Source organism: Triturus cristatus, chromosome 12 (genome assembly GCF_964204655.1).
Source record: "Triturus cristatus chromosome 12, aTriCri1.1, whole genome shotgun sequence".
Classification (NCBI taxonomy): Eukaryota; Metazoa; Chordata; class Amphibia; order Caudata; family Salamandridae; genus Triturus; species Triturus cristatus.
This window is the reverse complement of record NC_140595.1, coordinates 804,174,011-804,318,189: the sequence shown is the minus strand read 5'-3', so window position 1 is coordinate 804,318,189 and position 144,179 is coordinate 804,174,011. Positions and strand designations below refer to the sequence as shown.

The 144,179-nt window shown below is 43.4% G+C and overlaps 1 protein-coding gene across 2 annotated transcripts; it reads left to right on the top strand.

Moving 5' to 3' along the window:
* The first annotated feature begins 25,811 nt into the window (after positions 1-25,811).
* Positions 25,812-85,604, top strand: LOC146782911 (beta-1,3-galactosyltransferase 5-like). 2 transcript variants are annotated; one of them, XM_085637943.1, is made up of 3 exons: positions 25,812-25,859; positions 63,904-64,521; positions 77,262-85,604. In XM_085637943.1, exons 2-3 carry the CDS (start codon positions 63,921-63,923, stop codon positions 77,924-77,926), a joined length of 1,266 nt encoding a protein of 421 aa, XP_085494069.1. In that variant the 5' UTR covers positions 25,812-25,859; positions 63,904-63,920; the 3' UTR covers positions 77,927-85,604. The 2 variants fall into 2 exon arrangements, with proteins under 2 accessions (XP_085494069.1, XP_085494068.1); XM_085637942.1 differs by lacking the exon at positions 25,812-25,859 and adding an exon at positions 25,948-26,013.
* Positions 85,605-144,179: the final 58,575 nt, after the last annotated feature.

Sequence of the window (144,179 nt, the reverse complement as noted above, 5' to 3'; positions counted from 1 at the left end):
CGGGACCGCTCAGGCACCAACAATGTGCACATGGAGACCCCACTCATCGGGACTCTCTGGGCTCCTCTCATCTCATGCGACATGCTCAGGAGAGCCCCCACTCCTCAGGGACTCTCTCTCCTGACTTCCAAATATACTAAACATGACCACGCTGCTCCTCTCATATCAGGAATTACCACTGAAACACTTATCAGGGAATCCCTAATACATTCTTGTGGGAGGGCATCCTCACAGTAGTGGGAAACCAAAATGGCTGTTTGTCACTACTAGGACATGTCACACACATAAGGTACATGTCCTATCTTTTACCTACACTGCACACTACAGATAGGGCTAGCTAGGGCCTACCTTAGTGGTGACTGACATGCAAGAAAAGGGGGGTCACAGACATGACACACACTTTAGGTGCCACGTCACAGTGGCAGAAGCACTGCGCGCAGAGGCCCTGCTGTGGCAGAGGCCTGAGATAGGTTTGAAAGGCTACATTGGTGGGTGGCGCAATCAGCACTGCAAGCCCACCAGTAGCATTTAATTTACCAGCCCTGGGTATATGAGATACCACTTTACAAGGGACTGACAGGTAAATTAAATATGCCAAACAGGTGTAGACCAATCTTATCAAATGTAGCACAGAGAGCGCACACACCTTACACTGGACAGCAGTGCTAAAGTGCCCAGAGGTAGAGAAAAGGCTAGGAGAAAGGCAAAAAGTTTAGGGATGCCCCTGCAAAAAGGGCCAAGTCCAACACTGACGGTGATTGATGTGACCACCGTACAGGCACAGACCTCCCAAACCACTCTATTTGCCTGTGTGCCAGTCTGCCTCTCCTGCCAATGCACCACTCCAAGTACAGCACTCACATGAAAGAGGTGCAGAACAGCATTACCAGTGAGCGGATAAGCCAATTAGTACCAGAGCGACAACAGAAGGTGTAAAAGCACATTCAAACCCATCAGGGTTTGAAGTCTCCTCTGTTCTTGTCTCTAAACCCCTTTCAGCTGGAACTGTGAGATCTGAAGATTCACTCTTTGAAGGACTCAGAGTCACAAACCACCATCCCTCCTCCTCGTTGGAGGCGTTCACCGACCACCCAGCGCCTAACAAGCCTAACTGAAGCCGGTAAGGTAGCTCAGTGGGTGGATGTACCCAATGCAGTGATCTACGGATAACATTCAAGGTGCTGTTTCAGATCAAGGAGGGCTCGTCTTAGCCTTGGAGGACACCCGAACCCCCAAAATCTCAGGGTTCTAGGTGTGACCTAGTGGATAATCTGTTTGGCAACCCTTAGAATTCCAGAGATCACTTCCTGCCTCTGATTCTCCGTATTACTTGAGCAAATATGCTTTTACTCTCTGCACCTCATTTAGTGAGGGGTTGAATGGGACCCCTGGAACTAACTGGTTCTCTTCTGCATCTTAAAGTAAATTCTTGTACAAAAGCATTCGTGGACCACTTGTTGAATTGCTTCTTTTTCTAAACTAGCCTAAACATTCCCCTGCCTACTCTCCTTCTCTCCCTTGTACTTTAAAATGCATGTGCCTTTCCCAGGACACTGTGTGTCCCCTCCGATCAGTAAGGTGATTCATGAGGTAAATAAGCCATAGACATTTCTGTGTGAGAAGATACTGATGGTAGAACAGACATCCATACAAGAACCATGCTTGGAAGAGGGCAAGTTTGAACTTCTCCACCAGGAAAGAAGAATGAGTTAGGGTGGCAGTAATCCCCTTTCCTGCCACCTTTTGAAAGCATGCCTAATACTGTTTTTTGTTGACATTTGACAGATCACTGTTGCTATCCAAGGTCACCCAAGATTTTCAAAATCTGACCTTGTCAAGTGTGCTTTAACCACAGATCATTGATTGACTTGTAGATACAGCCAACTACTCAAAACCTAGGGGCCGATTCACAGAACTAACTTAAGACAAAATCCTAAACTTACTTCTTTTGGTATTCACAGAAATTAGGATTTTGTCTTAAGTTTGTCTTAAAACAAACTTAAGACAGACTTAAGACAGTCTTAAGACAGACTTAAGACAGTCTTAAGACAGACTTAAGACAAACTTAAGACAGACTTAAGACAGACTCAAGACACACTTAAGACAGACTTAAGACAAACTAAAGACAAAATCTAAACTTCTGTGAATACCAAAAGTAGTAAGTTTAGGATTCTTTCTTAAGTTAGTTCTGTGAATCGGCCCCTAGTATATCCTTCACAATACTCTTTTCTAAGCAGCAGTGCAGTGCATTAAACATCACTCTATCTGGTTTTCCACTTTAACAATCCTTGTTTGCTGTTTTACTGAATCTTCTTTGAACATTTTTGAGGGACATTTAACATTTCCAAATTTCTTCACTTTCTCTCATTCGGGATGCAGCAAAACACATTAGTGCATCGGATGCTGGGTGGTCTTGTTTCATATAATTTCCATCTGTCCAGTGTTGGTAGAGCCACAGCAGACTTGTTTTTTTATACTCGCTGTATTTAAAATACAGATTTACTGATATAGACTACTGTATACGCTTTATGTAGTTTCCAGGGCGTGAATATGTTAGTTTTAACCTGTATACACCTTTAAACTGTTTTTTGAAGATGTTTTAATGTTGTTTTGAAAATATAGAATTTATTGTAAATGTACGTTATTTTAATTGGTGATCTCAGAGGGCTCAAACAATTTTTTATTTAACGTTCGCCTTTTTTTGGTGGCCATATTCGCTGTAGTCTGCTCCAGGAGCAATTTGTGAAAGGACTTTTTATATCAGCTCCTAGGTCTGACGCACAACTGTAATTCATTTCAAGGCCTTGATCGAACAAACTTGCAAAATATAAAAATGCATATTTATTTGCTCTGCTATATTTGGATACTACTAAAATGAGTAGTTGCATATTCCATTTAGCCCGGATTCTGTAACATAAGTAGGGATCTTGGGCCATATGTATGAACACATTTTCCCATAGACACAGAATGGGTAAAACCCTTTGATACATCTGGCCTCTTGTCCTGCTGCTACTTCACTTTTCCAGCGTTACCTTCAGTCCCTCTGATGTTCCACCAGTATGCAACATAAACAGTGGGAGTTTTGAAATTTAGATAATAATGTACAATTTCACTTTCCGAAAGACATTTTTGAATGTCCATTAGCTGGTCACTTTTTGTGGTCAAATAAACAAAAAATCCAAGTGGTTTCTGACCGGACTGGATTTCTGGGTTTCCTATTTTATCAAACAATTGAATAAAGAGATGAATGAATAAAGAAAGAAATACAGAAGCAGAACAATACAGCTTCACCGCCTGTCCCTGATCTGGAGCCCTCTCGCTGTGAGTGCGGTGCCCTTTGCTACCTCTAGCCAGAGGGCTGTTCAATCTTTTCTATGCGGTGCTTTCTATGGGGGTGCTTTACCACCGCACATATAAATCAATAAAACAGAACGAGTCAGAATTGGCCGTGAGAGCGATTTGAAAAAGATGAATGGTGCTTCGCGGCGGAATGAGAAAGCTGCGGCAAAGTGGGGAAGGGAATTAAAAAAATGGGCATTAAAATACTCACGTTGCTGGCTTGCAGGCTGGGAGGGCAAGGCTTGTGTGGCTTCAGAGGATCCTGGCTGGTAGGGCTGGGGTAGCATCACGAAGGTTAGTTTCCCTTTTCGCTGCTCCTGGATTCTGTTGTAGTCCCTCGCTCCCTTTAAGGCAGAGCAGGGTCACACGGGAATCTTGCTGCAGGCGGTAAAAGCAGGGTCATGCAGGTCACAGGTGGTTCTAACCAGCTGTTGTGCAGATGGCTGGCATGATGACGTAGGTGGCGCTGCGTGTACAAAGAGAAGGGAAATCCCGAGAGAAAAAGTCTCTCTTCAAAGTATTTCCCTTCCTGCTCCAGCGCTCACCTAAGTGACATCACGCGCAATATAAAGTGCAAAGAGAGCATGAGTGCGCATGCTCAACCTGAACAATAATGAAAAACCGGGACATTTCTCTGTTTAACCAGGACAATGTTTGAAAACCGGGACATTTCATTCACTTGGAGAAAAGTGTCGGAGCACCGGGACACTTCTTCAAAAATGGGGACCGTCCGTGGAAAACCGGGAAGTCTGGTCACCCTATGCTCAGAGGCCTTGCCTCTTTTTCCATCACTCTGCAAACGTTCCTCTCAGTGCACTGCTGGTGGGGCTATGAGGTCCCTTTACATTCTGAGGACCTCATGGCACAAGTGGACTTCATCCCCTGAGCAGCAGTGCGCCAAGAGGCGCATTTGCAGAGTGGTGTAAAAAGGGGGCGTGGCTTTGGACCATCTCACTGCAATCCAGCTGTGTGGCGCTTACTGGAGGTACCTGGTGAGCTAGTTGGCCCCCAGGGATCCTCAGTATTCAAGGGGACTTAATCCCCCAACTTAGAATGCATCAGGAGACGCGTTTGCAGAGTGGTGGAGAAAGGGGGCATGGCCTGTGTCTACCTCTCAGCAATCCCACTGTGTGGAGCTTACTGGAGGTAAGAGATAGGCTACTTGGCCCCTAAGGACCCCCAGCAGTGAAGGGACTTCAATCCCCATTGAGGAGCGCGCCAGGGAGTGCGTTTGCAGAGTGGTGGGCAAAGGGGAGTGGCCTGTTATGAGAAATTAGCACTCCTGCTGGGTGGGACTTACTGGAGGTAATAGGAGGGATAGTTGGCCCCAAGGATGTCCTTGGGGGCCAAGTACCCCTCTTGTTACCTCCAGTAAGTTCCACACAGTACGATTGCTAAGATGTCTTCGAAGGCCATGCCCCCATTCTCCCCCACTCTGCAAACGTACCTCCTGGCAGACTACTGGCAGACTACGGGATGGGGGATGAAGTCCACTCTACTCCTGAGGGACTTTAGGGGCCAAGAAGTCCTTCTGGTACCTCCTGTAAATCCTATGCAGCAGAATACCTGAGCGCTGGTCGGAGGCCTAGGACCCTTTCTCCACCACTCTGCAAACGTGACTACTAGTTAAAGAAGTTTTTGTAATGTAATAGGTTTTGCATTTGCGAAAGTTTGAGCTATTGGCGTTGTAAATGTAAACGTTTTTTACTGATGTTTTTTGGAGTGGAGTGGAGTGGAGTGGATGTACGTTGTGTGTAGTGGAATTATGTGGTATGTTGTGCAGTGAAATTATGTGGATAGAAAGTATGTGCTTTTAGTGTATGGGAATTATGTAGAGTGGGATTATGCATTATGAAGAGCACTTATGTGGTATGGTAGTCCGTGTTGTGGAGTGGTAACCTCAGGTTTAGTCTTCCTCGTTTCAATAGAAGCTCAACTATGAACTCAGTGAGACAAAAAAGAAGGAATCACTGAGGAGCAATTGTTGACGTAGTCAGAGGTATGAGCAGGGCCACTGGAATTATGCGACTGTTTGGCTGCTCCAACTTTCGCACAATTATACATTTTCTGCATTAGCCACATATTTCATCATCTGCTCCCTAATCTGTAGATTTGAACAAAAACGCCTTGTTTCCAGCTCAAACAGCTCTAACGTTACCAACAATGCAGTGTCCCTGCGTGGTGGAAGGCCTTTTGCAAACTTAGAATGGTCACCTGTTACTTACTGCCTCTTTCTGCATTTCTGTTGCTTCTTTCGGCACATTTTTTTCTTCAGCACTTCTCTTGACTCTTTCTGTAAATCTCATCTCCTTTCTGCACATCTCTTCTCTCTCTCTGCATGTCTGTTGTTTCTTTCTGTACCTCATTTGCTTCTTTCTGTACCCCTCTTGCCTCTTTCTGCACCCTTCTTCTCTCTTTCTGTACCTCTTTTGCCTTTCTCTGTATCCCTCTTGTGTTTTTATGCACTCTTTTTGCCTCTTTCTGCACCTCTGTTACTTCTTTCTGCACTTCTCCTCCTTCTTTCTGCAAATTTCTTGCTTCTTTCTGCACCTCACTTGCTTCTTTCAGCACCTCTGTTGCTTTTTTTCTGTGGATCTCTTGTCTCTTTCTGCACCTCACTTGTTTCTTTCAGCACGTCTGTTGGTTCTGCTCCTGCTTCTTTCTGTTACCACCTTCCCTTCTCAAGCCCAGTTCATAATACTGCTTTCTGTCTCTTGCCTTTTTTCTTTTCTCTCCTCTCCACTGCCATTGGTTGCAGCACGTCAGGTGTTAAAGGGAGGTTGCTATTTAGGTACCTCCCATACCTGACACAGGTACTTGGCTTAAATGCTCCAGGATTCCCAGCCCGAGAGGACGCAAGAGCGTGCCTCTCTTTAACCTCCAGCTCTTTCTACAGACACGCGTAAACACAGGAGCGTGACTCTCTTTGACTTCCAGCTCTGTCTCCTGACTCGAGAGAACGCAGATACAAGTCTCTGCTTTTGTTCTTTTTTTTGTTTTTGTTAATCCCGAGAGGATGCAGGAGCGTGTCTCTCTTGTGTTTTTTCCTTACGCGGCAAAAGCCGCAAGTGATTTCTTTAATGCGGAAGGAGCCACGAGTGCTTTTCCCGATGCAAGTGAAGCTGCCAGTGATTTCTGTAACGCGGCAGGAGCCACGAGTGCTTTTCCCGACGCTGTTGAAGCCGAGAGTGAGTTCTTTAAAGTGGCAGGAGCCGCGAGTGCTTTTCCCTACGCGGTTGAAGCCGCGAGTGAGTTTTTTAAAGCAGCAGGAGCCGCAAGTGTTTATCCTGAAGCGGCTGTAGGCGTGAGTGATTTCTTGGTGCTGACCACGAGTGTGGTCGCTTAACCCTTTAACTTCCATTAAGGTGCACGCCCGTAGCCGGCAGCCTCAGCTTGAGTCACACCACGCATGCGGTTCTTCAGTTGGAATCCCCTAGAGGCGCACGGCAGGAGCCGGCTGCATCACCTCCAACGCAAGTTCAACCTTGGCATTTCTTTTGTTTGACTTTATATTTCGGAACTAGCGCCAACAGGAGTCGCCAGCTCTTGGTTCAGCATTTCTTAAACAAATCCCCTGGTGTGGAGCCTTTGTCTTGGCACCTGTGTAGAGTGTGAGCAGAGACATTCCCCATTGATTTATTCACCACTGTGCAAGAGCCTATTGCACTACTTTTTAGGGAGTTCCTTTTCCTTTCCCAATACAATCCGTCCCTTCTACGCCGCCTTCATGGAGAATGACTATGCCCCTTGGAACAGTATACTTCAATTCACCGAGATTGGGCTAATACGCTACCATGATGTGTAAACCATGGTGAGTGTGTTTTCTTTTCTTTCCCTTCTACAAACCCTTTTCAGAAAAGCGACTTTGTCCAGAGTGTGTTCCCTGCCCCTTTTATTTTCGCCCTAAAGTCCTTCCATTGCTTCTGTCTTGAAGACCTAAAGCTGTTCCTACCTTCTCTGCGGCTACCCTACAGACTCTATCTGTATATCCCTTCCTCCTGTTCACGCCACGATCTGACATCACGCCTAGTACCTTTCCCTCCATTCCCAGCACACCTGGGGTGATGTATTTCTCTTCCCTTTCCCCTTCGGACCAATCGCCCGTACTGTGGTAGTCTGTGTGGAGGATTGGTCCAGAGGTAAGAGGGGTGACTCTCTTCGTTCCTGCGGTTCCTGGTTTTCAGGTGAGATGGGGTTGTAACAAAAACCAAGCTGTCATGGTTACGCGTGGGTGGCGTGACCTCTGCACTCACGCCGAGTAACACTACCGCTGCCCGAGGGGAAATCGGGTTAGCGGTCTATGCTCCGAGAACCGGAAGTGGACGTCACCATGCCTCACTTCCGGGCGGACGCCCTTAACTGACGGGGATTCCGGCTGCCCCAGCGCTTTGGATTCACGCCGATGCCATCACCGAAGATACGCTGATCCAGAACTCAACCTCCTTCAGGTATCGTACCTTGCAAGGTTTCTCCATGTTTCTGGTGCCATTGTGACTGCTGCTGTCTGCCTAGCGCCCGTGGTGCCCCCGTAGTAGCCTTGTTCCTTGTTCCTAGCCACTTGCACACAGGTGTGTGTTAGGTGGGCTGGGCTACTTTGCAGGCCAACTTTATTATTTGCGCAGGAGTGCTGGTTTTATTATTTTGGTTCTCACATACAAGAGCTCTGACTGGCTTGGACTGTCCTAACGTGCAGGCGTCCTAAAAGTCTGTTTTATCTTCGTAGAAGCCTTGTTCCTTGTTCCTAGCCACGGGCGCACAAGAGTGTGTTTGGGTGGCTACTCTGCAGGTCAACCTTATTATTTGCGCAGGAGCGCTGGTTTTGTGTCTTATTTTGGTTCTCACACGCCGGAGCACTTCCCCATACGCCAATGAGAAGATTGGTTACTGGCGCAGGAGTGCTGGTTTGTCGTTTGCCACGGATGTCTCCACGGGTCTCACGACTGAGGTAATCCCAGAGTAAAGTGGGTCTGACAATCCTTAGAGCGGTTGGGAGGTTGGGAATGCATTGAAGTAACAGATGTTCCCTTATCACCCTATACAGACCAGCCTCAAGGAAGACTCCAGAGACGTAGTGAGACCCCCAGACTCTTTACCTGTACTTTTCCTTGTCTGGCTTCTACCCCTGGTACCCCCTCTATCCTAGTCAGTATTCACGCGTTACTAGGGTAATGTGGGAGACGGTGGTGGTAGTTCATGTCGCCTCTGCAGGATCGCCTCACAAGTAGAAGGTAAGACTTGTGGGACTCTGACACAAGCCCACGAAATACTTACCGCCTGAACGAAGATGGACCCGGATGGAACCGGCGAGGCCCGGTTCCCTGCAGACACTACTCCCATCCCCTCAGTCCAAGAATTAGCGGTAGCTTTAGTAGCGCTGCAAACCGAGGTTCAGACTCTCAAATAGGAGAATCATTCCTTGAAAACCGAGCTTCACAGTAGGCAGGCGACCACCGCATGGGGTCCTCCATCTGGAACTATTCCTAAGACACACCGCCATGTATTTCCGACGGCCACCTTCCACTTTGACAAGACACAACCAGATAGCGGGGCTCCACCCTCAAGCATTACCGTAGTTACTCCTATTCCGGTTCCCTTGGCTAATCCCGAAAGGCTTAGTGGAGAAAGCGGCAAATACCACAGCTCCATGAATCAATATTATCTACAATTCATGTGTCGACCCACTGCCTTTTCGGATGACACTGCCAAGATAGCCTTTGTTATCACTTATCTCATGGGTACCGCTGCCAATTGGTCTATACCCTTGGTAGAAACAGATGAACCTCTTTTGCATAATTTTCCCGCTTTCAAGGAACAGATAAGGAGACTGTGTGACAAATATACTTTTATGCAGGCACGTGACACAGAACTGTTAAATTTACGGCAGGGTAGGACCCCTTTGCTTTCCAATGTCACAGACTTCAATAGATTTTATGGCCAAAACCTGTTGGCCTCTTGATAAAAGAACATCCTTGTTATATAGGGGGCTGAATGACGAATTAAAGGACATTCTGTCTCAACTAGTTGACCCTCCTGAGGATTGTACAGAGTTCATAGACTTGGTTATCAAGACGGACTATCGACTCCATGAATGACATGGAGAGAAAGGGAGGTTTGAGACTCCACGCGTCTTGATATACAAAAGTAACAAGAAGGAAGACCTGAGAACAACCTTACAGGAACCCATGCAAATAGGAGGGGTCCGTGGACCCTTGACTTGGGAGGAGAAAGAAAAAAGACGCAATCTCAACCTCTGCCTGTATTGTGGTAAGGGAGGTCATTTTGCACAAGAATGCCCTATTCGCCCTAAAACCTTAGTGCCAAGAAAGACCGTGGCACTTGCTCTAAATATCCAGAACGCCTCAGTAGCCTGGGTGCCTAGACATTTCAACATAAGTGTGACTCTAGTCTTGACCAATAGCAATCGGGTAACTTTATCGGTTCTATTGGACTCGGGGCTACAGGGAATTTCTCGGACAATCAGTTAGCCTCTTCCCTGGGCATTGCCTGTATACAGAAAAAATAGCCGGAACCAGTTAGAGCAGTAGACGGAACGGCATTATCCTCATGGCTCATTACGAGACATACAGCCCCATTAACACTAGTGTGTGACAATGGGCATTCTGAGGAAATCTCCTTTGATCTCATAGACACTCCAGCCTTTGGAGTGATTCTTCCCTGGTTGCAAATGCATAACCCCAAAATAGATTGGGTGCGAAGAACCGTGACCATAAATTCCAGTCATTGTATCCAGCACTGTTATCAAGAAGCTATTGACTGGGCTTCTCCCTTGGTATGTGCTTCCTGTATTATTCCGGAGCTAGACTCCCAACTTCACGTCTACAAACAGTATGCTGACGTATTCGATAAAATAAAGGCCAGAGCATTGCCTCCTCACCACAGCTTTGATTGTCGCATAGACCTAGAACCCAGGGGTGTACTGCCTTGTAGTCGAATCTATGCCCTTTCAGAACCTGAAACTACCTATCTCAGAGAGTACCTAGATGACATGTTAAAATGTGGATTTATCCAGCACTCCTCTTCACCCATTTCTTCCCCACTTTTTTTATATCCAAGCGGGAAGGGGGCCTTCGCGCCTGTATAGATTATAGATCTCTTAACAAGGTCACCATAAAGAATAAATACCCGTTCCCACTCATCCCAGTATTACTAGATCAAATCAAAGATGCCACTGTGTTCACCAAGATAGATCTACGAGGAGCATACCATCTTATCCGAGTATGTGACGGTGATGAGTGGAAAACGGCGTTTAGGACTAAATTCGGTTTATTCGAATATTGCGTAATGGCGTTCAGGCTGTGAAATGCCCCTGCTGCGTTTCAGTTCTTCAATAATGAAATCTTCCGAGATTTTCTGGATCAATTCTTAATGGTCTATATAGATCTTGATTTTCTTAAAAGATCGCAATGAACACGAAGGACATGTTAAACAGGTATTGCAAAGGCTACGAGATCATTGTTTATTTTCCAAACTCGAGAGATGCACTTTCCATGCGTCTACAGTAGAGTTCTGGGGGCTTGTGATTTCTGAAATTGGGATACGGATGGACAAAAAGAAGGTTGAAGCCATCTTGTCTTGGCCTACTCCCACATGTGTCAAGGACATACTGTCTCTGTTAGGTTTTGCTAATTTTTACCGGCCTTTTATTACGCACTTCTCAGATGTGGTAATACCCATAACAAGAATCGTTAAAAAGGTAAAAACGAGTAAGTGCAAATTCGCAAATTAAAAGTGGAATAAAATATGATTAAAAGTAAAAGCAGGAGTGAGTCTAGGCACCTCTTTCCAGGAGCCCTGCAGTGTAGAATGGTGCAATCTCCAGCGCGTCAGCATCACCATGCACATTTAATATATGTTCACTAAAAAAACAAAGGTTACAGGGATGTTATAGTTAAGGTGAGATTTCACTCATACAAAACCATGGAAATTCAGCTGTTATAGTTAGCTGAGCTAACTGTAACTCGTGCACCCGCAATGCACTGCTTATGACCTCACATATTACATCACTCATGGCCTGGTCAGTGACATCACTTATGACATCCCAAATGACATCACTGATGACATCATCTACAAAATTTCTGACATACCTACCACACCCCAGTATAACCTTTCATACCCTCACTCCAACTTCCACACTAGTATTCTCAAAAACATTGACACACCCACTCACTGATTCATAGGACTACACACACATCCACTCAGTCACCCATACAGTCACACATACACAAACTCATTGACTAATACAACCACTGATATACCCATTCATACACCCATAGAGCCCTCACACACAATCAGTCACTCAATCACATAGCCATTTACTCACCTATAGTTGTACACACACCCACTCATTTATTCATACAGATACTAACACATACTCACCTACCTATACAGTCAGTGACACAAGTTCACACTCACCCTGTACGGCCACTCTCAGAATCACTCAGTCATACATACAGTCAATCTTACACTCCAACACTCACCCATACTGCCTTTCACATATGCGGTTACTCACCCAGATACCAGTGAGACATCCATTCACTCACCAACACAGCCATACGCATACTCATTCACTCATACAGCCCCTCTCAGATGCACTGATAAACCCATACAGACAGTAATTCACCCACTTATTCATCTAAGCAGAGAGTCACACTCTCACTCACCCATACACACATACACTCATACCAAGAAATAACCCATAAAGCCACTCATGTATCTACTCACCAGCCCATGCAGCTACTGACAGACTGATACAGACATTCACACAAATTAGTCACGCACCCATACATTCACTGAAACATGTATAATCACTCACTTATACAGTCAGTCATGCACCCACTAAATCATACATTCAGGTACTCATACACCCACTGATTCATCAATACACCTTGGTGTATATATATTTAACACTCATAAACTTTTTAAGAACACTCACAGTCACCAGATGATGTAATCAGTGATGTCATCAGTGATGTCATTTGAGATGCCCTCATTGATGTCAGTAGTGATGTCACTGACTATGCCAGGTCATAAGCAGTGCATTGCAGGGGCGCAAGTTATAGTTAGCTCAGCTAACTTTAACTGCTGAATTTCACTGGTTTTGTATGAGTAAAATCAGACCCTAACTATAATGTCCCTGTAACTTTAGTTTTTTTTCTGTGAATTTCTAATGTTTTTTTTATTCTCTGTGCTAACCATAACGTCTTTGTAACCTTTGTTTTTTCTGTGAATTTCAAAGGTTTTTTACATGCTAATTCCTATCTATCATATCCCTGTAACCTTAGGTACTTGTGTTTGCAGAGTGGTGGATAGAGGGAGCTGGGCCTCCGATCAGCTCCCAGGAATCCCACTGTATAAGACTTACGGGATGTACTAGGTGGGCTTTTTGGCCGTCAAGGTCCCTCAGTAGTTAAGTGTTCACCACCAGTAGAGTGGTGGAGAAAAGGGGTTTGGCCTTCAAACATCACTTAGAAATCCTTCTGTGTTGGATTTATTGGAGATAACAAGAGGGGTCGTGGCCCCCAAGGACGTCATTGGTAGCTAACTACCCCTTCTAATACCTCCAGTAAGTCTAACACAGTAGGATTGCTGAGACCTGACAGGAGGCCACACACCCTTTCTCCACCACTCTGCAAACACACTCCTGGCTCACTACTTGTAGGGGGATGAAGTCCCCTTGGCTCTTGAGGGTCCTTGGGGGCCAACTACCCTCCTGCCACCTCAAGTAACACCCACACAGCTGGATTGCTAAGAGGTTGTCAGAGGCCATGCCCCCTTTCTCCATCACTATGCAAACGCGCCTCCTGATCCACTACTGGTTGGAGAAATAGTCCACTTTAGTACTGAGGCCCTCAGGAGTAAAGTGGAATTCATTCCCCAACCAGAAGCACACCAGGAGGCGTGTTTGCAGAGTGGTGGAGAAAGGAGGCATGGCCTTCAAGTCCTGTGAGCAATCCCATTCTCTTGGACTTACTGGAGATAACAAGAGGGGTTGCTAGCCCCAACGACCCTCAGTATTCAAGGGGATTTAATTCCCCAACCACCATTGCATCAGGAGGCACGTTTTCAGAGTGGTGGTGATGGGAGTGTAGCGTTCGACAACTTGCAGAGTTATTTTGTTTTTTAAAATATTTTTTAGAGGAAAGGGGGCTGCGTTGACCCCCTTACATTGCCAATTTCAGCCCGGGCCCCATCCCCCAGACCCTGGCCTTTTACTTAAAAAACATGTATTAACGTAAAGGAAAGGGGGCCACAAGGCTCTCCTTCCCTGGGACAATTTAGACCCCGGGGACACCATCCCCCAGGGCCTGCTCTTTATTTACTTATTTTTTTAATGGGAGGTGGGCTGCAGGCCCCCCTTCTAAAGCCAATTTTGGCCCCATGGACCTCATCCCCTGGGCCTGGCCTTTAATTATTTATTTGTTTGTTTTTAAAAAAAGGGGAGGGCGCCACGTGGCCCACCTTCCCAGGCCGTTTTCGGCCCGGGATATCACATCCCCAGGGACAGACCTTCATTATTTTTTCAAAAAAATTGAGAGGGGGCTAGTGCGGCCTCCCTTCCCGGGCCGATATTGCCCCAGGGACCCCATCCTCGGGGCATGGCCAGGTCATTGGGGACCACGGGGGGAGGCTCACAGCCCCCAAGGTCCCTGCCGGCTCTCGCCTCCTTGCTCTGTCATGCTCGGAAAATAAGATCATGTATGCATAAATTATTCTTGCCATGTCTGTTGTGCCTTTATTAAACCATGCTATGTTCTAAATGAGCAGGGTGTATTATTCCAAAATTATATTTCAATATTTTCAAAGTGTGTTTGTCACAGGCTTAACTTTCTTTCAATTCTCTAGTCCTCAATTATAGTGTCATGACAATCCAAGCAAATGTTTAGATGCTCATCAAACATGAGATGTGAGGCTTTCAAGCAGCCTATGTTATGTCCACCTTAATTCTCCTCAAGAGAAGTGTAACTATTGTCAATTTTACTAATGTTCATCAACAATTTATCCATGCTCTATTCGAAATGGGCAGGGTGCATAATTCCCTTTAAATATTTACAAACAGTACTATGAAAGGTTTAAGGAGGACAAGGTAATGGATATCTTTACTAATTTAGTTAGTGAATTTGATAAATGTGTACCTAGCAAACATGCTTATAATCTGAATAAAGATGAATACAAAGCATTACAAAACTTACGTGGTGATAAAGCAATCATCAGCAGACAAGCAAACAAGGGTGGCAATGTGGTAGTAGTGAACCAGTGTGATTATGATTTTGAAGCTTTACACAAATTAAGGGATCATTCTAACTATGAAAATGTAGCAATGTCCCAATGGGAGAAATACAAAGATCAGAATAAGAATAAATGTATGTTCTTTATGGACAAACATCAATTGGATGTGGAAGAGTATAACTAGCTTTGGATGGAGAAATCTAAAATAGCTATTATTTATTTTTTACCTAAAATACATCAGGGTGCCAAGATTACACCAGGACGACCAATAATATTGGAAATTGGGAGCCACACAGAGCATACTTCAGAATATTTAGACATGTATTTGGCGCATTACCCTCATACATTAAAGACACAAAAGATTTCCTAAAACAGATTAGGGAGATCGACTAGGAAGAGGACATGTACATTAAACTATGGATGTAAACAGTTTATACACCAGTATACAACACGTAAAAGGGCTAGAAGCAGTGAAATACTTTCTATACACTAGATGGGCAAGTTACCTAAAGTATTCAAATATGATTTTAAAGCCGATTGAGAAGGTATTCAACAACAACTTTTTCCTATATAGGAATGATTTGTTTTTCACCAGATTAAAAGAACAGCAATGAGAACCTGGTTTGCACCCTTGTATGCTAATCTTTTCATGGGTCTGTCTGAGAGGGAGCACACCTAGAATATGAAAGATCTATTAGATGAGAACTTAACATAATGGGGTCACTACATAGACATTTTTGTGATATGGAAGGGAAAAGAAGAATCACTTAAATCATTGCATGCTGACCTTAACAACAATCATTATATTATTGCACTTACATTGGAATATAGCAACCAGCATATTGTCTTTTTGGATTTAGAAGTATACGCAAGCAAAGGTAGGTTGGAATCAACCCTATATTGTAAATACACAACAGCAAATTCCCTGTTACATGAGGAATTAGGACATCTAAGGAGACAAATTGATAATATCCCTTTTGGGGAATCCCTATGAGCTAAACACAACTGTAGAAAACAATAAGAATACGAGAAGGTAGCTGAGAACATTACACTGAGATTCTGGAAAAGAGGTAACGATTTAGGAACTATCAATAAAGCTAAAAGAAGTGGCTCACAAAATCACAAGAGAGGAACTACTAAAAGACTAGACTAAGGTCACACTACGAGAAAATGATGTAGTGAGATATATTACAACATACAGTGAAGGCAATAGAAGAGTTTACAACACTGTACGGAAACACTGGGATATCTTTACACTGGATACTGATATGGAAAATGTTTTACCTTTCAAGCCCAGAATCGTATTTAAGAAAGCACCACCACTTAGAACCCTCTTGAGCCCAAGTTACACAATGAAGTATGAAGTTTCCAATGCACCACCAGAAATAGAAAACCCAGGTATGAATACACTCCCATGGGGTTCGTACAGATGCAATAATTGTGTCTGTTGCAAACATGAATTAGACAAAGCTAAGACTTTTTTTAGACAGTAGACACTCTAAAATGTATGAGACCTCTTCCTTCATAAATTTCAACCCAAGCAGTTGTGATTATGCAATGACATGTATCTGTAGTAAAATGTCAATAGGATCAACAGTGAGGAAACCTAAAATCAGATGGACGGAACACCTGCGAGTGATAAAAATTGTGACACCAAACACCCTATGGCTATACACTTCGGTGACTACCATAAAATAGCAGAAATAGAGGGAATACGATTTATAGATCAAGAACAAGCAACACTAGACAGGTGAGGTGGGGACCTCAAGTAGGAAATAAGAATGAGAGAAACATTCTGGATTAATAAACTTAAAATGCTAGAGAATTTGTTTGAATACAGAGAGGGAAATGCACACAAAGGTCTAATAAGTACCTTCTGAAATTAAAACTAGCCTTTTAGACTTTGATAAGGAAAAGAAGGCTATCCAGTGGGATTCATAACAAGGGAACTGTAGTTATGATCCAATGACTGTATCATACATAGCTTAGAGGCAACAAATGGTATACTCAGAACTATAAATCACCAATCACTGAGGTTCGAGTCCCAGTCGAGACAAAAATAATTACCACTTAAGGCCAACGGCTTCTGCAAGGTTTGTGTTGAGACTATTTATTCCTAAATGTTAAATTTCAAATTTAGTTCAACGTAGAATTGGACCAATAGCCCGGCCCAGAAAAAAAATTAGCCTAGATATTGGTAAGAATGGACTAGCTATGGTAATTGATATCACTACACAGATGCTGTCTTCAAGTAAAGCTCGGGGAATACTGGTGGTAGACGCTAGATAACACACATGTTGACAATTAGGGTATGAATCTCAATAAAGCGGAAGAGAATCTGAAATATGCTAATTTTCCTCTGTCATGTCCTTTAGGCTAGTCCTATCATGTATGCCTCCTTTTTACATACATTGTCCCATCCACACAGCAATAATGGTTCTGAACAGGTGACCTATTACCTAGTAGCTTTCTTCTGTCTCTTCGACACCAGGCTCATAGTATTTTATCATAATCTTTGTACCTGACATACATAAACATGTCCTCAGGCACTGCATAATTCTTCTTCTTCTTCTTTAAGCTTTATTCGGCACATATAAATGACCATAAAAGCGCAAACATAAAAAACAACAATACATTTTAAAGGACATTTCAACTAAAATTTACAACTAATAATTACAGTCAATAATTCATGAGTCAATTCATATCATTTACATAAACATATGAAATTGATAGTCAAAATTCATTAAAACTCATACTTTTCCTGGAGTTGATGCACTGATTTAAAAATGTAGCAGTATAAAAACAAGTATCTGCCAATTGCAAGTTACAAATTAAAGCCATAGCATGTTTAACTGTATATACTCCGTATTTAACAAACAGAGGTTTCAAAAATGCTATACGAAAACTAGTGTACAGTTTGCAAACAGCAGAAAGTGCACAGTGCTCTGTGTGGATACATCATCACACCTACATGGCCCAATCGGATATTTCTTAATGTTTGGATGGGCTAATAAACAATGTGCCATCCCAAATCTTAGTCTGGTTAGCACAAATTTGTGTGAATGCCTAGTCACCATAGATAGGTAAGATGGAAAACCCTCCGCTAAATTATATCTATTATAAAAAATTACAGTAGACAATGATCCGGTTGCAATTGCTCGCTTCCTTTCCACGTATGTCAGAAATATACTTTTCATTTCCGATTTGGAGATCAATGATGCTGCGCTGGGATCATTTAAAATATTCAAGTTAAAAATGTCTGAAAAACAGACAACAACATATTTAACCCAGGGAATATCTCGATATTTGTCCAAACGTAAACAATCCTCAACAATAGATCTATTAAATAACTTCTCATCGCCAAGCCAAAAAGACCGCCAAATCATCAGTGGCCTAAGCGATAACAGATCAGTTAGGTAATTGATGGCTAGTTCTCGGTGGCTTAATTCAGTTGAAGCTGAAGCGGGCAAAAACAGGAGCTTTTTTTAAAACATATTTTCCTCTAACTGTAAGTTGTGAACACAGCTATAGCCCCATACTCCTGCCCCGTACAGTGCTATAGTCACACATCTAACTTGGTAAATCTTGAGCATATCCCTGGTACGGCTGTCCCCAACCTTTGCAGCAAATCTGTATATACCATGGGCATTCTTTACCATTTTGTTCCGGATATTATTAAATTCATTATTCCACTTCCTGTCGTTAGAGAAGGTAATACCTAGGTAACAAAATTTGTCCACCTGTTGCACCTTTTCACTATCTATAAAAAAGGCATTTAGCATTTTAGCTTTAGCCTCACAAGTCATAGTGCACGTTTTTCCCTTATTAATTACTAATTTTCTATCTTTAATAAAGGAGCAAAAACTATCCATTAGTCGCTGTAGTCCAGCAGAAGTTCTAGAAAGTAAAACAGCGTCATCGGCGTATAATAACACCAGCACCGGAACACCATTGATCTGGGGGGCATCAGCATTAACTTTTTTTAAAATAGCATCAATTCCATTAATAAATAAAATAAATAGGAGGGGAGCCAAAACACAGCCCTGCCTAATTCCTCGTTTAACACAAAATTTTGGGGTACATTCTCCTCTAGTTCCAAAGCGTACACTGGTTTTCAAATTCTCATATAGCCTAGCGAGAAAGAAAATTATGCCTTCTGGTGCTCCTAGCTTTAACAAGGTTGGCCACAGAATAGAATGATCTACCATGTCGAAAGCACTGCTCAGGTCTGCAAAGCAGAGATGCAAGGAGCCTGGTTTCGCTTCAGTATATTTCCCGATCAGTAAATCAAGATTGATGCACTGGTCGAGGGTACCCCGGCCCTTCCTAAATCCATACTGGCTCTCGGCCAGTATGCCATCCTGCTCAACCCATTCCTCTAATCTCACGAGCATAACTCTGCTCATGACCTTGACTGATGAGTCAAGGAGAGAGATCGGGCGGTAATTCTTAGCGTCAGACCTGCTTCCCTTTTAATAAATTGGCACAATAATCGATTCGCCCCAAGTTACAGGGGCCTCGACACACACAGCTGTATTAAAAACAGTAACCAGAAGAGGACCCCAGACATCTGGTGCAGCCTTGTAAACATCTATAGGTACCCCATCCGGGCCCTGGGCTTTCCCTCCTTTACTAGCACGTATGCCATGTTCAACCTCACTCACAGAAATGTCCAGGGGCAAAACAGCCCACTTATTGGGGCTGGCATCAGTGACACTATTAGAGTAAAAATTGCTAGAGAAATGGGCAATCCAACCCTCACTTGATACATTAGAAGTCAGCTCGGGTATTTTTTCATCCCTTAAAAAGGACGAGTTAACCGTGGCCCAAAATAAGGTGCAATTCGACAACTCTGCTGCTTGGTTAAGGGAGTCCCAAGCCTGTTGCTGTAGTTCACGCTTCCTCTGTTTGAGCGCACATTTATATTCCATTCTCAGTTTAATTATCACATTTTTGTCCCTGGGCTTCACTGCTAATGCCAGCTTGAGGGCAGTTAATTTGGAAGTGCAATGGTGATTGAACCAACCCGGTCCATTCCTACGTTGCCCGCTATTACGCCCAGTGAACTTGGCATCAATAGCTTTATTAATTTTATTAAAACAATATAAAACCTTCTCAGAATCCGAACTATTTTCTAAAATAGAAACTATGTCCAGCAGGCTCTCCTTAATTTTGGAGCTAATTAATTCATCAGCCCTTTCACCTGTCCATCTTAGCCTTACACCATTAATCCTGAGTGGTTCTAAATTAGTAATTGTAATTCCTACATCCATCGAGCTACCTACCCAAAGAGTGGCGTCCAGAATAATGTGGTTATGATCACTTAATGTAGTTACTTCAATTCTGGGTGGGTCACAGTAAGAGATAATGTTGGAGGATATGATCACATGGTCAATGACAGAGCTGGTATGCCAATTTTTAAAAGTGGGAATGGATAAACCATTAACATCTTTACAACACTCCACTATTTCCAGGTCATAACAGCCCATGAGCTTGTGCAATGCTTCCCCATAACTGCTATGCCCGAAATGCAGGACATCCCAGCCAGCATTATTAGTAACCCCACAGACCTTTTGTGTAGACAATTCGCACAATGTATTATTAAAATCCCCTACCCAGATAAAGTCAAATACAACATTCTCTTCCAAACATAAATTTTCAATAGCACTGGCTAAGTCTGTTACTACTTTGACCCGGGTACCATCAAAAATATTGTTGTAGTAGTTAATCAATAGTATATTATGGTCTTTGTCCTCAAAAAGCCAAAGGATCTGCACAAGATCACCTACAGGTACATACTTTTTAACCACAATGGGGCGAAAAATCGTTACAAGTGTGAGGATGCCCCCTTTGGCTCTACCTAGTCCTCCTCCCAATGCCGGTAAGTTATAGGAGACTAATCCCTCATAATTAACTTCATCTTTACACCATGTTTCCTGGAGACATAGGATATCATGGGCATTAATAAACGTTAACCATCCCGGGTACCTCTCCTTCGATTTCAACCCTGCCACATTCCAACAAATGATTGTAATGCCTTTACCCCTGACACGATCGCTATCATGCATCAGGCCGTTATTTCTTCCCCCATTCTCATTCTGATTTAAATTACATGTGTCTCCGCATTCGGACAGTGCCCTTACATCCGCCACCAATTTAGTATCTGTTATAATGGTGATCTCTTGGGCCACAATATTATCTTTACAGGCAACCACATAGGGGCGAATAGTCTCCTGGTGTAGACACTGTCCTGCCTGATTAAGTCAATCATTTGCATCCAGAGAATTTAAAGGCTAGAAATCGATTTTGCATTAAAATGTCACGGTATGGCCTATGTGTAACTGGGCAAAATCTACTTCTTCTACTCTCACGAGGGGCAATGTTAAGGTGACTATAGAAGAAAGCAAGCGAGCGGGCACACACATTATTATCAGTAATCGGTAGTGAGGCAGCTCTCAGTAATACAGTGGCAGCATGTTGAGGATGTTTAAAATTTATAATAACACAGTCTCCCCTAAAACTTTTCTTAGAGCTCCCTATCCAGTTAAACTTCTAGTAGTCAAAACTTGGTCAGAGAATACAGTTGGGAATCCACAATGTTTATGCAACCAGGAAACCGTTTTATTTTTTAAAGACTCGTGTGTTTCCTGGTAATTCCCATTCTCGGCAGGGGGGACATTAGTTAAAACTACCACATATGGTGCACAATCAGGGGGTAGATTAGTGGCGCGCTTTTGCCTTACCTCAGTCCAGCCCTCACTTCTATCGAGTGTTGCTACAGCCTGGCTATCATTACGGGCTTGGAGCTGGGCAGACGGGGGATTCTGTACATCATTCCCACTAATACCTATACCTATACCTCCCCCGGAGGGGGCAACCTGAGTATCACAATTACTTGTTAATGCAGCTGGTACGCTACCCACTTCCACCACAGACTTTTTAAGTAGACCACCTAATCTATTAACCTCTGCAGTTAGCTGATCGATTTTTGCCATAAGAGGTTTAATAATACCCTTAATGTTTAAATCAATAGTGCTTACTAAGTTTTTAATTTGTTCAGCATCCAATTTAACAGCATCATTATTTGCCGTAATATCCTCGTCCTTATCTAGGTTCTTAAGGGGGCTAACTGCTCTTTTTCGTACAGGACGTAAACCCCCGCGTTTGGTCTGAGCTTTCCTGCATGCTCTGACCACTCTAGGCACAGGGCTCGGTAGGTGCTGCACTGTGGGTTCTGTAAAATCATCTAGATCAACTAGGGTGGAGGTATTCTGCTCAGGCATTTCCCTAACAGAAACATCAAGATTATTATAGACACTACTACTGTCGTCCAATACCAATGAAACAGATGGGGGTTGCATAATAGGTGGAGGGGAAGAACTACTTAGCCCTAACGACTGTCGCCTCTCACTATTAATTTTGCTCACAAACTTCAATAAGTAGTTATCCAAGGTGTGAGGCATTGGGGGGCCTTTTGCTTTGGCATAGTTAACAATGAACAATGATCAATAACAAAAACTAGTAAAGCTTTTCCGAATTACACACAATTGACGAACCACTAGCTATTGGCACAGGGTTTTAAATAAACCCTATATATATACACAAAGTTAAAATATTAAGACCTCACTGTATACGGGGCACAAGGTCCAACAGCATGTGGGGACCAGAGTCTAAGCCCCAGCCCAGTCGCGTCCTGTCCCGGACTGTCACAGACTGTCCGCCCTTTGTCCGGCTCCGTCCCGCGCTGCGTTCCACGCTGCGAAGACCGGAGGCTGTTCTTACACGCCGGTGGGGATGGGGCGGATCTCAGCACAGGTGCGCTGGTGCACGGACTCCTGGTCCTGGGAGCCCCGTGCGTCTGAGCCTGAATGCCCCCAAAGATGTTTGCGGTCAATTGCAGCCTTCAGCGTTTGACCCCGCAGTGGAAAACAGCACCTCTGCTCCAGTTCACTTCTCCAGCGAAGCGGGACCCCATTATATTATTGCACTTACATTGGAATATAGCAACCAGCATATTGTCTTTTTGGATTTAGAAGTATACGCAAGCAAAGGTAGGTTGGAATCAACCCTATATTGTAAGTCCACAACAGCAAATTCCCTGTTACATGAGGAGTTAGGACATCTAAGGAGACAAATTGATAATATCCCTTTTGGGGAATCCCTATGAGCTAAACACAACTGTAGAAAACAGTAAAAATACGAGAAGGTAGCTGAGAACATTACACTGAGATTCAGGAAAAGAGGGTACGATTTAGGAACTATCATTAAAGCTAAAAGAAGTGGCTCACAAAATCACAAGAGAGGAACTACTAAAAGACTAGACTAAGGTCACACTAAGAGAAAATGATGTAGTGAGATATATTACAACATACAGTGAAGGTAATAGAAGAGTTTACAACACTGTACGGAAACACTGGGATATCTTTACACTGGATACTGATATGGAAAATGTTTTACCTTTCAAGCCCAGTATCGTATTTAAGAAAGCACCACCACTTAGAACCCTCTTGAGCCCAAGTTACACAATGAAGTATGAAGTTTCCAATGCACCACCAGAAATAGAAAACCCAGGTATGAATACACTCCCATGGGGTTCGTACAGATGCAATAATTGTGTCTGTTGCAAACATGAATTAGACAAAGCTAAGACTTTTTTAGACAGTAGACACTCTAAAATGTATGAGACCTCTTCCTTCATAAATTTCAACCCAAGCAGTTGTGTTTATGCAATGACATGTATCTGTAGTAAAATGTCAATAGGATCAACAGTGAGGAAACCTAAAATCAGATGGATGGAACACCTGCGAGTGATAAAAAATTGTGACACCAAACACCCTATGGCTATACACTTCGGTGACTACCATAAAATAGCAGAAATAGAGGGAATACGATTTATAGATCAAGAACAAGCAACACTAGACAGGTGAGGTGGGGACCTCAAGTAGGAAATAAGAATGAGAGAAACATTCTGGATTAATAAACTTAAAATGCTAGAGAATTTGTTTGAATACAGAGAGGGAAATGCACACAAAGGTCTAATAAGTACCTACTGAAATTAAAACTAGCCTTTTAGACTTTGATAAGGAAAAGAAGGCTATCCAGTGGGATTCATAACAAGGGAACTGTAGTTATGATCCAATGACTGTATCATACATAGCTTAGAGGCAACAAATGGTATACTCAGAACTATAAATCACCAATCACTGAGGTTCGAGTCCCAGTCAAGACAAAAATATTTACCACTTAAGGCCAACGGCTTCTGCAAGGTTTGTGTTGAGACTATTTATTCCTAAATGTTAAATTTCAAATTTAGTTCAACGTAGAATTGGACCAATAGCCCGGACCTAGAAAAAAAATTAGCCTAGATATTGGTAAGAATGGACTAGCTATGGTAATTGATATCACTACACAGATGCTGTCTTCAAGTAAATCTCTGGGAATACTGGTGGTAGAAGCTAAATAACACACATGTTGACAATTAGGGTTTGAATCTCAATAAAGCAGAAGAGAATCTGAAATATGCTAGTCCTATCATGTATGCCTCCTTTTTACATACATTGTTCCATCCACACAGCAATAATGGTTCTGAACAGGTGACCTATTACCTAGTAGCTTTCTTCTGTCTCTTCGACACCAGGCTCATAGTATTTTATCATAATCTTTGTACCTGACATACATAAACATGTCCTCAAGCACTGCATAATTATTCTGTATAAGGGTCACCACATTTTTTCATCCTTGGCCAACAAGCCCTCTGTGCATAATCACATTGTTTTAGAAAACCATTTATGATTGTTTTAAAACCACTTATGATTGTTTTCAAAACATATTGAATCTAGAAGAAACCCTGGAGTAACCACTCTAGTATATAAGATCCTTATTACCCCCTGCAAATTAGAGAATTCCTTCCACGCTGACACGGGGTCCTGCATGCTGAATCTTCAACACACAGTGGTCTGACATCCCTTGTGGGTTGTCATTCTCGGAGCAGAGATGGGGGTCCTTCATTTTCTACCATCAGGTGAGGGGGTGGTTCTTCCCTAGGGGATTCTTGGCTATATACATATATACCTATAGACACATACATGCTACACCTACATATCTAGGCTAGATACACTTAGGCAAATTGCGTAGAATGCGCATTATAGGAGTATGAAAGTGCTACTGTATTATCTGAACTGTAAATGTTCATCTTCTTAGCAAAATGGTAGAAATGTATCTATGGTTTACTATATCAGTACTTGCGATTTCTTTCGTATGCTTCTGTCACCTGATTGTCGCAGCAAATATGTTTTACACAAGACTGATGCTGGACCAATAAATACTTATTGAAACGTCATAATCGCCATCCTGTGTATTTATTGAGAATAAGTTAACACGAGTGACTGAGCCAAAGGTACTGTACTGTTTTCCACGATCCCTGAGGAATCAGGGATGTCATGTTCAATGGTTACCAGAAACTACCTACAATACCATAAGATACAGGGGTGGTAGTGGCGCTCTAGAGATAGCTGGTCTAACGGCTGACATATCCTGTGGGGTTGTGCTGAATCGGTTTGGACACCAAGCCCTCAGTTTAGGTCATCCAAAATGTGCAGTCCCACACAACATCTCCTATATTAATTCTAAAATCCCTATTTCTGACAATTGAGGTGCAGTGTACTAGTCCTACATAGCTCAGGGGCGTGTCAGATATGCACTGAGTAACACACATATTGACAACTAAGGTCCGGGTCTTAATGGAGCAGAAGAGAATCTGAAATACGAGAATTTTCCTCTTATATTAATTCTAAAATCCCTCTTTCTGACAATCAAGGCACACCGTATGCCTTTACAACTTACAGGACGGGCATAACTCAGGGGCAATGTTGGTTAGAAGTAGCAGGAAACTCAACTTAGGGATGACGGTTCAAACCAATAGACTGCTGAACTAAAAATTTAAAGAAATGAATGGAGTTTCTTTCATAAAGAAGAGAATATAATGAAGAATGTTTTGAAACGAGAAGAGGACACACTCTATATATAACTGTTTGTTCCTGTTGGCACAGTATTATCATTTTTGTTTTACATTTGGAAAAGTGATTGCCACATCAGTAAACCTACTGACACAGATAGAAGCTAGGAAATAGATAAGAATGACAGATCAATTTTCGCGCGCTCATAGGTGTATCCACTTACGAGGGAGTCTGAGCATAAATAGAGGAACCAGTTACAACACAATCTGTGCACTTTGAACCGGATGGGAAAGTAGACGACAGGAAAAAGAACTGGCGGTGAGTTAAAAGAGCTCTAATGGTCGAGAGGCAGAAAATATAATTGTGATTTATAACAGTGTTTCACAAGATGTAGCATAAATGAGCCGGTTACAACACAATCTGTGCTCTTTGAACCAGATGGGAAAGTAGACGACAGGAAAAAGAACTGGCGGTGAGTTAAAAGAGCTCTAATGGCCGAGAGCCAGAAATTGTAATTGTGATTTAAAACAGTGTTTCACAAGCTGTAGCGTAAACTTTGTTTCTCCAGACGAGGTCTAAAAGGTGAAAGGGAATGAGAGAATAGATCGGGTACTTATCCGAGTTTTGCAATATCTGATTTAAGCTGTTTTTCAAATGGAGATGCTAGTAAAACTTACGTAAACTCGTTAACCGCTACACATTTCCCGAAAAGACCAATGGTGTGAGCAATGTAGGTTGTTTGCCAGCAACATTTTTCACACTTGATGAACATCTAACCATTTATTTTAGACTGTCCTGACACTACAATAGAGATATAGAGAATCAAAGGTACTTTTAAACCTGTCATAGAAACAGTTTGTAAATATTTCAAGGGAATTATACACCCTACCCGTTTAGAATAGAGCATGGATACATTTTTTATGAACATGAGTAAAATTGACAATAGATACACTTCTCCCAACGATAATTAAGGTGGAAGTAATGTAGACTGTTTGACAGCCTCACATCTCACGTTTGACGAACATCTGAACATTTACTTGGATTGTCATGACACTATAATGGAAGACTAGAGAATCGAAGAAATATTAAGCCTTCGACAGACACACTGAAAATATTTGAATGGAATTTTGGAATAATACACCCTGCTCATTTAGAATACAGCATGGTTTAATAAAAGCACCGCAGACATGGCAAGAATAATTTATGCATATATGATCTTATTTTCCGAGGATGACTGAGCAATATTTCTATTTATGCAGTGACATGCATCAAATGGAGCATACAAGTATGAATATAATATGACTTTTTTTGACATCGTGAGAATCGACAGGTAGAAATACTTTATAGGTGAGAGATGGAAAAGTATAAAGAAGAAAGATGTAAAAAAAAAAGAAACATAAAAATTGAATGGCGAAGTTAGACTTTATGAGGGTTGCTTATAACTAAGAGACTTCTTATAGTGATATAAGTCTTCTAGTATACTACTTGATTTCCAAGCACAGCTTGTGTATATGGTGCAATTGAGGAACATGTACAAGGCTAGTGAGGAACATTCTCTTGTTGATAATGTAAGTATGGACTTATAATTAATGAGCCTGTAAGGGAATGTACTGTATTATAAAGACACTAGAGAATTATAGCTACAATATTCTCTATTCTCTAGAGTGTGCATAAATCACAGACACTCCAGATTGGAAATAAAAGCAACAACATTAAGTGCTTATGTTGAACTACATGGAGAATTGTGAGAGGTAAAAACATCTACCTATCAAACTTTTGTTAAATGAATAAATAAACATAGGAACTACTTAGAATAATCAATATACACACTAGGTCATGGGTTTTATGTAATAACTTATGTCTCAGTGGAAGCATAGATGTGTTTACAATAATGCAAGCTAAGAGAGTTTTATAATTATTGGTTCACTGTTAAATTTTACTTGGAGAGAATCTTTTTGCTGAACTGATTTTCCCAAAGCATATACTGTAAATTTGGTTACAAAAGATAATATACATTAGAGAGTATGGATGTTATCACTATTGTATAATGTAACTTTTTTTCATTTTCTGTTTATGTTAGATCAAATTCTTATTATATATATATATAATATACGTACACAACAACTGACTGGCTGATACAGACATTCACACAGATTAATCATTCACCCATGCATTCACTGAGACACGTTTAATCACTCACTTACACAGTCAGTCATGTACCCACTAAATCATCCATTCAGACAGTCATACACCCACTCATTCTGCAATACACCTTGACATATATACATATATAACTTTATTGAACTTTTTAGAAGCCCTCAGTCACTGGATGATGTTATCAGTGAAGTCATCAATGGTGTCATTTGAAATGTCATGAGTGATGTCATGAGTGATGTCAGTGACCATGTCATGAGTGAGGTAATATGTGATGTCATCAGCAGTGCATTGCGGGGGCACGAGTTATAGTTAGCTCTACTAACTATAACGGCTGAATTTCTCTGGGTGAAATGTCCACCTAACTATAACGTCCCTGAAACCTATGGTTATTTCACTGAATTTCTAAGTTTTTTAAAATGTGAATCCCTAACTATAACGTCCGTGAAACCTATGGTTTTTTCAGCAAATTTCTATGGTTTTTTTAAATACTAATTTCTAACTATATAGGTAGGACATGTGCAGAAAGAGGAAGAAAGGCGCAGAAACTAGCAAGAGAAGTACAGAAAAAGGCAAGAGAGGAGCTAAAAGAGGAAAAAAGGTACAGAAAGAGGCAAGAGAAATGCAGAAAGAGGCAACAGAAGTCCAGAAAGAGGAAGAAGGGTGCAGAAAGAAGCAAGAGATGTGCAGAGAGAACCAACAGAGGTGCAGAAAGAGGCCTACTTTGACTGCACCTTACAACAGACTCATACAAAGTACCCTAATCACTAACCCTTCTCCAAAGATGTCTTAAACCTCACTTTTCTCTTGAAAGTTCACTATTAATCGACTGCTCAGAATGTTAGGCCTACCAAATATAAACCAGCAATCCTAAGCATATCACTGTTGTAAGTCTGATCAAGTTTGTGAAGGTATGCATGCGTGTCTATGCTTTTACCTAGTGACATGTTACATGAAAAGAAACATACAAACAGTGGAATACCTTTGTTTCAAACATCATACTCTGTAAATTTGTGTAAAAAACGTGTATGCATTTCTTTCTGCTCACAATACAGGGCACATGGGAGTTCAATAGTATATTAGAGGGCTCTATAACACATATATACATAAGACATGTCTGCCTGTGCAACCGAATAACAGAGCAGAACTGAGAAAATTTGACCACCTATAGGAGAAGTTACCTGCTTTTTAAGCTACCATCTTCAGATGGATAACACATGTAAGAATACATATACAAGTAGACATATACCTTAGTCACAAGAGCACACAAACCTTTAAACTTGGCAGCTTGCACTTCCCATTTGATTACAGAAAGAGGCGAGAGATGTTCAGAAAGAAGCAAGAGAGTTGCAGAAACGGGCAAAGAGGTGCAGAAAGAGGGAAAGGGGCACAGATAGAGGCAAGAAAGGTGTAGAAAGAGGGAAGAGGGATGCAGGAAGAGGCAAAAGGGATACAGCACTTTGCAAGAGAGGTGCAGAAAGAAGAAAGAACAGTGCAGAAAGGAGGCAAGAGGGGTGCAGAAAGAGGCAAGAGAAGTACAGAAAGAAGCACCAGAGGTGCAGAAGAAGACAAGAGAACTGCAGAAAGAAGAAACAGAGGTGCAGAAGGAAGAAAGAGAAGTGTAGAAAGAGGCAAGATAGGTACAGAAAGAGGCAAGAGGAGTGTAGAAAGAAGCAAGATAAATGCAGAAAGAAGCAACAGAGGCGCTGAAATAGGCAGGAGGGGTGCAGATAGAGGCAAGAGAAGTGCAGAAAGAAGCAACAGAGGTGCAGAAAAAGGCAAGAGAAGTGTAGAAAGAGGCAAGAGAGGTCCAGAAACAGGCCAGAGAGTTGCAGAAAGAGCGAACAGGGGTGGAGAAAGAGGCAAGAAAGGTGCAGAAAGAGGGAAGAAGGGTGCAGAAAGAGGCAAGAGGGGTATAGGAAGAAGCAAGTGAGGTGCAGAAAGAGGTAACATAGGTGCAAGAAGAGGCAACGGAGGTGTAGAAAGTCATAGAGATGAGCAGAAAGAGGCAAAAGAAGTACAGAAAAAAAGAAAGGTGCAAAAAAAAGCAACAGAAATGTAGAAAGAGGCAAGAGAGGCGCAGAAAGAAGCAAGAGTAGTTTGCACCCCATTAGTACCAATTTAATACCCACATTTAGCAATAAGTGACAGGGGACCATTCTACATTTGCAAAGGGCCTTCCGCCATGCTCTAACACTTGTTGCTGCATTTTTGGCAGTGTTTGAGCAGTTTGAGCTAGAAACAAAGTTTTTTTTTGTTCAAATCTGGAGATTATGCAGCAGATGATGGATTATGTGGCAAATGCGGAAAATGTATAATTGTGCAAAAGTCAGTGCAGCCAAACAGTCGCATAATTCCCCTGGCCCTGCTCATACCTCTAACTAGGTCCAGAAGTTCTCCTCACTGGTTCCTTCTTTTTTTTGTCTCATTGAGTTTATAGTTTAGCTTCTATGGAAACGAGGAAGACTAAACCTGAGGTTACCACTCCACAATACAGACTACCATACCACATAATTACTCTCCATAACACATAATTCCACTCTACATACTTTCTATACACTAAATACCACATACCTTTTATCCACATCAAAGTCAAAGTCTATAAACATAATTTCACTGCACATCATACCATATGATTCCACTACACACAACCTATCTCCACTCCACTCCAAGAAACATTAGTAAAACACTTTTACATTTACAACGCCTATAGCTCTAACTGTCGCGAAAGTGAAACCTATTACATTGCACATGCTTCTTTATTTTTTTATAACGCGCACAGATACTCAAGAGTGTCCCGGTGACATTTAACTAGTAGTCGCATTTGCAGAGAGGTGGAGAAAGGGGCCTGGGCCTCTGACCAGCACTCAGGAATTCCACTGCATAGGACTTACAGGAGGTACCAGGAGGGCTTTTGCCCCCAAAGTCCCTCAGGAGCAAAGTGGACCTCATTCCCCAACCCATAGTGTGCCAGGAGGCACGTTTGCAGAGCGGTGGAGAAAGGGGAGCGTGACTTTCGAAGACGTCTTACCAATACCACTGTGTGGGACTTACCAGAGGTAACAGGAGGGGTAGTTGGCCCCCAAGGACAACCTTGGGTACCAACTACCACGCCTATTACCTCCAGTAAGTCCCACACAGCAGCATTGGTAAGTTCTCAAATGAGGCCACGCCCCCTTTGCCCACCAGTCTGCAAACGCGCTCCTTGGTGCACTATCCTACCTGATACCTCCAGTAAGCCCCATATAGTGGGACTGCTGAGAGGCAGACACAGGCCATGCCCCCTTTCTGCACCACTCTGCAAATGCATCTCCTGGTGCGCTCTTGGTTGGGAGATAAAGTACCCTTGCCTCCTGAGAGTCCGTGGGGGACAACTAGCCCTTCTGTTACCTCCTGTAAGCCCCACACAGTTGGATTGCTGAGAGTGGTATGATGCCATGCCCGCTTTTTACACCACTCTGCAAACGCACTGCCCGGTGCACTGCTGCTTGGGGGATAAAGTCCAATTTAGTCCTCAGGGTACAAGAGGACCTCATCGCCCACACCCGGGGCCTGGCCTTGTTAATTTTAAAAATATTTTTTTTTTTATGGGAGGGGATCTGCGTGGTCCCCCTTCCCTGGGCCTCTTTTGGCCTCAGGGACCCCATCCCCGAGGCCTGCCAGCTTTTTTTATTATTGGTTATGGAGGAGGGCTGTGTGGCCCCCCCTCCTGTGGTCAATTTTGGCCCCGGGGTCCCATCCCTTGGGCTGGCCCTCACGTTGGGGACCGTGGGGGGCCTGCTAGCTTCCCACCTCCTGCGGAAACCGGCATTGCTTTTGGACAAGGGGAGCTACTGACATGCAGCTCCTCTTGTCCAAAAGCAATTCTTCTTTGCTTCGTGGAAGTGAGAGCAGGTTTCCTGCTCTCGCTTCCATGAAGCGAAGCAGAGTTTGCAATGACAGGGTGGGAGCCGTGCTTCCACCCTGCCATTGCAAACTGCAATGTTATGGAGGTGGGCACCCCGGGACATTGCTGGAGCCGGCCCTGGGGGGTGGCGGTCCCCAGGGCCATAGAGGGCTCCAGGAGGGGGGGCAGCACGGCCGCCCACCCAACATGAAAATAGCCACAGGGAGATGGTGGTCCCCAGGGCCGGGGGTCCACAACAGACCCCTGCATTTCAATAAACAATGCCCCGTGGAGGTGGCAGTCCCCGGGGCAGTATGGGCCCCCTACACAATTAAAAAAAAAAACCAGATAGGTAGCGGTCCCCAGGGTTGCAAGGGCCCCCGCTACATAAATTTGAATTGCCTCGGGACCTGGCCCACCTGGTGGCTTAAGGAAAATGAAGAGCGGAAACCTGTGCTTCTTTCTTTTAAACTTTTCTACTGGATTCGCGCACCCAGCTGAATTTTTGGGCCTGACCCCCTGAGCAGGCCTAGGGGGTCAGGGTGTTTCTACCCTGCCCCCTTTTCTTGTTATTTTTCTTTTTTTTTCCTGTTTCCTTGTGACTCAGTAAAACCGAGTCACAAGATGGCTGCCAACACTTCTTGGTTTGGAGTGTTGACAGCCAATCAAAATGAAGCTCGTGCTCGGGAGAGTTTGCGAATGGTCCTCGGCCACCAGATATCGATATTTTTTTTTTTTTATTTCTCAGGAACTACTGAATGGGTTTACACCATTTAAAACAAAGAACGCTTTCTGAACCAAGACCTACCTTTCTGTCAAATTTGATGTAATTCCGTTCAGCAGTGCAGGCTGTAGCTTTGTCTAAAGTTTCCTCTGGAAATCAACATAGAGAAAACGTGTTTTTGACCCCCCCTTTTTTCTCGGCCCCGCTCTACGAATCACCCCGAAACTTTCAGGACAGGAGCTGACCTGAGCGAACCGTTAGTTTCAAACATTTCATGAACATTCGTCAAACGATGCCAAAGATATTGGCAAAAGAAAAAAACGCTTTTTGAATAAAAACCGGGTCCTAACTACAACTACCTACTGGGGACCGCTAGTAGGATAGATATATATATATATATATACCGACTCGGCGTCCACCGGATTATGCGGGTTTCATGGCTTCTTCTGGGTTGCAAGGGGTCCGGCGGTCGATATCCTCTTCGGATTAAAGAAAGACTTCCTGGTTGCCCCGGAAGGGGTGTCTCACTATGCCGTCGACCTTTGCGAGGGGGGGGGTTCCGTGAATGACCATGCGAGACAAGGAAACGGCCAATTATATCGCAAGCATTCCTCCACCAACTGGAAAAACGGTTCTCCTGAGAGATGGACACGGACCCAAAAGTAAGTGCAAAAAGATCTTTATTCCTCTGTCGTCGCCATTACGCGTTTCGGCTCGCCTGAGCCTTGATCACATGACAGTGGCTAATGAGAAGAGTGCCGTATTTAAAGTGACAGTGCTAATTCATTTTGTACCACGTGATGTAGCTGACCTGGTAACTTAGAATAGACATAGACAACATCTTTTTTGGAATACATACGTAAATTCTGTGTCCACATTAATCACGTAAATAAAATTTCTCAGTGCCATACAATTTACAGACATTTTCTGAACACGTCGTTATTGAAAGGACAGTGAATAAAATAACTTGTTATTTACAACACAATAGGGACGCTGACCGCATTTGTTCGTATGGAGATGTAAGCGTAAAATTACCCGTGTAGTTCTTGATTCCCTTATGAATTAAAAAATTTAATATCGGTAAAATACCATTTGGTCTATTCTGTTACTGGATCAATCCGTTTTCTCCTATCTCAAAATTTCTCTTGTTTTTTTGAAAAACTGACGTATCAATGCTGTGGCTCATTCCAATCCATTCTTAAAAACAATATGTCATAGACATCACCGTCAAAAGTGCAATGTGCAGTGTGCAAATGATGCTCGGTGCAAAATGCATATACATTTTTTTTTGTTTCGATGTGTGAGAGCCTAGTGTATTTGTAAAACAATCCGTGGTGACTTACATTTATCATATTCTTTTTTTAAAGCTTTTTAAGCTTGTTTTGAATTCCCTTATTCATTTGCTTATATTTTTGTCGACCTGATTGTCTGGTGGATTTCCGAGTACACAATGATTTCTTGGTTTGAGGTCCTGCAGCTGTCATAATCATGTATTTTGCGCTTTTAGATGTCACCAATTATATATTTTGTAGATGTTATATTGTTTTTATACTTTAGCAAAACAGTTTTTTACCATTTAAGACTTATCTGCTCCAAATCCATGAACCCCTTATCCTCTTTTTGGTTTGGTGGGTCCTGCGACAGGATCTCTGGTTGCCTATCAATAGGATAGATATGGATGATTGCTCCTCTAAAGCAAATGTCAGTTGGTACAGATGCAATGTGCAAACGTGTGCTGTGAAAACAGATAAAAGGTAATGTGTCCTCAAATCATCTGCCCATCCAATGAATATAAAATATATAGAGTATGGATGGGTGCACAAGATCCATTATCTGATTTAAATACAGTAAAAGTTGTTGTTCTCTGTCTTTAAAAACTCATAGTAAAATCACAATAAATATCAAATAAATATTATGTATTGTTAAAAGAGAAGGGTTCATTGATAAAAAAGCATTTCTGTCGTAAATAATTCAACGCCAGTTGAACCTAATAAGAAGGAGAAAAAATAGGAGTTGTCATCCCCCAGTTAATATATAGTTGAATATTAGATCAGACATGTATATAAATCCTCCGTGGCATTTTGTCCTGTAGGTTGTTTGGAATCCAATTGTAGGATGTACCGAGTTTCTAACTTTCTTAGTTTACTCTCTCGGTCACCCCCTCTCCTGCTGGGTGGGACGGTGTCTATTACAAAATATTTCAGGCTGTGGTTGTCAGATTTGTGATGTTCCCTGAAATGTCTGGCCACATGATAGTTGTTATCCTGATGGGTAATAGCTCTTAAATGTTGGAGGATGCGTTTATAGACAGGTGGTTTCGTACTGCCTATGTAGCGTAAGCCACAAGGGCATGACAGTACATATACTGCATACTCTGTCTTACATGTCAAAAGCTTAGATATTTTGTAGCTTCGATTACTGAATGGTGTTTTGTATGTATTGGTATTTATACCATGAATGCATGCCTTGCATGTTTTGCATCTGTAAAGTCCTTTACTAGTTTGGATCCAGCTGCTGTTGTCTATGACCTCTGGGCTTGTTTTAACCAGTATGTCTCTCATGGAGGGAGCTTTACTGTAGGTGATGGACACCCTCTGCGGTATCAGGGGTCCAATCACCGGGTCACTACGTGCTAGAGGCCAATTTTGCTGGATGATTTTATTTACTGCCTTGTGTTGTTTGCTGTACTTGATTATTAGACGGAATTCATTGTGATTTGGGTCTGATTTTTCAATGTTAGCAATGGTGTTGTTCTGGATCGTGTGTTTAGGATTTTTGTCCTTTATGGCTTCCTCCCTACTCCAGGCCATAGATTTCTGGATGGCACTATCAATCACCTCTGATTGGTAGCCGCGCTGTTTAAATCGCGTTTTGCTTTCGCTTTGTGCTACCTTCAGATCTTCATTATTGCTGCAGATGCGTCTAAGACGCAGCATTTCCCCATAGGGTATGCTATTGATGAGGTGTTTTGGGTGCGAACTCGTCGCGTGGAGTGTGGAGTTGGCCGCTGTCTTTTTTCTGAATAAGCGGGTTTCGATTTTGTTGTTAAGGATATAAACCTGGGTATCCAGAAATTCAACACTTGATTGACTAATTGTTGCAGTGAAATGTAAATTAATGTTGTTTGTGTTAATGTTATCAATGAATTCATTTGCTTTTTCTAATGACCCCTGCCACACCACAAACAAATCATCAATATATCTTGGCCATAATTTGACATTTTTGTTGATATATTCGCCATATTCTTCCATGAGGATCAGCTCCTCCCATCTGCCCATATGTAGACAGGCGTAACTTGGTGAGAAGCTGGCCCCCATGGCTACACCTCTGGTCTGTTGATACAGTTGACTGTTAAACATGCAAATGTTATTGCATAAACAGAATCTAAGCATTTCAATCAACATCATGTTGTGGTCCTGGTGCTGTGTTGATCTTTGCGATAGATAATGTTCAATTGCTGTGAGACCGTCGGTGTGCTCAATGCTGGTGTATAAGGCAGTGACATCTAATGCCAGCAAGTAAAATCCATCTTGCCATGTGAACTCCGAAATCTTTCTTAGGAAGTCACTAGTATCTTTCACGTATGATGGCAGCTTTTGTACAAAACCCTGTAGGTAGTAATCGATGTATTTTGTTGTATGTTCAACTAAACTGTTCCTGGCACTGATTATGGGTCTGCCTGGGGGATCAGTGGAGTTTTTGTGTATTTTTGGGATGAAATACATGGTAGGAGTTATTGGGTTGTCATTTTTTAGGAACTCAAATTCATCACTGCTGATCAGTTGAGCATTTTTCCATCTGGCAAGTTTGGTATAGAATTCTTTGTATGTGGTTTTCAATATGGCCATGGTAGTTCGTGTGTAACAAGTTCGATCGTTTAATTGTTTGTAAGCTTCCTTGTTATACAAGCTTGTTGGCCAGATCACGATATTGCTACCCTTGTCACTGTTTCGGATCACAATTTCTTTATTATTTTGCAGTTTTGATGTTAATATTCTATATTGTTGATTTACTTTTTTAGATTTCATAATTTTTGACTCTGTCATTTTGTGTAAATCCTTGATTTGCGTATTTACCGCCTTGTGGAAAATGTCAATAGAATCTCTCATCATGATTGGATTAAATGAGGATTTGGGTTTGAAAGGGCTTGGTTTCGGAGTGTCGCTTGCTTGTGGTTTTATACCAACTATGATGGTTGAATTCAGACTTTGAGTTAACGCAGTATTGTTTTCTGCACATAGTTCTTGCATGATCTGTATCAGGGGTGCATCCGATTGGGTTAGAGATATTTTGTCCCTATTTAACTCAGAGACTGCAGTTCCAGCTTTGGCTGCTGTATGGGATGGGTTGATCAAAAAGTGTTTTTTCAATTTTAGTTTGCGCACTCCTTTATACAGGTCCAGTCTTGTTGTAGCGTAGTCGAAGTTGGTTTGCGGTGCGTATGAAAGACCAAGCTCTAAGATGTTTTCTTCTTGATTTGTCAGTTTGATATTGGAAAGATTGATAATAGTATTTTTCGCTTGATCTTCAATTATTGTTTGTCCTTCCAATATCCCCGTCCTCTTCTTCTGGTTTGTTTTTGTTCGTTTGGCATTTGCTTTGCGTCTCTGCCGCCGCTTGTAGTTGGAAGTGCTGGATTTTTTGGAGGCCTTGGACGTAATATCTGCCTGCGTTCCTGGCATAAAAAATTGAGCTCATCCCCTGGTGATGGTTTAGATTTGGCTCCCATCATCGTAACATTCCGCATTTCCGATTCAGATTCGCTTCCTCCCCCTGAACTAGCTTCTGAATTGTAATTGTTAGCCGTGCGATTGTGTGGGCCTTCGGCTGTGGTGGATGAAGTTGCTGCTCCTTCCACACTGCGAAATTTGGATTTCCGCAATGCATCGTAGCGCTTAGCAAAAGTAAATATTTGACCCAATTCATAATCAGTTCTATCTCTTTGGAATTTGAACGCCTTTCTTGCTTTAATTTTTTCCTCTTCTTTTTGAGGGAGAGTCATCATTTCATTTCTCAGCTTGTTTTGTTCATCTTTTTGTTCCTGTTTTTCTAATGACTTGTTGATTTCATCTATTTCACCCAGTAATTTGGCTCTATCAATATCTGCATATTTAATGAGAAGGAGTGTTAATCTCCTTGATGACTCAAGATTGCATTCCGCCCATTCTTTCATGAGCTCCGGGTTAGGTTCCTCATAACTTGGTGCCGTTAATATGAGTAAACCTCTGGGGATTCTGTTTACTTCAATGTAACCTTGCAGTGACTTGGACTCCCACCATTTATGCCTCTCAGATCTAATTTTTTTCTCTAATTTTTTAAATAAGTCTCTCACTGAATTGTTTACATATGGATTTTCGGATATCAGCTCTGTAATTTTGTTCGTAGAAGGGAGGGTGTCGGAGAACATCTCCGTGGCTGCCGCCTCCCGTGCTCTTGCCACGTCGACCGACATGAGGAAAGTTATTTATAATATAGATATCTCAGGCAGCGTTAGATCGTCTTAAATCTACCAACGTCGTCCTGAGTGTAGCACGCCTCCTCACCCTGCAATACCCACTTATTGTGCCTACCTGCGGTCTTCCGTTTTCCCCCGGGTCCTCCTACTCGGCGTCCTCCGGATTATGCGGGTTTCATGGCTTCTTCTGAGTTGCAAAGGGTCCAGCGGTCGATATCCTCTTCGGATTAAAGAAAGACTTCCTGGTTGCCCCGGAAGGGGTGTCTCACTATGCCGTCGACCTTTGCGAGGGGGGGTTCCGTGAATGACCGTACAAGACAAGGAAACGGCCAATTATATCGCAAGCATTCCTCCGCCAACTGGAAAAACGGTTCTCCTGAGAGATGGACACGGACCCAAAAGTAAGTGCAAAAAGATCTTTATTCCTTTGTCGTCGCCATTATGCGTTTCGGCTCGCCTGAGCCTTGATCACATGACAGTGGCTAATGAGAAGAGTGCCATATTTAAAGTGACAGTGCTAATGCATTTTGTACCACGTGATGTAGATGGCCTGGTAACTTAGAATAGACATAGACAACATATTTTTGGAATACATACGTAAATTCTGTGTCCACTTTAATCACGTAAATAAAATTTCTCAGTGCCATACAATTTACAGACATTTTCTGAAGACGTCGTTATTGAAAGGACAGTGAATAAAATACCTCGATATTTACAGCACAATAGGGACGCTGACCGCCTTTGTTCATATGGAGATGTAAGCGTAAAATTACCCGTGTAGTTCTTGATTCCCTTATGAATTAAAAAATTAAATATCGGTAAAATACCATTTGGTCTATTCTGTTACTGGATCAATCCGTTTTCTCCTGTCTCAAAATTTCTCTTGTTTTTTTGAAAAACTGACGTATCAATGCTGTGGCTGATTCCAATCCATTCTTAAAAACAATATGTCATAGACATCACCGTCAAAAGTGCAATGTGCAGTGTCCAAATGATGCTCGGTGCAAAATGCATATAAATATTTTTTTGTTTAGATGTGTGAGAGCCTTGTAAAACAATCCGTGGTGACTTAAATTTATCATATTCTTTTTTTAAAGCTTTTTTTGAATTCCCTTATTCATTTGCTTATATTTTTGTTGACCTGATTGTCTGGTGGATTTCCGAGTACACAATGATTTCTTGGTTTGAGGTCCTGCAGCTGTCATAATCATGTATTTTGCGCTTTTAGATGTCACCAATTATATATTTTGTAGATGTTATATTGTTTTTATACTTTAGCAAAACAGTTTTTTACCATTTAAGACTTATCTGCTCCAAATCCATGAACCCCTTATCCTCTTTTTGGTTTGGTGGGTCCTGCGACAGGATCCCTGGTTGCCTATCAATAGGATAGATATGGATGATTGCTCCTCTAAAGCAAATGTCAGTTGGTACAGATGCAATGTGCAAACGTGTGCTGTGAAAACAGATAAAAGGTAATGTGTCCTCAAATCATCTGCCCATCCAATGAATATCAAATATATAGAGTATGGATGGGTGCACAAGATCCATTATCTGATTTAAATACAGTAAAAGTTGTTGTTCTCTGTCTTTAAAAACTCATAGTAAAATCACAATAAATATCAAATAAATATTATGTATTGTTAAAAGAGAAGGGTTCATTGATAAAAAAGCATTTCTGTCGTAAATAATTCAACGCCAGTTGAACCTAATAAGAAGGAGAAAAAATAGGAGTTGTCATCCCCCAGTTAATATATAGTTGAATATTAGATCAGACATGTATATAAATCCTGCGTGGCATTTAGTCCTTGTAGGTTGTTTGGAATCCAATTGTAGGATGTACCGAGTTTCTAACTTTCTTAGTTTACTCTCTCGGTCACCCCCTCTCCTGCTGGGTGGGACTGTGTCTATTACAAAATATTTCAGGCTGTGGTTGTCAGATTTGTGATGTTCCCTGAAATGTCTGGCCACAGGATAGTTGTTATCCTGATGGGTAATAGCTCTTAAATGTTGGAGGATGCGTTTATAGACAGGTGGTTTCGTACTGCCTATGTAGTGTAAGCCACAAGGGCATGACAGTACATATACTGCATACTCTGTCTTACATGTCAAAAGCTTAGATATTTTGTAGCTTCGATTACTGAATGGTGTTTTGTATGTATTGGTATTTATACCATGAATGCATGCCTTGCATGTTTTGCATCTGTAAAATCCTTTACTAGTTTGGATCCAGCTGCTGTTGTCTATGACCTCTGGGCTTGTTTTAACCAGTATGTCTCTCATGGAGGGAGCTTTACTGTAGGTGATGGACACCCTCTGCGGTATCAGGGTTCCAATCACCGGAACACTACGTGCTAGAGGCCAATTTTGCTGGATGATTTTATTTACTGCCTTGTGTTGTTTGCTGTACTTGATTATTAGACGGAATTCATTGTGATTTGGGTCTGATTTTTCAATTTTAGCAATGGTGTTGTTCTGGATCGTGTGTTTAGGATTTTTGTCCTTTATGGCTTCCTCCCTACTCCAGGCCATAGATTTCTGGATGGCACTATCAATCACCTCTGATTGGTAGCTGCGCTGTTTAAATCGCGTTTTGCTTTCGCTTTGTGCTACCTTCAGATCTTCATTATTGCTGCAGATGCGTCTAAGACGCAACATTCCCCCATAGGGTATGCTATTGATGAGGTGTTTTGGGTGCGAACTCGTCGCGTGGAGTTGCCCGCTGTCTTTTTTCTGAATAAGCGGGTTTCGATTTTGTTGTTAAGGATTTAAACCTGGGTATCCAGAAATTCAACACTTGATTATCTAATTGTTGCCGTGAAATGTAAATTAATGTTGTTTGTGTTAATGTTATCAATGAATTCATTTGCTTTTTCTAATGACCCCTGCCACACCACAAACAAATCATCAATATATCCTAGCCATCATTTGACCTTGTTGTTGATATATTCGCCATATTCTTCCATGAGGACCAGCTCCTCCCATCTGCCCATATGTAGACAGGCGTAACTCGGTGAGAAGCTGGCCCCCATGGCTACACCTCTGGTCTGTTGATACAGTTGACTGTTAAACATGCAAATGTTATTGCATAAACAGAATCTAATCATTTCAATCAACATCATGTTGTGGTCCTGGTGCTGTGTTGATCTTTGCGATAGATAATGTTCAATTGCTGTGAGACCGTCGGTGTGCTCAATGCTGGTGTATAAGGCAGTGACATCTAATGCCAGCAAGTAAAATCCATCTTGCTATGTGAACTCCGAAATCTTTCTTAGGAAGTCACTAGTATCTTTCAAGTATGATGGCAGCTTTTGTACAAAACCCTGTAGGTAGTAATCGATGTATTTTGTTGTATGTTCAACTAAACTGTTCCTGGCACTGATTATGGGTCTGCCTGGGGGATCAGTGGATTTTTGGGATGAAATACATGGTAGGAGTTATTGGGTTGTCATTTTTTAGGAACTCAAATTCATTACTGCTGATCAGTTGAGCATTTTTCCATCTGGCAAGTTTGGTATAGAATTCTTTGTATGTGGTTTTCAATATGGCCATGGTAGTTCGTGTGTAACAAGTTCGATCGTTTAATTGTTTGTAAGCTTCCTTGTTATACAAGCTTGTTGGCCAGATCACGATATTGCCACCCTTGTCACTGTTTCGGAACACAATTTCTTTATTATTTTGCAGTTTTGATGTTAATATTCTATATTGTTGATTTACTTTTTTAGATTTCATAATTTTTGACTCTGTCATTTTGTGTAAATCCTTGATTTGCGTAGTTACCGCCTCGTGGAAAATGTCAATAGAATCTCTCATCATGATTGGATTAAATGAGGATTTGGGTTTGAAGGGGCTTGGTTTCGGAGTGTCGCTTGCTTGTGGTTTTATACCAACTATGATGGTTGAATTCAGACTTTGAGTTAACGCAGTATTGTTTTCTGCACATAGTTCTTGCATGATCTGTAACAGGGGTGCATCCGATTGGGTTAGAGATATTTCGTCCCTATTTAACTCAGAGACTACAGTTCCAGCTTTGGCTGCTGTATAGGATGGGTTGATCAAAGAGAGTTTTTTCAATTATAGTTTGCGCACTCCTTTGTACAGGTCTGGTCTTGTTGTAGCGTAGTCGAAGTTGGTTTGCAGTGCGTATGAAAGACCAAGCCCTAAGATGTTTTCTTCTTGTTTTGTCAGTTTGATATTGGAAAGATTGATAATAGTATTTTTCGCTTGATCTTCAATTATTGTTTGTTCTTCCAATATCCCCGTCCTCTTCTTCTGGTTTGTTTTTGTTCGTTTGGCATTAGCTTTGCGTCTCTGCCGCCGCTTGTAGTTGGAAGTGCTGGATTTTTTGGAGGCCTTGGACGTAATGTCTGCCTGCGTTCCTGGCATAAAAAATTTAGCTCATCCCCTGGTGATGGTTTAGATTTGGCTCCCATCATCGTAACATTCCGCATTTCCGATTCAGATTCGCTTCCTCCCCCTGAACTAGCTTCTGAATTGTAATTGTTAGCCGTGCGATTGTGTGGGCCTTCGGCTGTGGTGGATGAAGTTGCTGCTCCTTCCACACTGCGAAATTTGGATTTCCTCAATGCATCGTAGCGCTTAGCAAAAGTAAATATTTGACCCAATTCATAATCAGTTCTATTTCTTTGGAATTTGAACGCCTTTCTTGCTTTAATTTTTTCCTCTTCTTTTTGAAGGAGAGTCATCATTTCATTTCTCAGCTTGTTTTGTTCATCTTTTTGTTCCTGTTTTTCTAATGACTCGTTGATTTCATCTATTTCACCCAGTAGTTTGGCTCTATCAATATCTGCATATTTAATGAGAATGAGTGTTAATCTCCTTGATGACTCAAGATTGCATTCCGCCCATTCTTTCATGAGCTCCAGGTTAGGTTCCTCATAACTTGGTGCCGTTAATATGCGTAAACCTCTGGGGATTCTGTTTACTTCAATGTAACCTTGCAGTGACTTGGACTCCCACCATTTATGCATCTCAGATCTAATTTTTTTCTCTAATTTTCTAAATAAGTCTCTCACCGAATTGTTTACATTTGGATTTTCTGATATCAGCTCTGTAATTTTGTTCGTAGAAGGGAGGGTGTCGGAGAACATCTCCGTGGCTGTTGCCTCCCGTGCTCTTGCCACGTCGGCCGACATGAGGAAAGTTATTTATAATATAGATATCTCAGGCAGGGTATATATTTATTTATATTTTCGCTCCTTGAATGCACCAGCCCGGCGCACACATGAACGGTGCTTGTCTCGGCGGGGGTGCTCCCGCCTTTAATATCAGCTCCAAACTGTCAGTGGGTAATCGTACCCTGTTACCACAGAAGACAGCACTCACGGGGGAGAGTTCCAATGGTATATTTATTTCAGGAACTCTGGGCGCACAACAGACGCGTTTCGGCAGGTCGCCTTTCTCGATGTTTTTAGCACAAAACGCCGGTATCGCCATTACTTTAAATTCATTCTCAGCGCTAGTAAAATGCAACTGACACAGTGAAAGGACTAATCCGGCAGATCCCCACAATCTGAGTGCCAGAATTCCGCCATCTTTGAATATCAAAAGAACATAAAATCACCGTGAAAAATATATATGTCATGTGTAAAATCCTAATAAAAGCATTGTTAATAAGGAAATACTATCAACATTACAATTCATGATTGTTGTAACCCATAATTAAGCCCTGGATGGGCAATAACTTCAATTGCAAAAATAGACATAGCGCAGTATTGAATCATTCAAAATTCATATGACGATGAGAGGCAACCACTAATGTATAATCATATATAGTGCAACGTTCAAATAAGTGCAGAGTATTGAATAAATGAATATATAAAAGAAACATTATCCTCAGGCAGACTCCAAATAAAGTGTATACACAGAGACGTAAAATGTATATACAAAATTGACTCACTAATCCCAATGTACAGCCAATTCCTCACTGCTGTTTAAACCTTGAGGAGTCTTACTTTGTAAATCAATAATATAGCGTGACTCAAGACGTCTAAGTCTTTGAATTCTATCCCCCCCCTTGGGTTGATAGGTACATGGTCTAAACAAAAGTATGTTAATAAATCTCTGTCGCCTTTATGATTTTGATTAAAATGTCACGCAACAGGATAAGACTCATCTGCATTTGAGAATCCGAATTTTGGCGGGATGTATGGTGCTCCCAATATATCGGAGCCCACACGGACATGGCAGACAGTATACTGTGTATGGAGTGGTACAGGTAAAAACTTTGTTATTTTCTTAAGTACAGTAAGGCCTGGGATGCTATATGACAAGACATGTTTGCTTCTCTTACATGCCTTGCATTTTCCACAAGGATTAAATCCATTAAGTACCCCAAAAGGTGATTTTACATCCACAATATTGAGATAACTGTGGACCAAGGTATCCCAAAGAGATCTCGCTTTCTTAAATGTAACCAAAGGATTTGGAGGTAAATCTCCTCCTATAACAGTATCTGATAGGAGAGTCTGCCAATTCTTTTTCAAAATACATTTAAGATGACCCGCATCCCTAGAGAATGTGGTAATCATCCTAAATTTCCCCTTATTGTCCTCTTCCTTAGGCTTACTGTGATCACTCAGGAGGTCTCTTCTGTTCATATATTTAGCCTTGTTAATAGCTTTTGTCAATACTTCCTCACTGTAACCTCTCTGTCTGAAACGATGCATGCTTTCATGGGCTGCTAGTTCGAAATCAAGTTCTCTAGTGTTATTCCTCCTTATGCGTAATAGTTCCCCATAGGGGGTACTATCAATCAATTTTTTACGATGACTACTTGAGGAGTGGAAGATGGCATTACCTGCTGTAGGTTTACGATACAATTTAGTATGCAGTTCGCCATCTGCTATAAAAACACTGAGATCTAGATAATGTACTGTTTCTGTACTAACTTCCCCTGTAAATTTCAAGTTCACATTATTGGTATTTAGAACTTCTATGTACTCGAATGCTTGTTCAGGAGAGCCCTTAAAAATGACAAAGAGGTCATCGATATATCGATGCCATACCACAATTCTGTCTCTCCAGATTTTATTGGGCTCGGCCCAGGCCACCTGCTCCTCCCACCCGCCAACAAAAAGGTTTGCGTAGCTGGGGGCGAAGCAGGTGCCCATCGCCGTTCCAGAGACCTGTCTGTATAGTTGTTTCTGATAGATAAATGTGTTATGAGTCAGACAAAAATCGATGAACTCAATAAGCATGGCATTATGATCAATAAAACATAATGGGCGATTGGCCAAGAAAAAATTAACTGCTTTCAACCCATCAGTATGAGCTATGCAAGTATATAGACTGGCAATATCCAGTAACCATCAGACAAAATCCTTCTTCCCATTTCACTTTTTCTATGTGCACAAGAAAATCTTTTGTATCCCTTAGATACGATTTCAGTTGTGCCACCTGTTGAAATAAAAAGTGATCTATATATATAGATAGATGTTCAGTTAAACTGCCCATTGATGCAACGATGGGCCTTCCAGGAGGGTTTATTATGTCCTTGTGAACCTTTGGTAAATAATAAAAGGTAGGAATCGTCGGATTCAAACATCTCAAAAATAAATGTTCTTCCACATCCAATAGATTCTTCCTATACCATGTAGATATCATGAAATGGTAATCTGTGATACCCTGATTATAAAGTTTCACATTAGTTTTTTCATAGTAGGAGATGTCAGTTAGTTGACGACAGACCTCCTGATGGTATTGCTCTTGAGTAAGCAAGACAATATTCCCTCTTTTGTCTGAAGGTTTACAGATCAACGTATCATCATTGCATAGTTTCTCTAATGCCAATTGTTGTTTTCTAGAGAAATTGTTGTTACCTCTGCGATATTTCCCTTCGCTTCGAAGGCGTATCAAATCCTTCATGACCAAATCTCAAAATGTATCCACCGCGTCCGTGGGCATTTGTGGGAGAAAAACAGACGTAGGTTTGAATGGACTATGTCCACCTATCTGTGGGATATCAAGATCAGCCAATAGTTGCGTTTGGCTAATAGTTGTTTCACCAGCCTCCACATTCGCTTCTAACATGCTGTCCATAGTTCGTAGTATCCCAAGATCTATGCCTGTTAGATCCCCAACGAGATTCTCTATTCCACCGGTGACTATGGATTTATTCTTGTTCGCAACTGGTTTTAGCTTGAAGTACTTGTGTAGTTTCAAATTGCGAATAAACTTAAATAAATCAATTCTAGTTTGTGCAAATTCCATTTTTCGTTGGGGGCAAAACGAAAGTCCTAGTTTTAAAACCGACTTTTCAGTTTCTGTCAAGATCTTAGGTGTCAAATTGATGATTGTTAGATGATTGTTATCATCTACCTCCGCTTGTTGAAGCTCTTTTTGCTGCAGGTTACCGGTGGTGAGCGATCGTTTCTTGCGCCCCCCGCCCCCCCGCCTCGTCTTCCTCTTCCTCTTGCCGAGGACTCCGGAGGTTTGCCCTTGCCCCCCTTTTGTTGTTGTTTGTGAATCAATTTGAACTCTTCGTGAAAAGGGGTGGCCTCAACATGCTGGCCTCTCTCGATGTCTTCACTTGATGTCTCACCCCCTGGTTCATCTGATTCAGTAGTATCACGAGAATCTGTTGGTAACTGTGTCGTTTTTTTCTTTAACTCTTTTCTTGAGTTGTCGTATTTTTGAGCAAAGTTCAGTACTCGTCCCAGATTGTAATCACGCTCATCGCGTTCAAATTTCTCTTCTTTACGCTCTTTAATTTTCTGTTCATAGGTTTTTAGTCGTTTCTTCATTGATTCTCTTTTTTTTTCCACCTTTATTTGGTCAGCTTCCATTAGTAGATCATCCTCCAATTCCTTGATTGTTGCCAATGCTTTGTCCCGATCACTCCATGCAAATCTCACAAGTATGGCCAGCATTCCCTTACAGGATTGGGCTGTGTGTTCTGCCCACTGATTCAATAAACGAGGATCGGGATTTTCATACGCGGGAACAGTGTAAATGCGTAGGCCTCGTGGCACTCGATTAACCTCTATGTAATTCTGTAATGAGGTGGCCTCCCACCATTTTCCAATCTCCCGCTCATATAATCTTTCCAGAGCGGTAAATTTGGTGGTTAAATTTGTTGACAGTGTCCCTTCGTTACTCTCCCCTGTACTGTTTCTGTTGCGTTTTCGAAATATATTTTGTGCCGCCTTCCGGCGCTCTGTTTCACAGAACATGTTGTATAGTCTTTAAACTGCATACACAGTCACAATAGTTACTTGCCCCTGTTCCCCCTAATTCTTGCGATAACAGAGTGTTCACAGGTAAAATCCGCTGTGCCGCCGGCACCTTACCAGGAAATACGATCTCTCACCCGGTCCATATGCCACCTCGGACCCGACAGCAATCTCCCGGTCTAACGGATGAATGTAGATCCTCTATCCAATTATCCTGTGTTCACCACTCTGTATCCCGGTGCGACAGGAAATAATCCAATTTTCGCTCCTTGAATGCACCAGCCCGGCGCACACATGACCGGTGCTTGTCTCGGCGGGGGTGCTCCCGCCTTTAATATCAGCTCCAAACTGTCAGTGGGTAATCGTACCCTGTTACCACAGAAGACAGCACTCACGGGGGAGAGTTCCAATGGTATATTTATTTCAGGAACTCTGGGCGCACAACAGACGTGTTTCGGCAGGTCGCCTTTCTCGATGTTTTTAGCACAAAACGCCGGTATCGCCATTACTTTAAATTCATTCTCAGCGCTAGTAAAATGACACAGTGAAAGGACTAATACGGCAGATCCCCACAATCTGAGTGCCAAAATTTCACCATCTTTTGAATATCAAAAGAACATAAAATCACCGTGAAAAATATATATGTCATGTGTAAAATCCTAATAACAGCATTGTTAATAAGGAAATACTATCAACATTACAATTCATGATTGTTGTAACCCATAATTAAGCCCTGGATGGGCAATATTTCAATTGCAAAAATAGACATAGCGCAGTATTGAATCATTCAAAATTCATATGACGATGAGAGGCAACCACTAATGTATAATCATATATAGTGCAACGTTCAAATAAGTGCAGAGTATTGAATAAATGAATATATAAAAGAAACATTATCCTCAGGCAGACTCCAAATAATGTGTATACACAGAGACGTAAAATGTATATACAAAATTGACTCACTAATCCCCTAGATGTACAGCCAATTCCTCACTGCTGTTTAAACCTTGAGGAGTCTTACTTTGTAAATCAATAATATAGCGTGACTCAAGATGTCTCAGTCTTTGAATTCTATCCCCCCCCTTTGGTTGATAGGTACATGGTCTAAACAAAAGTATGTTAATAAATCTCTGTCGCATTTATGATGTTGAGTAAAATGTCGCGCAACAGGATAAGACTCATCTGCATTTGAGATTGCCCGCAAATGTTCGAGAATCTGAATTTTGGCGGGATGTATGGTGCTCCCAATAAATCGGAGCCCACACGGACATGTCAGACAGTATACCGTGTATGGAGTGGTACAGGTAAGAAACTTTGTTATTTTCTTAAGTACAGTAAGGCCTGGGATGCTATATGACAAGACATGTTTGCTTCTCTTACATGCCTTGCATTTTCCACAAGGATAAAATCCATTAAGTACCCCAAAATGTGATTGTACATCCACAATATTGAGATAACTGTGGACCAAGGTATCCCGAAGAGATCTCGCTTTCTTAAATGTAACCAAAGGATTAGGAGGTAAATCTCCTCCTATAACAGTATCTGATAGGAGAGTCGGCCAATTCATCTCTGTACAGTCAGGTTTGCCATTGCCTTACCAGCCCATGGCCGACTACTCGGGGCCTCAGTCATTCTCTTCCAGTGGCCCCCCCACAGGCTCCCTGCCTGCCCGCACGAGCTGATACAGGATGTCTGATGGAGCAAGCAAACTTGGGGTCAGTGAAGAACACAAGCTTGCCCTGATGAAAGATGTGGAGCTTTGATGGGTGGAGGAGTGAATACTGCTGCAGCATTCTCTTCACCGGTACAAACTCCCTCATTGTGGCCCGCACCATTAAGGTAAAGTCAGGGAAAAAGGAGACCATGTTGACTTGGCATCTCGTGTCCTGCAAGTCTCGGACTCTGCACAGCACTTTATCAGGGTCCCTGTAGTTCAATAGGCGTGTGATTATTGGCCTGGCCGGGGCTCCCGGCAGTGGCCTCAGGCCTAGGGATCTATGCACGTGCTCTACTATGCAGACCTGTGAAAGAGAGTGCCCAAACAGCGCCCTGAGGATTTTCACAACATAGTCCTCAACTCTGATCATTGCCGTGTTCTCCGGTATCCCGATTATGCACAGATTGTTACGGCACGAACTTGCTTCGAGATCCTCATTTTTATTGGGTATCACCTATAAAACTTCCTTCATGCGGAGCAGCTTCTCTCAGGTGGCGGTGCCCTCGTCCACCAGCACAAACGTCTGGTGTTCAACCTCCGTGAGGTGCTCTTCGTGGTTCTAGATCTTGTCCCTGAGCCAGTCCAGTCGATCCGACATTGAGTAAATTTTTAGATCTATATCCGAGAGTGATTTCTTCAGTTCAGTAAACATTTTGCATATGGTGGTGTCAGGCAGCTACGAGGAAGGCATGGCTGTCGCCAACTGTTCCTCTTCAGGTGGGATTCTTCCACAGGGAGTTCTGCGCTGTTCAAAAGAGAGTTTGGGCTGTTTGGTGTCTGTCTTGCCCATGGTATCTGCACTCCACCTCCATACCAGGAGGTTGTCGCGTAGCACCGCTGGTCTCACTCCGCCACCCCACGGTTTGTAAGTTACAACGTTTATTCGCCTTTTCAGGTCTGGCCACTGTAGACCAGTACCTCAATGCCTACTAGGCCGTGTTTGTATTCCTCAATGAACAGTGTACGCTGTCCAGGCAGACCCATATGGGCGTCCAACCTTCCAACACAGGCAGCCTGTTCCTCTGCTCCTACCACAGATCTCAGACCCCTCAAATTTGGTATGCCACTGCCCTCCTCTGTCGCCTGCCTCTCTCTACTTGGTCCAGCAGCCATGGTCCCCCTCAGTGCCCAGCACACGCTGGGGACTGCTCGTGAGGCACCCTCCTCACCAAGTGCTTCCTTGCCTGCCACAGCTCTGTACTATTAGACAGACCCCCCGCTGTGTGGATGCATGGGAGGATTTCGGCCCTGTTGAGGGTTCAGGGGGGGTTGCACACGCTAGTGATCTCCCCTCCCCCCTTGCAGCAGCCCTCACTGGGATCTTGTGCAGCTTTGGAGTCCTATGCTCCGTTGTCCTGCAATTAACTGGGGTACACTCGTGCTGGAGGGGAGTCGTGCTCATGGCATGGTTCGATCCCCGGCTGCAGCTGCCTGTGCTACACCGCCTCTGCCTCCCCGCGCCAAGTTACAAGGCCAGCAAAGGTGTAGAGTGTCCCTGCTGTAGTATCGTCTGGGGGCAGTATCCTCTTCAGTGTGCTCTCACCAGCGCTGATCCTCCTCTTATGAGCGGCCTTCCTGCCTGCACAGGTCCTCGGGCCCAGCAGGTCGCAAACTCACCGCAGCCCTCAGGTAGTTCGCCTGCTGTCAATAGCTTACAAGCCGGCAGCCAGTGTAGGTCCGTCTCGATAGTCATCCAGGCACTCCTCTTAACTTGTCTTGCAGGGAGCCAGCGAGGCACTTTCTCACTAGTTGCGGCTATCTCTCATGGCAGCCCTCCTCAGGCCATGGGGTGAAGGGCCGCCATCTTGCTCCACAAGGCGAGACCGCTGTATTGCTGTATAGTGGCTTTTCTCACAGGGGCGAGGGTTCTCGGTCCCCAGATTGCAGCTGCTCGTCTGGATGTTCCGATGCCTGTCCCCGCTGTCTGGAGCTCTCAGTACCTGCCTGCTCTGTCCAATAATTGGCAGCTCTTCAGTCCAGTCTGCAGAGACTCACTAGGTGGCAGCCATTTTGCAGCCGGCACTCTAGCGCCCCCCTCCCTTTCCTAACTATAACATCACTTTTCACACATAAATACATATGCATGTATGTTTATATATATATATTCACTGAAAAAACCATAGGTTTCAGGGGCGTTATAGTTGGTTGGACATTTCACTCGTACAAAACCATAGAAATTCCCCCGTTATGGTTAGTTCAGCTATAATGCGCGAGCCCGTAATGCACAGCTGATGACATCACATATTACATCACTCATGACATGGTCAGTGACATCACGCATGACATCACTGATGACATCTCAAATGACATCACTGATGACATCATCCAGTGAATGTGTGTTTTTCTGAAAATTAAATATGTAGATGATCCAAATTGTTGTAAGGAAACAGAGGCTGTTCCGTTTCCTCACAACGACATGCACCGCCCCTCAGAGACGACGTGAAGCAGGAACCACGAGGAGTGAGAGGTAAGGGGGATTGGGCACGGGTTGTTTTTTTTTCTAGGGTTTAGGGTAGTGCAGTGGTGTTTGGGTAGTGTAGAGGGTCATGCTGGGGTAGTGTTTTAGGGTTTAGGGTAGTGCAGTAGTGTAGGGGGTTGTGCTGGGGGTAGTGTTTTAGGGTTTAGGGTAGTGCAGTGGTGTATGGGTAGTGTAGGGGGTCATGCTGGGGTAGTGTTTTTGGGTTTAGGGTAGTGCAGTGGTGTTTGAGTAGTTTAGGGGGTCATGCTGGTGGTAGTGTTTTAGAGTTTAGGGTAGTGCAGTGGTGTTTCTGTAGTGTAGGGGGTCGTGCTGGGGGTAGTGTTTTATGGTTTAGGGTAGTGCAGTGGTGTTTGTGTAGTGTAGGGGGTTGTGCTGGGGGTAGTTTTTTAGGGTTTATGGTAGTGCAGTGGTGTTTGGGTAGTGTAGGGGTAGTGCTGGGGTAGTGTTTTAGGGTTTAGGGTAGTGCCGTGGTGTTTGTGTATTGTAGGGGTAGTGTTTTAGGGTTTAGGGTAGTGCAGTGGTGTTTGTGTAGTGTAGGGGTAGTGTTTCAGGGTTTAGGGTAGTGCAGTGGTGTTTGTGTACTGTAGGGGGTTGTGCTGGGTTCTAGTGTTTTAGGGTTTAGGGTAGTGCAGGGGTGTTTGTGTAGTGTAGGGGATCATGTTTTAGGGTTTAGGGTCGTGCAGTGGTGTTTGGGTAGTGAAGGGGGTCGTGCTGGGGGTAGTGTTTTAGGGTTTAGGGTAATGCAGCTGTGTTTAGGTAGTGATGGGTGTTGTGCTGGCGGTAGTGTTTTAGGGTTTAGGGTAGTGCAGTGGTGTTAGTGTAGTGTAGGGGGTCATGCTGGGAGTAGATTTAGTGTTTAGGGTAGTGCAGTGGTGTTTGTGTAGTGTAGGGGGTCGTGCTGGGGTAGTGTTTTAGGGTTAAAGGCAGTGCAGTGGTGTTTGTGTAGTGAAGGGGTAATGCTGGGGGTGGTGTTTTAGGGTTTAGGGTAGTGCAGTGATGTTTGTGTAGTGTAGGGTGTTGTGCTGGGGGTAGATTTAGGGTTTAGGGTAGTGCAGTGGTGTTTGGGTAGTGTAGGGAGTCGTGCTGGTGGTAGTGTTTTAGGGTTTAGGGTAGTGCAGTTATGTTTGGGTATTGTAGGGTGTCGTGCTGGGGGTAGTGTTTTAGGGTTTAGGGTAGTGCAGTGGTGTTCGGGTAGTGGAGGGGGTAGTGTTTTAGGGTTTAGGGCAGTGCGCCCAACCAGCCACAATATCCATGGACAAAGGGGATCCTGACTCTTTTGAACGCTCCGCCAATTGAATAATTTGGGTCAAGAGCCCTACCACGTCCAAGACCTATCAATTCCTTTCTTGGGATCCCTCATATACTTGGAGAAAAAGGTACATAGTTCCTCATCAATTTCAGGCGCGTATGCCACCTTCCCCTTCAGTGAGGGCCTGGCGCATTTACCCTCATCCTATTCCTGACCTCCCTTTCAAGGGGTTGATAGATTTTCCCCACCACATACTCTGCCACTTTGGTGTCAGGGCTCCACTCCGCCAACCTAGGATGGTAAATTTGGGTAGGCTCGAACATGTCCGAGTGGACCCCGTCCCCAACCCGGAACTGAGAGGAGTGGGACTCTGGATGCCAGGGACGCCCTGAGTCCTTATCCTCATTGGAGGAGAAATTGTCCTCCGATACACCCTCTGCCTCTAAGGGAAACCCGCCGTCCGGGTCTACAATAGTGGTGACAGCGTCGCAATTTTCCCGGACTCCTCCTCCTCCCGGCAGGGTGCACGTTTTAGCGTTCGTGAATTCTTGAGGAAGGTCTCCGTAAGTTTATCAAATCCTTCCAAGTGCCCCGCGTTATGCTTAACGGCCCTTTTACTCCCCATCTGGGAGCTACTGAGACCCGTCACCACCAGATCTGGGTCACTGAACACCCCAGGGATGCTTTTTGCCAGCTTATCAACTTGATCCCTAAGAAATAGCCAGAGAGAGGGCTTGGTCCAATGCTGGAGGGAGAAGTTGGGGGGGCCATCCCTCATCCACTTCCTGGTAGGAGGAGTAAAAATGGTCTTCTGGAGAAGACACAATAGCAGAGGGTGTGAGCACAGAACAAATGCCCTTAAGAATCCTTAAGGCAGCCCCCTCGCCGGTGCTCCAACAGCTGAGCTTTCCCCGAAACTGTTATAAGAATAGACTGATGCGCAATACCAATTACCACCACCAGGTGGCGCTGGTCACTAACGTGGCCGTGTGGGGAAATCACCACGTAGCAGTGTCAAAATTAGGCGAGGGTTGGTCGGGAATCAAGCGGAAACTAAAGGAGTGACCGGATTCCCAAACGAGCATAAAGACCAGCGGGAGCGCTTGACGGAGCTGCCTCGCTCAGACCAGACGCACCTGACAGGATCTCACCGCGCGCAGAGCGCACAGCGGGAGAAACTGCGAGGGGGAGAATGCTTTTGGGCAAGAGTCTGCTGTGCATGCAATGTGAAACAATACCACGGCAATAATGCCAATAACATGCACAAGAAACCGCTATACAAACAGCAACAACGTCAGATTAAGCCAAGAATGTAAGGAATGCACTTAACTGACAAGCAGTGAAGAAAGAGGAAGCGGAAGGGACATCACGATATTATATAAGATGGACTGTGATATGATTGGACTATAGTTGCCTTGGAGACTACCCCCCTAATGGTTCATGGGTTGTGTAGTCTTTTGTTTAATGATTGTTGTGTTATGTTTTCTTTGAACTGCTATGCAAATAAAGTGAGTAAGATATGCATAATCCTCGCCTCCGTCCTTCCATAGAATTCATTAAACTTTATTCGATCTGATTTAGAAACATAGATCATAAAAGTTTACATAAAAACAGTAAATCCTCTTTCCTGATACAATACAGTGAGAATTAATTAAAACCAGTAGGTAAATACGGGTGTTATAAAGCCCGGTTCAGAGCAACTTCAGGTTAACAGAATCGTAAAGTTCAATGTTTCGCAGGATCAATCTCATGTACTTTGTGCAATATACGCAACAAGGGGTCCAAATAAGATGTAACGCTGCAATACCTGACGAGTCTGCACTATATAAAACTGCAGAAAAAATAAAAATAAAAAGTGTTTTGCACACTTCTGTCATTGGGCTATATGTGGGCTATATCTGGGTGTTATTTGTGCTACATTTGGGCTCAGTAGGTAATGCTTTCAGTTTTTTACTTTGATTCCATCAAGAAGGCATTCAGATGTGTCACACATTTGCCACAAATTCAGAATGTTAGCACTCTAGTTGTTCGTTAGATCACTGTAGTAAAGCTACTGCTCACCAGGGAGTTAACTGGAAGTCTACTGCTGGTATTGAAGGTGATTGTTTCAGTCTGCATGTCAGAATTTTCTAATGAAATAGAAGAGGATTTGAGATCTCACTTAAAACATGCCCTAAATTTTCTTTCTGCAACACTAATCATAATTTCTATGGCAAAATGAACCCCCTCATTTTATTCCTTTTTAAATTAAATGTTTTAAGTGTTGCCAGTCTATTCCAATCAAGATGGATTCACGTGTGCCATAATTTTGTCATAAGTAAGACTGTTAGCTCTCTAGTTGTTCTGGAAAGCTGCAGTAGAACACAAAGGCATCAACTGACAGGCTGCTCCTGTTGAAATATAACAGGAAGATGTTTGAGATCTCACTTAAAACATGTCCTAATTTTTCTTTCTACCACACTAACCATAATTTCTATGACAAAATTAACCCCCTCATTTTGTTCCTTTTTAAATTAAATGTTTTAAGAGTTACCAGTTTATTCCAATCAAGATGGCTTCAGGTGTGCCACAATTTTGTCATAAGTAAGACTGTTAGCGCTCTAGTTGTTCTTTAGAACACTCTGGGAAGCTGCAGTAGAACACAAAGGCATCAACTGACAGGCTGCTCCTGTTGAAATATAACAGGAAGACATTTGAGATCACACTTGAAACATGTCCTAATTTTTCTTTCTACAGCACTAACCATAATTTCTATGACAAAATGAATCCCATCATTTTGTTCCTTTTTAAATTTAATGTTTTAAGTGTTACCAGTTTATTCCAATCAAGATGGCTTCAGGTGTGCCATACTTTTGTCATAAGTAAGGCTGTTAGCACTAGTTGTTATTTAGAACACTCTGAGAAGCTGCAGTAGAACACAAAGGAATCAACTGACAGTCTCTGCCCTTGTTGGATGTACATGATTTACTGAGAATGACAGACTTCATCCTCACATGACAGAGAAAGATAATGTGAATTTACAGAAAATATGCTCTCATTTTAGCTTCTGTTTTCTCTCAAACATGATTCATGATATCCCAGCAGAAGGTTTTTCACAGGCTAAAATCACCTTAGAACACACTACAATTCCTGAAATTAGTATGGTACCACCAACAAATTAATTCTAATGTAACTAAAGTCTGTTATCACCCTTTATAGTTCTCCTTTTGGTAACCCTCGAAATCTTTCATTCACTACAATGCATTTCAATGGGGTACTATCATGTATATTGGTCCCAAGATGGCTGCCAGCAATTCCAGGATGAAGTGCTGACAGCCAATCAGATCTCACGATGAGATGTGTCGTTAGGCTCCGCCCAGATATTGAAACTTTTTCTTTTTCTAATTTCTCATGAACTACTGAACGGATTTACACCATTTAACAAAAAGGAATCTTTCTGAACCGAGGGCTACCTTTTCGCCAAATTTGGTGTAATTCCGTTCAGCAGTTCAGGCTGTAGCCGTGTCTAAAGTATCCTATGGGAATTAACATGGGGATAACACGTTTTGGGACCCCCCTTTTTTCTCGTCCCCCGCTTGCTGAATCACTCCGAAACTTTTAAGATAGGAGCTGACCGGAGCTGACGTCAGCAGGCCACCATCCCTGTGGTTTTTGCAATTGCTAATGGGTGGTATGTTGCGACCTTCCTCATTATTATTCATGCGGTAGGTCATTTGTGACCCACTGGGAAGCACAGAAAGTGTCCAACACGCTTTCATACATGCCGTTTTGCGATTTCCTAATTAGAAGTTTGCAAAATGGTTTCTTTATACATCTGGCTCATAGAGAATAATCAGGCTTGTGCCCAGGTAAACTATCATGCCTGGGATCCATTTAATGTAAACAGTGACGAGAAAAGAGAGTGACAGGGCCACACAGACACAGCCACACTCATGCCTGAGGTATGTTAAAAATGTGTCTGGAAAACCTAAGCACTGCTAAATACCATCCCTCCATGATAGGCTTATGCGTCAGAGAACTAAAAAGAGGGTAAGTGAAAAATAAACAAGCATTTGCAATGCAATAGGTCTTGCATTTACGTGAGTTTGAGCTATTGGCATTGTAAATGACAATGACTTTTATTTCTGTTTGGGTTTTTAAGACATAAATAAAAGACATTGACATTTACAATGCCAATAGCTTAAACTTGTGTAAATGTGAGACCTATTGCATTGCAAATGCTTGTTTTAGCTCTATTGGCGTGAAATTAGGAGAGACTTCAATGACATTAAACAGGTTCCCAAAAGAGCATTTTTACTCTGCCCCCAAAATGAACAACAAATTACTTTTGGACGGCAGCACCCATTTGAAATAACGCTACGGAAAAAGGGAACCAATGGCTGTACAGGAGTTTCACCAATAAACAATAATCGAAAAAAATTAAAGCAAGTCACCAAAGGGAAAACAAAAAAAGCTAAGTATTTTTAACAAAAGCCTGCAACACTGCAAGAATAATATTAGCAATGTCCAGAGTTAAGTGTCCCAAAATATTGACATGTTTAAATTTCACAAGGATTATAACTATATTCATGAGAAAACAATCTTTTTTCAAAACGCTTCCTCAATGACCTTTTTTCCACAAAATGCTGTAGAAGAAACACCTCCTTCTCTCTTGTACCGTTTTCCTGCACCTCAAGCCCTCTGAAAAGAGAGACTAGGGGACAGACAAGTGACGTGCAAGCACCACCAGACTTTAAGGACCAAACTGCTAAAACGTTTCCCAAAAAATTACATTTTAACCTACAGATAGAAACATGTTTTATATAGGTACTGCTCGGAAGGGGCAAATATCGGTTCAAAGTGCCAATGCACAAGGGGAAAGTTTATTTTGTTCTGTGCCAGTACATTCAGCGACATCAGGAGCTAGTTGTTGAACCCTAGAGTGTCTCCTGGATCAGCCTGAACATTGTGTGTGTCCCTGGGCAAAGACCAGGCCTCTCTGCAGTCCTCAGAAAAGTTACTGCAAGTGGTCTGGAGTTTTAAACCCTTCTCAGACCCTCTTTAAATGACACGTGAGTCCTTCTCGCCAGAAAAATGATCTCCAGAAACAGATCGTTTAGAAACGGAAACATGTCTCCATGAAAGGCAGGGCACCAAAAGGGGCGAAAACATTCGCCTGCAATTGAGACACGGTAATTTAAAAAAAATCAAATGTAGAAAGGAAAACAATGACCAGCTTTTACATTACGGAATATAAAATAAATATGCATCAAGATTTGTAATTTTTCACCTGCAATACTGTGATTTAAAAATGAAAGCATCACTCTACCTGTCGGCCGGTCCTTGCAGTCTCATTGTGTGCGGTGAGGGCGTTTGGCAGAATCCTCTGTCCTCAATGAGAGTGGTGTTACTCGGCACAGGGCTGGCACGGCGGCAGGGGGGGTCTGTGGTTCAGGAGCAAGGGGGCTACGAGAGATGTCAGTGTCTTGGCCCGTGTACAGCCTGACAGGGTATGAGGAGGTGTGATGACCCCTCTGTCCTGCCTGCGATCCCTGGTGCCCCACCCGAAACACGAGCTGAGCTGCAAGTCTCGAGTCCTCAGCACATGGCGCACCGGGATCCTTTACATAGCGCCCCCGGTTGCACAGCCGGTGGGCACCGTAAGCAGTTCGGGGAATGAGGGGCGGGAATGTGAGGCATGCAGCGGGGACGGGGGATGGGGGATGGGAGGAGGGTGCACCCATCGGATGTGCAGCATCAAATTAAACTCAATAGGCAGAATGCAGATGGTGTACACAAATAATAAACTAAACAACCCTAAAACTGTGGCCCAAAACAAAGCAGCTGTCACACAACGGTGACTCGAGTGCCATGCTATGTGGGAAGTGCTCGGTGTCATGAGGGGCGGGAATGGGAGGCATGCAAGGGGGGCGGGGCATGGGGGATGGGAGGAGGGTGCACCCTTCGGATGTGCAGCATCAAATTAAACTCAATAGGCAGAATGCAGATGGTGTACACAAATAATAAACTAAACAACCCTAAAACTGTGGCCCAAAACAAAGCAGCTGTCACACAACGGTGACTCGAGTGCCATGATATGTGGGAAGAGCTCGGTGTCAGTGAAAACAAGCATTCGGCCGCGAAAACGAAAGTAATAGCGATAGCGATCAAAGCGAAAGTGATCGCGATCGCTTGGACGGGAGCGCTGTGTGTCAAGCACGCGAGTGGTGCGCACGCAGCAGTGATTGGCGGCTGCGCGCGTGCACGCTCACGTGCACTCAAGCTTTAGGCCACAGGCAGCACTTTAAAAATCCCAACTACAAAATGTCTCTCCGAGCCAGCGCATGCGCTGGGGCTCAGCAAGACCTAAAAAGTAATAACTGCCTAGTGCCTAAATTACATATCCCTTCCTTTCGGCGGTGACACAGGAACGGGTTCCCTATCCTTTCCTTCAGAGGCATGACTTGGTGATGCACATTCAGGTAAGACTTTGCACATCTTCTAGCACTTGTTGTTTTGGGGATATATATATATATATAATAGAATATTTTCTATCTAAACGCAACATGGAATTTTATCATCACAATGCAATGCTGTTGAACATGATCAAATTATGCTTAAACAATAATTACTACCTGTTTAACAAAGAGGTGTATCAACAGGTACGTGGAGTGGCGATGGGGGCGTGCTTCTCTCCCAGCTACGCGTGTCTCCACGTTGGCTGGTGGGAGGAACGCGTCCTCAGAACCACCCACAAGATATTATACGACACACATGTTAAACACTGGTGGCGTTTTATTGACGATGTTTGTGTTATATGGGAAGGGTCAATGGAATCAGCATATGATTTTATCAAGGAAATTAACATCAATGATTTGAATTTGAATTGTTCTGCTACAGTCAGTAAAGAATCTGTGCAATTTCTCGATGTAGAGATTTATATCAAACAAGACATAATCCACACAAAATTGCATAGAAAAAGCACTGCAGGTAATGCAGTGCTTCACACTAGCAGTTTGCACCCTAACCATTTAATAAAAAGCATCCCTTATGGGGAGTTTTTAAGAATAAAATGTATCTGTAATTCAGACAACGACCGCACACTCTGTCAAAATGAGGCATTTCAAAGATTTAAGAGTCGAGGGTACAAGGATAAAGATTTAAAACTGGCCATGAATAAAGCAAACGGTCAGACATTTGAGGATGAAACACTTGAAACTCTGAATTCTAGCATCCTCAATAAAAATAAAAACAAAAATAAAAATGATATCGACCAACCTAGATGTAATAATATGGTTAGACTTATCACTACATTTAGTTGCCAAGAGAAACAGCTCAGGAAAGTAATATACAAAAAGTGGCCCATTATCAAAACTGATTTGACTATGTCCCAATTGGTACCAGATTTACCTGCTCTTACTTTTAGACGTGCTCCCTCTATGAGGGATGCACTGGTGAGAACTAGTCCTGAGGTCTCTACTGTTTCTTCTAACTGGCTTACAAAAGAACAGGTTTTTTCAAATGTAGCTCATGTCGAGCTTGTAAGTTTGGGAAAAACACGCAAGAAATTATTACAGCTTTTGAGTCTAAACAATTGATAATCAAAACTCTGCTAACCTGCCGGACAGAGTATGCTGTCTATGTGTTAGAATGTTCTTGTAAATTAAAATACATAGGCAGCACCAAACTACAAGTATACAATCGTATATTACAACACATACGAGCCATAGTGAACTCAGACCCTAGCTACCCATTGGCCAGACACTTCAAATATGTGCATAGTAATGACCTCAAGGATTTGAGTTAAAACGTAATTGATTCTGTGCCAAAATCAATAAGGGGTGGCAATAGGGAGAAAAAGCTTAGGCAATTGGAGTCTAGCTATATACTCACACTTGATACGAAAATGCCTAATGGTCTAAATACAGGGGAGGACCTACATAATTTCTTATAAACTGAATGATTTATTGTAATTATATGACATGTGTCCTCTCTTTTGATGCCTAATGACTCGTTTGTTTTAAAAGGGAATTAACTCTGATTTCATGCCTCATATTAATTCCCGATGTGTGGTCATGTTTTAGCTGGGTTTTACCATTGGTTTTATCAGGATTTTCTGGCTCTTACCTTTGGTTTTATTTGGCTTTTACTGGTCTCTGTTGGGGGTATTTTTATGGGCAGGTTTTAGAGTTTTCTTGCTTTTTTAATAACACCTACCTTCTTTTTACCTACTGGTTCTCTTTTTCTACACCATTTTGTTGTTGGTTATTTATTGTGTCATTTTAATGTCATGCACTAGCACTTTATTCTGACATTATCTGCGATCATCATATCAACAACTTTAAATTCAACTGTGAAGATAAGAATTAGTTATAGAGTTATGGTGACCGGCAGCGTTTTGCACTTTAGCATACTATTTGCACTTTATGCTCGAGATATTTTGAGTTAAGCATTTGCACTAATGATAAAAGCATCTATTCGGCACTTCTCAAACTGATTTATCAGCTATGATTGCAATAACTGGTTGTCAATGATGATATGATCTGTTAATCATGATTTAATGTTTTGGCAGTTTTTTTCGAATATTTACACATATTGTGTTGTTTTATTCAACATATGGTGATCATGATTGTATTTGGACAACTATAGTATTTTTTCTATTTCTCTGACTTTAGAAAAAATGTGTTTACCGTTTTTTTTCACAATTAAGAGTATTTATTGCGGATTGGCCCTTGGGGCATCATGTGATCAAGACAGCGTCCTGCTGTCGAAACGCGTCATGCCGAGCACTTGCTGTGTGAAATGTAGCTGTTCGTGGATGCAACAAACCTGCACATTAAACCTTAAAGGCACGTTGTGGTCCATACCTGCTAAATGCTGAAATAAGCGTGTCAGGATCGTGTATCTTCATATATATATATATGTATATATATATAGATATATATAGATATATAGATATATATAGATATATTACCTCCTGGCGGTCGCCAGTAGGTAGTTATAGTTAGGACCTTTTTTCCATAGGAAATCCGCAACATTATATTCCCAATTACTTTGGCGCCGATTGACGAATCTTTGTGAAATTTATATATATAGATATATTGCTTTTACATCACAGTTTAAATCACAAATATTTTAATGTTAGTTTTATTAAAATTGAATGTGTTGTAAAAATTGTTTCATTATTGTTTTCAGATGTCCTCAAGATAGAATTATATATTTAACATCCGATATTTATTTAAACAGTTTGAAAAAAAATATATATATATCTATACACACATACATATATGTATATATATGGCTTAAGTTCCACAAACTACAGGTACCAGCATGCTTGGGACTGTTGATTCTTGGGAAAAGTCCACTGGGACTATTTAACAGCATGCAATTAATGGCGCCTAAACGAGCTTTCCAGCACGCAAGCAAGCAGTCATCCTATAAATAAGGGGCCTTTGCCAGCCCTGAAACGCGTCAGGATTTTACTTTTTTAACGGAGCTTGTTTTGCCGGTTTCTGAATAAAGGTCTTCAAACCTACCAGCTGCTGTGTCTGTTCCCGCATCAAGGCAAAGTTACGTTGGGATATATATATATATATATATATATATATATATATATATATTCCTAAACATTATGCAAAACAGGAGCACTCTATAACACCAGAGACACTCTGGATTTGGTCACCCCAAATGTCTGTTTTTCTACCAAGGTTTCTTTTATGCTTAGGGCTGGCACAGTGCCATCCAAGCAGAGCTAGAAAGGGACATACTGAGGCCACCAGAGATACTGCCACCCGCTCTCTATCACACAGGCGGACATAAAGAAACACAAATGTACCCCACTGTATACAAATCATGGCTAGTAAAGAAACACAACAGAAACGCAACATTTATGTGGGATTGCACAGAGTATTCAGTGTATGGCTAGTAGCCTCCCTTTGAATATGCCTGTGCTCTCTCAACACAATGATAAGTCATCGATCCTCAGCTTCCTTGTAACTAGGAATGAACTGGCAGAATCCCCACCTGATTGTGAAGTGTGGACCATGACAGCATAGCAGAACATGGCGATGCTCTAGAATGCCAAAGAAACCACAGATTCACAAAGCCACAGGACAAGCCAAAGACAAAGTCAAACAGGGGCAGAGCAGTATGGCTCCCCCTAGACTCATGAGAACCATTGGGCCGAAAAAGACTATTCATTTTCCAGAAGAAGAGCCTTTCTAGTTAAGGGTATGCAGAGGTGTACAGCCCTGCAACAGGCAACTTTAAAAATACGTACTTTTCGAAAACTGGACGAGAAAACAAAGTACCGAACCCTGGCACTTTTAATAAAAAAAGAAGGGTGGATTCAGTTGTTTGAGACCATTGGTGCTGCAGTGAAGAGTCTAGCAAGGCAGTATGTGGACTGTAATTGTTCAGCAGCAACCCATATCCCTTGTCTCATGTCCTCACCTCACCACTCCCACACTTTTCACACTGTATCTCCCTGCCTCCCTCCTCCAGCCCTGTTCACTGCAGTGGAACCTATAAGAGCTGTCTTTTGCTGGGTCACAGTCCTCCCCACAGTATAACTATACCCTTCTGCCTATAGGGTCCTGAAGCCCCCTTTCAGCCTATTCTGCCATATGGTACCACCCACTCATCACCATATCAAGTGCTTAATTTGTGGAGTAAAAAAATAAATACAGGCATCCAAAGGTTTCCTTCTTAGGTGTCACCAGTGCTACAGAATATGAAAGCTGCCTAGGCTTAATGCCAATGAACCCTCTTTCTTTCAGAACTCTACACCACTTCTCTTTTTTAATCCCTTTACTCTTGCAGGCTCATTTTATCCTTCATATCTCCCTTTGTGAATGCTTTCCCATCTTTCTCCTCCTCTTGTCTCCCTTTCTGTATTTCTCTCTGTTGCACTGATAATGAAAAATAAGTCCTAGTACCCAAAAATGAGGTCAGGTGCCCAGAAGCTGCAACCACCTGCACAGATTAAGCACTGCTGATACCCACAGTGCTGACTCCCCGCTATCAGCACTAAATTTCTCATGGACACCGCCGGTTTCCCAATGCAGGATGTCCTTAAGGCACGACAGCTTTTACCTGCAAAACTGGCCTTTATCGGGACCAGATGAGTTTTATTTCGCCTCATGCTAACTCAGGACCTTTGCCTAGGTGAATTTTCACAACTTTGTACCATTAGGTAGGTGATGTAAAAACATTGCATACCATCATTCCTAGTACACTAATTATACACAGTGGGGGCACCGGGGTGTCGTTTATTGAGAGCATTACAAATACACTGAATCTGCATCCAACAGGCGTGTTGGAAGCAAATTCAGAAACTGGTTGCATGCAGTTCACAAGAAAATCCATTGCCTGGTGAAGGGGGCAGTTTAAGCCCAGTGAAAGATATAAATTACAACCAGAATGTGCATTGTTATGTAGCTGGATAGGAAATAGCCTTTTATAAAGATTTGTCGCCAACATGTCCATACGTATGTATGTCATCGTCTCCATTTCCTTCCACCCAGGTGAATAAGGAAGAGCTATGAGGCTGCCGAGGGGGGCCCTGAAAAGATGCTGTATTTTGCTGATGGTGTGTATCTCTCTGCTGCTCTGTGCTCTTCTGCACACCATGCAGGAAGACAGAACCTGGTCCACAGGGAAAACTGATCTTTTCATCATTCCTGAGTCTTGGATACTTTTTGATAACTCCTCTCTGCAGATGTCTGATGGGATGTTCGTCTACCATCTCAACCTGCATGAGCACCAATCAGAATTCCCCTACTTTCAGCATCACCAGTGCCGATTGCAGCAGGAAAGGCTGAGCTTTTGTCGTGTGGCACAGAATAAGTCTCTCCTCCTGCTGGCCACCAAATCCCACCCAGAAGCGTTCCCGAGGCGAGTTGCTCTGCGCCAGACTTGGGCCAGAGATGAGCAGCTCTCTGACTTTGTGGTCAAGCATGTCTTTCTCATGGCACAGTCCCCGGATCGGACACAGATGCAGCAGGTGGCAGAGGAGAATGCTGCACATAAGGACATCCTTCTGTGGGACTTTGCTGAAAGCCATCACAACTTGTCGCTGAAGGAGCGCTGCTTCATTGAGTGGCTGCACTACAACTGCAAGGAGGCGGATTTTATCTTCAAAGGTACGTCTGATGATGTTTGTGAATTGGACGTGGAGTTGTAGTGAGATTGTTACATTGGTAGTGAGTCTCCAGGGCCTCCCTTGGCTCACTGATGGTCATTAGCAAATGAAGGACCTGATCCAGCTGTCTACACTCACTCCTTGAACAAGTGTAGAAGCTCATGGGTCACCATTTCAGTAGGATATATTTATTCATAGCCTAAACTGCAGCAGTGTAGGTACAGAACATTGAGCTATCAGAAGACAGTAGCAAGGTAAGTATGTCTAAGTAAAGATAGGTTAGCTATACTTAACTCCACATATATGTACCTTGATGATGTACATATTGTCATGGTATGTAGCTGTGGAATTGAACATACCACATTTATTCTTACCTATATATTCTGAACTTCTCGATAATTTGGACCTCAATATTTTCACTACGATATTCTGGTAACTCAATATTCCCTTAACGATATTCCAGATTACAGACGTTGCAGTCATACTGCAAATGATGCCCTGCGGTTAGAATTCTTCGATTTTCCCTCAAGACGTTTAAGGGACTCTTGTGCATATGTGGGATCATCCCACCAGCACTAAGTCTAAATTAAATTGCATTTATGTAGTGCTTAAAACGTCGATGAGGCACCGAAGTTGGCAGAACTCACCACCACCCATGGCTACCAATTTTAGAATCAAGTGGCAAGAATGACTGTCCAACACAGGTGGAGCGCTTGCCTCTCCCCATACCTGTTATGGTATTCATTGAAACCACTGACTGCAAAAACATATTTTCAAAAACAGAAACATCAAATCACACACTACCCAAATGGTGACACTCTAAATCTGGTGGATAGGAGATTTGGAGTTTGACCTGATGAGGCAGTACCTAAATTAAAAAACTTAAAGCCACAATGTTTGTGAACATTGTCTGTCAGTCAAAAAAAAAATCTACCCATTGCCCTTGTACAAGGAGGGGGTGAATGCAGGTGCAAAAACAAGAAAACAGCAGCCCTGCCAAGTACCACACATCAAGGCTTAGACTAATGCATTTTAGTGCTTATGTCCGCAACACTGTGCTAAAATGAATTAGTCACACATTATAGTGCCCCAAAGACCATTCCAGGACAAGGCACATACTTGATGAGATGTGGCCGCATTGTCAGCTACTTTTCCAGCTAGTGCGCTAAACTGGCTGCTCTTCATGCCACTGTGCTGTTGCCGCTGCCCAGTGTTTGCTCCCTAACAAAATTAACTGTCTCGCTCTCTCACAGAATCTGCATTACAATAACCTTATTTTCATCACACACCCTCGCGCTAGCGAGTGGCGTTGTTTACAGTAAATTGAGTAGAGGTGGGCCTAGGCTTCAGATCAATCAAACCCAACTCGGCCTGCCTCTGAGTTTCTCAGTGTGGACCTCCTTCCACATGGTCTGCCTCAGCGATGTCTTTAATCAATCAATCATCAATCACTCATGTTTCTAAAGTGCGGGAAATCACCAATGAGGGTCTTGAGGCGCTGGAGCTGTAGACTGCTGCGTGGAGGTCTGATCAATCAAACATTGAGGTCTTTAGTTCTGTCAGGACCCCACAAGTCTTACCTTCTGCTTGTGAAGTAATCTTGCAGGGAAGACATGAACAACCACCACCATCTCCCACCTTACCCTAGAAATGGCGTATGTACTGACCAGGATGAAGATGGGGACTGGGGGGAGGAAGCCCTTGAGGTATGGAAAGATATCCTTTCTGAAGACCTGAATACTACACCCACTGGTGGTCACAGAATCCTTTTAGCAAACACCATCTGTAAGGAGAAATATATGGGTAAACACTATCACCACTGACCTCACTCATACAATCTCGTACACAGTAGTCAACAGTGCTCAGAGAATCGTATAGTCACCTGAGGTGTGGCACCATAACAGATGGAAAGGAGGTTTCCTCACCAGGGATAGAAAGGAAACAATGCACTACTGTGCATACTGCCAACTAATGAACCAAGTAAGTGCTCTTGTGCTTTTCCCTATTGTACCAAGGATTGGCTACACGCACCTGCTTTAGTCGTGATGAAAAGGGCAGTGTGAGCGCTCCTGTGTGTGCTGCCAAAAGAAAAAAACAATGTAAACGCTCCTGCGTGTGCTGCCAAAAAAAAGAACAATGTAATCGCTCCTGCGCGTGCTGCTTGAAGAAAAGAACAATGTAAGCGCTCCTGCGGATGCTGCCTAAGGAAAAGAACAATGCAAGCGCTCCTGCGCTTGTCTCTTGGGCACCAAGAAAACGGCTACGCACACCAGCGCAAGCTGCGAAGTAAGGACCGAGAAAGCACTCCTGCGCTTCCTCCAAGGAGTTTTGTAAGGGCTACATGCACCAGCGCGAGCCGTGAAGTAAGGAATGAGCAAGCGATCCTGTGCTTGCTCCAAGGTGTTCTGAAAGGGCTACGCGCATCAGCACGAGCCGCAAAGTAAGGAATGAACAAACACTTCTGCGCCTGCTGCCACGGTGGATACCTAAATGGGGCTTCCCAAAGTGCTGAACGCACGGACTCTAGAGAGGCGATGACGTTAGTCTGAAGCACTGCTCGGGCGGGCACAGCGGGCTGTTATGCGGTCTCCCCCGTAAGTGCAACATCAGCCGTTCTGGCGACTACTTCAGGCGTAGGAAAGCTAGACTGCCAACTGGCATGACACATCCTGACGCCACCAAGTGCCATGGGATTAAACAGGTGGGCGCGCAACGCACACAACTAGCCAGGCACGCCTGCTAGACGGGATCCATGAGAAGTTCCTTTCTGAATCGCTGGAGTGACAGAGCGGTCCTGAGGTTCAGGGGGAGGTTGTTTCAATCCTTGGCTGCCAGGTGCGAAAAGGAGCATCCTCTGGTGTTGGCTTGGTGGATCCATAGGGTGTCTGAGAGGGACAGTAAGGCTGATTGAAGGTGTCTGGTTAGTCGGCAAATGGTCAGGTGCTTGTTGATGTAAGCTGGGCCTTCATTGTGCATGGCCTTGCAGGTGAGGGTCAGCATCTTGGCCTGGTTTCTTTTCTGAATAGGGAGCCAGAGTAGTTTCTTGAGGTGAAGTGTGATGTGGGTCCTTTTGGGGAAGTTGAGTATGAATCTTGCTTCTGAGTTCTGTATTGTCTGGGGTTTTTTCAGGAGGTGTGCAGTGATTCCTACTTAAAATGTGTTCCCTTAGTCTAGTCTGCTGGTGATAAGAGCCTGGCTGATGGTCCTTCTGGTGTTGACCGAGAGCCACCTGAAGATCTTGTGAAGGGTGTGGAAGCAGGCATATGAGACTGTGTTAACTTGTTTCTTCACGGATAGCTTGCTTTCTAGTATGATGTTGAGGTTGCAGGCGTGGTCTGTTGGGGTAGGGGTGTGCGAGCTCTGCAGGCCACCATGTGTCATTCCATGGTGAGGTGTTGTTCTCAAAGATGAGGACTTCCATCTTGTCTCTGTTGAGTTGAGACAGCTGTCTTTCATCAAGTTTGAGACGTTCATCATGCATCTGTTTAACTGTGCTTTTGTGGTGGAGGGATCTTTGGACAATCAGAGAATGAGCTGAGTGTCGTCGGCGTAGGAGATTATGTTTAGACCGTGTAATCTGATAGTGTTGGCCTGGGGGATCATGTAGGTGTTGAGGGATGATCCTTGTGGGACTCTGCAGATGGTCTTATTGGGCTCAGAGGAGAAAGGTGGGAGATGGATCCTTTGGGTTCTGTCGGTGAGTATGAGGCAATCCATTTGAGGGCGCTTCCTTGGATCCCGATGTGGTGGAGTCTGTTGATCAGGATGTGGTGCAAGAGGGTGTCAAACGGGGCAGACAGGTCCAGGAGGATGAGGGCTGCTGTTTCCCTGTGGTCCAGGAGAGCTCTAATGTCGTTGGTTGCTGCGATGAGGCCAGTCACAGTGCTATGGTTACCTCAAAATCTGGATTTGGAGGAGTTTAGAATGTTGTGGTCTTCTAAGTATTGGGTTAGTAGCTGGTTGATCACTTTCTTGAAGACTTTTTCTGGTTTGGGGAGCAGCGAGATGTGACTGTAGTTCTTTAGATCGGCTGGATCGGCAGAGGGTTTCTTCAGTATGGATCTCACTTCAGCACGTTTCCAGTCCTCAGGGAAGGAGGCCACGATGACGGAGGTGTTGAGGACCTTCCTGAGCATGTCTCAGAGTCTTGCTTACAAATGTTGAAGACGTGGTGGGGACATAAGTCCTAGGGTGCTCCAGAGTGCACAAAGTTCTTGATGGAGATAGTGTCCTGCGTGGTGAGGAGGTTCCCGTGGGTGAGGCGGTGCTTCAGTTTGTGTTCATGGGAGTGAGCTTGTTGATGCTGTCAGTGGCGGAGGGATGGTGTGTGAAGTTTTCATAGATGACCGAGTTCTTGTCATGGAAGAAGTCAGCGAGGTTGTTGCACAGTTCCTGGGAGGGAGTGACTTCGTTCTCAGCGACTGAATGGTGAAGTGTTCTTTGAGGTGTTCTTGGTTTCTTTCAGGAGGTAGTAGTACTGGCTGAGAGCTGTCCTGAACGTGGTGCGGTCTTTGTTTTTTTTCCTGAAGAGCCATTTCCTTTCTCTGCACTTACATTTGGCAGAGTGCAGTTCCTCAGTGAACCAACTCACTCTTTTGCTTGGTTCTTTGATGTCTAGGTGGGGCCATGGCGTCGGCGCACCCTGTGATCCAGCGGGATACATTATTTGCTGCTTCTTCTGGGTCATGTGTGGAATTTGGGAAATGGGAGCAGAGAGTGCTATTCCACTGGTCTTCTGAAACCTTTTTCCAGTCTCTTCCCTTGGATCTGCGGGGTGCAGTGCTAGAGTGGGTGGTTCCTGAGATGGTGAAGTGTACACTGTGGTGGTCAGTCCATGTGAGTTGTGTGGTGCAGTTGTACCTGACTGTCGCTGGAGGTGAAGATAGGGTTGAGCTTGTGTCCTGCGATGTGGGTGGGGTCGTGGACAAGCTGCTTGAGGCTGATGGTGCTTATGCTCTCCAGTTGGTCTGTGGTGTTGGAGTCACAGGGGTCGTCACAGTGGAAGTTGAGGTCTCTTTGGAAGATGTAGTGCTCAGAGTTGATTGCAAGTGGGGCGATGTGTTCCGGCATGGCATTGCAAATGCTGCGGCATGGTCCTCATGCTCTGTAGGTGAAGGTTTCTCTGACGGTGCTTTTTCCATCCGTGTGGAGTTTGAAGTTGAGGTGTTCCATTACCTGTGCCAGATGGTCAGGGAATGTCGTGCAGAGGATGGTGTCCCTATAGATAATGGCGATTCCCCTATGTTTATTCGGTCCCGGTGTGTCTTGTATCCTTTAGGGATGGCGATGGCGATGTCTGAAGCAGAGGCCAGGTTTCTGTGAGAAAGATGACATCAGGGGTGAGGGAAGAGATCATATCCCAGATCTCCATGGCATGTTTGCATAGCAAGCGCGCATTGAGCTGAATGCACTTGAGAGGTGTTGTGGTGGTCTCGGTCAACACAGCAGCCATGTTTGCAGTGTTTCTGGTGTCGTTGGTTGCTTCCCTGTTGAAGGTGGAGGATCATTGTCGGCAGGAGAATGGTCTTCTGGTGGTGCTGCTGCCTCTGGGGTCCAGGGCTCAGAGGTCAGCGGCAGAGTATCTTCTTGGGTGGAAGAGTCAAGGGTCCTGGAACATGAGTGCGGTCCAAGCTCAGACAGGCTTGTCTTCCATGCACAGACCAGTTTGCCTTTGGGGTGCTGGTGGCATGGCCATGCAGCAGCATCCTTTAGTAGTTCTGGGAGGTTGGAGGGGCTAGTAGGGAGGCAGAAGGGTGAGGAGCGGTAGTGGAAAGAATTGCAGGAGGGGGTGGTGAAAAACACAGAATGACCAAAACAAATCAACAAACCACTACAGACAGAAGCAAAAACTGCAAAAAAATGAAATAATACAAACAATACCAAAAGGAAGCAAATAAACAATGTGAGACCCAAAGGAGATTGAATCCTGATGTTGCCAGGCAGGGGTCACCCAGCATCGTGACGGAACCACTGTCCTCGAGGCTGGGGGGCGAGACACAGTCTCAGACAGCTGGGCAGCAGCAACTGGGGAGCGGTGCTCTAGACCAGGAGGTCAGGACTACTCACTGGGGCTACACAGGGGCCTCCATTAGTAGTCCTGGGATATGGAAAGGGCTAACAGGGAGGACGGAGTGCAGGAAACCAGTGGGAGTGGGAAAATAGTGGGAAAACCACTACCAACTGAAGCACAAACTCTGAAATAGTACAAACAATACCAAAACCAAAATGAGACAAATAAGCAGTGTCAGACCCAAGGGAGATTGAATTCTGATGTTGCCAGGTAGCAGTCACCAGACAGCGGGACCGAACCGTTGGCTTCAACACTGGGGTTGAGGGACAGTCTCAGAGAGCTGGGAGGTCTGGGCTACTGACTTACATAAAAAACACACAACCTGATGAATCTCTGTAGCACATGGATGCAGGCTGTGCCTTACCTATAAACAGTCACATACCTGGTTAAGACTGGTGTGTGAGGGGACAAGCTACCCTCACTCTTAGGTGGGGTGAAAAACAAATAGACCCTTCAACCATTGACCAAAGATCTCCTTCGTTTTTTAGCAATGTTGGAGTTAAGGGTACTAGGTAACCCCTTGCCCTTGCGTGAAGCAAGCAAAGGGAAAAAATTACTTACATCAGTAGTAGGTACATTGATAGTGGATATGTGTTTTAAGAAATCTTGTTGAATGATCAGAAGAAAAGGTCACTGTTCCAAACTAAAAGATCAATTTGCAAAAGTGTGGGGTAAGTATTATTCATCAGATAGTGAGGTGCTGTGAAGGATTGACAAATTTGTGGGAAAAGATTCCAAGATTTCGTAGTGATTCTGGTGACTTACAAGTATGAGGTTATTTGTATATGTTTCTGAAATTTATATAATTTACAATTTAATTAGTTTAACTGTCTTTGTAAAGTTTAAGGAAGTGTGTCATATCCAAGACTCCATTTTACACTGAAATAGAGATGAACAATAATATTTTAACCTATCTGTATTTATTTGAAGAATTGAAAAATAAACGTAAGTGTGCCTTTTACTGAGCCTGGTTAAAATAATTGAACGTTTCTCAAGCCTGATGCAACAGTGTTGTCTTCTTCGTAGCGAATGTTGGTACAACTCTGACAGATCTTCTCTAGGAATGACCAGGGTTGGAGTGTGCATGTTGATGAGACAGCAGAGGCCTGCCATTTGGGGACAAGCAGAGTATAGGCAAACTCACCGCACTGCCAGTATGTATCCATCAGCGTGGAGGTGCCACATTGCGTGTCAGGCATGCGTAGTATTGCACTACAGTTCTTGTTTGTGTCGAGTGGAATCATTCCTTTTCCTCTGAAACACAAGGAATACAGTGTAAGTTTCTGTACAATTAGGGGTTCTACCCATGTGTACCTATCTCTTCCCCAGATTTCCTGATATGGGGTATCTATTTGTTCAACCCTCCTCTACAAGGCCCATTTCCCTTTGTATCATCAAGGTAGCTGACCCTACATTGGAACTTATGTCTGAGATCCATTTGTTATTAAAGAAGACTGCCCCAGACACACTAAGGGCTACCCTGGGACCACAGATGGAAGCAGGAGCAGACATGTTTGTGCATTGGTGCCGTGTATTTGCTACCTCCAAGAATCTATTTTCTAGAAAGTCTTAAGGCTAAACAGTATCCTCGCCTTTGGAGCTCCTCCCGCGCATTTAGCTCAGTTTGAATATCGCTAGGCAAGGTTAAAAGATCCAGTGCTGGGGGATTGGTCTCATATTAGGTCACAGTCACTGCTGAATGTATCACGTTACTACGCCATCCATTACCTCGCAGTAGGTTACAACACGGACGTTACATCGTCCGCGTTGTTACCACGCATGGCTTTACATCGCAAGTTGTTTCTACGACTTGCACTAGATGGCACGCTGGACTTAGGAATAGTATACATTACTATTCCTACTCCAGTTAGTGCAACAGAAGGGAATGTGTTGGATTTAAAATCCAACACATTCCCTGGTGTTGCGCACCATCTAGCGCAAGTCGTAGAAATGACTTGCGATGCAATGCCATGCGTGGTAACAATGCGGATGATGTAACTTCCACGTTGTAACCTACCCGCGTGGTATTACCAGCGTTGTAAACGCCGTTTCCCATCACTGATACTCTATGGGGTACTTCTCTGCTGCGTTGTACCTTGGCCCTAATCCTGCACAGGTGCAGGTGGAGAAGGCATTTTGCTTTTTCGGAGGCTACCTCTTGGGACAAGTAAAACCTGTCTGCTCCTACTGTTTGTGGCATCAGCGAACAGAGGTAACATGACCAGGCTGATGTCTGGGCACCCATGACGGTCATGTGCTGATACCATCTGTAGTGTAAGAGGGCGTTGTGTAGTGTGTGTGAAATACTAGTGTTAGGTTCAGTTGTTTCAGGGTTGTTTCCATCCACCCTCATATTCGACGTTAGGATGCCTATGTTAGACATCATTTGGGAAGTGCCCGGGTGGGGAAAGTGGGAGCAAGTCAGTGCGACAGAATAAGAAGGGTGGGGAAAGCGTGCAAACTCCATCCATGAGTTGTGGATTAAAAGGAGAAGTGTTCCAATGCAGAAGGCCCTCTCCCACTGTGTGATCTGTGTGTTATGTATTAAAGGAAAACTCTGCAACTCCCAACGCAAGGAAGACCACAAACATGAGACCCCCCAAACAATTAACCAAAGAACACATAATGAGGGAACTCTAAGTCGCTCTCACATACACTTATTTCAAGACAGTGGTACCATAGTAATCTCCAGAAGATGAGGCAATTCTGCAGAGTGGATCTATCTTGCTGTCAGCCACTGGTCGCAGTGGCTGAGGTCCTGCAACTATAGGCGATATTTGCTGATTAGTGTCCACGTAGTTAGATCAGTGTATCAGCAGCATGTGCTGTGTTGTCAGAACGAACAGGGGAGTTGGCCCAGCCTATGGTGGCACAGAAGTCCAGTTCAGATAGGCCATCCTCTGCCCTAATGGAGGTTAGGGAACAGCTAGCCACCCAACAGGAGGTCACTGTGGATAAAGCCTGGGCTGATCTTCTTTTGCTTGTGCCGGAGTGGAAGCCCCTGCAATATGAGCCATCCCATGCCCTCTGCTCTTATGCCTGGCTCTCCTCTTAGAGCACCTTGCCCGTGGTCTTTTGGATGGTGAGGTTAGGGTGCCCCCATCATATCGAAGCTATTTTACCCAGTTCCAAGCATCCGTGGGTTCAGTAAAAAAAGAGCAGTGTTGTTGGCTATGACCTCAAGCTTGGCCAGGAATAAAAGAGAGTATTGGAGGCTGATCTGTCAAAGCTACCGCTTCATGCCCAGAAAGGAAGCTATGTGATGCTGCACTGTCAGTGTGTAGTCTGGAAAGAGGTAGATAGGTGCATTCTCATAGAGGATTGGACCAGCAGAGTGAATCGCCTATAGAATAGTCTCCTTGTCTCTATAATTCATCACCTTGACCACCACAGGCCTTGTGGGCTCCCACAGGCAGCCTATGGGCCGAGACCCGGCAGGCACGTTCAATCAGAAAGTGAGGTAACAATTTCACTGGCACCATTGTTCTCTGCAGCCAGCCCTTGAAGAATTGTGTGTGGTCAAACCCCTGTGCCCCTTCTGGAAAGCCCACTGTGCTGCCCACTGTGCGGAGTTTGTTGCTGCTGGATCACCCCTCAGAGTTTTCTGCCATGCCTTCAAGTTCTCGCATTTTAGCGGTGAGATTAGACTTTGCTTTCTAAGTCTCTCAGGCCGGGTCACAATTCTGTTATGCTATTCATCGACTCTGGTCTTGAGTTTCTTTTGGTCTTCCCGGATTAGCCCCACACCAATGACAATTGTATCAACCTGGCCTTGAAGCTTCTGTCTTGAGTCTGCAATCGCTTGGAATGTCTTGTCTAATTTCTTCTCCATCGGGGGCTTTAGAGAGTTCTCCTGACTGGGCGCTGTGCCTGGGTGGTCAACAGCCTCTGCGCTCAGGCACCCCAAGGATTGAGGGCATGCGCTTCCTCTTCTCCGCATGAGACATGCAGGTCCGTGCCCTCCACAGCGGCCAGTCACCAAGTTCCGCGCTGGGGAGGAGGAGGAGGGGCCCCTCTTCTGAAGGAATCGTCCCATGTCGGCACACACTGTCCAGCGAGACCCGCCAAACCCCTGGGTACCCCCAGAGATTGAAGCACCAGGGAGGCATGCGCAGTCTCTATTGGGGCCCCCTTGTCAGTGAGCAACCCGTGGCAGCAGTGCACCTCACTAGCCTTCAACAGCAGTGACTATGCCTCTTCAAGCACACAGGATAATGGTGAAGTCCCTGCTGTTTAACACTGGTTGTCCACAACTGCGCCTGGACCCGCCTCATCCCTCTCTTGCCCGTAAGGTGCGCCACGAGGGGGGCATTAGCAGTCTGGCCTCCTCAGCTAAGCAGAGCACTTTCCTCCCCCCCCACCCATTTCCTAGGGGGAGAGAGCAACGGAACAGGCATGGGTACAAACAGTGTCTTGGCTACTGCGCAGTCCCACACAAGGAGAAAGCCCCTCTGACTGTATGGGGTGGTCAAGCAGGCCTCTGCTGTTGAAAAGGCATCTTCTGTAGGCAATAAGGTGGTTTTCTTGGGGGGTATGACAGGGTAGCAGGATCTTAACTAGAGTAGAATCTCTGGGTTTCTCCTCTCTATACTAACCCCAAATGCCAGGTAGGCCTCTAATTGCACCTGACATCCATCATGGCAGCTCTTCGTATAGGTGGAGGGGAAGGGAACCCCCTTTCAGTCACCTCCCATTGGGTCCCTGATTTTCCCAGTGCAGGTTTGTTTCCACGCATTGCAGTGTTCCAATAGTATTGGGGAGGTGGCTCTAGGCTCCCCGGCCCCCCGGCCACGAAGAGAGTGTCTCTGCTGTTGCCTGAGAGTTGTGGTCTCCGGTCATACACCCCCACTTGCCAAGCTCAGGAGATCTCTCTGTGGCTCTTTGCCTGCGATGATTCAAGGCTGCTTGACAAGGTTTCTCACCTGACCTGCTACGGGCTCCTGAGGCCTCGACACAAAGCCCCGGCACCGTAGGTGGCCCGCATCAAGGTCAAAGTAGGCTGCCTGTCTCGCAGGTGGGGTCTGCCAGTCTATCCCATCCTCCTTTCATGTCCAGTTGGATCGCCCCCCTCTTCTCAGTTATGCTCACGCTGGGTGTAGCCTTCTCGTGGGCCCTTGCCTTGGACCTTGATTTCTGGCTGGTCTCCACCTGGTCTGTGCACCACACCTCCAACAGAGAGATGCCTTTGTCACCTGCCCTCGCAAGCCGTTCATCTACCATCAAGTGAGGTAGCAGCCATGCTCTTTGCCCTAACAGACAGGTCCGGCATTCAGCCGTGTGCATTGTGCAGCTGTCCAATGAGGTTGGGGACGGCGTACCCGGCTGCTCCCAGCCTCGAGACTCCACCATCTAAAAAAAAGCATCAGGAGGCAGCCCAACTCCGCTTTGCACTGCCTCACTGCACCAGCAGGCTGCAGTGGCATGGATTGTGGTAATTTTACATGAATCAAGGGTCGGGGATGCGGAGCTTCACTAGCTTGTGTCCTTCATTTTCTCGGGTAAGCCACACGCCCTTACTGGACCTCAGTTCTGTAATAATGCTGCCACCAGTGGGAGGTGCAATATTAAACATGGCCATATATTCCTAACCTAGAAAAATTTATGGAGCCCCATCAGTGAATGCCACTGCTGTATTTGAATGTTTTATCACATGTTTTGCACTGCTTTACCAGCAATGTTTTACTAGTGTATCTTCCAAGGAGTAGGGTGGTATCCTGTTTCCATGGCAATGACATGGTATCGTTCTGTAATTCAAAACTCTGACCCAGTATGTGTTTTCATTGCATATCAGGACTCTAACAGGAAGTATAAGAAGAACATTAGACCTAGGCAAGAAATTCCGCTCCACTTGTGGAGTTTTTTCCCATCCACGCTCCCTGTAGCATGCGGATTTCTGAAAAACTCCACTTTGCATAGAGGAGAGGAGTTTTTTTTCTTGCTCTTGATGATAAAGTTAAGTTGGTGAGCGCGAGCAAGGAAAATCTTACTCCAGACCATCTCTCAACGGGGGCGGTCATGGATGGCCACTATCACTTGCATTGAGAAACCTTCAGTTCGCGCTGAGGAAGCTGCCGCTCGAGTAGAACATCTACTTGATTGGCAGAAAGAAGCAGTGCACTCTTGTGCTGTGCATGGTGCCTTTCACACTGATTTTCCAGCACTGGACAAACACCCAGCATTAAAAATAAGCGTGAACTAAGCTCATAAATGCACTCTGCCGCTTGCCGAACTCCATGTAGCATGGCAGAGTTTTTTGGTCACTTCGCAGAGTTCCGCATTGCGGAACTCCGCAAACTCTACACAGGCCTAAAGAAGACACAATAATCTCTTCAACGGTTTTAGTGTAAATAATATCTTGCCTCGATGACTTAAATAGCATCTATTGTCTCCTCTCACCCCAACACCATGGTTTATGTCCACACCATCCCCTTAAGCTCCTATGCACCCCATGATCTGGTTGAATTGTGTATAAACAAAAATGAATATACACAAATACATTAACGGAAGTATTGCTGGGAAGATTTCTCATGTGAATTCTGAGTTATGGTTCACAGCCATTTAGTCTACAACTTTTGGTCACTGGAGAGCAACAATTCAGGGGCAAATATAGCATACAAAACTTAAACAGGTTTCATCATTCAACATCCTCACCTTTCTTCTCTTTTTTGCAGGTGATGATGATGAGTATGTGAACACCCCCGCCTTGGTGAAATACCTGAAGGAGACGGTAAATGTCTCGGCAGCAGTCCACGGCTACATCCATAAAGGATCTGACAGTGAACGATCCGGAAAGTACAAAGTCACAGAGGCTATGTACCCCAGTGCCAAATACCCAATATTTCCATCGGGTGGGGGGTACATCATACCAGGGACCTTCATCCCTGCCTTATACCATGCCTCCATTTGGATGCCCATCTTTCCACTGGATGATGTCTACTTCGGCTTCTTGGGCTTGGCAGCTGGTTTGACATATCGGCATGACTACCGCTTCTTCGTCCAAGGCACGTTGTACAGCAGATGTGCCTTCAAGAAGGCACTAGTAGTACATGGCATTAAACCAGAAATGCTGATTAACATCTGGCAGGATATCCGAAAAGAATATTCATGTGACCCAAGGCTCTTCTGGATGGGTGTACATCTGATCTTTGCTCTTTTAATCATCATGAGCCTCCTTTTATGGGCAGTTTTTAGGCTCTTCAATGGGGCGTTAAAAAAAAAGCTAGAAAAAGGTGGTGCAGTTACATGGCTCCCTGGCACAAGTCAGGAGTTTTCTCTTATAATTAGCATCAGGCAGCAGCACTTTCACTGGGCTCGGTCGAACTGGGAAGGGCAATGATTGTCTCTTCTAGGTGTGTTTGGGGGTTCTAGAAATGGAAAATGAGATGATGAAATGTAAAGCTTATGTGTTCCTCTGCTTCTATGTAAGGTTACCTTTAAAACACTTTCACTAGTTTTTCTGTCCAAGTTAGTGAGAGCATGGGAAGGCAATATTTCATCTCTTAAGTGGACTTCAAAACTGCATCTTCAATTGCATACTGGCTGCACATGCAAAATAGAAGAAGGAGCTGAATATAAAGTTAAAAATGAACATAAATTATTTATTTTGTCTCAAGAATAAATCACTAGACTGAAAGATGGGTCTATTCTAGAAAAAAAAGGCCAGTCAACAATCTGGACAGAGCACAGAAAGGTGGGATGTAAACCTTCAGTTCTGGAGGCAAAAACTGCTCTACCTCCATGAACTCAACACACCTCCTGGCCTTGATTGAGGCATTGATGACCATAGTCTTCCTCAGACTTACCTACTCCAAATACAACTGTTGTTCTGCATGCAGCCACTCCATCACTTTCACTGACATCCTTGAGAGCACTGCCTGCCAGCTGAATGCATAATACCGCACACTAAGAAAGAGGAAACAATGAAGAGAAATAAAGACATTTCTCCTCCTTGACCTCTATAAGGAAGGTGTTACAATTGCAACACATTCCCAGGTTTACTAGTCTTGGCAAATTTGGGAATGCACCAAAATATCTTTGGTGGAGGTTTGCGCTGCCTTGCATTACTCCAGATTTACCAAGCAATGGACGGCTATGCAAGGTAGCCTTGTGTCGCTTGGTAAATCTGATTTAAGGATTGAGTTGTCCTTCTGACAACCTGTGTGATGCAAGGGCAACACAATCATTTGATACATCTGGCCCTAAATCTCCTACATGTATCATGCCCAGAGGGTTGCAGGCAGGCTTATGACACACTCTCACACTATGAGGACATTCTGCTTGACCTTATGCTCCTGAATTCTACAACAACTCTCTTCTCCAGCCACAATCAACTCCTCAGAATACACTATGAAAGGTGTATGCCACCTGATACCCCTGCAGCCCATATTAAGGGATGTGCTTTTAGTACTGAGGAAGATCACAAATGTTTTAAAATGAAAATTAATCCCCTCCTGCTATAATAACCATTTTGTCGGGGAAGAATTGCCTAACAGTAGCATGGTATGTCACCCAGACACGCTCTCCTGCGTGACTTCTGGGCTTCATCTAGCCTCTTCTAGTCAAGAGACTCCATCCATCTCCATCAGTGCCCCTGTTCCCTAGCCACTTTAGCTACCTGCTCAGTGTGCCCAGTTGATAGACAACCGGTCGGGCACTATTTCCTCAGCCTACGATGCAAGCACATCGCAAGCCTCGCCCCCCAGACCTGCCCACAGCCCCACCCAACTCCCCAGGCAACTTAATGACTGCTGCTGCACGGCCGTAACTGTGGCACGCCAAAGGCAAGCATGTCTGCACCCATCCACATCCCGATTGTGCCCAACGCCAGATCCTGTGGCCCACTGACTGTCCACCGCTACTCCAGCTCTGCTCTCCGAGGAATGGACCTAGGATCCTGCAGCACCCTCTGCTACACCTGCTCACTGCAAAAACAATGAAGAAGCTTTCGACTGCCTCCACTGCCACTTCACCAGTGACTCCATGGAACCATGGGTCCCTACAAAGGCCACAGACCACCAGCCCAAACTACAATGCATGCTACTCAATGTCCACTCCCTGGCCAAGCAGGCTATCGAACTCACATCATCACCACCACCAGCCCAGGCATAGTGTTCCTCACAGAGACCTGGCTCATGGACTACTTAGCCCCAAAATTGCCACTGCCCCTCCAACCGCCTACAAAATGACCCACAGAGCTCAGCCAGGCAGACCCAGAGGAGGAAGTGCCATCATCCACAAGGACACCATCAGGCTCACTACCTCTGATGACCACCCTCACTCGACATGGAAAACCTCAAGACCTGGCTCTTCGGCTAAACAGGTCTGCGGCTCCCCCCCTCAGCACCTTGAGACTCTCACGGGTGAGTAGCGTGATTACAATTCCCTGATTGATTGATTGATTCCACCTCCAAGCCAACGCCAAGTCAACCGTCATTGGTACCCTCACCAACAGACCACCAGGACCCGACCCTCTTTCTGCACCACCGTTTCCAAAATCATCGCACTCCTAGCCATGGAATGCAGACATTACCTCTTCCTCTGCGACCTCAACTTCCTCCTCGAAGACCCCGCAACCAACAACTCAATCACCCTGCTCGACTCCATGGACATCTGGGCCTCAAACAGATCGTCACCAACCCCACAGACATCGTCGGATACACCCTGGACCCAAAATTCACATCCACCGACAAGATCCGGTTCAGCCACACACCCAAGCTCACCTGGACGGACCACAGAATCATCTATTTCACCATTGATGTCACCTGACTGGCCACCGTCACCCCACTGCCCACCGCCTCCCGCAGCTGGAACACCATCATTGAATCCCAATGGACATCCGCCCTCACCACCACTATCCTCCACACATACCATGACATCAATCAAGCAGCCGCCCACCTATCCAAATGGATCACCACTCGCGCAGACTCTCTCGCACAGATCAAAACCCTCAGCAACAGAATAACCAACAAGCACACCAACTTTTTCACCCCCGAACTCAAAGCAGAAAAACGCAAATGCAAACCTCTGGAGAGATGCTGGTGCACCAGCAGAGACCCAGGTGACCACACAGCCTTCAAAATAGTCCTCAAATCCTGCCATCAGATAAGCAAAGAAAGCAGTATTTGCCACCTGCTTCCAGTTCACCAACCACACTAAGGAACTATTTGACATGGTCAGAGAATTCTCCTCCCCAGATGCCATTGAAACTACCATCCAGCCCTCTCAGTCGCTCTGCAACTCACTCGTCAACTTCTTCCACACCAAGATTGCCAACATCTACAAAAACTTTGAACCCCAACTGCCGAAGCCAGACCTCCAGACTCCTCCCACCAACCTCCCACCCCACTTCCTGACCAAATGGACACCAAAACCACAACATTTATTATGTCCTTCATCCACTCTGGAGCTCCCACCGACCCCTGACCCAACCACACCTTCAACCTCAGACACAAAGAAATGGGACCCATGCTCACCAGCATCCTCAATGTGTCATTAAGCTCCACCACCTTCTTGGAAACCTAGAAGCATGCCAAAGTCAAACCCCTTTTGAAGAAGCCTACAGTGGACCCATCTAACCTCAAGAACGTGTGCCCCATCCCGCTCCTCCCCTTCCTGGCCAAGGTGCTAGAAAAAGCCATCAAACACCAACTCACAGACTACCTGGAATCCAACCACCTGCTCAACCCCTCCCAATCTGGTTTCTGCTTGAACCACAGCACAGAAGCCGCCCTCACAGCTGTCGCAAATGATGTCAGAGCCAAGAGGCATTCTTGACCGTGGCGAGTCAGCAGCTCTGATCCTCTTAGACCTGCCAGTGGCCTTCTTCCCCATCTCCCACCACCTCCCCACAGACTTCACCACATTGCATCTTTGGCAACGCCCTCAAGCTGCTATCCTCTTTTTTCACCGAACACACTCAGAGAATCCGCCTCCTGTCATACAACTCTGACTCCAAAAGCATTATCTGTTACCTACCCCAGGGCTCCTCACTCAGCCCCACACTGTTAAACATCTACATGACTCCACTGGCCCCCAATGCCCGCAGCCACGGTCTCAACATCATCTCCTACACCAACAACACCCAGCTCATACTCTCCCTCATCTAAGGCAGGGACACCACAAAAGCAAACTTCCAGAACGCCATGACAGAAGGTGCTGACTGGATGAGAGCCAACTGTCTCAAACTCAACACCAAAAAAAACAAAGTTTTCCTCTTCAGTAACCCCCCTCACCTTGGGATGACTTCTGGTGGCCCTTGGACCAGCACCCACCCCCACCAACCACGCCTGCATCCTCAAAATCATCCTTGACAGCGAACTCTCTATGAGACGTCAGATCAACTTGGTTGCCTCCAGCTGCTTCAACACCTGCAGAATGCTCTGGAAAGTCTTCATATGGATCCAAACTGACACCAGAAGAACTGTCATCCAAGCCCTCATCACCAGTTAACTTGAATGACCTCTACACTGCACCACCACCCTCCTCCTCAAGTTCCTCCAAACAATCTAGAACTCAGCAGCAAGAATCATTTTGAATCTGCAAAGACACGCCCACATCACCCCACCTCCGTAGCATCCACTGCCTCCCTGTCAAGAAGTGATGCCACTTCAAGCTGCACGCGCATGCCAACAAAACTTTTCACAACAGAATACCTGAACAATCACCGGACCTTCCACCAGCCCACCAGACACTTGCAGTCTGCCACCCTGGCCCTCAGGACTGTCTACCTCACCCATCATGCCCAAGCCAGAAGACACTCCTTCTCCCACCTCGTAGCCAAAACCTGGAAAGAGCTCCCCATTGACCTCTGACCAACTGCCTCCCTCGCCGACTTCAGCAGTAGACTCGCTGACTTCAGGAGCAGAATCAAGACCTAAGTGTTTGAGCAGCTCCACTGCACGAAAGCGTCTGAATGCCCCACAGGGTGATTAGCGCACTCTACAAGTTTCTGATTGATTGATTGATTGATTGATATTCAATCAATCCCTCATCCACTCACTCTATCGCCATCTAAAGTACTTCCACTCATTTAGTCATCCATTCTCAATCTTCCTCCTTCCATCCATCACTTGCATTTACAGAAGCCACCATCACAGTTGTCCCTATGAATCCATCAAAAGTGTGCTGTGTGGCTCTGTCAATATGACAGCAGCAGACTGCACACCTTCACTTTACTGGGATTTTGTTTTCAAAAATAAAAAAAGTTTTCTCTCATGGTTTGGGGGTAAATTAAAAGTTTTTGCTTTTACATACCACGTGTTTTGGAAAAGTCGAAACTGGCCGGGTGCCTATCCACTCTAAATCATGTAGGTGGACGCATGGCCAAACCTACAGTGGACCTTCAGTATGGAAGAGAGAGTACTCCGTTGCCTTTGCAACAAAAAGACCTCACCTCCAAACTCTAAATCAGGCCCTTACTTTTACAGATATTCATGCTGAATATGATCTAATTGCTCGATTGCACTTCTTTCTTTACCTGAAACCAATGGTAAAAAAAAGTAAAAACATACAACATTATGCATGTGTTTAGTTGGGACCCCTGAAAGAAAATGTATCAGATTTGCGACTGCTCCATATCAAGTGAATAATTTTGGTGACAGAAAACTATGAAAAAATAAATCAAGAACTGAAAAAGATTTTCCATTTGAGTGGGAAGGTATTTGTAGGAAACTATTGTCTTGTGTTAACTCAATAAAAGTGAGTAGTGACATCACAGCACATTAACTTCCTGTGTTACACTCCCTTCTTTTCCCCTTGTGATCTACCTATCAAAGGATAAAATTCTTCATAAAAACAACCCAGCCTTGGGTGAGAAGAGAGGCTGCACAAAATGACTTCAGCTAAGAAGGCAGGTTAGAACAGGAAGAAGCAGCACTCAGAGGGTCAGCACAACAGGCGGAGTCAATGCACACAAGCCAAGAGGGAAGTGAGAGTAATCTTACAGAGCGAGGAGAGACCATATACAGAAACCAGCTCAACAGTTAAAAGCCATGGAGGGCCAGTTGAATCTAGGACCAAATAATTTTATGACATCACGCACCTACAAATTGGTACATTAGAAGGACTTAGCAAATCACTTCAGACTTCCATGTCCTTAAAAAGACATTAGTTCTTTGGCCTTGTTCCGTTGTTTTGTCATGAAACTCCCCTGTGACTTGCAAAATCCTTATGACGTACAGTTAGGGTACATTAGAAAAGGGTAATTATTAAATCATTGCCACCAGCATTATAAGAATTTGCAGCATGAGTGTGTGACATTTGGGTATGCTTGCTAAATTGTCAATGTTGGCTAATATATATATCGAAAGAATCCCTCACTCAGAGACTTACTTGTCAAAAGTCATCTTGCTGATAAGGAAACTAACTGGTTGAAACAAGCCAAAGGTTGCCACAAATGTGGCAACTGCAAAGCCTGCAGGCATAGTGATAGCCTTACTGAAGTCACCCTTGAAAGGACGCGCGTCAGATGGAGGATCCCCAAATTTATCACCTGTGGCACCGAATATATGGTCTAGGCTATCATATGTCCTTGTAACTTGTGGTATATTGGCTCTACAACATTTGCTGTAAAAAATCTTATACTGGAGGGCCATAACCAATAGGGACTTCAGTTACAGCACAGCCAAACACTTTCTTGACAAGCATGCAGGGGATTGGACCCAAGCAAAGTTTTTTGGTTTGGATTCAGTCCCCGAGAACCAAAGAGGCGGCAATGAAATAGCCTCCCTACGAGGTTTATCTTACAAGCTGGTACCATGTTCCCTCATGGTATGAATTATGATGAGGAGTTACACTCACATCTATGATTTATTCACAATCGAGTCTTGGCAGAATTCTTCCCCCATTGCTTTTAGCACATTCTTTTATTCTGTGGCTTTAATTTACTTTACCTTTAGCTACATTTTATTTCCTATTTGTATACTAGACAATCCATTTCTTTTTTAATTCAAAAAGCATACTATTGTGGTGTGGTAAACTATGAGGTGGTAAAACCATCATGCATTGTGACAGTAGGATAGTTATGCCTTATACAAGCACAGCTTTGATTAACTTGTCTCTCTTTATTATCTTTTAGGAATCTAGGGTCTTATGATTGAGCATCTGACAAATTCACTACTGGAAAACATTTGTGCACCCGAGTGGACGGATGTTCCAGTGAACAACCACCACTCCTAGCATTTACAGGTCTATTAGAAATAGTCTCCGCCACTTTGTCCATGAACATACTGAATATGTGACTAAATCGGTAAACTAGGAGTATTAGTCATATGCAGGAAACTTTATTAATGAATCCATAATTGTTAATTAATTAAGCTTACTGTTTTTTGGTACTATACCTCAATTTGCATTTGTATATTACTTTGCATTTCTGAAAGTTTCTACCATGTACAACACTCCAAGTGACATGAGCATGTTGAATATAGACCTTATTGAATGCTTAGGGGTCGAAGCATGTATATATGTTTAGGGTGAACATAGTGTTCTTTGGATCATGGGTACTATACCCTAACTGTATAGAAATACTCAAAACGTTGCAAAACAATTATGTTGAAATCCCATGTGAATTATATTTTTCTCCTTTAGAAAGTGAACTTTAACACCTACAGAGAGTATTTGAATATATCACATGTTAATGTGAAACCCTGTAAAATCCTACTGTGTCCATGTCAATTATTTTATTAACAGATACAGCTTTTCTAAACTTTCAATAAAACTTTATTGACAATAGTATGCTGGACAATGAATTTATGAAGTCTGTTTTCTTTAGTTTAATTTTATAGTTTAATACTTCACTGAAGTTGCATTGTTTTATGTAATAATAATATAAATTTAAACAGCATGAGAAGTGTTCTGTAATGTGTGTAAACATTTTGTTTATGTCTTTCATGATTGCGTCGTGCCTGACGCTGATATCTGTGCCTTTCATGACCTCAGGGAGGGTCATGTGATCAAGACCGCGGATGCGGTCGAAACGCATCTTTCTGTCAAAAAATAAACAACTTTCATGCTACTCAGTGGGCTTGTGAATCTTCTTGTGGGGAGATGAATTGTCTTGTGGAATATATATATATATATCATCTACTGGCGCTCGCCAGTAGATTGTTATAGTGAGGACCACGTTTCCAGAGGAAAAGCATTTTTTCATATGCTTATAACTTTTGCGTCGTTTGCCGAATCTTTACGAATTTTTGGAAAAAGTTTCTCTTTTTTGATCAGCTCCTATCTCGAAAGTTTGGGGGTGATTGGTCAAGGGGGGGTTAAAAAAAATGGGTTCCCAAAACGTGTTTTCTAAATGCATTTTCCATAGGAAACTTTAGACAATGCCACAGGTCAAACTGCTGAACAGAATTATGCCAAATTTGGTAGGGAGAAAGGTCTTGGTCTAGAAAGCACGCTTTTGTTTAAATGGTGTAAATCCGTTGAGTAGTTTTTGAGAAATATCAAATTTGACAGATATCGATATTTTGAAATTCTGACATCTGATAGGCTGAGGGGTTATGAGCACGAGCTTGCGGCTGACTGGCTGTGAACAGTTGAAACTAGGAAGAGTTGGCAGCTATTTTGTGATTCAGTCCGTCAGCTCGCATCTCTCCGTCTAGAAGTCATCGGGTCCGTAGTTCTACCTCTGCGAGGCAACACTGAAAATATACTGCAGCTTTTTCTGTGCGAGATACCGCTTTCACGGTTCCTCTCCCCACATCACCGGCTCGCGGCTTGCTCCCCACATCACAGGAAAATAGGACCTCGATATGTTGTGGTGTACCAAAAACAAGCCTCAGTACACAGAAACCCCTATCCGGCTAGCTATAGTATCTTATTCATTCTACATACTACAGCGGACCTACGAATGATTAGATATCCTACAACAATGCGACTCAGGTCCTCCCAGAATTCGTAGGAACAAGACACTCTTTCGCTTAGACACTAATACTTGTTCACAATGTGAGTAACCAGAGACTTTGTATAGTTTAAAATGTTTATTTCAACTAACGAGCTCTGTAATGTAGTACACATGCTAAGGTGAGGAAAGAACTGCATGTAAACAATACAATCAGCATAGTTTCAATTGCATAAAGTACGAATGGGGAAAGTATATTATATTGTCAGTGGATTAAGCCATATAGCGCTTACCACCCTCCCCATGCTACGAGCTATGTTTATTATATCAGTGGAAGACCTCTGGGCTTGGACAGCGGAACCCCCTACCTCAAGTCTTATATGATAGGATTTACATCTCTGGACAAGCACAGCTCTCCCTCAGGAAAGATTGTTCTCCAAGTGTGTTTAATTTGCATCCTGTGCAATATTAACAGCACTCGAAATTTCAGAAGTGGATGTCTGTTCCATGTTATGTATATATGTGCGTGGGACAGGCCAAAGCTGAATAACCTGCAATGTCTTTTTCTGCTCTTGAACACGACGTACATACGAGAACTCAGTGCACAGCAGAAATAGTGAAAGGCAGATAGTTCCCATGCGAAGCAGCGAAAACAGAAGTGTTTACGAGAACCAATGCATTTAGAGTCGTGTGGAAAAAGCGGCTAAAATGGCTGTGATGCAAGGTACGAACTCATGCTAACTTAGCAACGTTCGTTGGCACCTCCTAACCCCCACGACACCCTCCCCTTTGGGCGGTCCTACGCACAGTGAGCAAAGTAGAACACAAAGTCCAAAAAGTCTGAGCCAAGAAGAGCAAATATCCAATATAGGAAAATGAAGTAGGCAAAGAATGTCAACAGGGTTGAAAAGAGAAAAATTTAATAATACCATGGTGAGGGAGAACAAAAAACATGTGGCACTGCCAAATTAATCCATCAGTGTGTGAGAGCAGTAAGTTGCAACAGCTTCCAACAGGAAATCATTATTTTCGTTTGAAAAAGTAGACGCCATCCAATTCAGCAATTCGATGGAGCAAACGTGCTCATTAATTATCGGTGCTTCCAGCACCATAGCAGGGTAACTTGTGTGGTACTCAATGTAACTCCCTTGCAGGAAATCATGTGCAGCCGTACATATATCACATTGAGCTAGCACACCAAGTGCAGCAGCACATGCCATGAAACCAATACCGGAACATTCACGCTCATGATTCACCAAAAGGCTCATCAGGAAAGGAAAATCCAGGTCAGGCAACGCTGTGTTTGTGAGGCATAGATCCAATGCCCATTGGAAGGGACAGGACATGCATGAGAACACTGGTTGGATGCAAGTATACCAGGGATAGCGGAAAGACAAATTGTAAGTAACGCTGAGAGTGGCCAGCGGCAGGGTACCATAACAGTCAAACATGCAGTTGCAAAGTAGCTGTAGTAGGGCTGGGTTGTGAGCGAGCACAGGTGGAGCAGCCATTTCTGAGTATGTAGGTCAAGAGGAAAAGTCCGGCAGCCAAAGCTAGTCGAAGTGGCAACCCGCCGAAAACACTAGAGAAAACAGAATGAATGAAAGCAGGGATCACACCAAAAATAGTTTGAAAAGACGTTACAAGGCCGGATCCCACAAGCTTAAAAATATGCGCCAGCCCTGTTGTATGCGAAGCATTGAAAATAGAATGAATTAGCTCATCAAAATGTTGTGGGAGATCAGTGTTTAAAAGATTATGAACTTCTGTTCTCGTGTTGGCCACCTGCAGGACATAAGTCTCATGGGCAGAAGTGAGAGAAACTTCTTTCTGGGACAATAAGGCTCTTATTTGGCTCAGCTTGTCGAACTCTGCCTTCAAGGTCGGAATGGAAGGCCAAATCGAGGTATCGAAACTCCCCTGTGAGGGAGGAAACAGCAAGTTTTTACAGCAAACTACACGTTGTGACACAGTCACAATGTACGGAATATCTTTTAAGATGCCGCAGCATTTTTCATTATTCCCGAAAAAATAACTGCCATTACACAACATTGTTTCTTCTGTTGTTAATATTGTACAGGATGATGTATCTGTGTTATATCATGGTCAGAACCAATTGCGGCTCACAGCTATGCCTTTAGAAACCAGTCCATTGGCTCGCAGCTCTGCGACAGCGAGCCGCCAGGCCTGCAGCTCTACCTCTGTGAGCCAGCCCGTTAGCTCGTAGCTGTGTGTCTGCTAGCATGCCCGTCGGCCCGTTGCTCTCCCTCAGCGAGTCAGACCACAGCTGTCCCTCTGCGAGCCAGTACGCTGCTGTGCCTTTGCGAGCCGACGGCCCATAGCTCTCCCTCTACGAGCCGATATATATGTTCACTGAAAAAAACATAGGTTTTACAAATGTTATAGTTAGAAGTAAGCATTTAAAAAACCTTTCAAATTCACTGAAAAAACATAGGTTTTACAGACGTTATAGTTAGAAATTTGCATTTAAAAAACCATTGAAATTTACTGAAAAAAACATAGGTTGCAGGGGCGTTATAGTTAGCTGGACATTTCACACGTACAAAACCAGAGAAATTCCACCGTTATAGTTAGTTCAGCTAACTATAACTCGCGCTCCCGCAATGCACTGCCCATGACATCACATATTACATCATTCGTGGCATGGTCAGTGACATCACTGATGACATCTCAAATGACATCACTGATGACAGAATCCATGTGAAAATCTGATGCACCTCTTCACAGTCTAATATAACCATTGAAACATCCACTGTAAAATACAGACAACCATTTTAGAAATTGTTAACACACCAATACCAGTTACTACATACGCACTCACTGATTGCTAGGTCTAGACACACATCTACTCATTCATCCATTCAATCACTCATACACGCAGTCACTCATAAATACAATACTATCATATGCACTCATACACCTATACAGACAATCACACACCGCTACTCATCCATGCAGTTACTCACACACCCACTTAGTCATACAAAGAATGTATCACAGTCCCATTTACTCACCTATACAATTATATACTAGGGGTGGGCGGAATTTGCGTAATCGCGTTACGCAAATCTCCGCGAAACGGTAAAAAATCTCCGCGAACACGCAGAAATGCCGCGAACACGCGGAATTGCTTGTTCGCGATACTTTTTTCCTGTTCGCGATCGCTGTTTGCGTGCTCGGGGTGAAATATGTCGTGAACACGCATATTGAGAACGCGAACAAGCAAGAAATTTCGCGAAGTCGCGGAACGCAGATTTTTGGGCAATTTTGCGTTCTCCGCGGAACGCAAAATTACCCGCGAACAGAACGGAATTTACCGCCCAGGCCTATTATATACACACCACCTCACTTATTCATACAGATAGTAACGCATACTTACTCTCTTATATATATCAGGTTAGCAGGCTAGTCTCTGCACCTGGAACCCTACTTAATGTGCATGCTGACGCGGACACGCAGTGCTATTCCTGAGGCTTGAGCCGGGAGTTTTAACACTGATGGTTAGTTGTTTAGTCCTGTTTTTAAAACGCTTGCTGCTATTTATGTTTACAGTGAATGTTTTTACTTTGCTGCTACTGTGCCACTCACCCGAACGGCCCCATGACGCATAGACCTCTCTGCTGACACCCATGTGGTGGTGTTCCCATTGTTGGTGGTAGGCTCGGTGCACGCCGTGGGAGGGCGAGACATATGAGCTAGCGGTTCCCGCGAGACACGGCGGGACCACCATTTTTCAGGTTAGCAGGCTAGTCTCTGCACCTGGAACGCTACTTAATGTACATGCTGCGCGCGCAGCGGGCGCGCCGCTGGTGCGCCGAATGCACGCCTAAGGCAAGCCCATCTGCGCCTGTCCGCGCACCGACCGCAAACAGCGCCAGCCACGCTGCCAGTTTCCCGCAGGTACGTGAGACTATCTTAAGTTACTCCAGGGATCAACTACTGGATCTGAATGGGGGTAAAGTCAAATCAAGCTGCAAGAGCATTCCTTTGCAACCGAAAGGCTCCTCCATTTCAGACATATGTCCTAGCTGTCATATAACACTCCCCAGGAGCCTCTATCAGAGAATTAACACCAGCAGTCCCAGTGAGATCTCACCGGGGAAGGGCAACTTCAAACCCAAAGATGGTGTGACAAAATGTCTACTGGGGAATGCCAAATCCTTAGTAAAACATAGTTTGAATGCGCCAGACTACTGGAAGAGCGGGATATAAAATGGGCATTTATTACGGAAACCTGGATAGATGAGGCCTCCGGGCTAGACCTAGCAATGGCCACTTCACCCGGCTTCCTATGCTCTACCTTAAATAGACCTACGGGGAGAGGAGGAGAGCTAGCAATAATCTATCATAACACTTTTAAAACAATGTCTCAGCCCATAAACAGCATAGGCTGTGAAGCACTTGCATTCAAGGTTTGTTTATCACCCCACCACTACCTAAAGGGTATCCTCATATACAGACCAACAGGGTCCAGAACACCCTTCCTAGCTTCACTAGGGACCTTACTTGGAGAAGGGCTCTGCTCCAATTCATATACCATTTTGGGGAGATTTTAATTTCTACCTGGAATCCCTTATGGATCCAGATACTAAAAAGTTCCTTGATCTGATGAACAGCGCTGATCTGAACCAACCAGTAAGCATGCCCACCCACAAGGCAGGACATACCCTGGAAGGGGTCTTTTCCAATCATCCACATTAAGGGCCATATGTAGGTAGCCTAATACTGGTCGGTAACGGCCGATTTTCGGTAAATAGCCCGTTACCGACCGGTATTTAGGCTTTTGCTATGTAGGGGGAACATTTCAGGATTCGGTAATTTACCGAATCGGTAAAATTACCGAATCGGTAATTTTACCGATTCGGTAAATACCGAATCCTGAAATGAGATGTAGGTGACACTCAAATGAGTGATGTGTAGGGAAAATAATTCGGTATTTAGCACCAAATATATGTTGGTGCTAAATACCGAATTCATTACAAAAAGCAATATTTTGCTGGACTAACAGTGCCATGCGGCAGACATACATGCCCTTAGGGCATGTATGTGCGCCACATGTGCACACATGCAGGAATCAGGGGTGCAACAGGGTGTCAATGTGACACCCTGCCACCCTTGAATGTGCTCCCCCCATTACCGAATCGGTATTTACCGATTCGGTAATGAGGCATACCTTCCCATTGATTCCTATGGGCCTCCAGGCCCATAGGAATCAATGGGAAGGTATGCCTCATTACCGAATCGGTAAATACAGATTCGGTAATTACCGAATTTCTCCGATTCGGTAATATTTACCGAATGATTACCTACATACGAGTTACCACTTCTTAAATACCGAATCGGTAAAATACGGTATTTAAGAAGTGGTAACTTGTATGCTACCTACATATGGCCCTTAATCTTTACAGGTACAATACCATTGGTATGGACGGATCACACAGGAATCTTATTTGAACTAACCACTCTAGGTCAAAATCACTTAACAAGGGGCGGCCAAAATCAGATAAAAACAAGGGCCTGGAAAAAAGTGCTGGGACCCGAACTGCAAGAATTGCTTACTACCACCTTACAGCCACAGCCTACAACTGTGGAAGACGTTGCCAGATCATACACAAACTGGGTTGACACAGCCTGCAATAAACTGGCGCCGGAAAAATTCATGTATCCCAAACGCACCACACCAACCTCTCCATGGCTCTCGGAAGAGCTCAGAAGTCAGAAACTGACCTGCAAACGACTGGAACGCAATTGGCGAAAAAACTATATTATAGCAGATAAGGATGTTTATAAACAAGGTCTTTCCGTTTATTAACAAACAGTGTTCAATGCAAAGAAGCTCTTCTTTATAAACCGTATCAACTTAGCAAAAAACTCCACCAAGGAATTGTACAAAACCATAGCCAGGCTAACGTCCCCAAGTCCACCTAAGGTCGAATCTAGTCTTGAAATGAGCGAGGAAATTGCTAATTTTTTTCAAAATAAGGTAGAAGTGATCTTTTCAGCCTTCAACCAACTCCCGCCAGGAGTTACGGAAAAGAGGCTCTCCGGCCCAAAGCAAGTCTTAGGAGACGGCCCGTCACTCGAAAAATTGGCCCCACTCAATATTGCGGACACTAAGTTGCTTAGGCCTCAATTAAATCCGTATCCCCCATGACCCCTGTCTAGTGACAGTGGCCAAATTAGCTCTGGAACTAATTGCCACAACCCTGACTTCATTATTCAATACTATGCGGCCGATTCCGATCCGGGTCGGAAGGGCACCAAATGCGATCCCGTCAGAAAAACTACGAGCCGTACGCATGTTTTCTGCCCGACTCGTACAGCTATACGAGTGAGCAAGTACGATGCGAGCTACGTGAAATTCACCGACCGAGTCGTTTCTGGGTCCGAACCGCTCCGTACGTCTAAGTCGGAAACTAACCGTGGCGTGCAATGGATGCGATTTACGACCGAGCCAGTACGATGCACGCATCAGACTGCCTGTGCGAGCCGGAGTGTCTGGCTCGCAAAACGTCCGGGTGGTTGCCTTTGGGGGCCCGTGTTGGACCCCCTGTCATCTGCAGCCCCACGACTTGGACACAGGGGGAGACCCAAGGGTCCCCCCAACACAGGCATGTACAGTGTGGATGGCACCAACGTGTACCCACTGTAGGGGATGCCCTTGCGCGAGACGTACCCATTCAGTCAATGGGAGTCCATGTATGTGTCGTACGACCGGCTCCCATTGACTTCTATGGGAGTCCGACCAAACCGAGTCTGGCAGCATACGGCCGTGTCGTACTCGCTCGGTCAGACTGCAGGACTCCGGCTCGGTTGGAAAACACTCCGGATCCGGCTCGGTCGGAGTGCTTTCCGACCCTGATCGGAATCGGCACCTCTGTTTGAAACAGGAGACTTCCCTAGCTGCTGGAAGCGGGCCTCCATACTCCCACTGCTGAAAAAAACTAACTTGGACCCAAAAGATCCAAATAATTACAGACCCATCTCCCGCATCCCACTACCAGCTAAAATAGTGGAAAAGGAAATGAATACTCAGTTGAGTTCATTCCTATATGAGAACAGGTTACTGGACCCTGCACAATATGGTTTCAGAGCAGGGCATAGTACGGAGACCACCCTGATAAAATCAACTGAAGAAATCAGGAAAGCCCTAGACCAAGGTGGTAAGGCAGCCCTCATCATGCTGGATCTGTCCGTGGCCTTCGACACGGTCCATCATGATCTTTTGATGGACCGCTTGTCCAATATTAGAGTCAATGGTAGGGTTTGGAGGCTGTTAAAAGCGTTTCTGACGGACAGGAAACAAACTGTCTTCCTAGGAAATTTTGAATCCAAATCTTTCTCGCTACCGTGTGGGGTTCCACAGGGTTCGACCCTTAGCCCAATCCTTTTTAATGTGTACGTTGCATCCCTGGCTCCCTTGATAAGATCGTATGGTTTTAGTCTCACATCCTATGCAGACAACACGCACATTGTTGTGTCTCTCCTTCCAGGGCTTGAAGCAGGCATTAGCAAGAACTCCCATAACTGTATGGGAGCAGTTAGTTCATGGATGTCTCGAAACTGCCTGAAACTGAACTCGGGTAAAATCGAGTTACTCACGTTTTGAAAAAACGCTAAATTCTGGACCCCAGACTGGTGACCAGCAGATCTGGGCATCCTCCCTAAACTGACAGAGAAGGCAAAAAATCTAGGCATCCTAGTGGACGACAAACTAAATTTTGAGCACCAGATAAAGGTGACCACCTCAGCTACCTTTCACTCCCTCAAACTGCTAAGGAAGGTCAAACCATTCCTGCCAGAAGGAAGCCTACGTACAGTGGTCTCATCCATTATTTTATCCCGGCTGGACTACTGCAATGGGCTCTATCTACACACCCTAGAGGGGCACCTGAATAAACTACAGACCTTACATAACGCAGCAGCAAGACTGGTGTCAGGCACCCCTAAATTCACATCAGTAGCCAAAGAAATTAAAAGACTACACTGGCTTCCCATTAGGAAAAGGGTGAAATTCAAATCACTGTGCACTGTTTTTAAGGCACTTCATGGCCTGGGTCCCGAGTATTTGATCCACCAATTCAGATGGTACAATCCCAAAAGAACTCTTCGTTCATCAGGTACTCGTTAAATCACTCACTTATACAATCAATCACACAGCTGCTAAATCGTCCATCCAGACACTTATACACCCACTCATTCTTCAATACACCTTGGCATACATATAAAACATATTTAAACTTTACAGAAACACAGTCACTGGAGGATGTCATCAGTGATGTCATCAGTGATGTCATTTGAGATGTCATCAGTGATGTCACTGACCATGCCATGAATGACGTAATATGTGACGTCATGAGCAGTGCATTACGGGGGCGCGAGTTATAGTTAGCTGAACTAACTATAACGGTAGAATTTCTCTGGTTTTGTACTTGTGAAATGTCTAGCTAACTATAACACCCCTGCAACCTATGTTTTTTTCAGTGAATAAATATATATATATATATGCAGTACTGACAATGATTGCCATATTGCACAGCAAGAGTGTAGAGAAAGATTCATCAGAAGAGGGTATTATCCAGAGGTAGTCAGCAAAGCAATAATCAAAGCTAATGAACATGGCAGGCCTCAGATATTATCAGGCAAGCGCAAACAGATCCAGAACAATCAAACTAGACAGATGCAACAGACCAGACTGATTCTGCCATATAACAATCAACATAAAACAATTCGTAAGATTGTTAATAAAAATTGGGCCCTAATCAAAAATGATCCTATCTTGGGTAGTAATTGGACACTCTCACCCAGCATTATGTACAGGAAGGCCCGCTCAATGAGTAAGTGCCATGTAAAATGTAGTCCTGAGGTCAGAATCAACACTTCATGGCTGAATTTTAGTACAGGGTTTTTAAGGAGCGCAGTCTGTAAAGCCTGCAAGAATGAAGTGAGGAGAAGTGAATACTCCACCCCCTTCAGCAGTAAACCAGTCCGCATCCATAAAAAATTGACTTGTAAAACAGAGTTTGATGTATATGTGCTGGAGTGTCCCTGTGGCCTGCAAAATGTGGGAAGCACTAAGTTGCAGGTCCACAAGAGGATTCTCCAGCACATTCGGGCTATCAACAACCGAGAGATTCTAACTATCCCGTTGCCAGGCATTTTGAAGAACAACATGGTAAGAACTCTACTGAGTTTTTGTTCTTTGTAATAGACATGGTTCCCCCACTGAGAAGAGGGGGAAAAAGAGAGTCAATGTTACGCAAGTTGGAGACCAAATACATACTTGAATTGGATTGTAAAACCCCTCATGGAATGAATTCGAGTGAGGATTTGTATACACATCTTTAAACTATAAACACTGAGTTTTTATAGAATCATGACTGCTGACAGCCGCCTGCCACATGTTTTTAACAAAAAGTAAGTGAAATAATATTTTTTATATATTTTTTGTATTGCACATTTTTGCACTATTTTGCACATGGTTTGCACTTTTATGATGTGATGTTGTTCATTTTGCACTGGTTCTGATTTTTCATAACATGGCCAATAGAGTTACAGCCCACTTGGGCTTTATTTTTAACCACAAGAATGTATCACAGATACATGGAGTGTGGATTCATGAATTTTAAAATTGGGAAATGCGGATACTTATTACGAAAAGTGTCACATTGGTTGCACTTTTTAGGTCGCATTTGTATCTGATGAGATTTGTTTTTACACTCTGGCAGGAATTTTAGAGCATTGCTAGCATGGTATAAATATTTATTTATTTACCTATAATGCTGTTTAAATATTCAAATATCTAATATTTATCGCATTTGCCAATCTTGCACATCTCATGTTTACAACAGATGTAGGGTTGTACATTTGTATGATCATTGTGGTTGTTGTTTTTATGGTATTTTTTCCATGTTTATGAAAGACCAGTGAACATTGCGTCACGACTATCACTTTAAAAACTGTAACCGCTCCCCTAACAGTGTCATGTGATCAAGGCCCCACGTGGGCTGAAACACGTTATGGCGATGGTGGTGCTGGGCTCACAATAAACTAACCTGCACCATTACCTTGGGTACGCTTCGTCCTTCCTACGGAGATAGATAGAGAGATAGATAGATAGATAGATAGATAGATAGATAGATAGATAGATAGATAGATAGATAGATAGATAGATAGATAGATAGATAGATAGATAGATAGATAGATAGATAGATAGATAGATAGATAGATAGATAGATAGATAGATAGATAGATAGATAGATAGATAGATAGATAGATAGATATGCTTGTATGTGTATATACACATTTATAAGCATGTATGTATGTATATATATATATTCACTGAAAAAAAACATAGGTTTCAGGGGCGTTATAGTTAGGAATTGGCATTTAAAAAACCTTAGAAATTCACTGAAAAAACCATAGGTTTCAGGGGTGTTATAGTTAGCTGGACATTTCCCTCGTACAAAACCCTAGAAATTCCCCTGTTATAGTTAGTTCAGCTAACTATAACTCGTGCCCCCGCAATGCACTGCTGATGACGTTCCATATTACATCACTCATGACATGGTCAGTGACATCACTCATGACATCAGTGATGATATCTCAAATTACATCACTAATGACATCCAGTGACTGTGTGTTTCTGTAAAGTTTAAATATATTTTATATATTTAGAGTGAAAGGCCGGTGGAAGAATGAGTGGGTGTACAAGTGTGTGAATGGATGATTTTCTAGGTGCGTAACTGACTCTATAAGTGAGTCATTAAATGTATCTTACTGCGGACTAGTGTCTAAACTGTGTGAATGTCTGTATGTGTCTGTGTGTAGTTGTATAAGTGGCTGCATGGTTTTGTGAATAGCTATATGAGTGTCTATATGGGTTATTTATTGGTTGTCTGAGTATCTGTATGGGTGCCTGAGTGTTTGTGTGGGTAGGGTGTGTGACTCTATGCATAGATGTGTGAGTGGGTGATTCTATGGGTGCATGGTTTTAAGAGTGCATCTGTGATCAACTGTATGGTTGGGTGAGTCTATGTATGGGTGTGTTAGGGATTGAATGTATATCTCAGTGGTACATGTGTGACTAACTACATATGTGAAAGGCAGTATATATGCGTGTAAGAGTATATAAGTGGGTATATGTGAGAGTGTGTAATTGTGAGAGTGGCTGAATGGATGAGTATGTGCTTGTATCAATGATTGTATAAGAGCGTAAGAATGTGGTACTATTTTTATGAGTAAGTGAACTTGAGTGTGTTTAACTGTATAGGTGAGTAAATTGGACTGTGTTTAAGTACTTGCACGACTGACTAGGTGTGTCAGTACCTCAATGGAGGATTGGCAGTCTGTGAGTGTCTATATAGGTGTATAAATGCATATGTGAGTCTTGTACGGAGTGACTGTAAGTATGAGTGACTGTACAGGTGAGTGAGTGGAGGTGTATGTAGACCTAAGAGTTAATGAGTGGGTATGTAGCTATTGGTATTGGAGTTTCTATGGTTTTGAGAATGGACGTCTGAAATTTTGAGTTGGTGTATCAAAGGTTAAATTAGGGTATGAGAAGATGCAGTAATTTATCACATGGATGATGTAATCAGTGATGTCATCAGTGATGTCATTTGAGATGTCATCAGTGATGTCATGAGTGATGTCACTGACCATGTCATGAGTGATGTAATATGTGACGTCATCAGCAGTGCATTGCGGGGGCGCGAGTTATAGTTAGCTGAACTAACTATAACAGGGGAATTTCTAGGGTTTTGTACGAAGGAAATGTCCAGCTAACTATAACACCCCTGAAACATATGGTTTTTTCAGTGAATTTCGAAGGTTTTTTAAATGCCAATTCCTAACTATAACGCCCCTGAAACCGATGGTTTTTTCAGTGAATTTCAAAGGTTTTTTAAATGCTAATTCCTATCTATAACTTATCTCTAAAGATATCATGAAAAGCATTCTTTTTTAAAAGTAGGGTGCACATTAGTTTTGTGGAAAAGCATCTTTGTGATTGGTTAAGAAAAAGCAGTTTCAACGTGGAGTACATATCAAAGGATAAAATTTGCTCAGATCAACCACACCTGCTACTTGCATTTGGAAGGCACTGTTCGAACTTAAAACAATCGTCAACTTTTAACCTGCACGTGTCGTTAAATATTCAAGAAAATGTTACAAAAAAATATCGGTAAGTTTTAAAAAATTGATGAACTTTTAACCTGCACGTATTGTAGAATGTTCTAGAAAGTGTGTTGATAGAATACGTTGCACTTCTGACTTCTATGTGTTGTTGAATATTTAAAAAACGGTTCATATGGAAAATTAAAAAGAAACCAATAGAGAAGTTTTGAAACCTAAAAGAATCAAGGAACTATTCTAATTTATTCTTTACATGTATTTATGTGTGCAGCAACAAAATTATAGACACAACAGCACTAGGAAGAGGAAGAAGCAGGGAGTGGGGAGGGGGGGGAGATGGGCAGAATGGCACACATGCACAATTAAGTACAACACACATATAGACTAACAATGGCCAAAATGAAACACACCAACAAGGAGCACAAGTCACACAACCCGCCAACATCACACCACTGAAAGAGCATAGAAGTGAAATCCACGCTGCATTCATACAGGATGTGTACAAAGGCCAGTGTTGTGGGATGTCTGCGACCGTGGTCATCATGAATGAGATGCCCAGCATGTGGCTGTGTGTTATGTTGCCAAACGGCTGCTCCTCCCTCCCACGAGCCCCCACACTTTTGTACGGTGCGCTGTTGTATCTCGTGCACTCGTACGGCACGCCATTGTAATGCCTATTTGCGCATGTCCTGCTACATTCCAACTACAACATCACAGTGCCGTTTGGAGGTGGTGCATGCCACTTTACAACATCGACTGCTGCAGCTCTTGCAACAGGCCACACCAGAACACAGAGACACACTTACCGCACTTCCTGTACACGGACATGTCCGAGACACCCCGTTCCCCTTGCCGGATAGGCACACCCCTGCACTGACCTGTGAACCCCAGACCAGCACACGCCAGTTGTGCATGCAGGAGGATGCATACGTAGCTACACATCCAGGCTCACTGCCAACGCTGAGGTGACAGCACACTATGATGTTGCAGGGCTCGTGCCTATCATGCTAAGACAATGACCACAGGGACACACTTACTAAGATATGGGTTTGGGGGGCATTGGCGGTCCTGGAGTTGTTGCGATGAGTCTTCGGGCCCTCATGGGTCTCCCTGTATCATGCTCATTGACTCTATGGCACCTGTGGGTGTTCTGGTGTGGCTCTACGCTGTGTTCCCTTTCATGGTGCAGGTAGTTGTCCTGCTTAACACCAGCAGAAAGCAGGTGTAAAATCCCTGGTGCTAACGTGTCTTATCGCCGGAATTTGTTTCTCATTGCAATTGGTGTGAAAGCTTGTGATGTGATTTTTTTCGTGTGCAGAACAATATACGAACTGAGCAGTGTATCTCGTCAAGATCCAGCACCTGACGCACTATTCCCAATCAATATAAATACAATGAGATTTCTTAATAGATTTCGTGTGTACACTGTAAGTGCAGCCAATACCTCAGTGCAATACAATACAGGATTTTAGTATTTAGAATAAATCGCAAAGGTGCACCTCATGTCTTTTTGCACGGGAACGGCTACTCTCTATTTCATTATCAGCACTTTAACGGAAGTAAAGTTGAGATAAATCTAACACACTATTCAGAAGTTGGTGCAAACTGCAGATATCACTAGTATTCCAGTGATAAGTGCCCCAAAATTTAACACCATGGTGGACTCCATCAAATAACAGTAATAAGAACAAGAAAGAATCACACAGCAGTTAAGAGAACAACCAAAATCATTATTACTTTTTTTTTCAAACTTTATTTTTTATAATAATAAATATATAAACGATAAACTATTTTCAAACTTTATATTTTTATTAACATAAATATAAACAATAAACTAATAAACAAAATGCAACAACAATAATACAAAACAACAAAGCGGAACACTCCTGTGGGAACCACGGATGTTAACGACAGACCTGGAAAATCAAAAAGATTGTTAAAAAAAAAACAACATGGTATTCTTAACAAAATACCACAAGAAACAAATCACAGATATATAAAATGTATACAGCTAACAAAATTTTGTAAGTTTAACTTTCAAAAACTGTAAATGTTGCCGCTTTAAAATATTTACCGAATCTGAGGAATTTTTTTTGCAGAAGGCACCACGCCCACAACGTTTTTCTTCAGTGGTGAAGAAATTTTTTACTTTTTCCAAGGGGCAAACAAAGACCAATGCCACCTTCTTCATTCGCAAGATTTGCCAAAGATTTACGAGGGGATCCTAACAAAAAATACTCGTGAGGCACAGCAAGTATGATGAAACACCTAAGGACCCTTCATCCAAACAATCTTGCACGAGAAGAGTGCAAACAGATGAGAAACACTCCTGTTCTGTATCTGTAAAAAAGAATCACAAATAAATGTATATTAATAACTTTCAAATTTAGACTATTCCATTATTGTACAAACGCATTTTATATAAAAACTGACTAAGAAACTATAGCCCTGAACCACAAGTGTGACGATCGTTAAAACACTACATGCATAGTGCATACTACTTTGAAGCTGTTCATGCCCTAAAGCCTACCTCACTAAAAGACTACATGCTAACTGACTAAATGTTTACACTACTATAAGGAGACACACTGGGTGAGTGACAGGGTGCTTGCTAGAAGAGTGTGAATACTAACTAGGGAATTGAAGGTGTGAAACACAACTGTGTAGGTGATTAGAGGACTGCATCAATACTGCATAGGCATTTAAAGCATTCCATGTGCTAAGGCCTGGCTCACTGCATGACTCCTTGGGTACTGACTGAATGATTAGAGTACAGCAAGGAGAGTGCCTAGGTGAATTTATTAGTGCTAGGCTTTTCGCACAGGGAATGGATTAGTACTTGGTACTGAATGAGTCACTAGAGGAGTGCAAAGGCAGTCACAAGTGCTGGACTGTATGGATACTGACTAGGAAATTGAAAGTGTGAAAGACAAGTATCTAGGTGGTTAGAAGACTGCATGCATAGTGCATAGGGGTTTGAAGCAGTCCATGTGCTAAGGCCTGGCTCAGTGTATGAATACTTAGGCACTGACTGAATGATTAGAGTACTGCAAAGATAGCATCTTGGTGAATTTATAAGTGTTTGGGTTTTAGCACAGTGAATGGATTAGTACATGGTGATGAATGGGTCACTAGAGGACTGCAAAGGGAGTGACAGGGTATTTCCTGAAAGTGCATGGATACTGACTAGGGAATTGAAGGTGAGAAAGACAATTGTGTAGGTGGTTAGAGGACTGCATGCATAGTGTATAAGGGTTTGAAGCAGTCCATATACTAAGGCCTGGGTCACTGAATGAGTACTTGGGTACTGACTGAATGATTAGAGTACTGCAAGGAGAGTGCCTGGGTGAATTTAGTAGGGTTTGGCGCAGTGAATGGATTAGCACATTATGCTGAATGGGTCACTGGAGGAGTGCAAATGGAGTGACAGGGTGTTTGCTGGAAGTGAACGGATACTGACTGGGGAATTGAAGGAGTGAAAGACAAGTGTGTAGGTGCTTAGAGGACTGCATGCATAGTGGATAGGGGTTTGAAGAAGTCCATATGCAAAGACCTGGCTCTGTGAATGAATACTTAGGCAGTGACTGAATCAGTAGAGTCCTGGAAAGAGAGTGTCTTGGTGGAATTTATAAGTGTTTGGGTTTAGGCACAGTGAATGGATTAGTACATGCTGTTGAATGGGTCTCTAGAGGACTGCAAAGGAAGTGACAGGATATTTCCTGTAAGTGTTTATGGATACTGACTTGGGAATTGAAGGTGTAAAAGACAAGTGTATAGTATGTTAGAACACTACATGCATACTGCATAGACATTTGAAGCAGTCTATTTGGTACTTAGAAACTGACTAAATAATCAGACTACTTCTAGGACAGTGCTTAGGTAAAACTTTTAAATTTTCAGTTCTGCCACAGTGAACAGAATAGTACATGGTACTGCACCTTAGTGTCAAACCCTGACTCATTTTATCAATGCATAAGCAAAGACTAGCTTCTAATGCTACTAAAACTTGACAACATCAGAGGTTTTAAATTAGTTATCTGTCAGCAAATACACGATGTTACCAAAAGCCTCTCTCACAGTGGTTCTCAAATGCACACAGACTCACAGTGTGATTCTACACAACAACCACTATACCTAGAAGTTTACCAAAAATCATTCACTACTGTGGAAGTGGTAAGCGAACTGCACACAATCTTCATATTTCAGGACTGCACTTTTATGTCAAAGCCTGACTCATATAATCAAAGCATAAGTAAAGACTGGCTTCTAATGCTACTAAAACTTCACAACATGACCGGTTTTAAAACAGGTATATGTCAGCAAATACACAATGTTACCAAATGCTTCTCTCACAATCCTTACCCAAATGCACTCAGACTCACAGTGTGATTTTAGACAAGCAACACTATCCTAGGAGTTTACCAAAACTCATTCACTACTCTGGAAGAGTTAATGGTACTGCACACAATCTACATATTTAAGTACACCACATCAGTGTCAAAGCATGACTCATTTAATCAACGCATTAGCAAAGACTGGATTCTAATCCTACTAAAACTTCACAACATGACAGGTTTTAAAACAGTTATCTGTCAGCAAATACATGATGTTACCAAATGCTTCTCTCACAGTGATCCCAAATACACACTAACTCACAGTGTGATTCTAGACAAGCACCACTATCCCTATGAGTTTACCAAAACTCATTCACTACAGTGCAAGTGGTAAGGGAACTGCACACAATCTACATATTTCACAATTGCAATTTACTGTCAATGCCTGACTCATATAATGAAAGCATAAGCCATAACTGTCTTCTAATGCTACTAAAACTTGACAACATAACATGTTTTACAACACTTATCTGTCAGCAAATACACGATCTTACCAAACACTTCTCTCACAGTAGAAGTGGTAAAGGAACTGCACACAATCTACATACTTCACGACTACACTTTAATGTCAATGCCTGACTAATTTAATCAACGCATAAGCAAAGACTGGCTTCTAATGCTACTAAAACTTGACAACATGACAGGTTTTAAAACAGTTATCTGTCAGTAAATAAACGATGTTACCAAATGCTTCTCTCACAATCCTTACCCAAATGCACACAGACTCACAGTGTGATTCTAGACAAGCACCACTATCCCTATGAGTTTACCAAAACTCATTCACTACAGTGCAAGTGGTAAGGGAACTGCAAACAATCTACATATTTCACAATTGCAATTTACTGTCAATGCCTGACTCATATAATGAAAGCATAAGCCATAACTGTCTTCTAATGCTACTAAAACGTGACAACATAACATGTTTTACAACACTTATCTGTCAGCAAATACACGATCTTACCAAACACTTCTCTCACAGTAGAAGTGGTAAAGGAACTGCACACAATCTACATACTTCACGACTACACTTTAATGTCAATGCCTGACTAATTTAATCAACGCATAAGCAAAGACTGGCTTCTAATGCTACTAAAACTTGACAACATGACAGGTTTTAAAACAGTTATCTGTCAGTAAATAAACAATGTTACCAAATGCTTCTCTCACAATCCTTACCCAAATGCACACAGACTCACAGTGTGATTTTAGACAATCAACACTATCCTAGGACTTTACCAAAACTCATTCACTACTGTGGAAGGGGTAAGGGGACTGCACACAATCTACATATTTAAGTACAGCACATCAGTGTCAAGGCATGACTCATTTAATCAACATATAAGCAAAGACTGGATGTTAATGCTACTAAAACTTCACAACATGACAGATTTTAAAACAGTTATCTGTCAACAAATACATGATGTTACCAAATGATTCTCTCACAGTGGTTCCCAAATGCACACAGACTCACAGTGTGATTCTAGACAAGCACCACTATCCCTATGAGTTTACCAAAACTCATTCACTACTCTGGAAGAGTTAATGGTACTGCACACAATCTACATATTTAAGTACACCACATCAGTGTCAAAGCATGACTCATTTAATCAACGCATAAGCAAAGACTGGATTCTAATCCTACTAAAACTTCACAACATGACAGGTTTTAAAACAGTTATCTGTCAGCAAGTACATGATGTTACCAAATGCTTCTCTCACAGTAATCCCAAACACACACTAACTCACAGTGTGATTCTAGACAAGCACCACTATCCCTATGAGTTTACCAAAACTCATTCACTACAATGCAAGTGGTAAGGGAACTGCACACAATCTACATATTTCACAACTGCAATTTACTGTCAATGCCTGACTCATATAATGAAAGCATAAGCCATAACTGTCTTCTAATGCTACTAAAACTTGACAACATGACATGTTTTACAACACTTATCTGTCAGCAAATACTCGATCTTACCAAACACTTCTCTCACAGTGGTTCCCAAATGCACACAGACTCACAGTGTGATTCTAGACAAACAACACTATCCCTAAGAGTTTACCAAAACTCATTCACTACAGTAGAAGTGGTAAAGGAACTGCACACAATCTACATACTTCACGACTACACTTTAATGTCAATGCCTGACTAATTCAATCAACGCATAAGCAAAGACTGGCTTCTAATGCTACTAAAACTTGACAACATGACAGGTTTTAAAACAGTTATCTGTCAGTAAATAAACGATGTTACCAAATGCTTCTCTCACAATCCTTACCCAAATACACACAGACTCACAGTGTGATTTTAGACAATCAACACTATCCTAGGACTTTACCAAAAATCATTCACTACTGTGGAAGGGGTAAAGGGACTGCACACAATCTACATATTTAAGTACAGCACATCAGTGTCAAGGCATAACTCATTTAATCAACATATAAGCAAAGACTGGATTCTAATGCTACTAAAACTTCACAACATGACAGATTTTAAAACAGTTATCTGTCAGCAAATACATGATGTTACCAAATGATTCTCTCACACTGATCCCAAATACACACTAACTCACAGTGTGATTCTAGACAAGCACCACTATCCCTATGAGTTTACCAAAACTCACTCACTACAGTGCAAGTGGTAAGGGAACTGCACACAATCTACATATTTCAGGACTGCACTTTTGTGTCAAAGCCTGACTCATTTAATGAAATCATAAGCCATAACTGTCTTCTAATGCTACTAAAACTTGACAACCTGACTGGTTTTAAAACAGTTATCTGTCAGCAAACACACGATGTTACCAAATGCTTCTCTCACAGTGGTTCCCAAATACACACAGACTCACTGTGTGATTCTAGACAAACAACACTATCCCTTGCACTATATCAAAACACATTTCTTCATCTAGAAGTAGTACTACATTTTAGTATAGAAACATAACATAACTCATTTCACAAATTCATAAACAATGACTGGTTTCTAATTCTACCAAAATATAAAAACTGCACAGTTATCTGTCTACAAACACATGAAAAACACAAATGCCTATCACAGAATGGTTTCTACATGCACACACATTGTAGAGAAAAAAAGTACTCCCTACACTTTAGCAGGAAAAATACATTAGTCTGATTAAAATCAAAATAGTCTACATAAATCCCCTCACAATTAAATAACTCATCTTTCAAGTTCTTTTGTAGATTAAGAAGTATATCAATCACTCACCATATTTTCTTTTACAGAATCTCTGTACTGTGCACCTCTCAGCAAAAGCAAAGAATGACAAAGTTTCCCTTTCATTTTCCACACATATACATGTAAACATCAAATCACAATCCTTCGCACATAAACTCAAAAGCACACACACATTTCTATTGGTTAAACATTTCAACCCTTTGCCCAATCTGCCTTCTGCCTGTTACCATAGAAACAGCTCATGGAACGCTGCACTGAGCTCACAGGTCACAAGTTCAGCACACAATGTTCCTACACAAGACAGGAAGTGTGCTTGACTTTTCAACATATCAGCTTATCATATATAATGTTCCTTACAATCTCTTTTTATTAACCAATAACAATCATACCTTTAAAAAACTAAAATATACACCCTACCTTTCAGTGTAGAAAGTTGTTATACAACCAATGATTTCTTGTCGTTTTTCAAAAAACGTTGCCGTGGATCCGCGAACCCACCGCGAGAGGATCCGTGCATCCAACGCGATAGGATGCGCGCACCGTGCGCGCATTTCACCGCTTTTTTTTTCAAAAAAAGGGGGACCCCAGGGGGTCCTTCTGGGACCCCCTAAGCACCTCTAGAGGGTCAGAGTATTTCCACTCTGCCCCCTTTATATGTTTTACGCACTTATTCCCCTTGCTTCTTCAGCCTTGCTTCTACCGAGGCAGAAAATGGCCACCAACAGTTCCTGGTTTTGAATGTAGAGAGACGCTCGACAGCCAATTAGCATTCAGCGCGCGATCAGGAGGGTGCGCGCTCGGTTCGGGGAGGGTGCGCTTACGGTGCGGGTAGGGTCCGCGGATCCTCAGCGGCCATAGATATCCCTAACTTTTTTACCCTAATTTTCTCAGGAACTACTGAACAGATTCACACCAAATATGCAAAAGTCACGAGTCCGAACTGAGGACTACCTCTTTGCCAAATTTGGTGTCATTCCGTTCAGCGGTTCGGGCTGTAGCTGTGACAACAAATCCTATGGGAAATTGCATGGGGAAAACGCGTTTTGGGACCCCCCTTTTTTCTCGGCCCCCGCTTGACGAATCACCACGAAACTTTCAGGGTAGGAGCGGAGCGGAGCTGGCCAAAAGTTTGGAGAATTTCGCGAAGATTCATCAATCGGCGCCAAAGATATTCCCAATAGAATGTTGCGGATTTCCTATGGAAAATAGGTCCTAACTATAACTACCTACTGGCGACCGCCAGTAGGTAATCTATATATATATATATATATATATATATCTTGAAGAAGCGTCAGCGTTCCCCCATTTCCGTAGCCCCCGGCCCTTCAGGGTGGCCTCACTTTATATATATATGAAATGTCTCTTTATCGTTCTGTCACGTGGTTTTAGGCCACTCCCTATTTACAGTGCTAAGTTAGCTCAATCACGTTAGCTGTTAGACAGCCATCTTGCTGCTTTTGATGCCTTTGCACCCGACACTGTTGTTACATGTTATTCATTTGAGAAATGCAGACTCGCTCTTGTCTCAAGTGAATGTTATTTATACATCGTTAACAGTTGCTAGTGCCCTTGGTCTGTACATCGAGTAAAGAACTGTTCTAGGACACTAGACGGTGCCGGCTGATTGTGTTCAGGGTGATCGTACCACTGTTTAGTCATAACATGCACGCAGCTGCAAATACCAGAAAGTCGTAGGCTTTAATATTACAGCGCAGCAGGTTTTTAGACACATTCGATAGAAGAGCTGAAGCAGAGAACACTGAGCTGATCCTGTGATGTGATACACCTAAGCTGATCTATACGGTATGGGGTCCCCTATGCAAGCCTATGAGACCTTCTAATAGTCTAATAATATTTTATTAGTTGCTAGAGAAAGGAGGGTGGTTGTTTTCCACTGTCATTATTAATATGATCGCTCCTTTCATTTTCTATGGTATTGTAACAATGCTAATGGTAATGATCTTAACCATTTGTCTGCTTATGTTAGCCAAAGTACTGTATAACAGGACTCGAGGTTTATGAATAAATTCTTTAAACTTTACTGTGTCTTAGTTATTCTGTTGTGGACTGATATATAAGTGCAAACGGGTATTTTGGGTTCCCACCATTCCTGAGAATAACTAAGTCGCATGTTCTGGGTTGTCTATACATTGGGACCGCCAAGCTAAATCTCGGATAACGAATGTGACACTAAGCTAGTCGGATAAGGGGTTCTTAGTTCTGAGGGGAGTTTCTGGTACACCACAATTCTCTAAGGTTCTGGTTTCCTGCGCATAGTTCTGTGCATACGCAGAATCCCTACAACATGGCGCACCTAACGTTTGGTCTTAATATCTGAGATGCCTTAGTAGTGCTTTTATTAGTCCACAACGCCCTCACTCTGGTTTCCGGATAACGGGAGTGACGGTTTAACCTACCTAGGTTTTAGGCTATAGGTTCTTTCAAGCTTGATAATAAAAAAGGTTACACTAATCTAAGCCCAAGTGCTACTGAAGATCTCATTGTATCTTCTTTTTCGTCCTAATGGCGGTAGAAATTCCCGCTCATAGTAGGGTGTCTCTACGTGCTCATTTGAGGACGTATGGGGTGCCTGATGACGGGATGGCAGTGGTGTTTGTCGTTAGTACAAATGCCACTTACCCTTATGAGTTGTTTTACTCTTGGGTTACCTTTGAGGCTGTGGAAGATGTCGATAAAACGTTCCACAAATACACTGCTACGCAGGTGCCTCTTCATTATACCCCATATATGGCTTTAGAAATTCCTATTTCTACCTGGCAGCACACTATTTGGTTTAATGGCGCCCTCCCCCACACGGTCACCCCGGCGAGACTGGGTCCTTTGTCAATTGAAGGAGCTACTTGGCCGGTGCTGGCCGGACATACACCTCATCCACGCTACCTGACGGTGGGTGTGGATAGCTTACGTATACTACACACAACCCTGATTACGGTCCATAGGGCTTTAGTGCAGTATGTGTCGCGCACTGTACAGGTGGGGGCACCTACAGTTGCGGGACACGGGGCTGATCACCATCATGCGGTGGTGATCAGTCCTGTAATGGTAAACGCGGTTGTTGGCAAGCGCCCCCAGAATAAGGATGAGTATCCTTATTGGCTTGCAGAGAAATTCGATCAACTAGAAGCCGTGTTTCCTAACACTAGTCCTGTGGAAAAACACAGGATACTCACTATTACTTTGCCGAAAGAACTAGTCCCGGACATTGTCGATTGTGACAATTGGGGCAAGGTCTTTGCCGCGACCTATTCGAAGTGCTTCGGCACTACATCTATGCCGGTACTACCTTCCGTTATCAAAAAAGTCCAGGAGGATCATGGTGCGGAAGCAGCTATTGAGTTGGGGATGCGGCTTATCGACAGCTTCGATATAGTATGTTCCATGATTATGGGAAATCTCAAAGGAGATGCCATGCAGTTTCAAGTGGGAAACATGATGGCACTAATTGCGGATGAAGATAAGCCGAGGGAGTTTGCAAAAGTTATTGCAAAAGCCTATAGGATGGTTGGACGTAGCGCACTAGGCGTGAAACCCACCATCAAAATTCCTGATGTAGTACAGCACACTAAAGTGAGTTTGTCTACAAAAGACGATAAACCCAACTTTCCAAAACAAAATTGGCGAGCTAAGAAACAGGATAAACAGCAACAGAAACAGGATACTCGTCCTGCCTCTCCTGTTCAGGCGTATGTTGAACGCACTTATGATTTGCGTGATCGTTCTCGTATTAAGTCACCTGATAGGTTTCCGGTTCCTGACCAGCGCTCTCCTCGTTCTTCACAGGAATCAACGGCTTCACACTTTGGTGGCGGAGACCGTGGGAGAGGCCGGGGTGCTCAAGGTCGAGACCAGCCCCGACAGGCGGACGGAAAAGGCAAGCAAGAAGATTCTGCACGTCCACCGTTTCAGAAAAAGAAAGTTGCTGCAATCTCAGCGAAGAATGCCTCAGATGGTACGGACACAGCTTCTGAACATGAAATGGGCGCTGACGCTGCTAGACAGCACGGCGGAAGTTACAGTAGTGCGGGGAGCACTGCGTCCATTTCTGGAGGCGACAGCAACTAAAATCTATGTGACAGTAGAAACTGCTGATACTCGCGTAGCCCCCCCTGAGAGATTATTTGACGTAGTCCTCAATATTGAGGGTGACATACAACGAAAAATTAACGCGGTATTTTGGGATAATCTGACGACCACCTATGATATACTATTGGCGGAGAAAGATTGGCCCCCGGCTTTCGTTCTAGACGCTCCAAGGGGGGAAGAAGTCATTCTTCCTTCTTTTGGACACGTAGTGCCCAAGGAGGAGTCTGGGAAGTTAGCCGAGGAGTGGGCACGGGTGCTAGCACCTGCGTTGTATCGTAATCAGGTGGGGTGGGATAAATGTTCTGCCCTCCACGAAATTCCATTGCGGTCCGACCCCCAGCCACAACCTCAATACCCTATGCGTCGGGAAGCTAGGACTCACGTCGCGTCATTCCTTGAACAATTGGAATATCAGGGAGTAATTGAAACGTGTGTGTCACCCATGAATAATCCTTTATTCACTGTGACGAAGCCTGACGGATCGTACCGCCTAGTTTTGGATTACCGGCACTTAAACTCGCACTGCCGGAATTGTGCGGTGCAAAATACCCATAGTTCGGCTCTCGTCGATAGTCTTGTGAGAAAGAGGTTCAAAACCACACTCGACTTGTCCAATGGCTTTTATTGCCATAACATATCCCCTCATAGTTATGAGTGGACCGCTTTTACTTCGGGTGGTAAACAAAAAGTGTTCAAAAGGCTACCAATGGGCTATAAAAACAGTCCTGGGGTATTTGCTGCCCGTGTGGTCTCTCTCTTAGAGATGGTAGACCCGGAGGCTTACTCGTACGTTGATGACATATACTTAACAGACGACGAGTTGCTTCCACACCTTGCTCGCGTGGACAACATAATTACTATGTTTGCGGACTTTGGTTACAAGTTTAACTTTAAGAAGTCCCACATTGCCGAGTACACAGTATTATTCTTGGGGTACGAACTCAACAATGAGGGCCGCGGCTTGGCTCCGCAGTTCCTTGAGAAATGCGCACGCCTTCGTATCCCTGCGACATTGAAACAACTACAATCATTGCTGGGCTTTCTGAATTTCGGTCGAACCTACATTCCTGAATATGCCCAGCGTATCAAGACACTATATGCCTTGGTACAACCAACTTTTACCAAATCTTGCTGGCTGCCAGAGCATTCGGCTGCATTGCACTCTTTGCAGTCTGACCTTCTTACTGCGAAATATTTACAAACTCGTGATAACCACACAAACCTGGTCATAAGAATTGTACCGGGTGTGGAGGGGTTCACGTACTTAACATACAATGAGGGCGACACGGTCCCCATTGCTTACAAATCTCATTTATATACTTCGGCTGAAATGCGTTTCTCCACTGTCGAAAAGGTTTTGACAGCAGTTCAGATGGCAATCCTGAAAGAACGAGCGCTATCACAGGGGAAACGCATGATGGTGGTGACACCATTTCCTGCCCTAGAGGCAGTCACTAAAGCAAGTGTGCCGAATTCTAAAGCTTTGCATCCAAGGTGGATACAATGGGCGACCTCCTTAGCCTCGCCTGATGTCGAATACATCTTTGACGCAGGGCTACAGACTCAGGAGAGTTTGGAGTATGAATTAGTTCATCCGGCTCCACTTACATTGCGCCCGTTGGAGGAGTTCCATTGTGTCATATACACTGATGGGTCCGCGCAGCCCGCAACTGGATCAAGGCACGCTTATTCATCGGCTTGCGCAATTGTTGTTGGTACTTTCGTGAATGGAGAATTCATACAGGATGCGGTGCATACGCAGACTTTGGGTGATTGTACCGCACAATTGGCGGAGCTTAGAGCTCTGGTGCTTGCACTGGAGTTTGCTGATTATAGAGTCACAACTCTTATAGTGAGTGATTCTTACTATTGTGTTCAATCTTACAACGACAATCTGATGTTTTGGATCGCGAATGGATTTCGTGATTCAAAAGGTAGCACAGTGAAGCATAAAACGCTTTGGGCTAGGGTGGCTGAACTAAAAGGCAGTCGACCCCTTGTGAATGTTATTCACACTCTTGGTCACCAACGAGTTGGCGTCCATGCTGTCGGTAACAGTTTGGCTGACGAGGCAGCTAAAACAGCAGTGGCAACATACTTAGTAGCAGCAGTTACAAGATCCAAAAGTAAGATCGATGATGACATCTTGGCAGCCATTGCTGCTTCAGAGACTGGGACAAACTTCCCTAGAGGTTTCCCTTCTCGATACCATTATCACTTAAGTCCTGATAACGTCCCGTTAGTGAGGATTAATGATGTTGGGGATAGAGTTATTCCCAATTCGGACTGCAGACCTGCTTTGGTACAAGCTGCACACGAGGGTGTTGCGTCAGCGCATGCCGGAGTGTCCGCAACTGTGTCACTGTTGCAACAGCGTTATTGGTGGTACGGTTTGTACAAACATACGCGGACTTATGTCCTCAATTGTGGTATTTGCCAACAAATAAAGCCATCTACGATGGCGCGTCCACCACAAACGCAGCTGCATATATCTAATCAACCACTAGCGTGTGTTTATTTAGATCACTGCGGTCCTTTTTCCTCAGACACTGCGTACAAGTATATCTTGGTTGCAGTGGATTCGTGCACACGTTTTCTTTGGGTGTGGCCACACAGGAGTGCTGACGCCCGGACTGTCATCAAAGCATTGCGTGTCTTTATAGGGAGTTTTGCATGTGGAACCCTTGACTCTGATCAGGGCCCTGCGTTCGCCTCTAAGGCGTACAAAGAAGCTATGAGAAGTTTGGGGGTCCAAGTCAAATTTTCGTCTCCATATCGGCCTGAGGGCAATAGTGTTGTGGAACGAATGAACCGTGACCTAAAGCAATCATTGACAGCCAGGGTGTTAGGTACTGGCAAAAACTGGCTAGCTCATTTGTATGACGTCCAACGTGCACTTAATAATCTCCCTAGAAGGTCTCTGGGTGGGAGGACCCCATACATGATGCTCTTCGGGGTTCAAATGTTTGTCCCAGACCTTGAGGGTCTAGACATGGCGGCGGCGGCCGCGCCTTTTGACTTAGATGACCACTGTACTGTCTTACAGAATCTTCAAGAAGCAAGAGACACTCTAGCAAAAGAGCACATATCCTCTGCGTCCGAAGCTGGACTTCAGATTCCGGTAGTCGGCTGGCTACCCAGAGTTGGTGATCTGGTCCGTGAAAAGGTGGAGAAGAAGAAAGAGTTTGGCCCCTCTTATCGTGCACCAGTGCCGGTGCTTGGAGTTGAGGGTACCCGTACAATTGTTTTGCCTCCACTTCCTGGTCACAGAGACAACAGGTACATTTCAGTTGACAATGTCAAGCTACACAGGGTGGCCGATACTCCATAGTCTGACACCATCAGTTTCTTGCCCTTCGATGATGCGCAGTTCTGTTGTGGTGCCACCATCTGACATCGTGCCTGAGGTTGCCATTGAAATGCAAGTACTTTCTGATTCTGCTGTGTCACCTGCGGATGGTGATTTGCCTGATGATGCTGAGTATTCTTATCCTGCTGATGTTCCATTGCCCCTTTTGCATTCAACTGAAATTATCCAGTCTAATTCTTCCTTTGGAACTGAATCATTGACTTCCACTGCCCCTTCCAAATTTTCAAAATTCTTTGCCTGGTTCAAGAGACAATTTTTGGTTCCCCCCTGGATTTACATTTGGCTGGTGCTCATTTGCATTTTTTTGTTCATGTCCATTGGTTTTGTGGTGGTGTTTTTTAGGCTTATAAATGGACACTACCTGAATGAACGTTCTACAATTAGATTAATTAATGGAACTTTGGCCCCACATTCATCGTCACACATCATGAAGAGGGGCCAGACTTTTGTGAACATTACCACCTGGCCTGTCCGTGATGGAATAGCATGGGATGCTGTTAAATTTCAAATTCATGGGCCCACGGAAGTGATTAATGTACCATCTGTATATCGTGTTTCTATGGGTGATGTGGTAAAACAGAACATTCGATCAGATGATCGGGATGTAAAAACTATAGAGACACTGTTTTCTGATTTAAAATACTATGCCGCATTTGATGCTGAGGATTTGTATTTGAATACTGAAAACTATGCAGAGCAGTTTTGTTATCAACCTTATGGTACTCATTTTCTTCATAGGGCTAGCACATTTCGTAGTTTAGTCAACTTTACTCAGTGGGAACATTGCCCTGCCCCGATGGTTGGTAGTTCAAAGACATTGGTCAACAAATTTTCATATTTTTCAGATTTCAGTGTGTCCAATAATGCATCCTTTTATTTTAAAATTAAGGACGAACCTATTTCAAAGGTGCATTTGACGCACACTAAATTGTTGTTTTCTAAGTCCTTTATGGACGATTTGGCAATTGGAGGGTATGACGTTTGGAGAGATACTATTGATCTCAAATCGGTTTGGGGCACTAAGTCTTGGCAAGTACAAGGAACAGAAGCTTTACATCGTGCCTGCCTCATCCCAAACCACATGTTATTTTTAAATTCCACAATTTTTCAGACAACCTGTTTTGGATTGGCGATATCTAAAAAATTAACTTCTCTCTCGATCCCGGATCTGAGTGCTTATCCTGATTGGGAGAATCACACAGATCTGTCCCTTGCTATGTTGCAATCTTTTATTTCGAATTCCACCTTCAATATTAGTGCATTTGACCCTAAAGGTTGGTTGGTATGGCAGAGAAGTTCGGATACCTGTCAACGCAGATTTTTGGGGTTGGTTCCCGGATACATACAGGATAGAGTAGACCCTCGTTTTGTGTCCTCACATACTGTCACTACCTACTCGGTAGGTAAATTGTGCCAGACATGGCTGCAACATTCCACATTGGATTCTGTTAAAATTCACTTGTCCCGTTTACATGACAAAATAGATTTGAATGATTTTGTGAAAGGTCCCGCATTGGGAAGATCCAAAAGGTGGGTGTATGCTGTTTACAACGAGGTTTGGAAGTTGTCGCAGATTGAGGCTGCTTCCAGGCTCCGTGCTATTGACCAGGCCAATATGGAAAAAGTATTGGCAGTGATAGATAATAGTATTAACACCTTATCTTCAAGAATATATACATTAGATAACATTGTTTCATCTGTTGTAGATATTGTCCAGGAGGATGTGTCTGTGTTATATCATGGTCAAAATCAATTACGATCGATTATGCAATTTGCTTGGACTTTGCAGACGTTAAAGGCGGGGAAAGTACCTTGGGATTACATGAATATTTCTTCTTTATTCCGCCCATTTAATCTGACAGCAAAGCAGCAATTCATGTCCATGAAAGATGCTACGTATTCACTACTACATATAGAAAAGTTAGAGCCTTTGCCTTTTTCAGTGGCTGAGTCTGATTATGCAGTGTGGCTCATCCATGGGATGGTCACTCTCCCGATTTCTATGTATAGGTTTAGTTCGTGCATGAAACATTACGCCTTGGGCAGATATGAAAAACTTGGTTCTGCATTCTTGCATGAAGTCTGGTCTCTCCCTTTTACATATCGATGTGAGAGGGACGGCAAAGAAGTTTATTTGAAGGGTGAGGAGTGTACGACTGCTCCTGATCATTCTGTAGTATGTAGACATATCCAATTACATGGATCGTGTAATATGAATGCCCCTAATTTAGCATGCGTGTTGAAGGGCATTCCTGTGCCAGTTATAACGCCGTCATTTACGCTGCTTGCAAATGGTAGTTATTTGCTTTTAAATAGTGAGGCTTGCTGTGGGATGTTAGCTGGAATTCCCTATATTGTTTCAGTTTCACGGAGGGTAATTTGCTGTAATAACGTGCTTTTCCCACCCCCGCAAGGCCGGCTTGATATATCCATCTGGCCGACGATTCCAACCTTGAAAGAAGAGTTCAATAGGATGAGCAGAATAAGGGCTCTTTTGTCTCAAAAGGAGGTTGCGTTGACTTCGTCCCGTGAAACATTTCTCCTTCAAGTGGCGAACACTCGCACAGAAGTTCAAGCTCTTTTGAATACTGACCTCCCCCTGCATTTTGGCACATTAATACACACTATCTTCAATGCTTCTTTCACGACTGGTCTGGTCCATTTTTTTAAAATTGTAGGCTCTGGCCTTGTGACGTCTGTCCAGTCTATTTTTGGTATAATACCCGCTATTTTTCATTCTATTTTTTCTGGTGTTTTCGGAGGGTTTCCTCTGATTCTCGCTTTAATTGCTGGCATACTCCTGTTGGTCTGCGCTCTACGCTATGGATGCACGACTTGCGCTACTCGACCATGGATTCAGCCTGTTCCATCTGCGTAGCCGGATGTGGGAATCCTATGGGACTTTACCACTGGCTACCTTGAGTGTCGCTTATGGATTATCCTTCCGGTTCCCGTTTTTCACTTGTGTACAGCCTGTTTTTCACTGTCTCGAATGTCCGTTCCAATGGGCTCTTGATATGTGTTTGTCAAACTTGGTGTCGCCTGACCTGGATTTTGATCGACTGATGTATCCCTTAGTGGTTCATGAGTTTGACTGTTCTGGAGTCGGGTTTATGGCCTTGGGTGCGGCGCATGGAGTCCTTGGTTTATGGGATATCGAGAGGGCAGCAGTTGACTTCCTGGCACGAAGTTACATCGAGATGCCTGATTCTTGTCCACGTGGAGTGATTGATACTCATTTCCCTGTGGAACACGTGTGTTCTTTTTCGTTGCTGAATTGGATGACAGACAATTTTGCGGATGACTCCAATGATTTTCTACTGGAAGCTGCGGCTGCATATGCTGCTTATACTTTCCTGGATTGACATTTGTGCTCACAATGTCTGGTGGCGAGTCATGTGGAGTTACATTTTTTCACAAGGGATCGTTGGCCTCAATGGACGATGGCTTGTGTTTTTATATATTTTTCTCTTCGAATTTTTTTTCTCTCATTTTCTGAAAACTCACATTTCGAGCTCTTTAGTCTGCATCGTTGAATTTGAACTCTGCGTTCTATTAAAAAATACGCCCCTGGTTGTCCCGTGGTTCGATCAAAGGGGGATGTCACGTGGTTTTAGGCCACTCCCTATTTACAGTGCTAAGTTTGCTCAATCACGTTAGCTGTTAGACAGCCATCTTGCTGCTTTTGCTGCCTTTGCACCCGACACTGTTGTTACATGTTATTCATTTGAGAAATGCAGACTCGCTCTTGTCTCAAGTGAATGTTATTTATACATCGTTAACAGTTGCTAGTGCCCTTGGTCTGTACATCGAGTAAAGAACTGTTCTAGGACACTAGACAGTGCCGGCTGATTGTGTTCAGGGTGATCGTACCACTGTTTAGTCATAACATGCACGCAGCTGCAAATACCAGAAAGTCGTAGGCTTTAATATTACAGCGCAGCAGGTTTTTAGACACATTCGATAGAAGAGCTGAAGCAGAGAACACTGAGCTGATCCTGTGATGTGATACACCTAAGCTGATCTATACGGTATGGGGTCCCCTATGCAAGCCTATGAGACCTTCTAATAGTCTAATAATATTTTATTAGTTGCTAGAGAAAGGAGGGTGGTTGTTTTCCACTGTCATTATTAATATGATCGCTCCTTTCATTTTCTATGGTATTGTAACAATGCTAATGGTAATGATCTTAACCATTTGTCTGCTTATGTTAGCCAAAGTACTGTATAACAGGACTCGAGGTTTATGAATAAATTCTTTAAACTTTACTGTGTCTTAGTTATTCTGTTGTGGACTGATATATAAGTGCAAACGGGTATTTTGGGTTCCCACCATTCCTGAGAATAACTAAGTCGCATGTTCTGGGTTGTCTATACATTGGGACCGCCGAGCTAAATCTCGGATAACGAATGTGACACTAAGCTAGTCGGATAAGGGGTTCTTAGTTCTGAGGGGAGTTTCTGGTACACCACAATTCTCTAAGGTTCTGGTTTCCTGCGCATAGTTCTGTGCATACGCAGAATCCCTACAACAGTTCTTTTCTCCGAACAAAGACGCAGCAAACCCAAGTATGGTGCAATTAATTTATTTCAAACCCATGCACCCAGCCATAACGCGTTTCAGCCCTCGTGGGGCCTTGATCACATGACACATTAAGGGGGCAGACATAACCTTTTTAAAGTGACAGCACAGCAAATAGTGACGATGAACTGATAGACATAGTGAAAATACTCACATTGTTCTGCCTGGTATCTATTGATGGTAAACAATCCCAACACATAATGTGTGCAAAATGAGCAATTTGCAATCTAATAAATATACATAAATAAATAAATATTAAATATATAGATATAAAAATGCAACTACTCAGTGTTAGAATCAAAACGTTTCAGATAAGTTGGTAAAAACTTGCTTTAAGAAAAAAGTAAAACCAATGTAAACTCTTTTTTTGTCACATTAAAAGCATATTATTCATCTTGGTATGCATACATCGTTTTGCCCAAATCAAATACTGACACGTGATTCATGATATTGCCCAAGTGGGCTCAAGTAATCACTATATGTCTAAAATAAAGTGTGAGTGCCAATAAAATATCACCTAGTGAACCCTGGGATTCACATGTGCAAAATTGTGCAAAGTCATAAAACCAAAATGGTTAAAACCAATTCATAATAAGGCAGCGACGAATCTTAGGACAGTTTGAACAGACCACTAACTTCATAGATATGTGAAAAAATCCTCACTGGAATTCAAACCATTGGGAGTCTTAGAGTCTAACTCCAGAATGTATTTTGTCTCTAGTTTACGAAGCATTGCTTCGCGATCACCCCCTCTTCTCAATGGAAGGACCGAGTCCAAAACAAAATATTTAAGATCCATAGAGTTTTTAGAGTGTTTCTCATCAAAATGCCTAGCAACTGGGTAAGTACTATCACCATTGTTGATTGCCCTTATGTGCTGGAGTATCCGCTTGTGGACCTGTAGCTTAGTGCTACCTACATATCGCAGGCCACAGGGACACCCAGCACATAAACAGCAAACTCAGTTTTGCATGTCAGTTTTTTGGTGATTTGAACAGGTTTACTTCTGAAAGGAGTTAGATACTCTGTGTTGTTGGTAACGTGTTTGCAAGCCTTGCAAACAGCACATTTGATAAAACCCTTACTGGCACCGAGCCAATTAACAGAATTCCTCACTTCAGGGCTGCTTTTTACCAACATGTCCTTCATTGATCATGATTTTCTGAATGTTATGTTGGGGGACTTGGTTACTACAACACCTAGAACCGGGTCATTTTTTACCAACGCTCAGTTTCTGTTGACCATTCTACGTATGATTTTGTTTTGGGTATTGTAGGTGAGTATTAATCTTGGAGGTTCTGTACTCTCGGGTACCTGATTTGCAATCATGCCAGTTTTACCAATCAGTACCTGCGTTCTACCCAGTGCATTAGCTCGTAGCATGGCTTTGTCAATTACATCGATGGCATAACCTCTTTTAAGGAACCTGGATTTGCATTCATTCTGTGCTGCCAGGCAATCTGAGTCAAGATTGCAAATCCTCCTTATCCGGAGCATTTCACCGTACGGAATGCTGCGGATTAGTAATGTTTGCCTTCGATCCTGGCGCAAGCAATCTACTTCCTGCACCAGGGTGAATTTCTTAAACCCCAAACGTTGGGATCTGATCTGTTCACTGTCCGATTCACTGTCAATAGCTGAACTGAGATCAGAGACCGATGTTGCAATTGGTGCTGATTGATTAGACTCAATTGGTGTGGGAGGAAGAGATAAGGTTTTCCTTGCAGCTTTAACATTATCATATTTTTTTGAGAATGTGAATATTTGACCATGTTCGTAGTCCAATTTATCACGTTGGAACTCGTAGGCTTTTCTTTTTTTAATGATCTCCTCCTCACGAGTTAATCTGATCGTCATTTCATTTCTGTATTTGACTGTTATATCCCCACCATTCAACATGTCTATTTCGGCTTTTAGGGCATCTATCTTGGTTTGCAAAGCTTCACGATCACTGGCAGCATACTTAACTAATATTTCAACGAGCCTTCTAGATAATTCCTAATTACATACTGCCCATTCTGCCAACATACGCGGATCAGGCTGCTCATAACTCGGAGCTAGCATTATACGTAGTCCCCTGGGAATCCTACCGACTCTAGGTAACGAGTCAGGGACCGGTGTTCCCACCACTTTGCCTGTTCGGCTTTCATTAATTTTTCCAAGGATCTAAATTTTTCTTTTATATCTGTGCTCGAAATGTTCAGCGTATCAACCGTGGAATTGTTTACAGTCTCTCCGCTAGGAGAGTCATCAAACATGCCGTTCGCCGCTGCCTCGTGGCTCCTTAGCGTGTCGGCTGTCATGGCGCGTCTTAATTGGGGTTCTGATATGAAAAATATGGCAATGTCAGCAGTGCGCTCGATTAATATCGGCGCTCTGTCTCACAGCACACTCCTTCACCAGAATAATGACGTGTCCCTACCTTCATCTGGAGTCAGGCGAAAATCGGATCCTCCGATGTCGTTGCCGATTCCACTCTTCGGTAGGGAAATCCTGCCGTCCGGGGGGAGAATCTAGCTGGTATTGGCTCCATCGAAAGAAGGGGCCAAAACTTTTCACTCATCAATCCATTTTTTATTTTTTTTAATGCAAGAGTAGGTACGTTGTCTAGGCCTGACGCTCTACATAATTCAAGGGTGTCACTGTGTTCCTTATACATTGAGGGGAGAAATAGTTAATTGTATCATCATGAGGAATGTGGGGCAGGAAAACTATATGTGCTCCAAAGGACCGGAATAATTCATTTTCATGTGCAACCCAGGTTGTCACTGCAATCAAACCAGCCTAATTCCCAGAGATTGGTGTTGGATACAACTTATAAAGTTTTTCTATTTTCCTAAAAAATAAAACAAGTGGAATTTTGTTTTGGATAGTAAAAAAATCAAGCATTCACTGCCCGTCACCCCCAGGTTTTACCTCAGAGATTTTTTAAGAAATGGGCAAAGTGGATGTGTGACTGGGTGTGTGAGTGAACATATAAGAGGTTGTATGGGGGTTGAGAGGGTGTGAGTGGTTCTGTGGATGATGTCATCAGTGATGTCATTTGAGATGTCATCTGTAATGTTACTCACCATGTCATGAGTAATATGTGAGGTCATCAGCAGTGCATTGCGGGGGCGTAAGTTATGGTTAGATTAGGTAACTATAACTGCTGACTTACACTGGTTTTGTGTGAGTGAAATCTGAGCCTAACTATAATGTTCCTGAATCCTTTGATTTTTTTGTGAATAAATATATATATATATATATTCACTTAAAAAACCATAGGTTTCACACATGTTATAGTTAGCTGGACATTTCACTCGTAAAAAACCATTGAAATTCCCCCGTTATAGTTAGTTCAGATAACTATAACTCGCGCGCCCGCAATCCACTGCTCATGACGTCACATATTACATCACTCATGACATGGTCAGTGGCATCACTCATGACATCACTGATGACATCATCCTTGTGATAGAGTGGCGAGTAAAATGTCCAGCTAACTATAAAATGTGTGAAACCTATGGTTTTTTAAGTGAATTTGCAAGGTTTTTTAAATGCTAATTCCTAACTATAACGTGTGTGAAACCTATGGTTTTTTAAGTGAATTTGTACGGTTTTTTAAATGGTAAGTTATGTATTTATTTTATAATAAACTACCTATTAAAAAGTTTATTTTTATTTTTTTTATGGTTTTTCACCGTGCGCGCACGGTGCGCGCACCCCGCGATTTAAAAAAAAAAAAATGTTTTTTTCAGCCTTCGGGGTCCTTCAGGGACCCCCTGACAAAGGCTAGGGGGTCAGGAACTCTCTACCCTGCCCCCTTTTCACGTTCGCCACCTTCCTTTTTCACTGTCGCACTCAAAACAAACAAAATGGTGCCCGACACTTCCTGATTTCGACCGATTCGAACGTTGACTGACATGTAACCACCAATCAGAATTACGCTCGCGCACGTTAGGGTGCGCGCACCGTGCACGCACGGTGCGCGCATATAGATATATATGTACTTTTAACTGCAATTTTCTCAGGAACTACTGAACAGATTGACTCCATATATGCAAAAGGCACATCCCTGACCTGAGGACTACCTCTTTGCCAAATTTCAAGTAATTCTGTTCAGCCGTTCGGGCTGTACCTTCGACTAAAGGTCCTATGGGAAAATGCATGGAGGAAACAACGCAGAAAGAAGCCCAATGGGAATGGAAACAAGGGGCAAGAAACAGCAACAAATATGACAGTTGTAAACCTTTCGCAACGGTCTCTTTCCTGTGAGTAAATTGAGACTCTGTCACTTGGACTCACCTTTTGCCCTACTGCAAATATGAACTACACTCAGACTCGTATTGATCTATTCCTGTTTTCACGAAAGCTCAAACTCAAGAAATGGTTTAATACAAAACCTAAACAACAACAAGAAACTGTAAGTGTTAACTAAAGAGAAAGTAATTTGAATGTTTTAGATGTTGAACTCATGCATGCATTATATGACATGACAGAGAACGTTGATGGTGGCCAGTCCTTACCTGAATGGGACGCATGGGGTGAGAATTTGGATAACAATCCGGGGAGTGTATTCAAACCCAAATCTGTTTTTCTCCCCAATGTACAATGTGAAGCAATTGACATCTTTGAAAAGGGTGTGTTGTATGACATACAGAGAATGAGACATAACAAAATAGCAGGGAGACAAAAAAATCTGTCAGCTAGACAAATCACATCCATCGATGAGCTGAAAGCGGATCACAATATTGTGATCCGTCAGTCTGATAAGGGTGGCAACGTGGTTGTCTTGGATAAGCAAAAATATCTTTCTGAAGGATTGAGACAGTTGGAGGATGTTAATTGTTATTGCAAAACAGACATGGCTGAGATATTGAACTCTAAAATCACATATAGAGAAATTCTGGTGGGATGGAAAGACAGAGGTCTGTTAGAACAGGAAGAATTCAGTTACCTGTATTGTGCACATCCCAGAATACCTATCTTGTATCTATTACCAAAGATACATAAGGATTTGCAAAACCCTCCGGGTAGACCCATAGTGTCTTCCATTGGGTCTCTATATGAGAATACCTCTAAATTTATTGATTATTTTTTGAGGCCTTATGTGGTTGCCCTACCCTCATATCTCAGGGATACTACGCATTTTTTAACCATCATTGAGGGCATACATTGGGAGGCAGAGTACACTCTGGTTTCTTTGGATGTCAGCAGTTTATACACGAGCATCCAACACGAACAAGGTTTATTGGCTATTCAACACTTCTTCAAAACCAGATCCATCTCTTTACTTCACCACTCTCAGATGTTATTGAAAATGATAGAGATCTGTCTCAAAAATAACTTTTTCATTTTCAATGATGTCGTCTACAAGCAGTCACAGGGCACGGCGATGGGAACCTGCTTCGCCCCCAGCTATGCGAATTTGTTCATGGGCTGGTGGGAGGAGCAGGTGGTCGCCAACATGCTGGAATTTAACAACGTTGCCCTGTGGCTGCGTTATATCGACGACATTTTTTTCATTTGGTGTGGGGATGAAGATTCGGCTCGAGTCTTCATTAACAAATTGAATGAAAACACTTGTAATCTACATTTCAGTGAAAACATTAGCAAAAACTCCATGGAATTTCTGGATGTCCGCTTGGAAGTCATTAATAATCAATTGACTTCAAAATTATTCCGCAAAGAAACAGCGGGCAATAGCATTTTAAATGCCAAGAGCAGCCATCCAGGTAATCTGATACGGAGCATTCCCTACGGGGAGTTGCTCCGTGCTAAAAGTAATTGTAGTACAAAAGTGGCATATGAGAAAGAGAGGGACACCATGTGCCAGAGATTCAGGGAAAGGGGCTACAGTGCCAAAACTGTGAAAGATGCTATTTCCAGGGTAGAAACAAAAACACGTGATGAACTTATTTATCCCAAACAGAAAGAAATCAAAGAAGATAAAATTAGATTTATCACCACTTTCTCAGGCCAAGCGGCTGAAATACGCAGAGTTTTTAAAAAACATTGGCATGTGCTACTTACAGATGAACATCTTAAACAAGATCTGAGTAGCAATCCACAGATCACTTTCAGAAAAAGTCGTTGCCTGGCGGATGAACTGAGTTGCAGTTATATCACTAGCAATGTAACTGACCCCAGGAACAGAGAAGGGGGTTTCAAATGCTGTCAGAAATGCAAAGCGTGCAAAAACAGCACCGATTGTGCCAAGTTACAGATACCAAACTCGAAAAGAGAATTTGTAATAAAAAAGAAACTCACATGTAATTCCAACCATTGTGTGTATGTGTTGATCTGCCCATGTGCCAAATGGTACATCGGCAGTACCAAACATGCAGCCAAGAAACGTGTGTTAGAGCACTTACGGGCAATACGTAACAACAACAGAACATACCCCATTGCCAGACATTTCTTTGATCAACATTTCCAAGATGAGACCAGGTTACGCATGGTTGTGATTGATTCTGTGGATTTAGGCATGAGAGGTGGCAATCGAGAATTATTGTTGAGGAAATTGGAATCCCGCTATATTGTGGATTTTGAAAGTCTTGCTCCTAAGGGACTCAATATGAGCGAGGAATTATCTGTTCATCTGCATGAATAAGCATCAAGGTGGTCTATCTTAAGCTGCTATGGACTCATTTTAAATTTTATATTCATATCTATCTTTTTCAGACGGTGTGTCAGGAACTGTGAGGAAGGTGGTCAGTCTCATTACAATTTGGATGTACACGATGTTATAACTTTTGGGTGCAATCGGGATTTTATATATTTTTTTGGGGGATTACTGTTTAGCCTAAACCTTATCAGGGATATTATAATGTTTGTTACATTGTATTGACACAGTGAGAATGACATAGCATCATATATTCACTGGGACGTAGACTGTATTAGTGGCTTGTACTTCTTGATGCACAAGATGTCTCGTAGCAACGCCCACTTGGGCGACTTAACGCTAATGAATATTGCTCTGTATTTTCACGAAATTCAGTATTAGTATTGCCATTAATTATTTGAGCAGCATTGTCTGCTTGATGTATGACCCAATCGGGTACATTTAGTTACCCTTTATCTGCCGTGATTGGCTGAATCCGCTTGGGCTCCGCCCACTTGGGCGTTGGGACCATGTATGATATATTTTCATTCACGATGTGATTTTATCGTCGTGTTTTTTGGGGCCATACATCATAAAGGCATGCTTCAACCAGTATTATATGGTGCTGTGTGACACTCCAATCCCATGGCAGATTCCGAATTTCTAATGGGTAACGAATCTTGATTGCGCGAATTTTGCACATTTACATTTATTTAACCTATATTATGTTTGTATTAGACACAGTGCGGTTCTATTCTTGTTAATTTGCGAATGTCTGCATCTTGTAAATACTTGTATCAACAATAATGGATTTACAATGTATTATACAGCGTTACAAGATGGCCGCCCAATTCACATTCTTTCTGACACCATGTGTAAACCCGTCATCTAATGATTTTTTTTTTGGTGTATTTAACATGGCGGTTGTTTAAGATTTCCGAGCGTGAACAAGCCGTATTGGTGAAACGCGTCGTTCTTGCACTTTGTAATTAAATATCTGCTTGCAGCATCGGAGTCCGAGTTTATTTTCGTGAATACGAAAGTGTTGGTCTTCAAATATTAGGAATCCCGGTTTCCTGACTCGGACCGCCCGTGACAGAAGGGTCCCTTTACCGGTACTTGTGGCTCCATATATATATATATATATATATATATATATATATATATACTCACACACCCACACAACGACTCATGTGGCACCACTTTGGGACATCCGGTTGCGCTTGACTGGGACAAACTAAGCTGGAGGCCATGGTCAAAATGTTACCTTCGCAATTACAAATTTTTCTGGAGCTTTTTCCCTGGACATAGAGTAAGGGACTTTGCCAGGATGGATTGGGTGCTGTTTCACCAGCTTGACTTCCTGCGAGGCCCCAGTCAAATCCTGGAACTATGGAGCTACAGGGCTTTCAGTGGGACAGACCTGAAATCCAGGCAGGGTCGTGGTTGAAGGTAGCGGCTTGACTCTCAATAGGCTGGTCACCTTATGGAGCTTTCTCCAAAAGTTGCTCCAAATGCCTATATACTTCTGGAACATCTACCTGAAGTTCGCATTGAGGTTTCAAAATGTCCCAAAAAATCTCCAAGGGTCTCGAGTCATCTTGGTGGCCCTTCAGATGTTGGGGGAGAATTCCCATAATGCACCGGGCCAAATCATTAAAAGTACACTTGACGGACTCCATGATGGGGACCCTTGGTGGAGATGATGCAGGTGGGCTCTGTTAACCTGTAGCTTACAGGGAGTCCACACCTTAGACTTTCCGAGTAAGTCAAAGTCAATCTGGTGCTGGGTCCCATAGTATGTAGTAGGTGCAGTCTTAGTGAGTACAGTCCTCTTGGTGCAGGCCAGGGAGTCACCAGGGCCATCCTTCTTCCTGTCTTTACAGGCAGCAGATATGAGGAGCTATGCAGCTCTTCCATATTTATTCACAATTGCTGAGTGTCGGGGGGGCACCCCTGATCAATGGGATACAGGGTGTACCCCAGGTGTATGCCCACTTCCTCCAAAGTGTGGCATAATCTTGTCTCATACAATACCATTCACACAAAATCCAATAGGGGGGAACACACTACACCAATCAACTTGTGTGGCTAGGTTTTACTAACACTCCCCTTCCACCCCTCTTCTTAATCTAATTACTGAGGCTCCTGTGTGGCTGGAGGGTGCAGGATGTGGGAATCAGCCTGTACTGTCCTAGTGTCATTCTCCCTTTGAAGACCAGTTTGGCTTCCCCAACCCCTTCCTGCCTTTTGGCTTCTGATGCCAAAGTTCTCCACCCACAGGAAATCCATTGTAATCACTGACAAGACACTTCAAACCTCATCAAGCAGCTCTGGCTCAGCCAGAGAAAGGCTGGCCAATCAGAAAAGGGCATATGAAGGCTGGATTTTGGCTCACAGAAAAGAAAGTTTAATAACTTTTTTCTTTTTCTGAGCCATTCACAACCATTGGGAACAAGTAATTGGCAGTTTTTCCCTCACAAGAGCTTTTAAAACATATTTTATAATGTCTCTCCTTATTGCTACAAGGCCCCATACCACTGAGACACCTAGGAGAGACCTTACTGGTGACATGTATGTAAAAATAAGAAAGATTAGTACTTTGGTAGTACCTTTAAATCCAAAACACTCCAGTGCAAGAAATCTCCCTGCCCTATTAGATACTTGCAACTTATAGGTAGCTGGAAATCCCCTTGCCTTTTTACATACCAGGGACTTACAGGGGTCTGTCATTGCCAATTGTAATTATACCAAACAACCATATACTTCATACAGAGGGCTCATGCCCTGGATCTGGTTAGCAGAGCCCAGGGAACAGTCAGAGTCAGGAAACTAGCATCTTAGTGGTCAAAAGGGGTCAAAAAGTGGAGGGACCCTGTAAACAGGTCCTGATTTCTCACTGCACCGCTGTAAAAGGTCTTTAAAACACTGTGATTTTTGGAGTAAATCAAAACATTCATGAAATGAAAATAAAGACTCCCAGCACACAAGGTCAAACATCTTCTCACATCTAATAAAAACTCCATTAAATGACTATAAGATAATTAGTATTAGTATATAATTGATGCCCAGAAATAAATCCGTTTTGATGTTTGTGGATCAACGTACGGACAACTCTATTCATCATATTGGCCATCAATTTAGCAATGATTTTTTGTTTTTGTTTTTTTTGTTTTAATACAGCACAATTATTATACATACAGTTGTTACTTGAGAAATAACCCAGCAAACTTAGTTTATACACAATTCTTGAAAGCCAACTAAATATTTTTTAGCCAACCAAAAAAAGCCAAAAAAGATAACCATTACACCCTAAAAGGAAAAAAAAGAAAATTCATTATTATTTCAGATAAAAATCCTAAATCTTATCACATACCCACATTCTAAGACATAAGTATTGAAAACCTGCCTATTTGGGCTAAATCAGGATCTACTCTTAAACGTGTATTCCTTCCAGCTATAAATAGGCGCCCAGATACGCCTGCCGAGCTTTCTCCCTTTCTTGCCCTTTCTCTCATAGATTCCTTTTTCAAGATTATAGGTAGCAAGCAGTTTAGCAAGCCATTGCTGAAACATGGGGGCTGCTTGATCTAGCCAGGCAGAGGCAATGGAAATACGTAAAACAGCCATGGCGACAAACAAGAAGTAGTAAGATGGATCTTGCTTTTCTTTATTATTAATCCCCAGAAGCATTAAGGCAGGAGTGAGAGGGACTTTTAAGTTCAATGTTTGATCCATAAAGTTTTCAATTGCGTTCATCAGAATTTGTAGCTGAGGGCAAGTCGAAAACATGTGGATTAAATCTGCATCCGAACTATCGCAGCGGGGGCATCTAATTCCTTCCTGTCCCCCCCACTGTGCAATCCTTGCTGGCGTATGATACAGTGAAAAATGTGTTTTAAAATGCTGAGCATGAAGCCCCGCGGAGCACAGGATGGTCTGACCCAGCTCCAGAGAATCAAGAAAAATATCTTGATCTATGCCAAGTTTGTCAGCCCACTTCTTCACATGCTCATCCAAATCATCCTGCTTGAGAACCGAAAGTTCTGCATAGATTCTCTTAATGGTGCAGTTCTGCCCTCTCTTATAACGTCAATAATTGTAAGTTCCTGAAAGCCATTCAGCCCACCCGTTTTCCCACCTAAATAGCTACATAACTGAAGATATTTAAAATAAATTCTCTTATCAATGCCGTAATCACATTGGACTTCACTAAATGGGTGAATTCCCTCCAGCCCTATTAGATCCCCAATCTTCCGGAGCCTGCACCCCTCCCACTCTAGCATTAGTGCATCAGAAAAAATTCCCAGAAACATGAGATTTCCATACATCTGGGTATAGAAATTAATTCTCCCTAGGCCAGTTATCGTTTTAAACTCTGCCCAGATCTTAAATGCAGCCATCAACGTTTTGAATCTTGTTTTTTTAAAGTAGCTGGGCTCAATGAATTTCATGAAGCAGTTCACAGCTTCCTCTCCTAACACTAGCTTGTATTTATCTGGTGAACCTGTTTTAATCCAGGGGTCTACTACACTCACACCGATTAGCCCTTCCCATGTATTGAAAGGCTGCTACCCAATAATACATTTTAAAATCTGGGACTGCCCAGCCTTCTCTTTCCCTTGGCAGTGACATATACCTCAAAGCCCTCCTTGTTTTCCCATGTGCCCATACAAACCTATTCACAATATTTTCAAGCACCTTGAACCATTGACTCTCGAATTCTAATGGTATAGAACTAAAGAGGTAGAGTACTTTAGGCAAGAAAACCATCTTGACCACGTTGCAGCATCCCACCACCGACATATGAAGATTATGCAGTCTATCTAAGTCTTTTTTGGCCTTCCCAATTAATGGCTCAATATTTCTCTCCACTATCTTCCCGAGTTGAGATGTAATATCAATGCCAAGATAGACAGCTGATTCGGCCACCCGCAGGTCATCCAAGTCGGCCCTCCCTTATTTTTTACTATCTGTGTCTTCAATCTATTTAGTGCATAGCTGGAAACCAGGCCAAAAGCTAGGGCTTCTGTCTCAATTGCAGCTAGGGCATCCTGAGGAATAGAGGTAACCACTGCGATGTCATCTGCATAAGCCAGCATTTTTGTTTCCAGCCCTTGGAACTTCATAGGGTTAATTCTATTGCTAGCCTCCAGCTTCGTGATCAGAGGGTCAGTGTACAGGGCAAAGAGGAGAGGCGAGCACGGGCAATCTAAGCCGGGCAGTCGGTGTTTTGTATAGAGCCTGAATTGCCCTAGTGAAGGCCCCCCCAATGCCAAACCATTTCATAACCACCCAAAGGTAATTCAAGGAGACCCTATTGAATGCTTTTTCGGCATCCATGAGTATTAAAGCCATAGAGTCCCCTGAGACTTCGGCTGCATCGAACAAGGTTAAAACCCTACGGGTGTGTTGTGTTGTTCCCCTCCCCGGTATAAACCTGTGCTGACAGGGTTGGACTATTTCCCTATTATATGATTTAAACGGGTCACCAGGGCCTTAGACTGGATTTTAGCATCGCTGTTCATAAGCGTAATTGGCCTATAAGACCCTTGTTCTTTAGATGGCTTACCTTTTTAAAAAAAAAATTATCATATCTGCCCTGGCCCAGGACTCAGGAACGGAGCTCCCTTGCTGAGCTTGGCATACTGTATCAACCAAATCGAGTCCAAATACCTCCAGAAAGGTTTTGTAAAACTCTAGGGGAATCTGATCTGGTCCAGCTGCCTTCCCGGAGGAAGTCTACTCAGTGCCCCATATATCTCTTCCTGAGTCAGTGAGGTTTCAAGTGCATCCCCAGCTTCAGGAACAATACATTGCACTGGAATTCCACTGAAATACCCTTGAATTAAACTCTGCTCCCTTTGTTGTTCCTCCCTATAAAGATTTTCATAAAAATGGCGAAATACTTCCTTAGCAATGATTTTACAATCCGAATTAAGAATACTAATCAAGTTCAGGCCTTCAGAATGTGTACCTTTTAGTAAAAGAAAATGCTAACGACCCTTGTATGAAAAGAGGAGTTATTTGCCACATGCTCTACTATAAGTTGCTAAGTTTAATAGGAGAGGGTTTAAGACTTCTTTAAACATCTTGAAAAATTCGGTAGGAAATCCATTCCCTCCAATGGCGCTTCCAATGGGCAGTGTAAGAATCACAGAGTCCAACCTCTTCATTTGTCATGTCAAACTATGTGCTGACTGATCTGGCAAAATGGGAATATGCAACACTTTAGGGAATTTTTCCAAATCTGATTTATCGATTTCCTGAGGCTAATTACACATAGTTTTATAAAGTTCAGGAAACATCTTTTTTCCTATCTACAATTCTAGTTTTGGTTACTGGACAATATTGTGTTTTAATGGTTTCTAAGGTGGATTTCTCTTGAATCACTCATTCCAGAACTTCCCGACAACTTATTATCGTGATAGCTTTTCTGGAGATAAGTCATGTTACTCAACTTGTTTTCCCCATAGTAGTATTTGAAAAGTTTTTGTTTCACCTTCTCTAAACAAGGTCTATTCAAATCACTTTTATATTTTGAATATTTTCAATAAGCTTGTATATCCTGTTCTTCTAAATTCTTTTTCATTGATCTGTTCCTCTTCCTTTCTAATATGTCTCGAGCTATTTTAGTCTTCGGAACGTGAATTAAAAGCATCCCAGATGATGGCTGCAGTAGCTGACTCTTAATTGCATGAAAAATATTCTGATATTACTTTTCCATTCTCAGCAATCCACATCTTGTCTTCTAAATTTTTTTAATTAAAAATACATCTTTTCATCGAAGAAAACTTATAGATGTTAGCTGTAGCCATTTCTTATGCCGAATTGCCTGCTAAACCTTTTAGATAGCTCAGAAGTTGCACAAATTCAACATCCAATGATATTGAAATCAAAAATATTCGTGCAGCTGATTTATGCCTAACTGAAGTACAGATGTATTCTCTTTTATTAGAAAAAATTAATCTCCAAGGATTTATTAAGTCTAGATCCTTCTGATAAGAGGCCAGGATTGTTTCTGTTCTAACATTAGTTTACCAGTTATTGGGTATTGTACAACCTATTTGTGGCTGCTGCATGGCGTTAAAATCTTCCCCTATAACTATCTTAGCAGGCAATAGTAAAAATTATGAAAAGATCTGCTGAAGAACTTGCATTATTCTCAGTCAGTGATCAGCTCTCCCCCTGCTGCTCGGCCTGACTGCACTCAGCTCACAGTCCCACTCAGGCAGGGTTCGAGACCTCTGCCTGCTGGGTACTGCGCTTTTGTCTATTTCTTGGCTAGTTTTCCATTATTTTTGCCGCATTCCCCCGTAGCTCATAACGCTGCCACTGCATTATTTTTGTTCCCACCACAACCCGCCCCACTCCTGCCTCCCAGCTGCATGCCCCTACCCCCTTCCCTACTTAAATGGCGACTGCTGCGGGGAGCGCGAGCTAGACTCCTGACCCTCGATCACTGATCAGCTCTTCCCCTGCAGCTCTGCCCGACTGCGCTCAGCTCACAGTCCCACTCAGGCAGAGTTCGAGACCTCTCCCTGCTGGGTACTGCGCTTTTGTCTATTTCTTGGCTAGTTTTCCGTTATTTTTTGCCGCATTCCCCCGTAGCTCATAACGCTGCCACTGCATTATCTTTGTTCCTGCCACAACCTGCCGCGCTCCTGCCTCCCAGCGGCACGCCCCTCCCACCTCCACTGCTTAAATGGCGACCGCTGTGCGGTCGGCCGCTGGCGTGCCAAAGGCAAGCCCGTCTGCGCCCATGCGCCTGGAGCGCGCCCAGCGCCAGACCCCCTGGCCCTTGCGAGAGCAACGACATCCAATGACGCTATGACGCTGGCTTCCTCTACGGACTCAACACCAGCCGATCATCTAACTGCTTCCAGGCCAGCCCGATATTCACCCACGGACCCTTCACCTGCCGTTGCTGCAACTTCATCAGCCACCAAGCACCCGCACGTCCTACCCCACCCGTCAGAGCAGAACGCAACCACCTCAGATGCATATCACTCAACACCCGCTCCGTCCACAAGCACGCCATCGAACTCTGCTTACTCCACTCAGCCTCCCCGGACATCGCCTTCCTAACAGAGACCTGGATGAACCCCTCCTCGGCACCCGACATTGCCACAGCCATCCCCAATGGATACAAGATCACCAGAAGGGACCGCACCAACAGACTGGGAGGTGGAATCGCCATTGCCTACAGGAAGACCCTCAGAGTCTCGATCTGCACAACAGACACCTCCAGCACTGCAGAACACCTGCACTTCCAGATCCACACCGACCCCAACACCACCCTCAGAGGAACACTCGTTTACAGACCCCCTGGACCCCGGCCACAGTTCATCGACTCCATCTCTGACATTGTCAGCACACACGCTCTTGCGTCCACAGACTACATCCTCCTCGGAAACCTGAATTCCCACCTCGAGAACGCCGACGACAGCAACTCCGTCGCTCTGCTCGATAACCACACCAACCTCGGACTCAAACAGCTTGTCACGACCCCCACCTACACCTCCGGACACACGCTCGACCCCATCCTCTCCACTAGCAACCACGTCACCTTCAGCCACACCATCGAACTCCACTGAACCGACCACCGCTGCATCCACTTCACCTTCAAGAAACCCTTCTAGCACCACCACCCGCAATGGATCCCCTTCCGCAGCTGGAACAAGGTCACCGAAGACCAGTTCATCACCGCCCTCGCCCGAGACCCACCAACAGACACCACCGACACAGTCGCCAGCAACCTCAGGCAATGGATCGACGACTATGCCAACACTCTCGCCCGATCAGAAAACCCTCAAACAGACGCACAGACAGGAAGGCCAGCTGGTTCACCACCGACCTCTAGGAATCCAAGCGGACTTGCCGAAGACTCGAGAATAAGTGGCGCCATGAACAGACACCGGACAACCACGAAGCCCTAAAGAACGCCAGCCGCAAGCACCACCAACTCGTCCGAGCCACAAAAAGGACCTCCTTCAAGGAACGCATCAACAACAACGCACACAACAGCAAAGAGCTCTTCAACATCATGAAGGAACTCTCCAACCCCAGCTCCAGCTCCAACGACGACCCGCTCTCTCAAGACCTCTGCGACTCCCTAGCCACCTTCTTTCACCGCAAGATCACAGACATCCATGGCAGCTTCAACACCAAGACCCTCCCTACAGCCGCCAACACTGAAGGCTCACCATCCCCCAGCCTCACCAACTGCCTGCTCTCCTGGACCCACATCAATGATAACGACACCAACAAGACCATAAACACCATCCACTCCGGATGTCCATCCGACCCCTGCCCTCACCACATCTTCAACAAAGCAAACCGCATCATCGCACCCCAACTCCGGAAGATCATAAACATCTCCTTTGAGACCGCCACCTTCCCGGAAAGCTGGAAGCACGTCGAGATCAACGCCCTATTCAGAAAACCCACAACGGACCCAAAAGGCCTCAAGAACTTTTGGCCCATCTCCCTGCTCCCGTTCCCGGCGAAAGTCATCGAAAAGATCGTCAACAGTGAACTGACTCACTTCCTCAAGGAGAACAACATACTGGACCCGTCCCAATCCGGATTCCTCAGCAATCACAGGACAGAAACCGCCCTCATCGCTGCCACAGACGACATCAGGACCCTAATGGACAACGGCGAAACCGCGGCCCTCATCCTCCTGGACCTCTCGGCCGCCTTCGACACCGTCTGCCACCACATCCTACGCACACGCCTACACAACACAGGAATACGGGACAAAGCCCTGGACTGGATCACCTCCTTCCTCACCGACAGAACCCAGAGGGTCAGCCTCCCCCCATTCTGTTCTGAAGCCACCAAGATCATCTGCGGCGTGCCCCAAGGATTATCCCTCAGCCCCACCCTTTTCAACATCTACACGGCACCGCTCACCAACATCGTCCGCTCACACAACCTCAACATCGTCTCCTACACCGACGACACTCAACTGATCCTCTCACTCACCAAAAACCCTGCCACTGCCAAAACCAACCTCCACGAAGGAATGAAGGCCGTCGCCAGCTGGATGCAGACCAGCCGCCTGAAACGTAACTCGGACAAGACAGAGGTCCTCATCCTCGGATCCACCCCCTCTGCCTGGGACGACTCTTGGTGGCCAGCTGCCCTGGGAGCCGCACCCACACCCACCGACCACGCACGCATCATGGACGCATCACTCTCAATGACCCAGCAAGTCAACGCCGTCTCCTCCTCCTGCTTCAAGACCCTCCACATGCTCCGCAAGATCTACAGATGGATCCCCACCAGAACCAGAAGGATGGTAACACAGGCCCTCGTCAGCAGCAGACTCGACTACGGCAACGCCCTCTACGCAGGAACCACGTCCAAACTCCAAAAGAGACTCCAACGCATACAGAACGCCTATGAACGCCTCATCCTCGGCATACCCCACCACACCAACATCACTGCCCACCTGAAAGACCTGCACTGCCTCCCAGTCAACAAGAGGTTCACCTTCAAGCTCCTCACCCACGCCCACAAAGCACTCCACAACACCGGACCAGCATACCTCAACAAACGTCTCACCTTATATACCCCAAACCGCCAGCTTCGCTCGGCCAACCTCACCCTCACCACTGTCCCACGCATCCACAAGACCTCCACCGTTGACAGATCATTCTCCTACCTTGCCTCCAAGACATGGAACACCCTGCCCATACAGCTGCGACAGACCCAGGACTTGCTGACCTTCAGGAGACTTCTCAAGACCTGGCTGTTCAAGCAGTAGCTGCACCCCCCCCCAGCGCCTTGAGACCCTTATGGGTGAGTAGTGCGCTCTACAAATTAATTGATTGATTGATTGATTCTCTATGGGAACATGCATGGTGTCAATAGTACATAATGCTCTGCCAATTGGCAATTAACAAAGATCCATTGTCTTTCTTTAACAGTCGGCCAACTATGAATCTCAGCCTGCAACCTTTTAGCCAAAAATAAAGCCACATCACTGGGCAACACCCATTGTGGATGGCAATGAAAATCTCACAATTTTATCAACATTACAAAGTTCTTCATACAGTAATGTAGGTAAGTAAGCAAGACGTCTTTATTGTGTAAATAATAAAAACCTTTGCAATATAGTACATGATAGAACACCTATGCAAAACACATAAAACAACCCATTTCATCGCAATGAGGTCAATTAAAACCTATTTAGAAATTATTTGTGTTAGTTTGAAAGAATAAGATGCAAAATCTGAAAACAGTGAGAGCATTAGGAGCAATAATTACGTTAAAATGCCGGGTGTCAATTTATAAGATCCATTTTTCTAGATGTTAAAACAAATACTACTTACTCGGCTTATAAGCCAGTAGAGTGGTCATCAATGCGGTTAAAGTGGTGCAATTGATCCTCCTTCTGGGATTATGCACATGGTTTATAGCGTGAGTTTCCTGGATGATAAGCAGATATGTGTTAACACCCAAGTTTCGATGGCCAGACCTTCACTCATGGTGTTAAACCTGTTGTCGATAAACAAAATTAGTTTTTAAATCCTTTGAGGACATAGTAAAACTTTGCCCGTCTAGTACAATTCCATCTTGTAGCCTAGACAGACTAAAAAATTAAATAGTACAGACCAACAACACACGTCCTACATTAGGTTCTATGCTATGATGACCAGACATCCCAGATTAGCCCAGACAGCCCTGGTTCTCAGAGGACTTTTTTGGGACAAAGGTCAAGTCATTCAGCAAAGAAGAAATTAAGCTATGCTCTCCTTTCCAGAGATGCCTCTATTGTGAGTAAATGTATTATTTGTTTCTTTGAGGCAGCACAGGAGGAGGTCGGCTGCATGCTCACAGCAGAGGGGAGACAGAGTGGGGAGAAGGGCAGGGGGAAACAGGTTGGAGCTTCCTGCCACAGATAATAGTATCTAACATAGCTTTGTAAATGTATATAATAGGGTTGCTGGTGCCAGAACGTGAGTGTGTCACTTTCTTTCTCTGGGAAGGAACTCCGTGTATGTTTAGCGGTGTGATACTGCTGCAAGTTGCATCACCAGGAAGAGCGCCTGGATGCTTGGGACCACTTTGGGAGGACATGGTAAAGTGACATAAAGCATTGGCGCTGCCATATATCTTTGTGGCTTGGGCCCACACAGCCATTTTGTAAATGACTGCAAACATTGCCCCAGAGAGGAGCCACATTCCTTTACTCAGCTAACTATAACTGCCGAATGGATTTGATATGTGAGGGGTTGTCGATCTATTATAAGGGAGAACATAACTGCTGCGAAAAGGTTCCCCCAGCTGGATTCTCATTTGGATAGCATAGCATTGACTCCTACTCGTAGTAACCTAGTAGTTAATTTAGTGGCATTTGACATTTGCACTTCCCATTTAGCATATACATGTATTCAACTCAAATATAAGCCCCCAGAATCACTATTCAAACTGCCATGCAAAAACCACTCTCTCCTCCTATAGAGGGGTCTCCACTATGTGAATTAGATTGATGGTTATAGAAACCTTTCCAAGAGTTCCACCAGGCTGTGATTCCTGAATGCCCTAGAAAGGCTACCAAGCACCAAATAACATAACACATCTTACCTGAAACCCACACCACTTGTGCCCAAATGAGTCAATGGAATGACAAAACTTGCACATGGCGCCTCAATGAACAAGCAACTTCACTTAAGCTTCTAGCATCACCTCAGATTTCTTTTATATCCTGGAATACCACGGGGCTCAGATCTAAGGGTGTTTCTTTGAACTGGAAAAGCTTCATTGACACACAACATCTGCCTATTCCAAGGAACCTGGTTCGCAGAGCCTTTATTTCACCTGGGTATTTGAATTATTAAATCCAGCAGTTCAAGGCCAGATGGGGGGGCATCGGGAGGGCTGACTATAAGGATAAGGCAGGACATAGGTGACAAGGTACAGGCTTTCCATACAGACAGCCCGACATTCTTGCCATTTGCATGCAGACCAGTCACCAGGCCAACCTAGACATCTATAATGTATATGCTAGAGGATCTAAAGGTGGACAGAGGTCCAATACTGTAATGTACTAGATAACAATTCAAGCACATCCCTGCGAGTAATAGCAGGGGATTTTCCTACAACCTTGGAGCCTCTCAATCAGGGTGAAAATAAATGAACTGAAGAGGAAGATGCCCTATGGGACATTTCCAGCTTAGAAATGGCCCCATTAAATGATGGACAGAAGCAGCTCTACAACTAAGCTTAAACTTAAGCTCTATGTTTGGAAAGGGGCATCAGGGCAGTCAGAGGGAGATCCAAATCAGATAGACAAGGGTTTAACACGTATAGCAATGGCCATAAAGCCAGCCGTATTGACTATCTTTTATTTAATTTGGAATTGTGGTATACCCTTATTGATGTAGAAGTAAAGGAGGGAGTAGAGAGTGACCATAACCCTCTGAGTTTTGCAATTAAATCCCTTAACAACGGAAGGAGAGTAACTCCTCACGCATTGACCTGGACTAGAGACTTGCTACTTTCCAATGATATGAGACGTGTTAAAGGGGCCAAGGTTGTTACAAAGCCAGATGTACTGTCATCCAAAATGATAGATGTGGCCTCTGCACTGGCAGAGGTAAAGGCTCTTCCACCAAATACAGAGGCACACATAGGCATGCCTGGGGTCTATAATAAGCTATTTGATAAAATATGAACCAACTTTCTTGGGCCACGAACTCAGATCCATAAACCACCTCTAGTGCAGCAACATTCATACAATAAGGAATGTAGACAAACATATGAACTTCTCACAGCTGCAATAAAGTCCAAAACTCTAGCCTGTATTCAACAGTCAAGGAAATCGTCCAAACTCTCTCAGGGTAGAGCAAAACAAGATGTGGACGAACAACTATGGCAGGATTTAGAAATGCTTTGCTGTGAACAATATTTACAACATTTTGGCAACTAGTAAAGTGGGTAAGAGGGGGACAAGTGCTGCCCTTGAAAAAAACATGAAGCCCCAGAAGCATGTGTTGAACATTTCACAAAACAATATGCAGAGGAGGGGATCAACAAGACGAGCCATTTCTAATTCCCTTGCACAGGGCAGATTTATTCTTCGTTCTCTCAGGTGTAAAAACCGCCCTGGCGCAGTTACGGAGGGAAGAGCCCCGGGCCCAGATAGCATCCTGGCTGACCTCTTCTTGCATAACAAGGACACTTCGTCTAGATACATATTATTATTTGCCAATGCAATAGCCCTTGGTTCACTTGAAATCCTGGTGGGGTGCTGAGATAATAACCTTCTTTAAAAAGGTGATAGATCCTCGCCAAGTAACTATATGCCAATAAGTCTATTTGACTCAAACCAGAAGGTGGTGGCACATCTAGCACTGGCAAAAATGCAGGAATGGTTAGCTGCAAATGACATCCTTACACCTTTACAGGTAGGCTTTTGAGCTCACGTTAGTACCATTGATCAGGTATTTTGTTTTATTTTAATATACTGGTGTACTGTTGTGATTGCAAAGGGCAGCATTTATGCTGCTTTCGTAGATCTGAAGTCAGCCTTTTACCTATTTTTGAGGGGAAAAAACTCTGGATCGTCCTTCTGAACCTGGGAATGCCCACAGACCTGCTTTCCCTAAGTGCTAGGCTTCATGAGGACAGCTTTGCCCAAATCCGCTGGGGTGCTCAGGGTAATAGAACAAATCAATTTCCAGTAACAAAGAGGGTACGTCAAGGGTGTGTCATAGCTCCAACACTATTTTCCCTATTCTTGAATGGAGTGTAACAATTTTTAGCTACTCATCTAACAGATGCTCCAGTTCTTGCAGGGTCAAAAATTCCCATTTTAATGTTTGCAGACAACACCCTCATAATCTCAAAAACCCAGAGCAGACTGCAATGCCCACTCTCCCGATTTGAAGATTTTTGTAGAATACGAGGGTTAGTAATCAATACAAGTAAAACTAAATTTATTGTTTTTAATCAGCACCGGCTATTAAAGGGCAACGTAAGACTAAACGGCGAGCCCCTAGAACAGACAGATGTTTTTAACTGTTAAGGAGTTACTCTGGCTAGGAAATTGTGTTTGGGGAAGCCATATTAAAACTGTGGCCCTCAAACACCGCCAACTGGCAGGCAGATTAGCAAAAGAACATAAAACCTAATTAACAAAGATGATCAGTCCTGTACTCCAGATTTACGATACCAAAGTAGTGGGTTCAGTTTTATATGGTTCTAAACTCTGGGGCTTTGCTAATCTGGCACCACTTGTTTTAGCAGAGAATAAGTTCCTTTGTAACATCGCAAATTTCTCACAAAGCACCCAACTTAAGCCTTTGTTTTTTTATCTAAGCCCTAAATCCCTGGAAGATGTAGCAAAATATCACCTAATTACATACTGGCGTAGAATGCGGTCCACTCCTGAGCTGGCAAATTATTCTGTTGCGCTTAGGGATGTAGTGGAGGCAGACACTGCACATAGGGTAGGCTGGCTCCAAAGCATCAAGTGTATGTTCACTGCAATTGGTATGAGGCACTTATGGGAGAACCCAACAGGAGCACAGTTCCCTTCAAAAGGAAAAATGAAAGAACAGTATTGGATTATGATTATGACAAACAATCTAAAAACAATCAAGAGTACCCTTCTGACAGGGAGCCTCTTAGAATTTAAGCCCACCTCTTGGTATGAGCCTTACTGGGATATAATAGGAAAGCCTTCCGAAAGGAGATTATATTTCCAATTTCGGGCAGGTACCTCCCATTAAAATCCTTTAGATGAAAATGCTCCTCTAATGCTGATAATAAATGTAAAATATGTCCAGACCAAACATAAACATATTCTAATGTTCCATTTGCTTGCCCTGCATATGAGGGCCCTCAGAAGAAATGGGTGAAACTGACTTGCAAAAATATGGGCACCAAAAGTAGCAGTGCTGCAGTGAGAATATTGTGCACAAATTCTTCAACGCAATATCGCCTGTAGCCAAGTTCTTGGGACGGATGTGGGGATACGATCCAAGATGTAACTTTATCAGTGGCTAGCCCTGAATGTTGTAATGCAAGCCAGAACGACTTGCATTTGCCGATAGGGCTAAGACGTAAACTTATTCCCTTTGCATGTTGTACTATGGATTTTAAGTATAACATTTAGGGGCCGATTCCGATCCTGTATTTTTTTTTCCCGCCCGACTCGTATCGGTAAATTTTTCCATACAAATCGTACAAGTCCCGTCCGACATGTGAAGTACGATTCGTACGGGAAAAATACAACTTTTCCCGATCCGATTTGTACGGATCTGTCCGATCCTTACAAATCGGATCTGGAAAAGTTGTACCAGACGGACCCGGACACTTTTCCATACAAATTGTAAAAATGCAGTCCAACCGTACTAGTACGATCCGGACCGGCTTTCCGATTTACGATTTGTACGGAAAACGTCCCGTACACGGGGAATGCCATTACCCGCTACGAAGCGAACTTTGTATGACTCGTATCCTGGCAAAAGTTGTTCCCAGGGTGCGAGTCGTACAGGCATACACCCCTGTGTGTTGTGTATGTATGGTGCATACCCCAACATCGCGTATGTACTGTGTGTACCCCCAACATCGCGTACCCCAACATCGCATACCCCAACATCGCATACCCCAACATCGCGTACCCCAACATCGCATACCCCAACATCGCGTACCCCAACATCGTATACCCCAACATCGCATACCCCAAGATTGCATACCCCAACATCGTGTACGCCAACATCGCATACCCCAACATCGCGTCCCCCAACATCGTATACCCCAACATTGCGTACCCCAACATCGCATACCCCAACATCGCGTATGTACGGTGCGTACATACGCAATGTTGGGGTATGCGATGTTGGGGGTACACACAGTACATACGCGATGTTGGGGTAAGCACCGTACATACACAGCGCACGGGGGTGTATGCCTGTATGACTCGTATCCCTGGGGACTCTGCTTTTACAGCTGTTTTTGGCTCCCGTAAGAAAAGAGCCGTATGGAGTGCCGTAGGGACGAATCGTACTTCCTGGGCTGGAAACCGCTGCTTAAATACATACAGACGTCGTGTGCAAGCTGTTCCGGATCAGAATCGTCGGTTTATTTTAGCTGTATGGTCTTTTGTACGATTTGTATGGAAAGAGGCTTTCTGTATGAATCGTACTTCCTAGGTTGTAAAAAAAGTTTACCGGGTAAGAGTTGTACGGGAAAAACGCTCCATACAACGATTTGTACAGCCTTTTTCCAGGATTGGAATCGGCCCCTAAATGTTATTTTTATAGATTTTACCATTTATATACATTCATTGTCGAAATAAAGCTTTGATTGAGTGATTAAAAAAACTTCTAAATTTATCTGGTTTTGTATGAGTGAAATGTCTGCCTAGCTATGACGTCCCTGTAACCTTTGGATTTATCAGTGAATTTTTAAGGTTTTGTTAAATTCTATTTGTCAATTGGAATGTCAATTATTTTTAAGTGAACTTCTAAGATTTTCGGTTTTTTTTTGATAATTGTATATTATATGTATATTATATACCACTCATTTTTTGACTTGGTATGTGGTCATCAGAAAGCACATTAATAAGTGGTTTTATTTTTAAGAATTTATTTATTCGGCACAACATTGTCGCATTTACTGTGGAGAATCTGTTATCAGCAAATGTATCAGCAAATGTATTTCACATACTTAAAAATACACTTAAAGACATGTTTTAAATAAAGTTTAAGTCTAAATATTTAGTAAAATTTAGCTTTAGCTTTTCTTTCTGAGATCAATTTAGGAAAACAAATTATATTTGCGACTACCAACGTCGTCGCTGTGGTCTCTGTAGTCGTGAAGAGCACGTGGTTTGTACAAAGGGAAAACATATATATCTAAATACATATTCTACAGAATATTTAACAGTGGAGCTGTATTAGTGTACTTTTTAAACTCATATTTTTGTAGTGAGTTTCCAGAAAACTCTCTTCAAAGACTATTTTCCATTTTCGCAGTAACGCCGGACATCACGTCTGTAGTTGCGGACATCGCATGTTTTTCAAAAACTCTAAAACACATGAATACACCTCTTATAATTGATAGTTGACACCAGTTGTTTAATGCTCTCTTCTTCAAAAGTGTCTGCCCATAGACATTTTTTAACTAAATCATTTTATTTAGTTCCTGTTTTCGTGAAGGCAGCGGAAGTCGCGATGACATCAGCAATCGCAGTTACCATGTGTTTTTCAACAACTCTGAAACATATATATGTAGAGATATTGCTAACAAGTTTCAGTATAGCTGTTCACTATTATAGTATTGAAAGTTCTGCTTTTGTTTTCATTTTTAAAGAAAACTACTTTAAACTTGTCTTTTGAATTTCCACTTTACACGGGAACCGCAAATACGTCATTAACCGCGAATATCTTGGTCACCACGAATATCACATGACTGTGAAAGGAAGGAGTATCAATGGATAAAATACTTTTCAGCAAAAGAAATAGGAAGTGCACACCCACTCCTCCTTCTTGAATCTTCGTTCATTAATGTTTATTGTGGGCAGGTGGATCTATATCGGTGTGGAGAGTTTTTGCCCTTTTTTGCATTAAGATTTGCAACACAGCAAGGAGTTGGGGGTTAGCAGCAACAGCAACAGGACCAGGATGTGAAGGAGGTGGAGACTGAAGATTTAGAAGAAGCGGAGCCTTCACAAAAGAGAGCCAGTGTAGCATGAGACTTTTTTAAAATTCCATCTGGAAAATCTAAAACAGTGTCCAAGATAGTGCAATGCACCAACTGTGATAAGACTCTCTCTAGAGGTACAAATAAAAATATTCAAGAGGGACGACATCCATGTTGTACCACCTCAAAACCTACCACAGAAAACGTCTGCAACTTGCACTGAAGCAAAGAGAAAGCAGAAGACCAGCGACTTCAATTGCAGCAGCAACAATTCCTGGACAGAAAGTGCCATCAAATGTCTATACTACTTCCACTGATCTTGCTCCAGAGTTATCTGCGATGGCCACCCACTTATTGTATGGATTATGAGGTTGTCATAAGTGCTGGTAAGCATTCTGTTACTGCTATTCACAATGCTGCGAAAAGTCACAGTGCCAATTTTCTTTCTTCCCCTTTTATAGTTTTTGCAGATTTTTGTAATTTTTCTATGACCCAGTTGCCATTTTTGTTTGTGCAAAAAGAACCAAAAAAATTTAAATTAAAAAAAGGAAAAAAAAAGGTTTCTGTTAGAACCACCTTTCACTTTGAAAAAACTAAAAAATATGCATGTGTGTTGGAATGAGAATATGACTGGTGTATGGATAATTGAATGAATACATGACGCTGCATGGATGGTACAATGAGTGCAGGAGTGGTG

Excerpts from the sequence above, each read along its gene's own strand:
- LOC146782911 (XM_085637943.1), top strand. The coding sequence starts at position 63,921 with ATGAGGCTGCCGAGGGGGGCCCTGAAAAGATGCTGTATTTTGCTGATG. Across the intron at positions 64,522-77,261 it reads GGCGGATTTTATCTTCAAAG|GTGATGATGATGAGTATGTG; the intron begins GTACGTCTGATG and ends TCTTTTTTGCAG.